We start from the raw sequence: 142,820 nt of genomic DNA on the forward strand, positions 1-142,820 counted from the left end.
GGTTTGGGGGGTTTTTTGGGGGAAAGGGGAGTTGACAGAATGCTTTCAAGTAAGTTACTTGACACTGGGACTGTTGGCCCCTTATCATCACCTCAAGAAGATGCTGCTGCTAGTGACATTTGATTGACAGAGGGCTGCTAACATAGCAATTTACAGTAACAGCTTTTCTGTGTATTTTTCCTTATTGATAAAATTTTAAAGGCTCCTTCAGAAGCCTTGCCAATAACTTCTGAAAAGGCAAACATTCTCAAGCTGCATCGAGTATTTCACAATTAACTAGATACTTATATGAAAATATTTGCCAGTAAATGATTATCCCAGTCCAAAGCTGAAGACAGATTTCTTGAGAGCATAACAATATAATTTAAACATCAGTTTCACTTTCATAATAAATAATTTGTTTTGCAAAAGTACCTGCTGGAATTAAGTAACAGGAGAAAAAATTTAGACTACTTAAATCTACACAGTCATTTCTGTGTAATAAGGAGTTTCAGAATAAATACTGAATCTTTCAGTGACCACCTTACTCTCAGACTGGGTGAACTTTGTTACCTTATCAAGACAATCTTCTTGATCAGGCACGTAAAAAGTTAGACTAAAATCTAAAGCTACGCCAGCATTTTATAGCAAGTTACAGTACAAGTCGACATGCAACATGAGGAAAACAATCAAATTCAACTGCTTCAAAGTAGTAAATCCCCCAAGCAACCACATTGTATAGTCATGGTTTAAAAATTCAGTCTCTTTGTGCTACTTTGCACCAGGGAAATCACGGAAGTCAGCAGAGATACAAACATCTACATGTAAAACCAAGCAAAAGAAATGGTATATATCCCCTTGTTTTCAAATTTAAAACGAAATTAGTATTAGTAAACATTAACCTCTTCCTCCTACTCCAATAGGACAGTTGCAAAGATTAACATTGTGTAGCATCTTTTAGTAAATTGTGTTTTTTCGGTTTTTCTCAATACATTTTTAAGGAACTTCTCAGGCTAGGATCTTTTAATTTTTGTAATCAAAAGCTCTTACAAAAATATCTACAGAGATTACATAAAAGGTTCATTCCTCCTTCTAACACACTGACCTAACATACTTCACAAAAAGAAGTAAAGAACTTGTATAACCTGTACCACAAGCCTTAGCATTAAAATTCAAAAGGATACTTGTCACAAGATTAAGCATTTTTTCATTGCACTTTTCTGTAAGATAGTCACGCATCCATTATCGGCACCTAAACAAGGAAACCATAAGCCAGCAGCTGCTGGTCTGGTCCAGTGACATCCATGTAGTGGTTCAGATGTCAACATTTTAAAAGTATCCAGGTCACTTCAGAAGGAATCTGTTTCATCTTTATGGAATTTATTAACAACAGCTTGGCTGGCAGTAAATGTGGCATAATGAACATCAGAACAAATGAGAACTTCTTAAAAATACTCTTCTTTGCTTGTTGCACTATACTGTCAGATCCCAGTTTTTTATAAAGCCAATTTGCTATTCTGAATCATCCACTTCCATAAATATATCACTGAAAAAATACTCAGAGATTCTGGTTGGCTCCTCTTCCTTCTCTTGATCTTTAACACAAAGGGGTGGCTTCTCCAATGGCTCAGTAGTTGGAACCTAATAGAAAAAGAAAAGGCTGCTCATAACAGTCTCAACTTGTTCCTCTGTGTGTGTGTATATGTGTGTATATATATATATATCTGCACTTCAGCTTCCAATTTAGATAAGACGTTTAGACAAAAAAATGCAGTTTACTGAAAATGAGAAACAAGTAGATACATGTGCAGAGAAAAAACAGCTTAGTTCCTTTATAAGTTTCCTAGACATGCACAAGTCAGGAGTTATTTGCTGGAGCAGTCACATCTCTCAAAACATGAGCGCTATAAGCCCACTCCTGAGACAACTAATTCACTGTTCGCATCTCAAAAACACAAGGGCATTCAGAAGTAAACACATACCGTAACTGCAGCATCAGCAGCTACATTCTTATACTCCTCGGATGATGATGTGCTTGTAGAAGGAAGGGAACAAGATTCCCCATCATCCTTAGTGGGTGGAGTGGGCTTTTTTAGACTTCGCTTTGGAGTCACAATCCGAGGCTTTTGGGTCTTCCCTCTATTCCCTTTGGTATCTTCTGCAGATTCAGAGCTACTTTTTTTGCAAATTAAAGATAAAAATCCCAACGGTTTTCGTCCACCCCTGTTCAAAACAAATACAGTCCAGATGTCATAGGTTTGCTCCACAAGATAAGATGTAAATTATATTACAGCAGTCCAATTCATTACACCGGAAACAAACACACACCTCCGAGATCTAGGAAAATTCTAACAAAAACAAAAAAAAAAAAAGGCAGGCTTTTGTATTACTGAATATTCTGGCACAAGAGTTTTTCAAAGAGTTACAGAGACTCTTGACAATCTCCAACCCTGAGAACAGGAAGCTACTATTTGCTACTAAACCAGAGCCTGTAAAAAGCTAGAATATCTTCACAAAGAGGTTTGTCTCTTTCTATTATTCCAAGAAGAATGGAGACTTACTCCTAACAAATGAACTGAAAAGAGCATCCTCCATGTAATCAATGGAAAAAGAAACGTCATTCCCAAGGATGGGGCCACAGAAGATTACCAGAAAGAAGGCTATCTGCTGCAGGGTTTCAGCCTGTAAACAGCGTCATACCTAATACCACTGAACCTACAGAAGTCACAGTGATGAGGGAGGTACAGAGACTATCAACTTTTCATGTTGTTAAGAGTTTACAACTTAGAAAGTAAACTTTAAGGCAAGGATTCTGATGTTAGTGCATCATTACCCAATTGCTGTGGGTGTCCCAGGTACAAATAACCAGTTTTGGTACTCAGACAAGCATAATGAAAGAGGAGACAACAGGATCAGAAGAGATCAGCAGAGCACCACAATCAAAATCAGTGAGTGCAAGAACAATAGAGACCAGGAACTCAAATACTTAAACTTTATAGAGAGGTATACTAAACAAATCCACAGTCAGATGGATAGATAAGAGGAATATCCTCTGAGCTGTCAAGACTGAAACTCCTTTAGGGAAATGACGCATCTTAAGTTAGTCCTAAAAATCCAGTGTGCTGAGTACTATATCAGTAACAAATCTTACTGGCAGAAGAACAAAAATCAAAACAAGTGGATGGGTGTATATATCACAACAGTAGACTGAGCTAAGGAAAACAACAATTACCCTAAATCTGTATCATAGCCAACAGATATCTCACAAGAGGCATCTGTCAGTGTCTAAACTGACACACCATACATCAGTAGTGTCCCTTGGTCAATCTGCTCATGTAATGAATAATATAATTCAAATTTCAAAACAGACAGTTTGATCCTTTCTAATTTGCTGAAGAGGATAGATGCTGTAACTTTGAGCCATGCAGGTCTCAAACAATGTACTGCCTTTCTTGTAATACTAAGTGGAAAGCAGATATAAAACCCTCAATATGGAAACAAGGTCTTTTTTACAGGAAAGGCTGACAGAACATTATTGCATAAATACCTGAGTAACGGAGTTTTTAAAGATGATGCCAGGCTTCTAGTATGTTCCAATTGTCCAGATTCATGCACATCCCCCTGTTTTCCTTGTCCACTTATTTCTGCTTTTCTATTAGAGGTTAATCTGGGCATCACCTCCTCTTCCTGTTCGGTTGCCAAATTCTCAAGTGGTGCTTCCCCTAAGTTCTCCAAAGTCTCAAGCTGGATTCTCTCAGCAAGTGGTGACAAAGACTCAGACACCAGCTTGGGGGTTTCCTTTGCTGAAGCCTCTGTTTTTTGAAAAGGATTCTCTGTAAAAGGAGTTGCGAGTCATTCAAGGACTTGTTACTTAACTTTAGTGATAACACAACAGCCCAAAAGACGCATGTGATGTTAAGATGGCTTGCACCATTACAAGGGAAGGGCTGAAATTTTGTTCAATTTTTTTTTGTCATTTTATTTTTTGAAGTGATCACTAAGAATTGGAAGTTCACAGTCTACTTTTAAAGTCTGTAAGATCTTATATGTTATGGGGGAAAGCTGGAAAAGCTGGTAGAAGTGTGGTTTTACCGCACAACCATCCCCATCCTTTACAGCACACCACAGAACTTAGTCAAGTCATCTAGCTATTTAAGCTTCCACAATTTCCCTTTAAAGTAATTTTCAGGGCTGAAAAGTAGTTCTCCAAACCCTTCGCAGGCTCAGATTGCTGAAGACTGTGTTGTCAGCAACTCTACTTTCCCTCTGATTCTTCAGAGGGAAATTAAGCTTTCAGTCAATTACACTGTGCATGTGTTTTTTTTGAAAGAGAAATACAAAATAAATAAAAATATTTTTTTTTAATAAAAAAAATATATGTGTGGTTAAAGTACAAGTTCATACCTTTGGTTACTAGCGCTCTCCAACAGGTGGAAGTATTTTATGTTGAGTCCAAAAAACCTCCCAAATTTCACAAATATACTAGCTATAGCAATGTTTTTAGGACCATTATCAAATTAACAGCCAGTTATGTAACCCAACACATTCAGCTTATAGCAGAAAACATGGAACAGTGGTATTAGGGCACTACTGGGAAAATTTGTTTCTCCTTTTTTGTCACATAGCCTCAGACAGGACTATAAAGCATGACAACCAGTATTGGTGTATCATGCATTTACATTCATTATGTTTTACGAGTTAAAGTTTACCTACCAGAAGCTACCACTGGAGCATTTGTAGATTTAATTGAATAACCCTGCATTTGTAACAGAAAAAAAAAGAGGTTATTTCTTTATTTCTCTCAATATAGAAGAGAAGATGAAAGTTGATAAAGACATATCATGCATATACACTTCTAAGAACAGGAGTGATATATCTTCAGTACAGTATCATTCATCACTTAACTCATATCCTTAGGAGGCTTCTCAAGGTGTTCTTAAGACAAATGACTCAAGGATGTCAACATGAGAGGTCAAAGAAGAGGACTGTTATCCAAACCTTCCTAGAAAAGCTCTCTGAATCATGTGGGGAATTATCACCCATTCCCTCACCCAGACACACTACACAATCTTAGCTTACTCACAGAGATGAATGGTAGTCACTGCCACAAGCTTGGTCACATTCTAAAAGCACAGAGGGAAGCTGGAAACATGCTGGACAGTTTTTATTTGCAGCTTGTTCTTTTAAACTACTACCTGCTATGTTAAAAAATGGTATGAGTATCTCTAACAACTTCTTCATGTAACAGACACCATGAGGAATCATAACATCATTCAAGACAGTCTGCCAGTCATCCAGTATACAGCCAGAGCTTTCCCTCCCGCAATGTCACTCTCAGAAATGCTGGGGTGAATGAACCAAATAAGACATATTACCAGTCTGCCTATTAGGAAGCCTAATAAAAAAAAACCTGAGAGCCTACAGATTCTCCAAAAAAATTAATATTAAATCAACAGCCCAAAAATTTTTGTAGAGCCCAAAATAAAAAGCAATCTATGGGTGTTATTTTCTTTATAAGTTGTACAGGCAGTAAGTTTTTAAGCAATTGACACCATTAAACAATAAATATAATTAAAATGCTCTATTACATGTTATGCGTCTACACTATATATAAAGACTCACTTACCAAACTACCATCTCACCTTATAAGTGGTTTCCAAGTTACCTTCCACTACAACATCAGACAGAGTTTTCTTGGCAGGAGGAAAATCAGTTTCTTCAAGCTCAGCAGCTGATCTTTTTTGAGTTGTCTGCAAATTTGGAATGGGCTCTAATGATGCATTCTCTAGTTGTTTGGTTTCCATACTGCTGTTTAAAGGTGCAGCAAATTCTTCAGCTGCAGTTGTCAAGGATCCAATACTGTTTATATATAAAGTCATTATTGTGACACTACAAGATGCCAAAATTTACTTTGTATGACATTTCTGTATGGAAATTACATGGATCTATCGTGATACTCTTTCTTACTTAACATCAATATTAATTTCAAATGTACTATTTACTACCAAGAAACATTTTGCTGCGCAATCTTAAGTCAGATAATTGAGATTTTATAGTCATAATTTAATCTAGTTACTTTAGAAACAGTTCTATTTGAACTCCAGTTGATATGTTCATAAAATATAAAAATATGTCAACTGATTAACTGCCCTAGAAAATCCTAAAATACAGTATTATTTATACACACAATTGGCTCTTCATCCCCACACCCTTCCACCCCCTGCAGTACGATCTCAAAAGACAGCATGACATCTAGGGGAGCACCAGAGGCTAGGGAAATAGGGCAAAGCAGTAAGAGACAGCGAGTCAGAAGATGTACCCTTAATCTGCCTGTCAGCAATTCTGTCTACCATCAGTAGTTCCACAAGAGTCAGAATTCTTACATTGTGTAGCCAAAGTTAACTCAAAGACCTATCCTTTCAGTAACTAAGGGAATGACATTAACATCTGATGTCGGAGGGCAAGGTCCTCCATAGTGATGTGGAATTGCATCACACCTCTAGTTATGATCTAAGGACTTACATTAATATAGTAATTTTTTTTTTTCATAACTTTGCAACACTTCCTATTCTTCAGAATGCCTTTTTCCTTTGATTGTTGGGGTTTTTTTCCTCCCAAACTGACCAGGAGATTTAGGTCAACTGTAATGTTGAAATAACAATTTTGTTACATTGCATTGAAGAGTACACCTTGTAAAAGAAACTCAAACCCTTTGTATCACAGTACTGCAAACCAGCTATTATTCTATAATTATTTGTTTGGTTTTTCAGCTCTTCTGCCTTTTGAACACGGCACAAACTAAAGAAAGTGATATCTGAATTTATGTCCGCTGTTTGTCATGTTCTCCAAAGACCATCTACACTAAAAATTCGGAAGAGCCATTAATAAACAGCTATTATGAAACTGTTCAAGTACTGTAGAAATGCAAACATGCTTAGATTTTTATTTTCAATTAATTTTCATTCAAAGTGTCCATGGCAGAATAGACTCAGGCTGGACAAATGAGTTCTACTAAAAAGGAAGAGTTGCTCTAAAGGATAAATGAGAATTAAAGTTGACACCAAAATCCCAGCTAACTAAAACACTAACTTTAAACCGCTAATGAGATCTTTCTCAAATCTGATTAGAGCCCTTTTAGCTTTCTTAGTTCTCTGACCGATCTGCCAAAATTACTTCCTCCTGCATTTCTTCTTTTGAGAAATTGTAATCTGTAATGCATATTCAGGGAACAATCAAAGTTCACAAAAAGTGTTTTACTTTGCTCAAAAACAAAGCATTTACCTCTCCACTTCAGTCATGCTTGTTTCACGTGTATTTATTGGGCTGATAAGTATTGGGGCTGGTAGTAACGGTTCTGAAGTTTGTTCCAGCAAAGCAGATGCATCAAAATCTTTTGAGTCAGCTGGGATTTCCACCAACGTTAAAATGAACGTCTGTTCTTCCTCTGGACATCTATGATCATTGTTCACTAGTATAATTTTTTTTCAAGGAAATAAAGAAATAACAAAACTCTATTAGTCAAGTTTGAAATTACACTGTTCTCTTCATGCCCTCCCCACCTTGAGTAATTAAATTTTAGGCAGTCATTTAGGCACTGGGGATATTCTTGAGACAATATGCTTCCTTTCCTCTTAGCTGAGATACGCATCGTCACCCCCTGGAGCCTATTCATTGCAGTGGAGTCCTGATTACCATTCAGAATGAAGAATATTAAAAATGCCTAGTAGGGATGGAGCTTTCTAAATGGGTGTTCTAGCATTAAAGAACAATTTGCAGTTTAATAATCTTGTGTAGTTGTGGCCAAATGGTCCTCTTTTTAATTGCAACTGTCAGGTATTAAGAGGTACTTTAAATGGCAGAAGTCTACCTCTACCGTTTTGATGGTAAACACAACGATTTTTCCTCTCACTGTGGACTTGCAGAAGAGACCTGAGAAGAATAGTATTGAATTTAATAAATGAAAAATATAAATAATTTAGTCAACAGATGGACATTAACAGATAACTGCCAACTGCCATCCGTTAGAATGAATTTAAGGAGAGAACATTTGTAAAGTTTTCAAAAGATGGAAAACAACAGTGCTGCTCCATTGCTCTCATTCTTGATGATATAAAGCTGCTGTTATTCCAACCTCAACTCGCTTGGGTTCTTTATCTAATTAAAGATGATTTAAGATGCTCCATCCCAAGATCCTTGCAATAACAGAGCATAACAACAGATGTCTAAGAAGTATTAGCCCTATCTTTTGCACATGCTCAGGAGTTACAACTTTGGACTGTAGTTTCCATGTAAAGTAAGTATTCTGGGCTTCTGACACAGTGATTTTCCTGTACCCGAGACAAATATTGGTTCCAAATCAGCTCCAGTTCAATCTGTTGTAGGGAAAAGCAGCCATCACCTTTATACCTTTCATCACATCTAATCAGTTAGGCGTTAATCTGCTGACTCACTACAGCTGAAGAGGGAAGTCTGGTTGTTTTCTTCCTTTTTCTTCCACTCTTCTCCTTTCTGCCCTGCTCCACACTTGGACAGTCCAGCCCTCCTACTCACACAACTCCAACAGTGGCATTCACTTGACAACTTCATGAGCCACTATAGTTCAACCAAGCCAGTGGAAAACTACACAGGTTCTCTCCCTTTGTCACATTCAATTTTTGACGAATAAGTGAGTCAGAGACTCATAAAAGGCTCTAACAACTGCTAAACCTAGTACGAGGTAAACAGCAGGAGCTCACAGTGGGGAGGAGAGAGCAAGAAGTTTCCCTTTCACTGATATTTAAACTCAATGAAGTGCCATTCAAAAGGTTCCCAAGTCTAGTTTCTCTTAATGAAATGTAATGATAGGGAGGGGAACGGCACTGTGCTGTGTGGGTCATTATTTTTGTTAATGAAATAGACTGATTAATTGTGTCAATGAAAGCATTTTAAATTTTTTTATTCATCTTTGCGCAACTGCAAAATACAAAAGTGTGGACTTTTGCTAACTTAAAGAGTATTAGAACACCATACCTGAAGTCTCTTCTGTGCTGCTTACGCATTGCTGTTGAGAATCCTGAGGATAAGCTTCCTTCTAGAAAGAACACATTTGAAATAAGTTAATAAATCCGAGAAATAACTCTAGAAAACAGGAAAGAAACAAAGCAAAGAGCCAAAAAATCTAATCACATCATCATAATTGCATTTTGTCAGCTTCTACTTCTAGCTATCCTAAGTTGAAGGATATTAGCCTGAGTAGGACAAGAAACACTTGGGCAATATAAAATTTATATGCAGCTCATTGTCTGTATTGATGGTTTGTCAAAATAAATTTATACTTCCTACAGCACAACTCTGTCAGAGATGACTCACGTAATAAATTGCTCAGTGGCACTAAGAACACAAATTCCCCCTACCATTACAAAACCACTGAGTGCCAAAGAAAAACACCAAACTCTACAAATCATCTCTCCGTTCCCTTTTATGGCATGTACCTTTGCTAAAACCAGGAATACTCCACTGCAAGTTGCCTCTTCTCACACTCTCTGCCAGTCCTGTAAGAGTCAAATCTTTCTTGTACCTTGTTCTAACATAAGATCAGCCTTGACACATCAATGGGTTGCACTGGGGAAACAAGCTACTACCCCTCAGCTGTTCCACTGTAACTGCAAGTACATTGATCTCAGGCAACACTAGAAAACCTGAAGAAACTGAGAATGAACCTTTCTCCCATGAAGAAATAAGATACACAAACCACTGCAAAGAAATGGATGTGAAAGACACTCTTTGTCCCTGATAATATACATGTAAACCACTTCATTGGATTTTGAAATAAATGGGAAAGAATATAGCAAAGGATGAAGTTTGTGTTAAACAAAGCAAATTAAGATGACAATGAAAATGCTGCGCCCAGCAGTGACATTGTAATTTAATTTCAATTTTAACAAATATAACAGTAAGAAGTCAGACTGAATAAATACATGAATCCTAGGTAACTTCTTTCATCAAAACTCTTTAAAAAATTGCTCAAAATTATCACTTATTGCTGAAATGCTATAAACTGATGCTTGCAAAGATTAAGTTTGTCTGAAAGATGAGGTTTGGTTATACCTTTGCAAAAAAGAAAGTTTCATTCACCAGCTGAAGTACCAGGTCTTTAAAATGGGAGAGTACTTTCACACTGAAACCCTTTTCCTTTACAGAGTTTCAGAAACTGGGCACTAAATTAAGTTCTTTACCTGAGTGAAGTTCATTGTGCATCTGTTGTCCCCAAGAAGACAAGGACTTTGCTCAAGAAGTCCATCCACAGAACTTTGATTTGGACAATCCACTAGTCCAAAGTGAGATTTTTCAGGCTTTGGTGATGCAGTTACAGGTCTTAAATCCTCTGATTTTCCATAAGGATTTTTCATCTCTGTTCTGTAAGGTATATATCTAGTTAATTTGAAACGAAGTGAAGATACCTATGCATGGCCTAAATTCTGTATAATTATTTACTTAATACGAAGCTTACGTAGTTACAGAGAAACAGGACATCTATTTAAAAACTACATCAGTCTACTAAACAAAATGCATAATCTTTGAACAAGTCTACATAAAGTATTTCAGCAAAAAGCCTCCCTAACACCACTAATTGAGACTTTACTACTAAAAGCATGAGCAAGCAGGAAGCCTTACAAGCTCATTAACATTTCCAAATTGATCAACTCCTTAACATTTCCTTTCAGATGCAGTTTCATGGGAGACAACTAAGAAGCAAGGTGATCACTAAGTTCTGAAACTGCAAACATAAGTTAACTTTTTACCTCCAAAAGCTGTACATGCAACAGTGCAACAGTGAAAATATTAAAAATAATTCTAAACTGTACACGTATGTGTGTAAACACACACAATGTCTGTAAGCACATTGTTTCCAAAGACACATACTACACATGCACTTCAGCTACATATTTTAAGAGACTTTAGGAATAATGTCAATGTTAACTGATGATTCTTCCTACCTCTCAGTTTTGTCTACTTGCTTGGTAGCCTCCATACTTGTAGTTGCAAAGTCATAAAGAACTGAAGAACCACCTGCAGCTGGTCTGAACTGTTCTAGTTCCACCTTTTGCATTTCTGCAGTATCTCTCTGGGTTGTAGACTCTAAGATGTGTAAGAATAAAAATTAACATAATTTTTTCTGTATGTGCATGTGTGTATATGTATGCATATTATTTTTACATATAAGCGTTTGTATGTGGAGAAGCGTATATATAGACACATTACAAAATTACTAACAATTTTGCTCTATATGTACACACATCTTATATCTCATCTGTGATCTTGCCTTTGGTATGTTGTGCATTTTGCCAGTGACATGAAGATAATTCAGAGTTTGAAGACCTCGTTTTTTAGAACTATTTTAAGAAAACCAAAACCAGTTCTGTGTATCTACCCTTCTGGTTTTAATAGAAGGCAAAGACAGTAATAACAGAAAAATGTACACTGTATTGCACTGTATTTCTGCAATAGCCAGTCCAGTAATTTAAGGGCTTTTCAGATAATATAAGACCCGCACAGAAAGTCTGCTATTCAGATTTCATTTAATTTTATACTAAAAGGTATACTTATGTATAAAACTATACCATAAATGGATGCCCTACATTACAGTGATGATGCATCTATTGTGAACATGAACAGAACGTGAAGACTACGTTCAACTTTGTTTCATTTCATAAAGAGATGTGAATCCATCAGAAGAAACCATTTTCAGAACCCTAGGATAAGAAACAGGCTTACCAGTTTGAACTTGCTCTGTTTTTTCCACAGGTACATTTGTATTAAGTGACTTTTGAACTATGTTTTCATTGGACCTTAATACTCCAAAGTCTGGCTCAGACTCCAGGAGTCTGCCTCCTGTCAGTCTCATACTATTCACTATAAGCAAAGAGCTATCACTGCAAGTAAAAAGGAAAAATGCCATCAATATAGTTATTTATTTTTGACAGTTAATTGTGAGATGAAATTAATATTTCCAGCAAAGATCGCTGTGCAGACAAGAGGTAAGAGAGATGGAGTAGATGAGATGATGATGAAGAGCTGAAATACAGGCTGCATCTGGCAGAGGAGACAGAAGAACAAAAAATAAAAGATCATCTGGAAGAACAAAAAATAAAAGATCATCTGGGAATCACAACAGGAACATCCTGTATGAGGATGTTCCCAGCCTACAGAAAAAAGTGAATAATTGAAATATTTATAAAACACAAGAAGATCAGAAATCTAACACTGATGACATGGTAGTAAGTTCTAATTAAGAATATAATAAAAGAACCACTGGAGTTAAAGTAAAATATCTTTGATTATAATTTTTCAGGGAAGTATAATCTGATAGTTTACTCAAGCAATCAACAAGTTAAATAGTCTTTCAAATAATACAAGTGATCACCAGCAGATTTTTTCTGAGAAGGTATTCATCAAGCTGTTTCAACATTCACAAATGTTTGAACAAAATTAAAAAACGTAAAGCATTAAAAAACATAATGATAGAAGATCAACTGGTTCGACATCCCTTTGGCTAAATCTTTGACCTACATCCCACAGCAGCAGTGACACTTGCCTTGGCCTGATTAGCTGGAAAGTACTTTGGGAAAATGAGCTTGGTAATTAACAATGATCCATACCACCTAAGTTTGAATATTCTTTTCTCCCCTACCAGGGTAAACTTAACTTCAGGAGTGAAGGACAAGTTCCACATCCCCAAAATTATATACCAGTATCTCATAAAAGCAATAAGAAAAAGACAAGAGGGGTTTTGCAGATTACATACCAAACTACATAATCTGAGAAACCTTTGCTAAAGTGAGAGTGCTTGCAATTCAATAAAAATTCCAGAAAGAACTTAGAAAAAGTAAGCAGTGTCAGAGGATCTCTCTCCCTCAAGAAAAATGAAGTAGTAATTTAACCTGGTATCTGTAGCTCTTTTCTCAAAATATTCTTCAACACCTATTCTTGTGTCAGTGCTTTGATCCTCTACATTAATGTTGCTTCCATCCTCAGAAGGGACCAATTCCTTGGCAGAAGTGTCTGAAGAAAGTAAGTACTGACTAGGAGTCGTATTTTGTTTGGAGTAGGCATGGGTTACAAGGCTATTGGCCATGTCCAACTCATCTTGAGCAGGTAACACGTGTGTCCATTCTGGTTAAAACAATAAACAGAATAGAAAAGCATAATTTAGAAAACTCAGGTTTGGCATGTACTTAAAGCTATTTTACAGATGTTCAGATTCAAACCTCATTTAACAAAGTTTGCATTCTCAAAAAGATGCAAATTCAAATCCCAGGTAAATGCAGTCCTAAGATCACACTTTTGATAGTAAGAATGCAGAAACTAACATTCAACCAATGAAAGCAGGTAATAAATTCTAAATAAAAGCCTATCAAATACTGTAATAAACCCAGGTAATTTCAGGTTGTAGCTAGTTAGACAGAAAAAGCTATGCTTCAGGTTAAAGGTATGAAAAGACCACTGACAGTTAACGGTCATTTAAGCCTGGTTGCTTTCTTTTGTCCAATTTATGTTGCCAGATTAATTCAAACTTGTCCTTCCTAAAACAGGTCTCAAACACCTTTCTAGCACAGTGATGCACTTGGCAGTATCTGGTAAGATGCCTTACTTTTTCCAGGCAACCTGCGTTGCCTAGTCTCACTACGCATTACAATTCAGAAGGACTAAAAACATAAAAGACGCTTGACCTCCTGCTACACAGCAGCACGTGGAAGAGCTCTGCAGCCACTGCTCCCTCTCTCCTTAGGTGGACCCTGAAAGTACAAGGCTTTGCCCCATAAATCAGATCATACCTTCACTGCTTGTTTTTAACTGGAACATTGGATCACCCATTGCAAGTAAAGTCATGGCAGCTTCAGTGCTTCCATCATTAATTCCTACAAAGTTGTTCACACACATTAAAAGTCACAAGCATATTAACCAGAAATCCACTTATCCGTATTCAAAAAGCATTTGATACTATCATCAATATAGTGAAGTACGTATTTTTTAAATTGTTGCCATTCATGGATCAGGATGCTTGTAGACAGACAAGCAATTCTCATCCACTAAAGTCAAACTATTTTAAAAACACTGAGCAGCAACATTATTCCCTTAAATGGTGTAGAGGGTAGGGAGTGGCAAGGTGCTGGCAGCAGTGGGGCTGCCCTAGACACAGCTGGTTTCAAGTGACCCACCACAGGACACAGTTGAGCTGGTCAGCCAAGATGGTGGCACCATTGGGAAACATATTTAAGAAAGGGGAAAATGATGCATAGCAGTGAGGAGTGAGGGAAAAAGTGTCAGAAACAACCCTGTGAACACCAAGATTGGTAAGGAAGGACAGGGAGGAGGTACTCCGTGTGTGGGAGCAGAGATTCCCCTGCAACCTATGGAGGAGCCCTTGGTGGAGCAGGTAGGTATTTCCTGAAGAAACTGCACCCTGTAGAGGGCCCATGGTGTAGCAGACTTATTCTGAAGGACTACAGCACATAAGAAGGACCCCACACTGTAGCACTTTGTGAAGGACTGTATCCCATGGGAAGGACCTCACGCTGGAGCAGGAGAAGAACATCAAGAGGAAGAAGCATCAGAGAGGAAGTGTTGGGAACTGACTGCAACCTCCCTTCCCTGTCCCCCTGCGCCTCTTACTGGGAGGAGGCAGAGGAGGAAGAGGAGTGCAAAATGAAGGTGTGAAGTTGAGCCTAAGAAGGTCAGGAGAGGAAGGCGTTTTAGTTTTTGTCTTTGTTTCTCACCATCCAACTCTGTTTTATTTGGCAATAGATAAAATGAGATTTCCCCAAGTTGAGCCTGTTTTGGTAAATGATCTCCTTGTCTTTCTCTCAACCCAGGAGATTTTTCCTTTTATTTTTGCCCTTCACCCTGTTCATGAGGAGGAGTGGGAGAGCAGCTGGGTAGGCATCAAGCAAGCTGAAGGTAAGTACTTGCAAAGTTTCCTCTTCTGCTGGTACAACTAACCACAGCATGGGAAAGTGACAGACAGGACACACAAAGGGCACATTTTGACCCTGGGAAACAGAACCTTGCAATGCTTGGTCACCCTACTTGATAGAGACCAGTAGAAAGAAAATAGTTTCAGTCTCCTCCATAACATAAAAGCATCCAGTATCTCATGAGGAGGTTTTTTTTATAAGATATATAAATGCCCAAATTTTCAGCAAGAGTAACTACATATTGCTAGCAAGTTAAAAGGAAAGATATGGACAAGATTGTTTCATATCTACCTTTGTCTACCTCTGGATTTTCATGTACGGCTGTTTCCTTAAATAAAAAGAAAAACAGTATCAAAAGTTTTATAAAAAATGAATCCATAATTTGAATTTAATGCTTACAGGCAAATTCTCTGCCTAAAGGTTATCCTGACTTTGAAAGGGTATTTTAAGGGCTGACAATATTTGCTTTCATAGTTTTCCCACAGCTGTGTTCCTCACATCTGTTTGGGACAGGTAAGAGTCTATTAAGTTATACTGTTACAAGCAGATACGGAAACCAGACACTGCCCACATAGCTTTGTATGTACCATGAAACAAAACAAAACAAAACCAGGACATTCTTACAGCTGTTGAGGTGCTTGCTTTTTCTTCCTTTTGTACCTCTGGCTGGACAGATGCATCAGAGAGACTTTCAACATCAGTAACCACCTGTGCATCTGGTACATTCACAGATATTTCCAGCTGTAAAAATAATTTTAGAAGTATTTCAGTTCATCAGCCCCAAAAGAAAATCCGTCAAATGCAAATTTTTATAAACCACATATATTTACAAGATCTTGAACACTTAGTGGGATCCTTCCCAAAAATCGTCTTATACTACATACCTTCTAAGAAGGCAGCAGTTGTATGAACTGGAGGCAGAACTGGTAGTGCTGCTTGTAACTAACCAGAAGCATCAATCTAAGACCTTGTTTCTAATTGCTAATTCCTCCACCAAACTAAGTTTTGTGGCTGAGATGTTTCATGGTGGCTGTTTACCTCAAATGCGTTTTGTCAGTTTTCATGCTCTTTCTGCTTTTTACGTCTTCAGGAAAGAAAAAGAGTTCAACCTTTTTCCAAAGTAAGGCTAGGGAATACACACCCACCTGGCATTCTACCTATTTCTTTTTCTTTTTTTTTTTTTGTCCTTTAAGACTGTCTTTTCACTGAGAACTTCAGACATGTGACATTTTCAGAAATAAGAACTTGAAATTTGGCAGAAAGATTACAATATTTCCAGTGAGGTTCTTACGAAAAACACTGCTCAATCTGGGTAGCTTTCAAAGACTTGCACTTTTACAGATACTTTCCACTGATCTATTTAAATTTGACAACAACTCAGTCCTCAGGTATCTAACCATATCCCTTACTAGTACTCATGGCTCCTGTGTGTTAAACCAGGAAACTTGATCATCATCCCCATACTTAATATATTCCCCATCTTTGAAATGAAGAGATTCAGCAAAACTTTCTGTGCAACAACCTTTCTGTCCATTATTTTTCTAGAGTCTCCCTTGGTGTTTTGACTGACTTTAAATTCTCTTGCTGTTTCGCTCAGAGAAACAAACAGTGTGATTAACTCCTGAGACAAAAAAAACAGGATTTCAATGGGAGAAGAGAAGATGACAAGTAACAGTAAGCAAGAAGAATCTGAGTGAATGGAAAGATGTAGTGATGAAGACCTGAGCCATGAATGGAATAGGTTAGATAAACAGATTTGGAACAAAGTGGGAAAAAAAAAAAAAAATAGCTGGGAAGATACATCACTGAGATAAGGGACAAAAAAAGCAAAGAAGTCATGTTGAGTGATAGGGGACAAAAAATAGAAAAATGTCTAAACCCTTGAGCACAATCCCTTTCAAGGCCTTAAACAGAGTGTGCTGTTCCCAAACCTCAGCAGTTCCCTCATGACAAAGAAGTATGCCATTTCCTCTCTAAGTGACTGCTCTTAGCAGGTATGATACCGTCTTACAGTCTTAAGCTTTATTCTAGTCTAAGCATACAATTAAAACAGAGGCCTGCACTCTAGTCAACAGAAGCTCAGGGAAGGGAGGAAGAAGATAAGGACATTTGTGCTTATGGTGTTTGTCTTTCAGAGTGACTCTTACAGGCTGAGGCCTTGCTTTCCAGGAAGCGGCCTGCCAATGGCAAGCAGTGAATAAATTCCTTTTTTTGCTTTACTCTCACATACAGCTTTTGCTTCACCTATTAAATTGTCTTTATATCAATCCATAAGTCTTCTTACCTTCTTTCTATTTTCTCCTTGTCCCACAGGAGAGGGGAGCGAGCAAGTAGCTGTGTGTGTGCTACAGTTAAAGTTTCTTGGCAAAGGGGATACCATATACAGAAACATTTCCCTCCTTCTCTCATTTCCTAACATTCAAGTGTAAAATTGAAACTCTTATTTGTTCCATCTTGGGCCTCAAAACATGTAGTAAGCATGGTAGTCTGTGCCTACATTCAATCCCAATAAACAAACTGGTGAGCACCCTGCAGACCTATATACAGGCCATAAACATAATGGGACCTTAGAGTGATGTAGTATTTTGTTCAAAACCAAGTACATTTGCCAAGTAACATATCCCTGCTACTTGCAACACCATTCTTAAAAAATTAAACTGGAATAAAACCCAAATATTCAGAGATGCAATATTAATAAAAGGTGTTTAAGCAATCAAAACAAAAATACATCTGCAGAACCCAGCTACGTGATACCTCCTCCATGGTTTCCTCTATCTGAACAGGAACAGGTTTTGGAGATCGAAGACCTATAGGAACAAACACCGGAGCTTTGTTTACTTCCTCTGGTGCAAAGCATTCATCTTCATCGTGAGGCTCAAAGTCATCTGTCTCCTCTTCCTCCTCCTCTTGAGAAGCCCGGAGGGTCACCAAGGTTATCTTTGAACTTCTGTGCTCCTTCCCAGATTTCTTTCTATGTGTAGTTTTCAAACTTTTGCCTCTAGTAACACTCAGTTTAACTTCTTGCCTTTGATTCCCCTTCTCACTGCAATCAGCCTCACATTCAGAGGCAGAAGAAGCAGCAGTTCTTAGCTCCGAGACAGGTTTTGGCAGTGCTATCCGTTTTGATGACCTTCTGGACTGCTTTCTAAAGTACAGAACAAAAGCATGTTTAAAAAACAGTGATGTCTTAGACATCCCAAAAAAGAGGTTACACAAATCAAAACAAATTCAATGAATAAAAGAGGATCATTGTGATCAACCATACAATCTATTTACCTCTTAACGTATACTGACAAAAATGCATCCACATACCATTTAATCAGAAATCCTAATTTCTTCATGTATGCACAAAGTACTGATTGCAAATGTCTATTAAGCAGTTTCAGAGTGTTAGAAAGCTGCACAATTAAATTTACAAGACGCAGAATTCTTCTATTAGAAAAGGCTGAATTAATTTTCATTTGGACGGACATGGAAGTCACATATTTCTAAGTCAAGGTAACATTCCAGTACTCTTTTCCTAAAGCTATGCTAGGAGCCCCAAAATGTGATACTTTAGTTGATCAGACTAATATCTAGAAAATAGAACCGTTAGATGATAACCAATTATCTGCCCCGGTTTCTCAGACAGCAATCTCTTCAATAATGAGGTGCTTACTATTTCCCTCCTCAAATGATGGGCACAACCGCATTTGGTACTAAAAGTAACTCTAAGCTTCCCCAAACAAACGTCCTGGCGGGTAAGAGGAAACCCATAGCCACAGAGGACACTTCCAGCACAGAGTTTCTGTTTAGGTTAATCCCAAAATCCCAGTGTCCTCAGTATGGGTACTTCAAAGTCATCCCCTTTAAAATCAGGAATTCCTGTTGAAACCAAAGGTTGCCCTGGGGATGGGCTGGTGGGAGTGCTCACTGTGTTCATTTCATGAGAGTGCAGGCAGGGTAAGAGACGCAGGGACATCTGCATGCATCTGGTAGAGTTCAGATGGAGGACACAACAACTGACATCATACATGTGCTTACACAACACACTGCAAAACTATGGCTAATAATTACGTTTTTAAAACAGAAGCCAAAACCAATCAGTTGAGCTTTTAAGGCAGTATTGTTTTTACCTTGTGAGATTGTCTGAATTTTTGTCCTGAGACGTAGAAAGCTGAGAATCATCTTCTTGTTCTACTTGACTCTCACTCTCTGATGATATCTCTGGAGACTGGAGTCTGCTCTCCTGCCTGATTCTCTTACAAGATGTTTCTTCACTAGAGTTCGTAAAATCGTGTTTTCTTGTAGCGTCTGACAAGGATGCAGCTTCCACCAAGTTACTGGAGCTTGGCTAACCAGAGAAGACAATTAACTACCATATTAAGTACCAAATATTTTTAACTGGTTTTTGTGACAAAAGGATTGAAAGAACTAAGTTTGAGGTTCCTGAAAACATGTCCAGCTGTCACCTCTGGTAGCTTAGGGCATTCTTTCCCATTTTCTTTAATATATAGCACTCTATAGCAGAAGTGTCATTAGATGGCATTATCTATGATGCCCGAGTTCCCAGTGCTGATGCTACATAATAGACCAAGGCCACATTCAACTTATAAAAAGCAGCAACTCTTCAGAAGCTGGAAAGATGAATCAGTTTCTAAAACCACCTATTAATTCAAAGAACAATTTGAGGGAAGGAAAATTTTTTTTTCTGCCCTGGAAACAAACTAGGAAGGAAAAAACTACAATAGTTTACAGAACAGCATTTAAATATTATTCATCACACAGAGAGAAACATATCCCAGAACATAAAAAAACATCAATAAGCACAGTTCTGTCATCTATGGATGCTTGGCTAAAATAATATGTTAACTGAAAGGTTTTAGTGATCCATCTAGAAAATAAGGGACACCAGATAAATTGATTCATGTATTGAGACAAAGAAGAAACTAGTCTAGGCTAGGTTATACCTGTTGAGCAAATTTAAGCAGAAGGTGATCTGAACTTGTTCAAATACATTTCAACTTATAAGTATACTTACATGGATTTTAGGTAGTATCTGATGTTAGACAGCTGCCTTAATTTCCATTGTTCAGTGAATAACAGACATTAAATTAATTGGTAACAGTGTTAGCATGTATTTATGATAATATAGACTTCTGACCATATAAACTGTAATGTACACTGTTGTCTCAGGTTTTAGTTTCTAAAGACTATGGAAATAGTTAGTTAAAAAAAACTAATTAAAAAACCTAATAGTTTTAAAGACTGTGGAAATAGTTAAGTCCATTTATTCAGCATCATTTCCAACAGAGAATTAAAAAAAAAAAAAAAAAGGATCACATTAACCTTTCAGAGCCATATACTGGATTTCTGTACCATCTATGGTTCTAAATTAAACACAAGAATCGAGGTATAAATTGGTTCACAAACCATGATCAACACTTACCATCGATACACCTGTTTTTTCTAACTCCAAACACACTTCTGCATTTTTATTCTCAGTATTGTCCTCTTCTCTGTTTTCACCCTCTTCAGTATGATTTCTTTTTCTAGTAACTCTCATTAGGTTTGGCCTTGGCTTCCAGAGGGGCTCCTTTGGTTGATGCAAAGGTTTTGTATCACTCTGTTTACTTTCTTCTCCAGAACTTAATTTATCAGTGGACCTACAAAAACATTTTTCAACTTTTACTTCTCAGGAACTACAAAATACACTATGCAAGCTTGGTTTACTATCAGATATTTAGTACTTCCATCTAGAAATGAACTTAAGTGTTCTGTATTTTTATTTAGTTAGTTGGTAAAGTTTTAAAAAAAATAAAGGAAGCGAAAAACAAAAGGAGACAATTGGCTTTTCAGCAATAATGGACCTCTCTGATTACTTTTGGAAAAATCTTTTGGAAGGACAACAACATTAAGAACTCAGGTAGAGCAGAAAGTTTCAGCTATAGGTCATGATAGGTCCCACAAGTTAAGTAAACATAGAACATTATATTAATTAATTCCAGTGCTCAAGGTACTACTGCTTTTAAACAGGATGAAATTCTCACATCTATTCAAGCATATTCAGATCAGTAAGACGGAAAACTTTTAAACTCATGTTTTGGGAAAGGGTAAGAAGGACAATCCAGGGAACCACAGGCCAGTCAGCCTCACCTGAGTCCCTGGGAAAGTGATGGAGCAGCTAATCCTGGAAACCACTTCCAGACACATGAAAAACAAGAAGGAGACTTAGAGGAGTCAGCATGGATTCACCATGGGGAAGTCATGCTTAACCAACCTGATAACCTTTTACAATGAAATAACTAGTTTGATAGATGAAGGGAGAGCACTAACAGTGTCTACCTTGACTTCAGTAAGGCTTCTAACACTATCTCCTCTAACATCTTCATAGAGGAGCTGACGAAGTATGGTCTGGATGAGCAGACAAGGAGGTCCACTGAAAACTGACTGACCAGACTCAGAGGTTGGTGATCAGTGGCACAAAGTCTAGTTGGAGGCCAGTAACGAGGAGTGTACCCTATGGGTTAATACAATGTCCAATCCTGTTCAACACTTCATCAATGATCTGGATGTTGGGGCAGGGTGTACCCTCAGCAAGTTTATACATGATGCAGAACTGTGAGCAGTGGCTGATCCACTGGAGGGTCATGCTGCCACCCAGAGGGACCTGGACAGGCTGGAGAACTGGGCTGACAGGTACCTCAAGAAGTTCAACAAGGGGAAGTGCAGAGTCCTGCACCTGGGGAGGAACAACCCCAGGCACCAGTACGAGCTGGGAGTCACACAGGCGGAAAGCAGCTTTGCAGAAAAGGACCTGTTCAACACCAAATTTAACATGAGCCAGGAATGCGCCCTTGCAGCAATGAAAGCTAAAGGTGCCCTCGGATCTGTTACGAGAAGCGTTCCAGCAAAGGGCTGGAAAGGCCCTTTGCTGGAACATCCAGCAAAGGGGTATCAAAGGTGAAGGGACTGAAGCACCTCTCTATGAGGAAAAGCTGAAAAGAGCCTTGAGAAAAATTCTGTTAAAAGCTCTTATATTACCTAAGGATGCCACCTAGCGACTTTCACAGCATGTAGCATATAACAACAATATGTGTAGCTCAGAGCCTACACATCAAAAAGCAAGTACTGTATGGAAACTGGAGAAATGCACATAATTTTTAAAGAGCTTTTTTACTCTGTCAACAGGGAACTTTACCTTTCTATGGTATCCTGAATGCTTCCTGTAGCATCTGTAGATAGATCTTCTTGTCCTCCCTTGCTGTGGCAGTTAGGTGGTTCTTTAGAGGAATCAAGTGTTTCTGACTTCATACTTTTTAGATTTACGTCTAGATTGTCATTCTTGGCCAAATTCCCCACAAACACTACTTCGATGTCATCCTTAGACTTGAGGAAAAAAAACCCAACAATATTAGCACAAAATATATCACCTGTAAAATAAAGCATTGTAAGTTATGATCAAGATGTTAACCTGAAACAAAACTTTGCTTAAAAACTTTCAAGTAGTTTATGGAACCCATCACTGCTCCTTGTTCATTTAAAGAAGGTATTTATCTAATAAAAACAGATACTATAACCAACATAGCCTTTCATGAGCAACCACCAAGGAGTTCAGAATAAACCCAGCAACTGAAATATAGCATGCAAGTAAGTATTAATGTATCATGAACATGACTGAAATTTAAAAGGTTAAGTAAAGTCTTTAGATTTGTTAACAGAAGTTTAGATATTATCAATGTGTCATTTACAGAATTTTAGAAGACCTCATATTAGGGTGAAAATATTAAACAAGAATGTAATTCTTACTAGTCCAAAATTAATTCATTTAAAACAGCATATTTATATGTCTTAAAAACAGCTGGTGTGAAAGCAAACATCAGAAAGTACAGTCAGAAATATCTGAACAGAATTCTCACTTTTGAGGAAAGAGGTTCCTCAGATTCTTCTGCCACAGGAAAGTTCTCATTTTTATGTACTTCTTCGTCAATAGGATCAGCAAGTTTTTGTACCATCAGAGATTCTTTTTCAGTATCTGCTCTTTCTAGACTTGATCTAGTTCTTGGAGATCCATTCATTATGAACTGTTCTGGTTTCAGAACACCCAGTTTGCCTTCTTGGGAAGTGGATTTTTCAGCACTAGTGAATTTAAAGCCCACAAAACAAAGATGTCACTTTACTTTGGTTAGGAGGGGAAAAAAGCAATTCTGTGTTCATTAAGTTTTGCATCAACACTTATACAAGAGGATTAGAGACTGATAAAGTCTTTCATTTAGAATCAAGAAATTATCTTTTCAAACATATATTTCTCATTTGGGGCACTTATGGTTAACATGTGAGAAGAAATAACAAGATTTCTTTGTCAAGGCATTTTTAACATCAAGAAAAAAGTTCTCTTGCTAACCATACCAACATCAAAACACCTGCAGTCTAATACATGCTTAAGATCTTATTTTAACAAGAAGAGGAGTAAAATAGAAGAGCACACTGGGATCAATGAAAGACAGATCTCTGAAATTTACAAAATTCATATCTGTTATACGTATGATCGCTGTATATGCAGGTACAAACCAAATAAAAGAAAAGCTTGGTCAAAAAGAGCTCATACAGTCAAGTATGTACCAGATAAACAATGAAAAGTACAGCTCAACTGAAAATGTACTCTGAAAACATGGGAAGGAGCTGCCTGTAGGCATTGAAAATTAAACATCGGGGAAAGACAGGCAACAAGGAACAAAACAAGTGAAACTTGCAAGGGTGTCTCATTACACACCAGATGAAAGTTCTTCAAATGCAGTTTTGCTAAACTCTAACCTCACCTGCTTTGTTCACACAGTATGTTTTCAGAAATACAGGGCACCTGAGGTGCCTCTTGCTGTTCCTGTTCCTCTTTGCTCAACACATCTGCTTGACACAATATGGCTTCATTTTCACCCTTTAATTTGCAATAAAAAAAGCAAGAAGAAGAAGAGAATTAAGCAAGTTTTTGAAACAGATGTGTATTTTATAAAAAAATAAAATAAAATAAACTGCAGATCTCTGCTATTTTCCCTATCTGCATCAAAAAAAGAATCACATTACATTTATTGAGAGTTGCTGAACACATAATCCAATTTATAGGTAAGCAGGAACAGAAGTCTCCTTAGTCCTGAGGTACGTAAGAGTTACGCTCTTAAGCACTACACACACCCAACCATTATGGGTAACACGTTTCTATTTAGCACTCAATCAACTTTCTATTACATGGAGCACTACGGAAAGAAAATACTTTGGCAACTGGGAAAACCTTTGAAAATTGGACGCTGCAGAGCACAGCACAGACATAACCCAAGCCACTGTAACATAACCTCAGATGCAAAAGGAGTTACTGGTTTTACTTCTACATTTGCCACACTGGCTGCACAAAGAAGCCACTCAAACACGTCCCTCAGTGCTCCAGGTCTGCAACAGCTTTATTAGTACAGAGGAACATCAGACCTGCTAAGGTTCTACAGATTTGCACAGCAGATGGTGCATGGTTGACAGGCCACAGGTCTAGAACAGCCAGAGCTGAACTGCAAGCAGCTATCTCAGCTAGCGTTGAGCTGGCACTGGGATGGAGGTGGCACTGGGAGGGAGGTTACAGATGCAGTGCGCTCATGCTCCCCTCTGGGAACGCAGCACATAAGTACTCCAAGCTCACTCTACACAGCTTCAAGAACAAAAACCAGCTATAACCACTCCAAAAAATGAGTCAGTCCTACAAAGCTTAGCTATGTTTGAAATCTAAGGCAAGTTTACACAACCATGCCCACATCCATGAGCAACTCACAAAATGGCTACACAGAGTTCATCATACTATAATGGCTTTTGAGCATTTCAATACCTTTTACAGTATCTAGTAAAGTGTCTGTGGAGATACACAGTGTAGGTGAATGATTCAATTTACCTGTGTAGAGAAGTGTCAGGCACTGTGTGCTAAAGCCAGTGAAAGCTTACCAAATTAATAAGACCAGTGGGTTGTTTTGGTTCAGGGTTTTTTTGCTGAAAAATAGCTATCCTCTGCTTTCCCTTGATACTCCATACTAGATTCCTCAACACAGATTGGATTCATCCAAACAGGAAAGATGAGAAAAAAGTGCTAATTTTTATGTATTGCAATACAAACTACATTTTTATTCTAGAGTTTACCTTAAATGTGCATAATTCTTTTTTTCTATCACGCAATCCAATCAAAATCAGATTCCCATTTTCCAGAAGACATTAATAGTACAAGTCATAGACTTCACTGACACCTCAACATAGCAGACCAGGGTTTGGGATTTTTTGCCATCTAGTATGGTGTCTCAGCTTCAGAGAATGCAAATTAAATTTTCTAATTTAACTTCATAAAATAGAACTTGCAACTTGGATCTGTACTTTTGGAAGACAAAGCACCTATTCTTATTAGACTTACAATGACAGTGTTGGCAGACTCATCTTTTTGCAATGCCAACTGCTCTGCTTCAGGCTTTTTCTCCCTCTCATTTTCTGGTATTTGTAATTCCTTCTTTCCAACAGCTCTTCCCAAGTTTGGCTTGTACCTCTGGAATCTGCTCCGCACCAACTGAACAGGTTGAAGAGGTGTTTTTTTACTTCCTTCTTCGGTATTATTTTTGCTATCAATGCTAAGTCAAACCAGAAAAAAAAATAAATTCCAAAACTTAATACAAGAGTATGTGATTTATGAACTCAGATTCATTATATTTACATATAAAAAACAGCCGAGTTTTTAAAGAAACCATGTAAGCATAAAAGTTCTGCTGAGTTTAACTTAAACACAAAACTTTGTTTCAGCAAAAATTTCAAAGCACTGGTCTCCTAACTACTTCCATTACAGAATTAAGTAACTCGCTGGAGGCATTAACTTAATGCCTGCTCATTCCTATAAAGCCAAAGCAATTTTCACATAGTTTCTCTGATAAGCAGACTAGTATTCCTCTGCTTACATAAAGTGAATCTAGTGTTTCAGATGACTAAACAGTTGTAAAATGAATGCTCGCTAATTTAATGCTTGCATAGGGTAACTGGAATCTTAGTAGCACTAGTGTCAAAAGCATGAGAACTGAGATTTTGTTCAGTATTTCTGATAGATTTTCTTTGCCAGTTAGCAATCCATTGGCCCAATGATTTCCTTTAAAATACTTTCATTGTTAGAGTCAAGAAATAAAAGTAGCTGAGCCCTTACCTTGCGTTAGTAGTTGAGGTGTCATCTTGGTTCATTTCAGGTAGACAAAACTTTAGTTCGCCATCCTCTAATCTTGAAAACATCTTTGGTGACTTACAACTTGGCCTCTCAGAAACCTCCTGAGAGTCAAATGACTTCTCCTTTCCTAAGGGTTCCAATGGTTGCAGAACTTCATATTTTCCTACTTTCTGAAAAATACAAACATAAGAACCAGAAAAGGTCATGATACTAACCAAAAGGAGACACTATGATGTCCACAAAGTTTGGTACTAACCACTCTCTGAAGTGTTTCCTGCAAAAACTTATCTGTAACTGCTCACTAATAATTTCCTAGTCTTCCCATGACAAACATATATTCTTTTCTTTTAAACAACATAGCTTGAAATCTAGATTTCCTCTTTGCCATCTTCTATTAATACTTCTCTTTACTCACTGCCAACTCTACAAGGCCACCTCAAGTCAGAAAGACATCTGGACACGTAACAAGAGATACAGAATAGAGAATCTTTTTCTCTTCACGTACAACCAAGTCGAAAGCACAGGAGTTTTCATGTAGAAAATTTTAGCTTTTGAAAAAATTGTTAAAAAAAAAAAAGATTAACTTAATATTTTTTAAATAATCAGGTTTTAATTTCACAAACCCAAAAGACCAAATATAACTAAAGAAAAAAAAAAAAGCCTTACATCTGTATCAGGAAGGATGCTACAGTCACTGTCACACTGTGTCAAGCTTTCTTCCTTTTTGGTATCTTCCTGTGATACACCTTTATTATTTACATCCAGCACTTCCTTTTTACTAGTTGTCATTCTTAAATTTGGCTTTGGTCTCTGGAATCGACTCCTCAGTAGCCGAGCTGATGATACAACAGTTTTCTCGTCCTCCTTCGGAGGACCAGACTCCCTACAAAAACAAACAAAAGAATAGTCAAAAGCACGGGACAACAGAAGTTCCACAAGTCATGCATGACATACTCGAATGTAGCTCTACTCAATACAGTAGCCAAGTATAAAAATCCTTAGCTTTCTTAAAGCAATAATAAAGTTATGACACTGTGAAAAAATATCCAATAACAGCACATCAAACATCACCAAAATGTTTGGTGTATCTTATAAATAGGTGAGCAAAAATAAGTTAAAAAAAGATGCCGTTTTAGGACTGCAACTTCCAGTCACACTTTGAGAGGAATATAAACATTTTACAAATGCCTTTTTTTTGGTCTAATCATGTTTAGAACTGCCTGGTAGATTTAAAGCACAGTTGTTTGGTGTTTTTTTAGAGGACACTTTAATAGGAAACCAAACCCTATACTCAAGTATAAATAAGCACATAGGGATGCACTGTTAGGACCAACATGGAGAAGAGAACCACTGCAACTGAGCATCAGAAAACCATATTAATTTGAAAACTGGGCTCACAGTCTAAAGGTAAATTAACATCCAACAGCATATAAACTTAATGATTTTGAGCTCTTGGGGCTTTTGTTTGTTTAAGCCTAGTATTGTCTTGATTAAACATCTCATTACAGACATAAAACCTGGTTTTAAAGCTGGAGTTGAAAGCAAAAGTGTAGATACCTAGAGATATTAATGGTTTTGAACCATCTCTTCTCTCCATTTGAAAAATAACCTTACCCTGTTTTGAAATCTGAAACCTGTTTCAAGACATCTGACAATCCCTTTTCACTTTCATAACTTTCTGCTTCTGAGGACTTTTCTTGGGAACACTGCTTTCTGCGTACTGAGTTCATCTCAGAATCTGTAGAAACATCTCCTTCTAACATCATATTGCTTGGCTGAATATCTTCATGAGCCATCACATCCTAAAATGAATAAAAGTTTCACTCTATTAAGATGAAAGATTTGCTCGACCTCTCTTTTAGAAAAGCAGGGGAAAAAGTTTATTCTAGCACGTCTCAGAAAAACACTAGTAGATAACACCAGTAGATAATTTAAAAGTTTGTTATTTTTCTGTATGTACACTTTTCTATGTACTTTCTATCTGAAGTGGTCTCTTTTCCAAGAAACCTTTATCGTCTGCACTTCTCTTTTCAGATCTGGCATCACAAATAAGTGATCACAACAAAGCCAGATATAATCCATCTACCCATGGAAAACAGAACCCAGGTGCAAGCACAAGGAAATTTCATTCCAATTCAGTTTATCCTGAAAGAATAAACGAAGCATGCAAAGGCTATGCTTACAAATTATGTGATACACACCTACATCTTTGTTACTAAAGGCTTCTACTTAGGACCTAGCAGAACAGCACGCCTAAGTGACTGTTCAATAAACTTACATTTTTGAGGCATGGACCGTTGTTTTCACCATGTATCACACCTTTTTCTACTTCTCCACCTTCCCTTTTCTCCTCTTCAGCATCTTTTTCATCTGTCAGGTCTTTCTGCCTTGCAACACTTCTTCCTAGATTTGGTTTTGGTCTCTGCCCTCTGCCTCTCTTTAGAGGTGTTGGTTTCAGCACACTCTGTTTGCTGTCTTCTTGTAAACCAGCTGTTTCATTAGATCTGGAAAAGTACATAAGATCCATTAGTACATACCACATCTGAAAGTCAGAGGAGCCTTGGAGAAGTAATACTTTTTTCTTTCATTTATTTTAAACAGTTATTAACACACACTTATCTAAAAATGGAGCTGTACATTACTAAATTCATGAAACAAGGAAGTTAGAAGTGTATCTGCTAGAGACTGAAAAAGTACCTGACAAGTTTAAACTTGCATTTGCCCTGTTCTTTTTCTTTTCCCACTGGAGACAGGATACCACACTAGACAGACCTTTCTCTGACCTTTAATTGCTCTTCTAGTATTCCTAGCTGGTCTAGAGGCAGACGGACCTAATTTAATGAAGGGTTAAAAATAACAAACATTCATAAAAATATATAACTAACTTCACAATCTTACTAACATAAAAATATCAGATGCACATTACAACTGTCTGATGCTTCTATGTCTTTTTAACCTGAGCATCAAGTTACATCGGATGCTAATTAAAGAAGTAACTTCTAAAGTATTTTTCTGCCAAATTATGAAACCCAGTTTATCTCCCTCCATCCTCTTCAACTATCCCCCTTTTAAAAACAAAAGTTCTGTTTTTTTTTTTTTTGTTGCTGTTCTGCTTTGATTTGGGTTTTGGGGTTGGGTTGTTTTGGGTTTTTTTTTTTGGGGGGGGGAGGGGAGGAAGGCAGGGGAGGGTGGCTTTCTTATTTGTTTTTTTTTTTTGCCTTTTTTCTGTAATTACCACACTATGTAACAGTATCACAACCAAGAGGGATGGCAAATTGCTGGAGAGCAGCATATGTCTTCTCATTTTTCACATGCTTACCGAGACACTGTCTCCAGGACTTTATCATCTTTCTCTGCAGCTTCTTCATTGGTAGCATCGGACCTATTACTTTGACCGGTATTCTGAGTAGAAATAGAACATTAAGACATTCTCTCCTACATTTATGAAGTACAGCATTACCTAACAGACCAGGTAACTGTCCATAACAGAATACAAAATGGATGGTTTATGACAGACACAAGCAATTACAGGACACATTTCACATAGTCAGAAAGGTGCAGTAAAATCTAGATCTAACCCACAAAAGATTATTGTCATCTACTGTTTCTGTGACAAGCTCCCAGCTTAGCTGAGGCCTCTAAGCTATATCACACTGTAACTGCAGGTTAAGCAAATGGCTGACTCCTGGTCATACTCAGGGGAACAAAAGAAAAAAAAGAAAAGAAAAAGATAACATTCCTGTTGCATCCAGCAGGTTTTTAGCTAACACATTATCTCCAGTTACCTCTCTATTAAATACCTTTTCGCTTTCTCTCTTAGGCGGTGGATGGGACATTTTGTCATTTCCTGCATCTTTTCCACACTCTTCTTTCCTTCCAGACGCTCTTGTAACATTAGGCTTAAATCTCTGTCGACATCCTCTAACTATTCCCTTTGCAATTACAGTTTTTTCATGTTCTCTGCACAAAGTAAGGACAACAGTGACATTTACTGCATTCTATTCAAGCCTATATAATATTCAATGACTTGCACAGCTTGCTTTACTGGAATTGGGCTGTCTTTGGAAGGATTTGCACAAACATATGCATGTTTCTCCACATGACAACTAAACTTTCTTTAGCCTTACAGAGTGTGGAAACTCAGCTTATCTACCTATTAAAAAGATACGAAGTTATCACACAGGGGAGGAACTTAACTAGATTGCATACCATACCTGCTTCTGACACTGGCAAAAGTAGAGCCATTGTGGGAAAAAGGTGAAGCCATAGATTTCACTTCCCTTCCTTCCCCCTTCCAAATTCCAAGCATACATGGTACTGCATAAAATAATGCTTTCCCAGAAATGTAGTCCATACCTTATATCATAGTACCATCTGATATCATCCAAGAAAATGCCAAAGTAAAATTTAAGATTTATGTTAAAATTTCAGAGTTACTGTTGTCTTCTTATAACAACACTATATAGGATAAATTAACAATTATAGTCAGTTGATTCCAGGAGACTGGAAAAGCGATCTCAATACTTACTCAGATTTAGTATCCAAGTCCGTGTTCTCTACTTCCATGGCTTCATTTCTGTCTCTTCTACTGTCTTCCTCAGAGCACTGGAATTGAGGCAATGAATATTACTCTTGAACAAGTGTACAGATACCTCAGAGGCAATTCTCAGAATACTAATTAGACTGCAGCTGGTCCACAGTATCAGCATTGGTCAAAATGGATACAGCATGAAGAGCATAGCATATTAAGCAACGTTCCTCCTTCTGACCTTTTCATCTGTATTCACAAAGTTTGAAGAAGTCGTCTCAGCCTCCATTTTCTCTTGGGTTGCCATTTCTCTCCTTCCAGATGATCTCACTAAATTGGGTTTAGGCCTTTGCAAGCGCCCTCTGTCTGCTGGCTTTTCAGTTTTCCTTCAGATATAAAAAGAGGTGGTATATATTATTACCAAAGAGAAACTAAAAGTCTTACATGGTCCACAATGTATTTCAAGAGCACCACAAATTGCATGGGTAATGCAGCAAGACAATAAATTGGGAAAAATCAATTTACATCTTTCTGATATTAGAAGATATGATAGTATTTAATGCAAAGAATGTAAAATAAACCTTAACAACTTCACTGGCTTTCAGTGGAACCTACTAAAAAATATCTGAAGGAAGTGTTTCTTGTTGTTAAATAAATAGGAATACCTCTTCTCCTAGAGATTCACAATTGATGTCAGGCTTACTGATTTAAATAGAAACAACAGAAATTTGCTCCAAAGTAGAGCAAATTTACTTTGTACACAAAATTTTGCACCTGTCTCTCCTGTCCCTCCATTCCCTTTCAAAGTTATCCCATTCACAGAACTATGAACTTCTGTTTTCGAATAACTTGTCCTACTGGCAACATCCATACAGTATTGAAGAATAGGGTACATGCATCAATCTCTGTGTCCTTAACCATTGCAATAGGGTCCTGAAATTCACATACTGTTTGACGGAGCCCTACAGCTTATCAGTAATCTTCAGACTGGGAATTACTACCTTTTCTTACATTCTTCCCAGAACAGGACAAATAAAGCTTAGACAGTCTTTATCATAAGAGTGAGCTGCCCTTCAATATGGGAAAGACAGAAGCATGAAAAACAACTTATCATTAACTAGCACCCTATCCCTAAATCACCTTTAAAAAATTATATCATGGAACAGGAAGTTGCAGATCACTCAAAGATGGAAACTTTAGGCACAGACTTGTTTAAACACCACTGCTCAGTTACAGAAAGTGTAAGAAATAATCACAAAGATTAACTTCATGAAGGAGCGCAGGTAAGGCAGAGACAGCTTGGAGTTATCTTCTAGAGAGGTGTGTCTCAGCTTAGACTCTTGCATTGAGTTCCCAAGAGCAACACTTTCTAATTAGGAAGGTATGAATACACCATACACATGATCCATGCAGCTAATAAGGTCTATGGACAACTGCAAATTTCAAAGAATACAGTGAGGCCCTTTATAAAAAAAAAAAAATAGAAAATTACTTTTCACAACTAAAGGTTCCCCCCAAAATTGACAGAACTTCTTCAGGTAAGTTTCTCATTCTTACTCACTGTAGAGGGGCTAACTTTTTTCTAAACTTAGTTAATCTTCCTCCTCATTCCCATGTAACATTTTAAATCTTAGTCAAAGCATTGCTCCTTGGTGATCAAAATTTCTATCAAAAACTTCACTGAATATGGAAAAAAGTTACCATGATCTACCGTATAGTCCAACTAACTATGGTAAATCAGAATTATATCCAAATTAAGTAAATACAGGTTTAGCTCAAGTACTATTGCAAGGTAAAATAATTCTACTTACATGCTTTCGGACTGAGAATCACTTTCTGGTGCACTCTGCTTTTCATCTAGTGTATGTAAGTCATGTATGTCTTTGTTCTGAGTAAGGAAAAAAAATTATTGTAGAAATGAACTGATAAATGTAGAACTCTGCTGCAATGTAGAGAAAAGTAGAAACAAGAACAAGAGTCACAGAATGGCTGAGGTTGGAAGGGACCTCGGGAGGTCACCTGGACCAACCCCACTGCTCAAGCAGGGCCACCTAGAGCTGGTTGCCTAGGACCATGTCCAGGTGGCTTTTGAATATTGCCAAGGATGAAGACTCCACCACCTCTCCAGGCAACCTGTGCCAGTGCTCGGTCATAGTGAAAAAGTATTTCCTGACGTTCAGTTTGTGTTTCAGTTTGTGCCCATTGCCTCCTCTCCTGTCACTGGGTGCCACTGGAAACAGCCTGGCTCCATCCTCTTTGCACTCTCCCTTTAGGTTTTTATATAGAATCATAGAATGGTTTGGGTTGGAAGGGACCTTAAAGATCATCTTGTTCCAACTCCCCTGCCATGGGGATATCTATATATCTTATGCAGATGTTAAAGAGATGGCCCTGAGACTTCTCTTTCTCCAGGCTGTACTGACCCCACGCTTTCAGCCTTTCATCATAGGAGAGATGCTTCAGTCCCTTTACCATCTTCATGGCCCTTTGACCATGGATTTGGTCCATGTCTTTCACATTTGGGAGCCCAGAACTGGTCACAGTACTCCAGTTGTGGCCTCACCAGGGCTGAACAAGGGGGTGGGATCACCTCCCTCAACCTGCTGGTAACACTTCTGCTCATGCAGCCAAGGATACCATTAGCCTTTTTTGCAGCCAGGGCACATCATTGACTCATGTTCAACGTGGTGTCCACCAGGACAGCCAGGTCCTTTCCTGCAAAGCTGCTTTCCACCTAAGTGGCTCCCAGCACATACTGGTGCCTGGAGTTGTTCCTCCCCAGGTGCAAGACTGCAATTCCCCTTGTTGAACACTTCATGAGGTTCCTGTCAGCCTATTTCTTTGTTGTCTGATTGGATGAAGCTGATAAGACTCCTTAGGAAGTATCAGCTATCATTACTTTCCAGGTCTAGTATTTAAATCATTTGCCTACAGAGCACAGACCATCACTCTGACAAAGAAAAAAAAATTGTCAACACAGCAAACTAATCACAATTACAGAAAAGATTTTATGGAACCTATTTAGTAAATTATGGTAAAAGCTTACTGCATAAAACATTTCTCTACTTTATTTACCTCTTCAATAATATTAATAGAATCATGTTTCACATCAGTGGTTGGCTGAGCATTTCTAGTTTTAGTCCTTGATAATGTTTATATACTTTTAAAGAAAATTAACTACAACAGGCCAAGAGAATTAGAATTGACATAAAAGGTCTTTTGAAATTACCAGTTTTAGAGGTTATTATGCTGCATATCAAACAGCCATAATTAATCAGCCAGATAGCTTAGCTACTCAGGCTACATACACCACCATGATAAGCTGGTGTATATAGCACATTGCCCTGTTCAGTTCACTGATTTTTAAATATATTATTCCATCTAATAAAGGACATTGTATTGTCACAACATTTCCAACGACACAAGTCTTTAAACAGTATGATAATAAGTTCCAAAAACGGCAACGATGCAAGGATAGAAGGACCATCAGAACTTTCTCTATATGAAGAGAAGTGTAAGACTAGAACTCCTCAGCTTGAAAAAAAATATCGCTGCAGAGAGGAAAAACTGGCCTTGTAAGCAGGAATAGCTTGGAGAAGATGAACAGGAACAGAATAATGGAAGTACAATGCATATTAACCAACCAGGCACCAGGCTTAAAACAATCCAAAGAATACACTTTTTTAATTAAGTGAATAATTAAAGGAATGAACCCTCAGCTGTAGCGTGCAATTCATGACAAAGGTACAGATAGATGCAAAAAAGCAGCTAGACAAACTCATGATTAAGAATCAAGGGCTTCAAAAGAAGCCAGACACACCCGCATGAGGTTTCTAAACTGCTGGACCTGATTAGAACATACCCAAAGACCATTCAATCTCAGTCCAGTTTCTCCTATCTTTCCTGAAACACCTCATGGCAACGAGTACCAGTGGGCAAGAGTTTAACAGGTTTCCATTCTGTGGCAGGACAAACAACCCAATGCTCATTCCGCTCAAATAAGTTTCTAACATTACACTAGTAAGCTATGCCAGCAAAATCTTACTCCAAGACTTCACTGTTGATGTTGTACTGCTTCACTTTTGAATAATTGAACTGTTCAGCTGTTTAAATTGTCTATGAGGTAAGCCAGGCACCCACAGTATACTCTCTGAATAAATTTAGTATAGCAGACAACCTATTAAAGCGAGCCAAATTGATAGCATTTAAGTTCTGATGATGTTCTCAGGCCTGTTGCCTTTTTTCCACCTAGTAGTAAAAACAACACAAAACCAACCAAAAAAATGGCTTTGATTTATAAAAACACTTTTAATGTTAAGGAGGAAGACCTTAAGAAGTAAGAATTACATAAAAAATAAAAATACCTTTGTTGCTGTAGTTTCTTCAGATTGTCTTTCTTTGCTTCTAATCTTTGAAACAGGTAACTCTGAAATCGGGCTTTCCTGTGATGTATCATCTCTAATATCTAGGGTTCTCAGTTTAGCACATTCCGTTTCTAGTATAACATCATTGCTACCTTCAAAGCTGAAGTCAATAAAAGCACACAAAAGTATTATATTAGTATTATTGTTTACAGAAAGATCAAGTTGCACAGAAAAATTATGCAATTTTGACACTAAATAACTACACGAGCTTCAGAGAATCTGACAAGTTTTAGTGATATTTGCAGGATATAAGCTTTAACTTTTGTACTTTTGCAATGCTATTACAAGATGATTTTAAAATTTCATCTGAATATTCTAAACTAGATATTCCTTTTAAACAGACTTTACTAATATAAACATTGTATGCAGAAGCTTTTTCCTGCCCCCCTGCCCTTGGTCTTCTGTAACAATCTATGTTAAGTTCAAAGACAAATACTATTCCTTCATACGCTTCCAAAGAGGTATTAAAGCACATAAAAGTTACGGGAATCTGTATGAAACAACAAACAATTCCAATACAGCTAAATACAACAATTAAGTCACAAAATTCTGAAGTAGCACCAGCACTTTTATAATAACTTTTAGATTTACCACTTTCTTGTGTAACAAGTTTTAGTAAAACAAACATTAGCTTTCTCTGTAGTAAAAGAACGCCCAAAACTGAAACCAAAAGCTTGCCTCCCACGCAGGTCCTGCACAAATCAAGCCCAAACAACTTTCTTTTCCCACAAGAACCATCTTACTAAAAACAGATATAAGTGTTTAGCAACCCTACTTAGCAACATCGCCAAGCAGTGCTTTGAGAGAAATATTAAAGTTTTGGATAGGATTTTAGTATTAATGTAAATTAACTCTGCAAGGGCAGCCATCAGGGCAGAGAATATATTGAGACTGTATTACTAAAACACAGGACAGTCCTCAGAAACCAAAAACGTGCCCATTCTGTGCCAGTTAACATGATGGTAAACATGAATAAATAAAACCAATATTAAAATGTTAAACTATTTTTCATTTTGCCAAAGCTTTCCATTGTAAACATTACCTGCATAAATTGACATCACTTTCTCCCTCCATTATGTCATTGGATGATAAATAGGATGCTGATATCTCTTCCTCTGTAACATCAGTCTCATCTTGTTTTCCTTCAATAACATTATCTAGTTCTTCTCTACAGGTAGTATGACCATCGTCAGCATCACATACCATTTTTTTTTCTGCTAATGAATAAGAATTAAATCAATTTGGACATTCTGGGCAACATCTTAGAATTCCAGTTCTCACATCCTAGCTACAGTGAAGCAAGACTCAATTTAAAACAAAAAAATCCCAGTAGAAAATGCCTAATTATTAAGATTTATGAGAACTTTTCTCAGCAAAAATAAAATGCTTAGATTTAGTATGAAAGCTGATTTTGAAAGGCATTGTTCCACAAGCTCCCAAGGCAGATCAGTGAAATAAATCAAAACCCAAGTTCTCAATTTTAAGTTTGCAAAATCTTTATATAAAATATAAATTTTATATTATATATAAATAATTTATATTTATATTTTAATTTAATTTTTAAATTATTTTAAATTTAAATTTATATTATATATAAATATTATAAAAGAGATATCAGGAAAAAAGTTTTCACTATGAAGGCGGTGAGACACTGGAACAGATTGCCCAGGGAAGCTGTGGATGCCCCATCCCTGGAAGTGTTCAAGGCCAGGCTGGATTCGGCTTTGAGCAACCTAGTTTAGTGGAAGGGGTTGGAACAAGATGATCTTTAAGGTCCCTTCCAACCCAAACCATTCTGATTCTATGATATTTGAACATGCGACAGTCAGCACTTTTGCCTCTTACTTTTCTTAGAGGATTTATCTTCTTCCACAATTTTTGAAGGGACAGACATTTCTTCTGAAAGATTCTCCACTTCCTGTTCAAGATCATCTTTTCTCTTCTTCTTTCTCTTCTTTTTTGCTAACGATGGCTCTAATGCAACCTGTTCTTCTGTCTGTTCAGAAATTTCCAAAGATTCTTCATTTTCTTTCTCAGCCATCACAGTATCTGTTTCTGCATCAGAAATTCTAGCTTCCTGAAGATCATCTTGATCATTAGCAGCTTGTGTGCTGGCAGCTTTTGCTATTGAGACAACACGGTTCCTGGTTAATAGACTGGTGGAGTATTATGAGCCATCAACAGCAAAGGTATTTCTACTAGCAACATCTTGTGAATTCATACATCACTGCCAATATAGTCAGACATATGAGCAGGACCATCAGAAAATGAAAACAACTTTTACAAGACTCCCTGCAAAGAATACCACCCTTCAGACTTAGGGAGTGTAACTATAATTAAAGGAGAAACATAACCCTTAAAAGGGTTTAAAAGGTAAGAAAAATTTAATCAAGTCAAAGAAGAGCTTGCCATAAAAATAGTTTGCCCCAAGGATTCTAAAAGTGAATTTGTTAGCAACTCATGGAGATACTTTTCAACTGTTAAATTAGAATACCCCATTTAGAATATCAGTGCTTCAGACTGTGGAAGATCACTAATCTCAATGCAGTCTCACATTTCTGCCCAGAGAAAATCCATCTCAGGAAACTGACTGCTGCCAATTATTACCATCCCACACATCAGAAAACTACATCTGAAATAGTTATGCTATCGAGCCAAGACCCTCTTGCCCTGTCTGGAACAGGGAAGGAAAAGATTCCCTATGTGATTTTTCCTCTGCTACCAACACACTACTGACCACTGCTCTGTAACGATATCTCAAGCATTCTTCAAAGTACCTTTTGGCTTCTTCCGAGGCCTTGATGGCTTCCTTTCCTTTGGCTTCTGGCTTTTAACAGTTTTTTGCTTCCTCTTTTCCTCATCTGCTAAGACCTTCTCAAGCAGCTGGGCAAAGAATTCAAAATCAAAGGGACGCTTTTCTTCTATCAGATTAAAGCAAAAAAGGAGAAAAGATTTCAAATTTGGTAATTTTTCCAAGCTTCTGCTTTGTAAAATAATCAGTGGCCTATGTTATGATATTAAAAAGCAAAGATTATATAAATTTAAACAGAGAATTGCTTTTGCAAACACTTTCTATATCACTTGAGCAGGAACTAGAGTTGACATATATATGCATTATGGTAGCTTGGTTTTAAAAAACAAACAGTAAAAAGCTTACAGTACTTAGTAGTTTAGAAAATTTAGTAAGTGACAAATACATGCATTGTACCCTAGGATCAAATAATGTACTAACATGCTGCTCTATTTAGCTCATTTAAATAACACACAAAGCCTCTAAGGATTCTCAAGGCAGTTTACCGTAAGTATCTGTGCTACAAATTCCCATCAGAATAATCTTCAACTGAATATACATATAGGAAAGTTTATATTAATGTCATTTATCAGACATAGAAAAACCAGAAATTAAATCTAAAGATCTTTACTGTAAACCATGCTTGTTATAAAACCCTAAGATTCCCCAGCTTCTGAACTCAACCATGAGCAGAAACTTTTCTTTATAACCCATCTGATCCAGGCAAAGGACAAAAATTACCATGAAAATAGATGACTACTATTTAGTGACTCATTGTAGGGTGGGGTACATTTACTTTACTTACTGAAAGCTTTGTCTATCCTCCAGCCATTAGCTTTTTCCTCACGTTTGAACTTGTTCTGAAATCAAAGGTACATTTGCCTTTTTCAGTAAGCAAGAAATTAAACATTATGTTGTACAAAATGGCAGATAAACCTTCTTGAATGCAACACAATTTTCTACCAACTAAGGTCAAAACTTACAGGCACACCTTCAGAACACAAGTTTGCAATTAATTTTTAAATATAAAATCTGCCTCCAATATATAACACCAGTCATAATTTTTTATTATTATTTTCAACATCTTTGTCCTTACTTCCAATCTAAGCAGGGTTTGATATATCAAAGACTTTCCCAGCTGCATACCACAAAAGAGGCAACACAGAAGACTCTCACCAAACACCCTCTTGCAGATGTTAAGGAGGTGACTGCTGACAGTCAACACAGCTTCACCAAGGGCAAATTGTGCCTGACAAATTTGGTGGCTTTCTATGAAGGTACTGCAGCATTGAATAAGTGAAAATCAACTGACATCTACTTGGAATTGTGCAAAGTATTTAACACTGTCCCACATGACATCCTGGTCTCTAAATTGGAAAGACATGGATTTGATGGATGAACAGTGGATAAGGAATTTGCTGGATGGCGGCGCTCAAAGGGTTGCAGTCAATGGCTCAATGTCCAAGTGGTGACCAGCAATGAGTGGTGTTCCCCAGGGGTTGGTACAGAGATCAATGCTGTTTAACATCTTTATGGGTGACATGGACAGTGGGATAGAGGGCACCCTCAGCAAGGTTGCCAATGACATCAAGCTGTGTGGTGTGATCGACACACTGGAGGAATGGATGCCATCCAGAGGGACCTGGACAGGTGTGCCTGTGCAAACCTCGCAAGGCCAAGCGCAAGGTCATGCATATGGGTCAGGACAATCCCAGGCACAAATACAGGCTGGGCAGAGAATGGATTGAGAGCAGCCCTGAGGAGAAGGACTTGGGGGTGTTGGTGTACGAGAAGCTCAACATGAGGCAGCAACATGTGCTCAGAAAGCCAACTGCATCCTGGGCTGCATCAAAAGAAGCGTGGCCAGCAAGTCAAGAGAGGTGATTCTGTCCTTCTACTCTGCTCTCATGAGACCCCACCTGGAGTACTGTATCCAGCTCTGGAGACCCCAACATAAGACATGGACCTGTTGGAGTGAGTCCAGAGGAGGGCCATGAAGATGATCAACGGGATGGAGCACCTCTCCTATGAAGAAAGGCTGAGAGAGCTGGGATTGTTCAGCCTGGAGAAGGCTCTGGGGAGACCTTACAGTGGCCTTTCAGTACCTAATGAGGGTCCACAAGAGAGATGGGGAGGGACTCTTTATGAGTGACTGTAGTGACAGGACAAGGAGTAAAAGTTTTAAACTGAAAGAGGGGAGATTTAGATTAGATACCAGAAAGAAATTCTTTACTGGGAGGGTGGTGAGACACTGGAACAGGTTGCCCAGAGAAGCTCTAGATGCCCCATCCCTGGAAGTGTTCAAGGCCAGGCTGGATGGAGCTTTGAGTGACCTGGTCTAGTGGGAGGTGTCCCTGCCCATGGCAGGGGGGTTGGAACTTGATGATCTTTAAGGTTCCTTCCAACTCTAACCATTCTATGATTCTCTGCTTAGCAGCAATCTTCAATTAAAATAAAATGGCAAAAAACTGTATTGAGATATGCTAGATATAGTAGATATGTTGTTCAGAACTCAACCCAGCATGTTTCAGACACTTACTGCCTCTTGTAAAGTTATTGAAAAAATATTGCTACAGATCCACTTAGCATCAAAATTATCAACTCTAACAGAGGAAGCATAGGAATAGCAAATGGGAATCAGAAAAGTGAAAACAGATGTTTAATTGCCTAAATTAACTTACCTTAATTTCTGCTCGGGCTCTATGAGGAAACAGCCGTCCAATCAAGGAGAAGTCTGTTCCCACCATACTGATAGCTAAAAAGAACATGTCTGTTTCTGGAAGTGAAGGGGAAAAAAACATTACACACACTTAAGTATTTAATTAACCATCCTTCTTATAATCTAAAATAAAAACACCTTTCAAACTTAATGCAACAAGATAAGTAACTTTAAGGTTACTGTAGGAAAGTAATGGAAGACGGGTGAGGAGGACTGTAAACATGCGCAAGTGCCTCCAGCATGATGGGGTGCTGGAAAACACATATACCACACTAATTGTTAAGTCTTATGTGCTCAACAAGTAGAACATCTGCACTAAGGTAACGTAGGCCTGTGATGGGCTCAGGGGCACCTTATCCAACATGCCTGAGATTCCTGCCCTGCTGCTGAACAGGATCAAAGCACGGAGAAAAACTATGCCTGCCTGAATCCTTCAAATACAGGCAAGAACAGCAAGTCTGAACTCTCACTCTCCTCCTAACAAGGACTCTTGCTAATAAGGACTCTCTCTCACTCCACAGTGCCCGTGTCCTCTGCTTGCATGCCTCTGCCTGGGTGCTGCCTTGGAGATTCCCCAATCCACGAGGTATCAAGATTAAATTTGTTCTTTGCCTTTCATCCATGGTTTTGTGGTTGTTCCTGTGTCCTGCCTGCATGGGCTCACAGTTATCTGCTGTGGCTGGAAGTTCAGCTGGGCCGGAGTACAGGTGTTATTTCACCTAAACACCTCTAATAACATTTGCTGAATGAACTATGTTAAAAGATAAAACTGTATAAACTATTATAAAACTGCAGAATGTGAAATACCTTTTGTAAAGCTAGTAAATCAAAGCTAACGAACTCCAAATTGCCGAAGTTAATTTTTTTATGAACATGATGACAAACAGAAATCAGAAAAAACACGTGTAAAAATACCATCTCCGTCATTATTTCTCGACAGGAAAAGAGTGCATTCCAAAAGCAGCACAGTGAATTCTGAAGCTAATTCTTCCCTCTACGGTTGTAAAAAAACCATTTTCAATTGTAGAAAGTCTTGCACAGTATTGTCAGCTTAGAGATAATAAACAACTCACAACAGGCATAATTAAAAAAACAACCCATGCACTCATAAAAACATGTGGACTGAAATCAGCCTATATAGAGATGGCTTATAGAACTTATTCCTGTCCATGCTGGAAGAACCAAGTAAAGAAGCTGTTAAGAAATGCTAACTGTTCCATGTAGAGTGCAAATATCTGGACACCAGAATCCAAAATTATGCTTTTGATAAGGCAGACGAGCATCTAAGCGTCCATGACAAAAAATTCACAGGTAGGCTGCATATCACAAGGCACTGGATTTCTAAAAAAATGCCCATTTTCACAGTAAACATCACAGCTCTGCTTGTTGTAAGAGTTTGTGACTACTTCACACATAAGTAGATCCTTTTACTCCAGTGGAAATGAAAATTGAGTACAAAGCATAGATGGAAAACTAAGTTTTTCTGCAGACTCAAAACTCAAAGCCAAAAGTAAACTCACCTTTATTTGACCATGGTTTTGTGTAAAAACTTTTCCTGAAGCTCGAATATGTAGTTGTAGAGCCACGCTCAAAGATGGGATCATTTTCTTCTACAACACATGGACCTTTTGTTCTTAGAACTTCTACAGTTAAACTGGAAAGCAACACACAAAGACCTGAAAACAATGCTAAGACACATAGTAGATGTTTATAAAGCTAGCTATCCAGATTTTGCTTGCCACAAGTCAGAGTTTGTACTGTATAATCAGGTTTCATAATTACTTTAACATGTATTTTAATGGAAGAATGCAGCAAGAAATCATTATCCTACTCAGCCTGTGCAAATAAATTTGCTTTTCCCATTTTATAAGATACAGTACAGACATACTTATATATCTTAAAAGAACCCAAACACATTCAAGAAAATTATTTTGTGAAACTACAGGAGCCTCCCAATATCCTTTTAGAATACCTCCAGGTTCTTTTACCAGGACTGCTTCATCATTACATGTTGGCCTAACTCCCATGCTAATAATACATTTGAGGAACTCAGTAATTTCATAATCTAATATTTTTAAAAAGGCCATATTTTAAGTAGAGTTACTGAAAACACTGACAACCAAATAAAGAAGCAAGATGCAAAGCTGGAGCAAATCATACTGACAACTGAATAACAGTAAGCCAACACATGCAACTGTTACATATGCAACTTAACAAAATAAGTTAATTAAATAGAAGACATTTGCAAGTTTGACAAATACTCAGTATTCATTCACTGTAATAAAATAGGCCATCTTCCTCTCTACCTCATTCTCCAAAAATATTTCTCATAGAGAAAGTTTGCCACTACTGAGATGGAGACACTGCTCACATTTTGCCACTTATTCCTAAGTCAGGATAGCTCAACTCTCAACACATAAATACACTCACATTTGCCCCCATCCAAAGTAACCGTTCTCTATTCAGAAACTATGCAGCAATGTAGTAAATATTGTCTGTGAGCCAGGCACAGAATTTGTTACCTTTCTTCATCCAGAATAATTGAACCATCCTCTGCTACTTTCACACGAGGAACTAGAAGTGGACCATCCTGACTCTCCTCCCCATTTTCTGCTTCTTCCTCCTCATCTTCCTCTTCATGATCAGGTGTACTTTTTTCTTCCTGTCTACAATTTTAAGACATCAAGGAAAAATATTACTCTTGTTACTGTTTTGAATTGCTGCTCTGTATGCCAGACATTCAACAATTTAATGAACCACTCAGCAATGTAACCCACCAGCAAGTTACTCAATACAAACTCTGGAATCTGCTTTTCATTCTAGTGTAAAATGGACAAATCCAAGAATATAACATTGAAAGCAAAATGCTCCTTAACCAACCTCCCCTCCCAAATTACAATTCATTATAAATAAGGACTGTGATATTCAAACAGTATGAGACCTGCACTGTTAGTACTACCACACAAACGTGGTTTCTGCCAACATCAGAAAGCTCTTTGATTATAAGTACTCCCCTCACAAACACTTACTCTTTCATTTGACCCAGTGCAGAATTTTTTTCTGTTCTCTTTTCTTCTGCCAGTGAAGACCTAGAATTTCATATAAAGCTAGAGATGAATGTTTGTACAGATAAATTTGTTCTTCATTCCATAAAACCCGCTTTTAGCTAAGACAAAAAAAAACACAAAGTTTTTTTTTCAGTTCTTTGTACCACATCTAGACTTGAGTCTAACTGAACAACTAGCACTCCTTATTGAATTTTGCCTTTTTTTTTTTTAATAAGTAAGGACGAAGAGAGATATTTCAAGCAGTAATCCATTGTCAGTGTACAGTGAACGTGAGAGCATCTGGTTTGTTACCTGCTTAAGGACTATTCAGTGCCAAAAAAACCCACAGGGGAAGCGATAAATGAAACACAGAAGCACACAAACATTAACAAGAAGGTGAGAACAGACAGCAACAGAAAACTCATCTGCTACTGAGAGGAAAAACAGAACTCAGATAGCTGTGCTTATGTGACTGGTTTTGGTAGTTGCAGAAAAAAGGCCCCGCTCTGTCTGTGCAGCCAGCTGCATTAGTGTTCCCCCTGTATGTGCATCTCTGGGATGCTGTGGGAAAGTAATGGAAGACTGGCGAGGAGGACTGTAAATACGCTCAAGTGACTCGCATGTGGGGTGCTGGAAAACACATATTACACTAATTGTTGCTTAGTTTTGTATGCTCAACAAGTAGAACATCTGCACTTAGATAACACAGGCCTGGGATGGATTCAGGGGCACCTTATCGAACACGCCTGAGATTCCTGCCCTGCTGTTGAAGAGATCAAAGCACAGCGGAAAACTCTGCCTGCTGGAATCCTTGAAATACAGGCCCAAACAGCAAGTGTGAGCTCTCTCGCTCTCTCACTCCCTTGCTAACAAGGACTCTCGCTGCACAGTGCCTGTGTCCCCTGCTTGCCTGCCTCTGCCCAGGTGCTGTTTCAGAGGTTCCCCGATCCATGAGGTATTGAGATTAAATTTGTTCTTTGCCCTTAATCCATGGTTTTGTGGTTGTTCCTGTGTCCTGCCTGCATCAGCTCACACAGATGCTCACTCAGCCTTGCTGCTGGTGAAACCTGTGAAGGGAATAGTATCAACTACATCCATCCAGCTGCAGTAGAGACCTCCTGGGTCTTGCAATGCGATTTGCACTTCAGTACCCAGGAAAGGGAAATGCTTAGCTTCTTGTAGTCCATCAGATTTGGCAGGCAGTCATAATTAAAAATTTAACAGGAGCAAGTTGGGAAAAAAAAAAAAAAAGAAAGAGAAAGACTTTCTGTTATTCTGCATTAGTACAGAGATAAATCAATACAGGGGATGTGGTCATGTTTCTATATTTTAACAAGTACACTAATCTCCATTCTCATTTCTGTATAAAAACTGAGCATATATGAAAATGTCTAGAGGCTTTTGTTACCGTTGCAACAATACTGCATATGTGCTAATACTCCAGATTTAAGCATTCTCATTTTCATAATTATAAAATGGTAGAAAAAGAAAAATACTTTAACCTAAGGAGAGAGAAAAAGAGTCATACTTACTTCATAGGATTGTTTTCTGGTAGATAGTATATCAAGTCTCTCATGGTCATTTTAGAACGATCTGGTGGAGAACGTCCTTCAATTATTGGAGGCCTGTGTTTCAACTGTTTCCATATAAAAAGAAATAAACCACTTAAATTCACCCTGAAAGTACCTTATATTTCACAAATTAATATTTTGCTTCTTTTATGAAGTACCCCATTTGGGGAGTTTCGTTGTTTCCGACCTCTGCCCCCAACAACTGAAGTAAGTTTACCTTAAAAGCATCCGTTTGTCAGAGAGGACAACATAGACCCTTACGTGACTTACCCTCTCAGAGAAATTCAATACTTGACACAAGTAAAAGTGAAAAGTTATTCAAAATCACAAAACTCAGTCAACAATCAAGTTGACAAGATATGAGAAACCACAAATCCCAAGCTTCTTAAAGCATACTTTCCCATTGTATTATGAAATGTGAAACTCTTAAAATTGGAATGTTGACTACAAAATAATAGCAGGTCTCATGTCAAAAAGGCTTGTGGGTCTAAACAAATGAAGGTATTTTCTCAGGAAATCTGTATTATGCGGGAACAGAGCTACTACGGCTTATAAACAGGCTAAACCCATAACAGAATATTAGTGGCTGATGATCATCAGAAAACACAACTGTAAAAAGATAAGGTATGTTAGGTGAATGCCACATCTTTGCCTTTCACAGATCTGCACAGCTCAACACAGGCCTACCATCCGCTCTTTCTTCAGCTCTTCTTTAAGCATTTCTCTTAATTTCCGAGCTTTGAGGATCCTTTCACGGTCAGAACAGGTTCGTTTCTGTTTCATGGGAGCAGGTTTCATAGGCAGCTTTTCCTCCTGTGTTCCTGATCTTCCCTGTGTTGGTCTCTCCTTGAGTGGGGAGGGTACACTCTTCTGCAAGGTATCATCATTTTTTTGAGCAACTACACCTACAGTTTGCTCTTTGTTCACTGATTTTTTCAGTGGGGAAAACTGTGGCACTTGTGGCACAGGCGTTTTCTTTTCGGGCAGCATGGGAGACTTTAAAGAGCTTTCAACGCTAGTCTTTTCTGATGGAGAGGAATCCTTCTGAAGTGAAGCACTGCCATCAGGAACCTGTGATGCTCGCCTTTGCGGTTTTGATACAGAACGCTGAGAAGATGAAGGTCCGGCTCTGGGCTTGACAAGATTGGGCATGGTGGAGATACGTTTTCTTCTCTGCGTAGGCATCTCCGCAGGTTTACTAGCTTCTCCAGCATCATTTGAGCTATCAGCCTTGTCATCGCTGGAAAATTTAAAAGAGTATTCTGAAATATTTTAAAATGACAGATTTGTGACACTTATTTTCAACATACATTTATGCACCAATTAGTATAAATGTAGCACTATAGAAAAATAAAGTTCTATACAGACAGCCACACTAGAGTCAACCTGTATCTGTTATTTCTTCATAAACTGATCAGCTATAAGAACTGGTGTATTATTTTCTAGTATTAATTACTATTGATTAATTTGACTGCTATGAGCTAGTTGACCAATAATGCTACCTCACACATTCCTTCCCCACCCCCTTGGTATTTTGGAACACTCTCTACTTTCAGTTGAGATACCAAACATGAAAACACAAGAAAGCTTTTTAAAAAATAACCCACATAACACAGGTGACATATTAAAAGCATTTTAATAAAGCCATATGCAACAAGCAGTTCGATGATTTTTACTACAATCAATCTGAACATTCCTTTTATATGTTTGCAAGTAGACATGTGGACTGTGAATTCCAAAAAAACCTCAGGAGTGAAATGGGCTGCTGTTATTCTAATGCTCACACTTACCACACCAGAAGTAGCCTTTTAGAGGCAACAACTTTTAGCTTCCCTGGAAAGCTTTCTATTTAAGTATTTTTTCCATCCCTTACACAGAAAAAAATTTTCAAAGTGCAGGCAAAATTGCCAACCATTATGATCTTACTAAATCTGCAGACTCCTCCAGTGTTTAGCTCCTTGGCTGTTGCTCACACTAAGACTGCAGCAGAATTAAAACTGAGTCATAAAGAGGTTTTTCAATTTTACACTGGAACCATGCATTGCTTCTGTGCGTAAGGACAACCGCACCCATGGTTCACTTAGCCATCTTCAAAAACAGTCAGAAGCAAATGTCGCTGAAAGAACATAAGAAAAGCATAAACATATAGTAAAACTTTTCCAGACCCTCTCCAGCTACTCTCTGTGACTCAGGCAAATGCTACAGATGATCTTTTTGTATTTAACAGCCTCACAGACTTTTCTGAATTAATTTGTCCCACACTGTGAGTTCATATACATTTTTACTACACAGAACATCCCAGTAAGGAGTTCAGCAGCCTTACTATGTAATGCTTGTCTGTGTGTTTTGAATGAGATTCATGCAAGTTCCATTCAACATGCCCTGTTTTTTGTATAGCAAGAGACAGTGGAAAGTAATTCATTCACTTTGTCCATACCACCTGTGTTTTGTGGAGTTTTTAATCAGCGCCAGACCAGATTTCTGAATAGTTCAATACAATTTAGCAGTTGTATTTAAGAAAAAACACATCTTATGCTCAGAGAATTTTCACTTCCCTGATAATCAACAAAACCTATTCCGTATTTAGAAAACAAAACAAAGGAAAGCAACTGACACTACAGAGACACAGGTTTGCGCAGCTATGAAGGAATGCCTATAGGTTGGAAGGGTAAATGTGCAAGATAATCTCACATTTGCCTTTACTTCTCCTCCAGACCACAAAACAAAGACATTGTGCTTTATGTCACCAATTACTGCGCTCAGGAAATGAAATTGTTTGATGTCCCTCAAACCCACTCTTCCTGAATCTCTAGAGACAAGGTGGCCAATCTTTAAAGTGCATCATCTAGAGAGACAGCTCTCCAAGCAGCTAATACTGCCTACACTGCAATAAATCCCTTGCCCTGCTCTCTCCTGTTTGGTGCCTATACACCTTCAAAAGCAACCAAAAACTTTAAGAACAGCTATTCAGTGGAATTTAGGCTGACCAAATGGGAGCAAGAAGGGAGCAGCTCCCACCTGTGCCTTTTCTACTTGTTCCCAGGACTAAAAGCCCCCTGAAAGTCTCCCAGAATTTTTATGTTGGATACCACCTTCTCTCTCCAGCTGAGCTGTGGAACCCACCACAGAACTGCAGTGATCCATGTGTCTCTTCTTGTAAGTGTATCATTTTTCAAACCTGCACTTCTCCAAAGAAGCTCCTTCCTAGCCACATCCCACACATTTCATTGCACTGGCAAACTGAAGAGGTTTGTACATTACATTCAATGTGAACAACTTCCATCAGAAACAGTCTTAAATTTCTTACCACTACTCTACTTTTTCTTTAAAACAGCAGGATGTGGTTTTGTGGATTTGTACACTTGGATATTTCCTGCATTTATTGAGGAAAGTATTTTATGAGCCTGTTACTTATATGGCAAGGGTCTATTTTTCAAGACACAGAATAGTCTCCCTTTCAGAATGGCATTTATGTCTAATTTTGAAATTTACAGTTAGATTAGACCAAAGAATCCATTAAATTACATACACAAAAATCTTTAATAAATCTGCTGAGTCAGCAACGGTTCCACATAATTGAAAAATAGCAACCATATCACCATTTAAGAAAAGAAGTATTGGATAACAAAAGATCCAGTAACCTGATCTCTGTAGCACATAAATTTCATAAATAAAATTTGAAAGCAAAACATCCTTACAGCACAACGCAAAACAAGTGTAAGTATAAAAGATATAAGATACAAGTTGAATAAAAAGCAGCATAGGTTTACTAAAGACGTGCCACGCCAGCTAGCCTGATACCTGAATTTCTAGTCACCTTATATTATGTCATAACAGACAAGTCTCAACTGAAAGAACAGAGGTACTCATGCAAGATGCAACCCAAACTAGTTAAAAGAACTGAGAAGGATGTTCTGAAGAGCAATTATCAGACTAAGGAAGCATCCTGAAGAACTCGTCTGTACTGCTTTTGGCAGGGACAGAGTTAATTTTCTTCACAATAGCTCATATGGTGCTATGTTTCAGACCGAACAGTCTTGATGGCACGCCCATGTTTCAGCTATTGCTGAGCAGCACTTACTCAGCATCAAAGCCTTTTCTTGCTCTGCCCTGTCAGTGAGTGGGCTGGGGGCCCCAAGAAGTTGGGAGGGGACACAGATGGGACAGCTGACCCCAATTGACCAAAGGCATATTTCATACCACCTGGTATCATGGTCAGTAATAAAAGCTGGGTGAAGAAGAAAGAAAAGAGGATGTTCAGAGTGATGGCGTTTGTCTCCCCAAGTAACCACTACATGCATGAAGCCCTGCCTTCCTGGAGATGGCTGAACACCTGCCTGCTGATGTGAAGTTGTGAATGAATTCATGATTTTGGTTTGCTTATGTATATGGCTTTTGCTTTACCTATTGAACTGTCTTTATCTCAAAGCATGAGTTTTTGCACTTTTGCCCTTCTGATTCTCTGCCCATCCAACCAGGGCAGAGCAAGCAAGCAGCAAGCGTGGGGCTCTGCAGCTGTCTGGGGTTAACCTACAACAGGGAAGTCCTGAAGGACTGGTCCTAGGACCAGCCTTATCATGCATTTCCACTGCAATAGAAAGCACTTAAAAAATTAAACCATCAAAAAGGAAAAAACCAGGAAGTTCTCCCTTGCTAATGCATGAAAAAGTGAATATGAAACAGGAAGTGATATAAGAATGCAAAATCAAAGTCCTTCAGTTACAGAGTCCTAAGAATTCTTGCTGTGCACAGCAAACTGGAGCTCTCTGCTGCTGCAGTGCCAAAAAAACTGAGTATCGGTCCACACTAGGCCCCTCCTTTGCAGTCTCCACTTAAATATTATTTCAAGCACCTGCAGAGCAACCGCAGTAAAGAAATGCAGTTTTTGCTTAGGCTGCAAATGCGTCAAACACGTCACTGTCCGATGGCCACAGACAGAGCAGCCGGCAGGCACCGACCGGGGGGCAGCCCAGCACCTCAGTTTCAGGAGGTCTTCAAGACGAGATAACTCCAAACCACAGCAGAGACAACCAGGAGGTGATAGACCATGATAACAAGCGTTACCGGGGAGCCTGCCACCACTACATCCCCAGGGGCTTCCCAAGAGCGGCGAGGACGGGTCCCCACCCCCTCACACTCCTGGAGATCCACGACCGGGCGGTGCCAGTGGCAAGACCCCGCTGGGGGAGCCCCGCGGCACGGCCCACCCCGTCTCCTCCCCACGGGGCCCCAGTGGGACTCACCTCTCGGCCCGCGGGGGCTCGGCCGCCGCCGCTCCCCCTGCCGCCGCCGCCTCTGCTCCGGCAGCCACCGGGGAGCCCGAGCCCTGAGTCTCCGGGTCCGCCGCGCCGCCGCCGCCGCCGCCCCTGCCGGCGGGCCGCACGTTGGGCCGCACGTTGAGGCGGGCCCGGCGGAACATGGCGCCGGCAGCTCGCTGGCGCTGGGGCAGAGGCACGGCGTCAGCGGCGCGCGCGGCCCGGTAACGCCGCGAGCGCGGCCGCCTCACGGCATGACACCCGGCAGCACCCTCCTCCCCGCAACGTCATCAGCGCGCGCCGGCAGGAAGAGGCGGGGCGGGAGGGCGCGTTGAAAATAAGGCGTCCTCTGACGGAAGAGCGCGCGTGACGTCAGCACGCGAAGCCGGACGAAGGCAGCAAAGCGCTTTGGGTGTGGTTTTTTTAACTTGACTGATTTCTTTTCCCGCGCGTGGTTGTTGGCCCACAGCCACCTCGCCTGACGCGGCGGGCGGAGGCGGCGAGGCCTCCCTGCACCCTCAACGGCCGCCCCGCCCCTCCACGGACGCTGGCCGCGCCCCCCCGCCACGCCGTTTGCTGATTGGGCCGGGCGCCGCAGTGACGTCAGGGACCGGCGAGGGTTTATAAGGGGCGCTTCCGTCAGGCGGGGCGGGTGGAAGGTTCTGGCAGGCAGCGGGTTGTGGCGGGCGGCGGCGCTGCGTGGCCCGAGTGACTCGCGATGACCCGTGAGTGCCGGCAGGCCTCAGGGGGGCTGGGCTGGGGCCCCGCCGGGCAGCGGAGCGGGCGGTGGGCCTTGGGCCGCTCGGCTCCGGGGAAGCGCGGCCTGGGCGGGCAGCCCGAGAGCCGGTCCGGGGGTGGGGGTTAGCCGCGCTGTGGTGCCGCTCTCCGGTCTCCGTCCTTGTGGACTTGGTGCAGTTCCTGCGGCGGGTGCATGGGCCGTTGGGGCTGAGGCCTCCCGCCGCCCTCCTGGACCTGGAGCAACAACATCCTCGCCCCATCCCGTGGCGTGTCTGTGTTGGGGGAGGAAGGGAGGTGGTGATCTGCTGGAACAACAGTAACGCTCAGTTTCAGCCCTGGCTACCGTCCAGCCTGCAAATAAAGGGCTCTTATATCCCTGCCGAATACTTAATACTGCCTTGCTTAAACAGTCGTTGTTAAGGCTCTCGTAGAAAAGGGCAGCAGGATTTGCCAACCATCACCATATTCAAAAGTCACACTGTTGTATGTACTCTAAAATGGTGGAAAACTGTGAACCAAACCTAGAATACTCTGTCTCACGTGGGATTGGTGTTTTGGCTTCTGTGTATTATACTTCGCAATACAGAAACTGCCTGTGTTTAATTGAGGAGATGCTTTTACACTGACACTTGAAAATACATACCTTCAAAGCCACTGTACTGCTGGAAGAGCAGGTGGAAGACCTTGATCATAAGCATTTTGTGCACAGATCAGACCTTGAATGTGAGCAAGAGGCAGGTTTATGGCTTTTGTTTATTCCTCCCCCCGCCCCGTTCTGCATGATGCTAAAATAAGCATAGTTTAAGGTTAAAAAGAGATGCAGCATCCCACACCTGAGCATAGCAGAATCATAACATTGCATTTCAGGATGAGCTAGTTTAATACCGTATTTGATGTACTAGAGTTGTAGTTGTGGTGTCCAACCATGCAGTCTAGTTTTTGCTTTAGTATATGTTTCCAGAGTTCAGCGCTTTGTTATCAATCAGCCCTGGACTCTAGAGCCTGTGATTTCAAATGGATATATAGTAGAGTAAGAATGGATTGCTTATTAGCAACTACTCATTCTGCCTCCAAGTTCAAAATTCATGGTACCTGTTGTACCACTAAAATTTAGGGTATCTGAAAACTGAATAAATTTGTGAAGATGGTGATGACTAGCTGAATTGGAGGGGGAGTGTCGTTACTTGTCTTCCATTATTGCTTTGTTCTTGTACCAAACAACTCTGTTTACTTTTGCTTTCTATTTTTGGGACATGGTGGCAGGCACTTTACTGCTTTAAGTTATGGCATGTGATTAGATCCTTTGCAGCTCTGAAAGAACTCCAGGAGTTATGACCTCATTAGCCAATCCTTACTGCCATTCTCTTTGACCTCCTTATAGTAGAGATGATTACCAATTGTTCCAGTGCTATTCAGAGGTCTTTTGCTTATCTTCAAGAACAGCTGGATCTTGGAGTTGGAAGAGCAGAGGCAGGTGGAACTAAGGCATCTGTCTTGCAGAGGCAGGCGAGGATGGGCACCCTCAAGCCATAGGTATAAGCAGGAAGGGTGTACTGTCCTTTATGTGGCAGTTCACTCTTGAATTTCACGTTACAGAAAGCTGACTTGTCTTCTGTCAGGGCTGGACCACACTTCATGGAAGATTTAGGTTGATGTTACAGAATGTAGAAAGCAGCACTGTCTCCCTTGGAGACAGAGATACTCATTCTGCATCCCAGGTGAAGTATTGAGGCCAAACAGTCCTTGGCAATGCTTACTTGGGAGCAGGGATGGTACAAGTAAGTTTCTTTTAAAGTTGTTGTTTGGCTCTCTATGCCTTGTGTGCATACTGTATTGCTCTACTTTTCTACCTGCTCTGCTTTGATGTGCAGAAGTGGCAGCCAAGCTTTTGCAGTGATGCCATTCAGTTTGGTTCTTAAATTTACAATCTTACCATGTGTATAGAGTAATGCTGCAGACACCCTGCACGGTGTTTGCTTGGAAAGGAAGGAAGTGTGTAAGGTTAAAGGGTGGAGGATAACGGCTATATACGGAATGCTGACTATAGCAGTGTGTTTTGAATTCCTGCCTCTTTTTTCTTCCTGATAAAAGAAGATACTTTGTTTCTTTAAGCACCACAGAAGACTTTCTTCATTGCTGCGAACTTGCTCATATGACATTCCATGCCTCCTGAGCACCACAAAACTAAAGAACCATTTATAGCCTGGAATGTATCATCTGCTCATGAGTCACCAAGTTCTAATCAACACCAGTAGAGCCAGAGATAGATAGCTGTTTTACTTCAGTTTCTGAACAAAGTGACCCTTCTTCTGCATGGGGTTTGGGGACGGAATCTCACTGAATGCTAGTGAGGAGGATGGAGCAGGAGTTCTGTTACCTTTTTCAAAAGGTAGTACTTGATGTTGTGTCACAAATGAAGTATATCTTCCAAGGCAGGAGCAGCCTTCAGGAAGCAGCAGTCGTAGTATGATGTTTTCATTTAGGCTTTTGGCACCTCTTGCCAGACAGTACATCTACAGGTGTGAAGAATGCACAGATCTTTTGAGGTCACCTCATTAATAGTGTTTCAGTGTAATGAATTGAATGGACCAACAGTTAATCACAAGCAAATTAGGTAGAACAACTATAACTGTGCCCTTGCTGCCAATTTAAGGGAACACCTACATAAAGAAACTCCTAAAATGAGGAAGATTGAAAAATAAAGGTGTTGGTTTCCAATAAAATCTAAAAAGCATGCACAGGAAAGAAAGCTATGGACAGAAACCCATAATAGCATATGGAAAGAACCTTCCTGAATGCTTGTTTGCTAATTCCTCCAGTAGCATGAAAATACTCTTGCATGTGAACAGCATTAGGGTTGTTCCCACCTGTGCAGGGTCATATGAATACACCTGTTTTGAGAATGTGGTGAGTTGTTTTTTCTGAAAAGATGTCTTGATGAGGAACTGGAGTTTTAGTTCTGTGGTAACTTCAGCTTTGTCAGCCCCACTTCTTTTGCAAGGAGCTTTGTGGTATAAGGTAAGTAAACAAAATGTTAAGCTGAAGCTCCGTAGCTGCTGTAGCCTCATACTGCATACGTGTCAGCTGCCTTGGAGCAAAAATGAATTAAACTTACATAGGATGCTGAAATCTGAGATGGAGAGGATGGCTTCTCTTTGGATGAGTTACGGTTGTCACATTTTGCCCGGGGTATCGATGGGATGGTTTGCCTTCAGTCTTTTATGGGAAACTGCACTTTGTTTAGCGAAGGAATGTTGGAATGGATTTTGGTGATCTCTTTGCTATGACCTATAGAAGTGTAAAGGTGAGAACTAACTGGCTTTGATGCCTCCCATTGTGCACTGGAGGGGGAGACTGTGATGGAAGGTACTGCCAACTACAGAAGATACTGCCATACCAACTCTGCAATAGCTTCTACACAGGCAAACTGTGTGTAAAAAGTGGTACTATCTATATAAACTGTGTATTATCTTACAGGTGGGAACCAGCGTGAGCTTGCTCGCCAAAAGAACCTGAAGAAGACTCAGGAGATCCACAAAGGGAAAAGGAAAGAGGATAGCTTGTCTGCTTCTCAGAGAAAACAGAGGTAGGATCTAGTACAGTTGAGTGAAATGATTGGGCAAAATAGGAGGGGAAAATGGGTCAGAAGGAATCTGGTGTCTCAGCTGAAACAGCATTTAAGCACTTTGCTTTGATTCATGGTCCATTCATGTGCCACAGCATAAACTATGGATGTAAGTTTTACTGTATCTGCTGTTAAACAGATTTATTTTTGGTAAGACTTGTAAAGCTTTTCTTTCTTTGAGTAGCTTTTTGCCTGGTAGGAACAAAAGTAGGTATGGAAAGATTGTGTAATACTTTCTTGAAGATGTTTGATCCATTGTTGTCCTTCTAAAACTAAAAGAATTACATAAGGTCTACTACTCAAGTAACTTGTCTGGGGTACAGTACTGAAAAAAACAGGATAATAGAAGCAAGTGTGTTCATGGCTAACTGAGAAGCTTTGTACTAATCTCTTTCCCGTGTTGAAATGGAGGTTGCTAAGGGGCAAAAACAAGCTGGAGGAGTCTACTTAGAAAAAGTGAGCCAGTATCTTAAATGCAACTTTTTTTCTTCACAGAGACTCTGAAATTATGCAGCAAAAACAAAAAGCGGCTAATGAAAGGAAGTCTATGCAGGCAGGAGCAAAATGAGCTGCCTATATGGAGAAGATAGAGTGCACCAATGAAGCAGAAGGGCCTAGAAGATAATTCACAAAAGTGTCTGGCCATTAAATGATTAAATATCTATCTTGCAGAGTTGTGCAACTAGCATTACTTTAGAGTATTTTCTGGTTAGCATAGGCTTAGTTGTCTGAAGTGCTATTTCAAAACTGACTACACTGTTCTGCATGCATATGAATAAAAGTACCAAGCAATAGCTTTACTACAGCTTTTGCCGCATTTGTTGGTTTCACTTAATGGTTCCAGTAACAATGAATTTCTGAATCTACAGTTAGACCAGATTTTCTTGTCTGAATTCTTGAAGTACAGCTTCATTCAGAATGGAACACATCGTAAAATGTGCTTAACTTTGCAGAGGTCTGAACTGTAAATCTCAAATTATTTTTTACAATAAAATGTTGCATGAAATATTGTCTAATCTGAAGTGGTTATGCTTGATAATGAGTTGATTTCTAAGAAGATGCCAAGAACACAAAAACAGAATTGTGGAGAAATGAAATATAATATAAATACAATTTATAAGATGAGAAATGCGTATTATAAGCAATATAGTATGCAGTAGTAAGTCTGAACTACAGAAAAGGGTGCTATGGAACTGCAGACTTCATTGGTGTATGTTACTGTGAATCTCATACTGATAGTAGGTTTAGAGAAGCTGCCGGCTTGAAATTAAGGAGCTGCAGATGTAAGCAGATCTTGAAATTGCTGTGTCACTAAAATGATTTAAAATTGCTGCTTAAACTAGCCTCAAGAATAAAACTTAGTGTGAAGAAAACAGTGCTCACTCTACAGATGTGCTTGAGCGTGTTGAGTACCGATTGAGGTGAAACTGGTATAAATCCCTGGAAGGAGCGAGCTTTGAGGCCTGAGGCTGTATAAGCTCTACGGGATCTAACCGCAGTTACTGTTAGCAGGCGTCTGGCACAGCCTGAGGAGAGTTTGAAGGAAAATGTGGCCGTTTTTGGCAGCGCGATACCTGCAGACGGTGGGAAGCGAAGCAGGTATTTTCGCTTGCTCTCAGCTGGCTGGGCTCCGGTTCCTGCGCTCCGCCAGGCTTGCCCCGGCGGGTTTCACGGCTGGCAGCACACGCCGCCTGCACAGACAGACTTTGAGGGAAGGACCTCTACCTGAAATCGGGGGCTGCCCAGCCTCTCCCAGAGGGTACCCGGCACGGCGGGAGGGATGAGCCGCACGGGAGCGCCGGTCCCGTTCCGGTAACCCAAAGAAAGCGCTCAGGCCAAGCCCGGGACCCGCCGAGTGGCGGAGGGCGCGTGTCTCGCTTTTACCCATAGCCGGGTGATGCCGCGGCGCGCCGGAAGTGACGACAGGACGCCTGCGCAGTCGGCGGCCGCGCGGGGCCGGGGCCCAGTGTCGGCAATGGCGGACCGGGTGCTGTTCCGGAGAGGCACCGGGCAGGTGGGGGCTGGTCGGGGCCGGGCCGGGCCGGGCCAGGTCGAGGTGGTGCGGGAGCGGGGCTTTGGAGCGGCGGTAAAGCGGTTTGTGGTCTCCGCAGAGCGACGACTCGGACGTGTGGGACGACACGGCCCTCATCAAGGCGTACGACAAGGCGGTGGCTTCCTTCAAGGTAAGGGGGGCGGCCCAAGCGTCGCGGGACCATGGGCCGAGGCCCCTGGATTGCCTTTTATTGTTTTTCTCCTTTTGTTCCCCGCAGAACGCTTTGAAGAATGGAGAGTGTTCAGAGCCTTCGGACAAACAGGAGCAGCGCCTGAGAATGAAGAGAAAAAACAATAAAAAGAACAGAAATAGGAAGAAGAGCAACACAGTGCCTTTGAAACAGGTCACCTCACTTGTAAATGCTAGTGATGCTCATACTGCGTGTTGTACTTCTCTGTGGTACTCAAAAGCAGCTTTTTCATCACCTTGACAGTAGCATTCTGGGGTGGGGAGGGGGATAATAATGTTATAAACTTTATTTATAGGTTACATTGAGCAATTTCATTACATACAAAGGACAAACTTTTTGGGTGGGAGTTATCTTTCTTGTGGTTGGGACAAAAAGTAATGTAGAAAAAAGCGTCTTTCTCTCTGTTCGTTGGTGTAGGTATCCAGTTGCCTCTCTTGCTTCTGTTGTAGTGGAAAGTTGGTGACAGCTGTAATGCTGTTTGGTCTGAGGATGGTAATATGTACCTAGCGACTATTGCCTCCATCAACCAGAAGACAGGCACATGTGTTGTTACTTACACGGGCTATGGAAATCAGGAAGAGCAGAACCTGGCTGATCTACTTCCTCCAACCAGCGATGAAACAGTAAATGGGATGGGGAATTCCGGGGAGGTGAGGGACACTTTTTAGTTCTTATGAAAGCAAAAGAGAAAGTGGGAGAATCAACTTTTTCAGTATTTCTGGTACCGCTGTGGTGTTCAGAACCCAGTTCCATTGTGAACGGATGCAAGCTGATGGAGGGAATGAAAGCATTCCCTTACTTACTGAACTCAGCATGGAGTAAAGGGAGGGAACAACACCACGAAATTCACAAGTGAAATATAATATAGCTAAAATGGTGAGCAAATAAGATTATAAGGTCTTTCGTGAGTAGGACTGGGAGGGCCAGAGGGAGCGAAGGATGTGGATGGGGCTTTCTAAGCTTTATCACACTAAAATTGCTTGCTGTAAACTCCTATTTAATGCATCTTATAAAAATGCCTTCGTCTTCTAGAATGAAAATGAGACTCCATATTCAACAGATGAAAGTGAAAAATCTTCCCAGTCGTCTCGAAACAAAAACAACTGCACGAAAGCAAGATTTTCCCCTCAAAACCTACGTTTTCCTGCACCACCAGCAGCCCCAGGCCTGGGAAGGGTAAGCTCGGCCTTATCTGAGATGATTCATAGACCATTGTTAAGCCTGGTGTTTCTGAGATAGAAGTATGATATTTATCCTTGTCTAGAAAACAAATAACAGCATTCTGAGAGTGGATATATAAAAATATGCATGTTAGAACCGGTTGGTATGTCATTTTAATAATCTGATGACAGTTTAGCCCTTTTGTAGTGCTGCTGTCTAGTGAGGAAAGCCTTCTCCCTGGCTAACGCTTACTTAGCAATTGCCTTTTAGCTTAAAAGAGGGATGCTGTTCTCTCGACTGTGATAGTGCTGTTAGTGATAGCACTGTTGATGTTTTAAGGTTGCACTTCTTCTAGCCAACTGATGTGTTTCACTGAACAGGACATTGAAGCCAGCAAAAGTTGTGTCCAGATGTCATAGAAGCTCTCAGTGGTAGCTTTTTTATTGAGTTATGAGGGCTGGGGTATTGATACACTATGCAGTTTTTCTGTTGTGTAGGAATCTAAATAATAGTGCAGTTGAATGCAGCATTTTTTTTTTCTAAATATTACTGTTTGTGCAAGTTTTCTTTATAAGGTTGTCTTTTATCCTTTTTCTTTAGTATCAACAGATTTGTATCTAAGCTCATTTTAAAGACATTCACAAGCATAATGGAATTTTGTCGGCATGTGCCCCAGCCGCACAGGAGCAGGGAAATTATCTATTTGCCTGTGGGCAGTGTTAGATGCACTTGATGTAAGAGTGCAACCACTGACTTCCATTTAGAAAAGACTTTTTAAAGTGCTTGTATTAACCCTGTTTCAGTACTGTTTACCTCAGTGACATGCGTAATCTAAGTTTTACTTTTCCGGTCATGAAATTCTCCACAGAAGTAGCTACTGTGTGTTGTTACTACAGTTTCATTAAATTGCTGGGATGTGTTGCCTTTAGTTTGAGATTTGTGAATTGCTTCAAATAATTTTCTTAAATAAAATTGTAATGCCTGAAATTTCTTTTTAACTTGCACTATACAATTTTTTTCAATGTAGCCTGGATCAAAATTCAGGGCACCTCCATCGTTTTTATCTTGCTGGCCCCCACCCTTCCCAGCAGGACCACCGGTGAGTGATAGGAGAACAAGGAAGAAAGCGTCAGAGATGAGTATTGGTGATCTCAAGTTTTCTAACTGAATGTGCTCCCTGCCTGTGTTTTTAAAACACGTTTCTTTGTTAGAGTCTGTATTTTCCAGGTAATTGATAATGCATTTGAAAATGCATTACAGATATTACAGGCATCTAATGCATAAGGTCTGGTCTGCACTCATTTTGTGACAATGAAGCTGTGGGTAAGAATATAAAGAGAAAAATTATTTGAAGAAACTACACCTTAAATTTGATTAACAGCATTTCACTGATGCAGATAACTATTTTCCATGAATAAAACTTTTTGTGTACAGTCAAGCTACAGGAATCCTATTTCTCCCAGGCTTTGGAAATTACTTTTTTTCAGAATTTTTTTTCTTATTTGACTCCTTTTCAGAGAAAACATTGAGGATACATTCCTATTTTTCAGTTTTATATCTTTTAGAATTGGTTGCTGTCTAACCTGGGATATACCCTATTGAAACACAGACATTTCCTTTGTGATTTCTTAGTTGATTCCTCCTCCGCCACCGATGAGCCCAGACTCTCCTGAGGACGATGAAGCATTGGGGAGCATGTTGATAGCCTGGTACATGAGCGGTTATCACACTGGGTATTACCTGGTATGTGCCACTTCTGTCTTGAAATGTCTTTGTAGTTCTGGTTTTGTGTTGCGCTGCTGTTTTCAGCTAGAAGTTGGACAGGGAGGGCTGTTTTTTAGATCTCTTATTCTAATTTATAATAGCTAAATTTAAGGGTATTTTGTATTGTATAAATATTTCTGTCCTTTAGTAGGAGTCACGTGAGCCAGCATATATGTATAGTCAGCCTTGGTTTACTTCTTTGTTCCACTGGGGGGGGGGGCATTAGTTACTTCTGTAGCCATTCTGAAACAACCAGTTTTGTCTTTGTAGACAGGTGGAATAAATCTGAATAAATTTATTATTCAGTTGTCTTCTATGTGTTTTCATCAAGTATGAGTGGTAGTATCACATTTAAGACCAGATCTGGCATTTTTGCAGAGACTGTTCATCAGTAATTGTTTCAGGTGATTGTGAAGGTCCAGCAGGAGCTGTCAGCGTAGTTGTGAAAAATCTGTGATGTGGAGTATTCATTTCTGTTTTCCTTTGTACACTTATGAAGAAAGAGGAGGAATTAAACTCTTTTGCATTGGGGAAGTTGTAAAAGGGGGTTTTGGTGCCATAGGGTATAACTTTGGAGTTTCTTGTTTCAGATTTTATATAACCGTGGATTGCTTTAATTTACTTCTAATTGAACAAGAAGTAAATATTTTAAATTATTTTGTAGAACCACTGATGATAAAGAAGACATAGTTTGCCTTTTGTCTTTCTTAAACTGGCCATTTTGATTTCCCCAAAGAATTAAAAGCTATTCTTGATTTGTAAAGGACTACCAAAAAAAATTGTCCAAAAATGTTTTTGTTCTGTGTCTAAAACTTTTATTTCCATGTTAGTAAAAGCAAGATTGTATCCTTTAGGGTTTAAAACAAAGTCGAATGGAAGCAGCACTGGAGAGAGAAACACATGCAAAATAACTGAATATCCACCATTGTTTTGAAGGATTGTAAGTATCATAATTTTGTGCAAATGAAGATACAGTGTTGCTTGACAAAATTTGTTTGAAACTACAGTTCATTTTACAAGGTCTCAACAAGTTTTGAATTCTGTGCAAAAACTGAGCTTCAGGACTTCCATCCGCTCTCATGGCTCTCTACAAAGACCACCTTCTGCCAGTATTAATCCCTTTTTTGCTTAGCAGCCGTGGAGTATTATTTTCTTGATTAGAATGGAGGAAAGTATTTTATTGCTCTGATGAGAGGTTTAACTACAGCATCTCTCTACGTCAGGATTAACAGCACAGCTTATTTGAACTATGCAGAGTTACCTTACTTGTTTGTGGGTTGTTTTGAAAATAAAAGATTGTTAAGTGAAATGCATTTTTTGCATCTACGTACACATCTTCAGAAGCAACTGCTGCTTTATACAGATGGGGCAGCAGGGTGTGTAGCTGAACTTTGTTTTCAGAACGCGATCAACATTTCAGTTTGATGTTGTTGAGCAATTCTGTTCTCATTACTTCAGTGCCCGAGCTTTTATTTGAAATACTTTATTTAGAATTCTCCAGTATATTGTTTGGTTCCTTATAGAACAAAATTATATGCTCACGGGCTCTTTGTTTCTGATTTTCTGTGACAACATGTAATTTTTGTACATTTGAGTAGTTCTTGTTTGTTTGCTTAAAAACAAAAAGCTCTTGTATACTAATTTTTGCTTCCTTTTTAAAGCCAGGTACAAATCTTTCCCACTGAGAGGTGTATATCACTTGTGCACTGATGGTTGATGGTGAAGATCAGAATTTTATCAAGGAAATTAACATTTTCTTAACACTGAACTCCCCCTGGTAACAAGTAAACAAGTAACTTAAGACTAGAAATTTTATGTGCATTCAAATCAGCTATTTCATGAAGACCTCTATTCAAATGTGGTTAGAAAGCACTGCAGCAATAGAATATTTTTTACTTCCCCGAAACAACTTTTTACCATATGATAGACTTAAGTCTTTTAACCCCATGTGGTAGATTTCATTTCTCTCTCATGTTAACGCCTCTTGTATTCATCAGACTGTTTTTATCTGAGTGACAACACCAGAACTAGTGCTTAGAGTATAGTCTTTAAGGAGTCAGCTCTGGCAGCAGTGTATGTTACAGTGGCCACTGGTGGCAATGGCCTGGAAAATGGTATACCATTATATTAAAAGAGTATCTTACGGGTCTGATTAGAATCCTGAATATAACAGTTGGATTCAGAAAGGCTCTTTTTTTTTTTTTTTTGGTTTTTTTGTTTCAAATGCTTGTTAATAAAGTTCTACTTTGCAAACTTTGAATGTAGGAATGTGGTTCGTTTTGGGGTGGTTTTTATTTTTAGCTTCTGCAGACATCTGTTGGTCTGATGAATGGCTGAAATACACCAGATATTTCTGCTCTGTGGCCTTTTTCTGAGTACCATTACTAAAAGCAGAGTTCTAGAAACAGCAGAGCGTGGAAAGGTAATGGTAAGTATGGACTTAGATTTCAGCCCTTATAATCTTCACTCTTGTAGAATAGGGGCTGCAGCCACAAAACTAGACTAATTAATGACAGTGGTTTTCTTTTCAGGGAAACTAGCCAAATATGAGCCTGAACTTTGCTGCGTTTAGTTCCTTTTCCTACGGGGGTGGAGTGTCAGAAAACCCACAAATTTCCCACAAATAATTGAGCAAAAAGAGAAAGACATAGTCTTAGCTTCCCTAAGCCGCTTTGAAGGCTTTTTCTTAATTGTCTAGCTGAAGTACATTCATTTACTTGCAGTGATGCAAAGCCGCAAAAGCAGCTGTTCAGCAGCTGTTCATTGCTAGAGAGGTACAACTGCTGTCTGCATCAGTCAGCTAGTCCCATGTTAGTATCTGGCATTATGTTATAAAAAGTGGCCTTTCTTGGTTTGTAACACCAGTATAATCTGGCATCCGACGTTACTTTTAGTGCAGTCCTGATCATAAAGGGTTTTGTTATTTTTATTTCATAAGTGATTAATGTAATTAATTTCATTGCAAATAAAACAACTGAATAGAAATAATTTATTTTAAATAGGCTTTTGACAAAATTTTACATTTTTCTTTGGAAGATATCACTCAGATACAATCTATAACCATATTTGCAAAACAAGTCGAGCTTTTAGAGTTAAAATAATGCTGATTTCTGTTCCGCAATCCTTTTACGTTAACCTAATCCTGCTGTAGAAGAGAGTGGCATGTTTCATTCTGGTAAAAATTTCACACTATATGTTTACTATTTGCAATGCAGGTCTGTAATTCATAATACAAGAAAGAAGAGAAAAAAACCCAAACCCTAACACTTTCAAACTTTTCTAGTCTTGAATAATTGGTGAAAGTGGCAAGGCCCATTGCCAGGATAATTTTAAACTCCTAGACTGGGGATGCTGCTCCTTCATGATATCAAACATTTTAAGGTCCTCTGCGTCAAGGAGCCAACCCATCATGGCAATTGTCACAAGTCCAGGCAGTCGAGAAACACACTGGACAAAGGCCGTCACTGTTGGTGCACTGGCTTTAATCTGATGTGTGAACATACGGCTTATGTCCAGCTGTTTTAAAGCAGGCATGTTATTAAGCGTTCTGAAGAAGTTTCTCCAACCAGTTTCGGTAACATCGTGATTTGCTGACAGCGAGAGCTGTTCAAGCTTCTGGAAACCTCCACAGTTTGCAACCTTTGCTGCAAAAATAAACAGGCATCAGTAAGGATTTAAAGATGCTCCAGACCCACATGAAACATGAATGAAAATATGGTGAAGCTCAGTTACTGTACATTAAAAATAAAATAAAGTTGTTATTAGGTTGAAAAAGCAGAACTTTGAACTCATCTAAGCATTTTAATACCTCAGACTGAAGAGACTGATAAAATAGAGGACGCTTTAGCAGGTGCATTAATGCCTAGTAGAACAAGATACCAGTGTGTTCATGACTGTTTGAATACTGCTCTTATAGAGCAAAGCAAATACAACACCAGCTTATGCAAACACTTGAGGTCAGACAGCAGACCAGCTTTGCACAGATGCAAGATATTGGATTTACCAGTCTCGTCCATGCCTGTGCACCATCACACACACAGTTTCCAGCCTGGCCTTAATGGCCAGCCTGCTCAGAAGATGGGACTCTTGTCATCATCACTATACATACTAACATGAATGTCAAAAATAAAGGAAGATGATATGACAGGCTTAGCATTGGCTTACAAAAGAATACATTTTCTCTAGCCTATATATGAGGTGGTAGATCTAAGACTACTAACTGGATATTGAATTCACGAATTGTTTTGGTAATAGGGAGTTTTAACAGCTAGGGCATACAAGCTAATATACCTAGCAATGAAGTTACAAAGCTCTCTTTTAAGTCAGTCTTTTTCCCCACTGATTGCTTTTCTTGTCATTTACATTGCTTTGTAGAAGACAAGGGGGACTAAGGAGGCATTTCAGAAGAGGTTTCATCAAAGTAGCGTATAAGCAGTCTGAATGCACTTTGATGAGCAAGAAACATTTTGGGCTGTGTATAGAGCAAAGAGGAAGAAAATACACCCATTAAAAATGACGAATAATTTGCAATTGTTGCAGTGTATACAAACAGAAGGTTAATTTATCCTGAAGCAATCTTCTCTACTCAGAAATGCTATTTCATGTTTGAAGTTCTCTCCTTTGAACTCACCTATTTCCAACAGGCTGTCATCATCCAGACATGGGATAAATGAGAAGTGTCTGAGGTGCAGCAGGTGTAGACACTGCTGAACTATCAGTTTGGCTGCAGACTTTATTCCCTTCCCTCCAGGAAGGATGAGCTCCTCCAGGTGAAGCAGAGCACCTAAATTGCATGCTGCGGAGAGAAGATCTTTCCTGTTAAATTAAACAGCTATAAATCTTGCAAATGCCAGTGAGTGACAGCAGCAGAGCCAAGTGACAACATTTAAATTTAGACCCTGGGCAATAGGTTACTATAGGTTTTCTTTCCTCAATGGCCCCTGCCATTGTTGAGAAGGTTGCTTCACTCTGTAACACAATAACTTGAAAAGGTCACCAATGGAAATGCATGGAAATGGAAATGCAAGCAATGGAAATGCAACCCTACTCCAGAAAGGGTCTAAGAGGTCTCATAGTCCTCATAGAGTCCTCTAGAGATAAAAGGAATCTTCCATGTTGCCAAACTCAAGGGACCCACAGAAGAGAAAAATAAATTAGGATAATTCTCCCCAAAATGCAAGCCTTTTCAATCTTTCCCTGTTCCCTATAGACATGGCTTTTGCTGGAGGACCATCTTGGCTTTCAGAGGTGCTGAGAACCTCTGATTCCACAGTTGAGGACAGCCAGCCATCTCGCTCGGCTCATCCCTCTCAGGAGGTGAACACATGCCCTGCATCCCAAATTGCTTTGTGAGATCCAATTTAACATTCTAGTTTGAGATAAGATACTCTGCTATATCTCAGGTGGCATTTAAGCTGTTCAAGTTATTTCTTATGATCTCCAAAAGAACCTGAAACAAAATAATTCTGTCAAATGCAACAAATGAAATCAGCCGAAAGGAAAGTACAAACCAAAGGTTTCGCAAGCTTCATTGTCGTCAAAATTTTGCCCATTAAGGTCCAACAGTTTGAGAGAGACAAAATTGGGCAGAGCAGCACCTAGAAGGAAAGTAAAAGAAAAGGTATACATTGTCATTCTTGGAACTTAAAATTAGCAGTTTGTCTCGACTACTAAGTTTTAAAAAGTGAGTTTTCTGTATAAAAAAAAAATTAAAATCCTACCTAAAGATAGCAAATCTCCGTCTCTCAAAAATGACCCAGTTAACTTGATTTCTGTTAATTTCTTGCATGAAGAAAGTGCTGCCAGAAGGGATTCAGAATTGAAGTAGCTGGTGCAGTCCAGGTGAAAAACAGAGAGGTCTTGGAAGCTCTTAATAAATTCAACTACAAAACAAAATGGTGCAACACCAGAGAATCATTGTATAGTGAACAGAGGTCAAAAAACAGGGAGGCTCTCCTAGCTCCACCTGCAAACTTTATTGTGGAGGGAAGCATCTTCTACCACAACAAAAGCAAGTGAGACAGGTAAAAAGATGGATGGGAGCGGCAACCTGATTCCTCTGCTTACATGTTAAAATCAGGTGGCCTGTGTTTTATTTTATAACTAGAATCATGATGGATCATTCTGACCTTAAAATTCAAGCCAGCTTTGCCAAAGATTAATTTCTAGTTTATTTCACATGGGAAAAATATCCTAGGTTTTAATTTAGCAGGACTGAAACTTTTTGAACTCCTTTCCCCTAAAGTTATTAGTTTTAGCTACATTGTAAAACCCTATCCAAGGGCCGGATATTGCCTTTTAGTTCACTGGATGACGTTAGTTTGTGCGGTAGGAGCTGGGTAATCATTATCATCCTGTACAAAAACTTGGTTTTCCAGGGACCCTGGACTGAAAAGTAAGCTGCTTCCTGGAAAAAAGGTAGCTAAAACAGGAGTCATGCCCTGGTCTTTGACCTGTCAGAGCAGCTGTACACGTGATCTGGACTAAGCTGCCAGCTGTGCTCTGTCCCTCCTTCCTCCCAGTGGACTGTGAGTGGTGAGGAGGGAAAATACTCGCTCCAGGAGAACAAAGAGCACAGTCCTGCTCGTTCCTCCCTACTTACTTATGGAGGTCTGTAAAGTTACAGCACTGAAAGGTTCAGCTCCTCTTTTTTTTTGTTGGGGTGCTAGACTCAAGGTAGAAGCTGTAAGGCAGCAGCAACGGGAGGACACCTCAGTGATACTACATGTCTGTTAAAGGAGAAATTAAAACTGCTACTCAGTATTAACAAGTTCTAGTGGAATACAGTACCTCAAGTTTTAAAGTGCACCTTACCCAGCCTAGAGCTGTTCTCAAGCTTCATTCTTCTTATCAACAATTTCTTCATGTTACGGAGATTTTTGAAGCCGTCAGGTATTGTATCAAATACATCGCAGTTCTTACATTGACTCACAGACAGTTCCTCCAGGCAGATGAATTTGTCCAAATTTGAATAAAGTAGTTCTGTGGTGAAGCCAGACAAACGTACAATGAAATTGGGTTGATCTGCTTAATCCCTCTGTTCTTCTGACAATTTGCCAAGGGTTTTGTGGCTTAACCTCACTGTCTTGCATCCTAGTATGTTTGGCTTCCCTTCTCTTCACTGCTGCTTCCTATTCTCCTTGTACCACTGCCCTTCCCTGCCAACGCACCCTTGGCTGCGGCTTCTGCTGCTTGCAGCCTGAGCATATGCCTGGCAGGATCCCATATTTCTCTATTTTGACAGGCCAGTGCAGACCCACTCACAGAATCACAGAATGATATGGGGTTGGAAGGGACCTCTGGAGATCATCTAGTCCAACCCCCCTGCCAAAGCAGGTCCACCTAGAGCAGGTTGCACAGGAACTTGTCCAGGCAGGTTTTGAATGTCTCCAGAGACAGAGACTCCACTGCTTCCCTGGGCAGCCTGTTCCAGTGCTCTGCCACCCTCAGAGTAAAGAAATTCCTCCTCATGTTTAGATGGAACTTCTTATGTTCAAGTTTGTGCCTCTTACCTCTTGTCCTGTGACTGGGCACCACTGAAAAAAGACTGACCCCATCCTCTTGTCACCCACCCTTTAAGTATTTCTAGGTATTGATCAGATCCCCCCTCGGTCTTCTCCAGACTAAAAAGACCCAAGTCCCTCAGCCTTGCTTCATAAAAGAGATGTTCTAGTCCCCTGATCATCTCTGCAGTCCTCTGCTGTACCTTCTCCATCAGCTGCCTGTCCTTCTTGAACTGGGGAGCCCTGAACTGGACACAGTCCTCCAGATGGGACCTCACCAGGGCAGAGTAGAGGGGCAGGATAACCTTCCTCGACCTGCTGGTCACACTCTTTCTGGTGCACCCCAGGATACCATTGGCCGCCTTGGCCACAAGGGCACATTGCTAGCTCATGGGCATCCTATTGTCCACCAGGACTGCCACGTCTTTCTCCTCAGAGCTGCTCTCCAGCAGGTCAGCCCCGAACCTGTACTGCTGCATGGGGTTATTTCTCCCCAGGTGCAGCACCCTACACTTGACCTTGTTGAAATTCATCAGGTTCCTCTCTGCCCAACTCTCCAGCCTGTCCAGGTCTCACTGTATGGCGGCCCAGCCTTCTGGTGTGTCAGCCACCCCTCCCAGTTTTGTATCATCAGCAAACTTGCTGAGGGTACATTCCATCCCTTCATCCAGGTCATTGATGAATATATTGACCCCAGGCAGAAAATGCACATCTGTCAGCGCCTGCTTGTCCTCCATACTGCACTGTCCTCTGCTGAAGTGCAGTTCTGCCTCTTTAGTGACATACACCTCTTTTAGATCAGTATTGAGATCAGTCTGAAATTAGGGGGACAGGATGGAAATCTATTATGCAGAATGGCTGCCTATTCCCTGAAATGCATATGCAAGAAGATAGCCTTACTAGTCATGGATATGGAGCTGCTCAGTTGTCAGGCACCAAGGGGAGAGAAAGGAAAAGGGAACTAGGGAGAAAAATAACATTCTGCCAAAATTCAGTAAGCTGTACCTGGCATTTCTTTTTCATCTATCTCAAGACATTCCACAGAAGACAATGAGAGAAGTAATTCTTGCTCTGCTATGCTTAAGTTAAGATGATGTAGACTACATTTTTTAAAGTGTTCCTTATACTGTTCAATAGCAGGTCGGATAACTTCTATGAATCCAGGACTGTTACTTAGCTGAAGTTCAATACAATCCGAAACAGAAAACAGTGTAATCAAATTTCTGAGGTCAGCTTCCTGAAAGGAACTGATGTTGCTGAAAGTACATTTTAAAAGTGGCATCTTCCCTGTTGTATGTAGGAAAGGACACACGATGTCGTCTGGTAGATGTCTTTGGATCAGTGAAATAAATCTATTACTTTCTTCTTCTCCCTTTTTCATTTTTTGCACCATGTCATTAAAACACGTAAATGCAGGAGCATAATCTCGGTCAATTGTTGGCCTCTCCAGAGAAGAATAGCAAGCACCTATTTCAGCTATATTAAATTCTTCTTTGGGCTCACTTCCTTGTACTGAAACCTGAAAACTACTGGGTAGAGACAGCGATTCTGGGTAATCCTGGAAAAAACACAGCCGAGATTTTTGTGTTGATATAAATGAACTTAATGAAATATCTTTGCCTCTTAGGAACTGAAAAATGATTGGGGCACACAGAGAGACAGTATTACTCTTATAAGCTACAGAAGTAGCAAAGTCAAGTAAATACTGAATGAAAAATGGAAGAAGCGCTTTTGGATCAATAAAACTTAACTGGTCAATTAATAACATTCTTAGTGGAAGGTCTGAATGGTGCTTCAGGTGTTCATCATTTTCTGACTGGCTTTCCAATGATTCCTTGCAGTCAATCAATTTAAATAAATAGGATATAATTTTGGGGACTGCTTTGGAAGGGAAGCTGCAAGTGCAATCCAATAAAAAATTATAGCGCCCAGCAACTTTTCTAAATGTGTTGATTTGCTGCAAGTACTGCAGCCCTTGCTCCAGTTTTTCTTTTTCATCAGAAACCAGGAGCTCGCTCAGTCTTCTTCCTGCAAGAAACTCCTGGAACAAGGGGTGAAAGAACTTATAAACTGGATGAAGCCTCTGGGCAGTAAATTTGCTCAGTAAATCCAACCTAACAGCTTCATCTCCATCAACTCCTGCTTCAGCCAGATCACGCTCAGTGAAATCAAAGGATGACTTGAAAAGACCAGTTAAGGCAAGATCACCACATGAGGAAAACATAGCCAGTACATGTTCTGTTTCTTCACTGTATTTTACTAAGTGATAGAGCAGATAAGCTTTAAAAATAACCTTATCACTGATTATGTTGCCCTTTGGGTGCTGTATCCAATATGCAGCGAGAGACACCGTAAAAAGCGGTGTCTTTAGAATGGTCTGCATAGACTGTTCAAACTGCAGCTGTAGGAGAAAGTGGTCCACGAGGTCAACATTGTAGGAGAACAACTTCCTTAGTACATACAGAGTGCTGGACAGAGGGAACTCTGCAATGCTTAAAGTGGTGCTTGCATACTTGCGGATTTCTCTCGTCCTGTTGGTACAGACAGCAACAATCAAACAATGCTGGTAGAGGTGGTTCTTTTGTATAAGTTCTTCTACAGGTTGGGGCACTGAATTGATCTCACTATAGTCATCCAAAAGAAATAGGACCTGGTTTTTCAGTGGCTGAATTGTGTCTCTTAGAGTTTTTTCTGTTAATGGTCCCACAAATCCTACTGGTTGATTGCATATAATATCAGCCATGCTCTGATCTGGTCTTGCGTAAGTCAGGGAGAGATAAAATACAAACTTAAACCTGCGCAGAATGGGGCAGCCACCTGATGCCCAAAGAAGAGCTATTTTCCTGAGCAATGCTGTTTTTCCACTTCCTGCTTCACCTTCCAGCATGATGGTAGAGTTAAGGTTCACAAGGATTTCATGAAGAAAGAGCTGCTGTATTGGCTGATCATTAATATCCTTTGAGACAACTGATAGGTCCCCATAGAGTAACTTCAAGTCAATAGCCAAATGGTTTGAGTTCCCAAAGGAAAACAATTTGCTGAAGCTGTTATCATTGTAAGCCTTTGTAAGTTGTTCGGTCAAGTTCCTTGCTTCTTGAAAACACTGACTTTCAACAGATGTCATGTCTGCAAAAAGGATAACGTTAAATAATAAAACCTAGTGAACAGCTGATTCTGTATACAAAAGTCAAATATAGTCAACTGTCCATTAAATTGGAATAACCAGGACCTGAATTTTTCTAGATAATGGGAAAAAATTGTATCACTTTGGATAAACCAAGTTCCCACACTTTCTCTTTGTCCTAGTCAGTTGGCTTTGCACCCATCTGGCTTAATGTAGGGTCAGATTGCGTGTATCAAGTAATCAAGTGAAAAACTTGAGGTAAAAAGCTTTGCTGGAGCTGACCTAGCTCTGTGCAGAGACTTGCTGGTATCTCAGTGCAATGGTGTAGCCTTCCATGGACTGGAAAGAATAATTAGTGTAGATCCAGCACTGCATCAATAAAAACCTGAATTGCCAGCCTCGCAAGCAGGCTCAGAGAGTTGTGAAGACACATTCATATGGCACCATGCAGACAAAGTAGTGATAAACTTGACCTAAACATCCTTTCTGGACCCACATTATCTTTCTACAGAACCCCCAAGTCTCTGCACCACACTCTCTAAAGCTGTTGCTCTGCCAGGGTTCCCAAGTTCTGGTACAGACACTGATTCTGTATAGAGCCAGCTGTATTTTCTGTGCCCATAGTACAGTTTATCCACAAAATAGATAGTCTGCCCCAAAATAAATGTGTGGTGGCTGTACTTGGGTATTTCTGAACAGCTGAGGTAAGTAAATGTACTTTTACATCTACGTAATTATACAGTTGTGCAGTATATATATTGCCAAAAACCCCCATGGTAATCTGTTATCTCAAATAAAGCAGTACCGTTTTATTCTTTGCATATTCAACAAAAGTTCAATGAACCCTGGAAATGCTTACTGGTTCTTACTGCACTTCACTGAGAGATGACACCAGTGAGCTCCTTTTCTGAAGAATTTCAGACAAGACAGAGTATATTGATGCCATAGCCTGGCAAACTGGGACTTCCTACCAGAAACAGCCCCAGTTGCTTTCAGTGAAATGGAGCTGCGCATCTTGGTGAATACAAAGAATAAACAAACATCTTCATTAATAAACTGGCAATTTTATTGTTCCCTCCACCGTTGAAAACTATTATTATGCTTTCAGAGCTCTAAAATGTGCTTTTGGTGCCTTCAAGAGTTACAAAACGGCTCCATCTGATACATATACCCCAAATAATTTTGGCATTTCTGGGAGGCAGTAATAGTTGTTTTCAGATTAACACAGGGCTGCTAAAGAGAGCATCTGGGCAGTACTGCTATAGCAAATTTAATTTTGAGTTATCAACCCTGTGCTTGCACGGCAGTACTGTTCTGCAGCAACTCAGTGCAAACTCCTTTGTGTATGAGCTCTTCCCTCAGAAATCCACACACATCTATCAAGAAAACCACCCCTTTGAAATGGGCCATAGTATTTGGGAAAAGGAAGCATCAGAAGCAAAAGACAGTGGAAGGTTCTCTCAACTAGTTTGTTCTGTATCTGAAAGCACATACATATAATATGTAGCATGCAGCTGATATACATTTGCAATTTTCCAAAACATGAATTAAAAAAAATCATACTGTATTGTCACAAAATAATTTAGTTTGCTTATATGTCTCATCTTCATAGAAATGCCTTTCACCTGCCGAGGGATTGGTTTATATTCACATATTACAAAACCAAGCAGTAGCTGACAGATTCTCTACTATTTGTTGTCCCTACATGTGGGCAATCCATAAATCCTAACTCAGTCCTTATTTCAATGAAAATTTTGTCTTACTAAGTAAGGGTCAAATCCAGAAAAGCTTTAACAACCCTCTCGAATTAAAATGTAAATTCAACACCACTATCCTTTCAAGTGAGGCTGCGGCTCACAGTACTTACCAGCTCCTACAGAATGTAGCGTTGCTTTCTCTTCAAGATTTGGCTTACAGGGAGTTTGCTAGAACAAAAATAAATCCAGTTATACTCTCTTAAATATGTATTATTTAGTTCAAACTGAGTTGCTTAGGTACCAGCAAGCACCAGCAGCTACAAGGACAATTTACAATATATGCAGTACTGTCTCTGTATTTTTCAACGTGAGTAAAATTCTTTTGATCCTCCCAGAAGCAGGACCTCAGCCATAATGATCTTTATCTCTCTCTGTCTTCCCTGGAAGCTTCTTCCATCCCAGGGTTTTGCTTCATACCTAGCTAGGATGGAAACAAGGCCCAGCTCTGACGTGACAGACACATAACCTTGGTGCAGACTGTCGAGAGAAACCCATGAGACAGCCTGCAGAGATGCAGGGAAGATGCCACTATAGTCTCTTCTAATGCTTGGGAAAACTGCACTTTTAGAAGACTCTAGTGTCTGAATTTGTGAAAATATTTACTTTATAGCCAGCTCTGGTGTGCGGGTTCCAAGGTCTCGGTGTTTCGAGCCTTGTCAGGTGTGGGGATGAGGAGGAGTGAGACCCAGGCCGGCCAACAGGATTATTTCATACCATGAATGTCACAATATAAATTAGAAAGTTTGCTGAGGAACTCTCTCCCTCCCCTGATGGTGGTGGTCCAGAGAACTTCTTGCCCTGTTGCTGGACCCCTGAGTCCTTCCCTTCCTCCCAAAGCTGTAGTGCTGGCGGTGTCCCACATTTGCTGTCCCCTGCTGGGAATGCAGCTTCCTACTGAAGTGGCTGAGTATAATCCTTGTGTATTTTATATCGGGATCAATACAGGTTCTTTAGTATTATTAATGCTAATTATCTAGTCTTATTCTATTAAATCTGTTTATATTTCAACCCTTGAGTTTCCTTGTTTTTTTCTGATTCCCCTTCCTGGATGGGGAGGGGTCATCGGGTGAGAGAATAATAGTCTGAATGACAATAAATTGTTGTGTGTTCCTCAAGCCATAACAGTGTCACATACCCCCCTCCCCGTTCAGTGACCTCTGAAACGTGGTGTGTTCAAAATCTTGTCTGGGATGAAGCACCGCAAAAAGCTGCTTGTTCTGCAGACACACACGCGTGCGTGCAGAGGCTCCCTAGAACTATCGTGTGCACTGCAAAGCACGAGTATTGCTTCACTAACAGCAAATACTGCTGACTAGTGCAAACCTGTGCAGACTGCGACGTCGATAGGCTCTCTGGTTGCTCTTCCGGTGACTTTCCAAGTACTTCCAAGCAGTTGGAACTAAATGATGTTTCCAAAAGACACAGCAGTTGGTGCAATACATTACTTCAGTTGCTTACATTTGGCAGAAAGACGGAACTATTTCTCAAACTATCCTTTTTGTTTGGGAACTTCTACTGTATTTCTGTATTTAAACATTGATCTAAAAAAAGGGGTTTCACAGAGGTGCAATGTCCTATACACTCAAGAAACACATAGTTATTTATATACAATTGAAGTAGCATTAAAAAAAAACCAGCAAAAGCATATGGCAACTTTCACTGCACAGCAGGAAATTGTCTTAGAGAAGATACTCTGTCACTCACTCTGGGAACCATTTTGCATGATTTTCCATAGGATCTTCACCTTCTTCCCATTCCTGTAAGCAACGTGCACAGTTGAAGCACTGCACCTTAGTGCCTTCTCCTGCAAGGAGGAAATTACACACCTCGAAATGGTCAGGTACATGATTTCTTTCCTTATTAACTATGTCGGCAGCATAAAAACTGTAACAATGCAGTTGTTTCATGAGTTTACTTCAGTGGCCTCTGTTACTGGAATTACATGTTTTTAAAATGACAAATAATAAAAATTAAATCAAGGAAAAGAAAATGCCACGGAATTGAGAGATGTATCGTTATTGTCCTTTAAGTGACACAAACCAAATGAATATACAAATGCCCAGATAAATGCTTTCTCATTTCTCATAACATATCCTCCTTCCAACTCTTTGCTCTGGCTGTCACCTCAGGCAGGGTCATTCCATTTTGCTTCCCTCACTCTGGGTTTTGGAAAAGCCATTCTGATTTTGCGGCTACATTTCTCCCCTTACTGAAAGCTATAGCAAGATTTTAATTAGGTAGCAGGATATCCTCAGCCTCTGTCCCAGCTGCGTTGGAAAGCGAATCTTTTACTTGTCCTGTGTTTATATAGCTAACAAACTTGGTTCAAACCTGTGTAGAAAAACCCGGCTTTAGCAAGAGCGGTGGCTTCAACACGGGCTTCTGCTGGCCAAGTTTTAAAAGAGTCCAGTCGAACTCTTTCATCCTCAAAGATGTTCAAGACAAGATCACCTTTGAAACCAAAGATATTTGATTAGTCAGGAAAGTTTTAGCCTGATATCAGATTCTCCAAAGCAGGAATAGAACTAAATTGCAAATATCTGAGGCTTACAGCAAAGCAAAAACACGCCTACAGAACCATATCTTTCAGACAATTGTAAATGTATATTCTTGAGTTATAGTACAGATTAAAATCTATATTTTTCTTTCAAAGCCTCCAGGCTTCACTTCTTTCTTACACAGGCAAATGCAAGTGAGATACATCTACTTAAGCAGCATGTTTTATATTTAGCTTTTATAGAGAACAAATTTTTACTTGCAGTAAAAATTTCAGAAATACAGAAGCAATAATCTTTTACACATGTAATCTTCCTTCAGAAAGAAAAGCAACAGTCTGGAGCAGCTTTCATTGTTAATGGTGATGTACAATAAAAATATGAAGGCACTATTTTCTAATGTAAAGCTAACAGTCAGTATATTCTATTCTTTTACCTGTTGTGGTAGACAAATTCTCCTTGATAAAGGAAGATGTGAAATGCTTCCCCTAAACAGAAAATTAAAAATTAATACTTATTTCTATTATACACTCTATTTTCATTTCACTCTTCAGGTAAATGAAAGAAATAACTATGGTATATAAACAGGGCTAGTACTAAGTATCAACATTTTTAAACACTTTCAGTCTGAGAGAGAGAACTTTCTGAAACAGAATTGACTAATGACAGTTTACTATTAATGAGAAGAAATGTCTCTCCTCAAACTCTTTCCTTAGCATCTCTAAGGAGAGAAAGATAGCACTGATGCTCTTAAGATATCTGAGATGGTATTTTCCAAGAGATATTTGCAGTTGTCTCCATCAACTAGGGGGGTTAGCTTCCAGATTTTTTGAGATTTTTGAGGCCTAAGGGTTTTAATCTTGAAAGACCTTACATGTATGATATTTTTTCTGATGAAAGCAAATCTCCCAAAGATGTAGTCATACAATAAGAGCTGGCAGGATAAAGTTCACCTAACCTGACTTCAGCCATGCAGAAGTGCTTAGTTTAGCATGATCACCTATAATCTTCCTAATAATCAATACATATATATAGGTGCCATGAGGAGTTAATTCATCCATATTCCTTCGAGTAGGATAAATATCAATTAGAGGTATGTCACTTTTCATCAGTGGACTACCTAGGTACTGCCTTTGCAAGCAGCTTGGATGCACACATCAAAATAAACTTACATGAAACAAATTGCACCTAGAGTACATAGTCTTAATCACAAATGCCATTATACACAGCTTTTGGGTTGCTGGGGTTTTTTTTAGGAGAAAGAGGGTGAAAATCAGGATCAAGGCCTAATTTTCTTATCTTCAAGTCCTGGATAGTGCCTCCTTGGGGTATATTCCATGACAAAGGAAGACAGAAATAGATTACAAGATTACCACCACTCCAACAAATCCACTGTAGGTTTCAATGTACTTTTTAATTTCCTCACTTGATTTCTTACTTTGGAGGAATTCACACCTATAAAAAAAAAAGAAAAAAAACAACCCCAAACATCATTCCTAAGCATTAATTCCAGTTAAAATTCTGGGAGCAGTGTTTCAGTTATTAAGAGGTGCACACTCAGGATTTTTCACAACAGAAAGACGATGAAACAAAGGCAAACTTTTCAGTGCCATCAGCATTGTTCATGCAACATAGTGATTATCCGAGAGAATAATCAGCTGGCTTTTTCCCAGTGAAAAGCCCATGGGAGATCTTTAGAAAGTATGCAAAACAATATACATAGAATAATTATAAGGTTAGGGTTAGCAGACTTATACTGTTCACTTCTCAGAAATAAAGATCTGCTGAAATCAATTGTCTGAATGTAACAACCTTGAAGACAAAAATGTGGGGTTCTTTGTTTGTTTGTTTGTTTTTCAGCATTGTTGCTGGGGAAAATAAAAGAAATATCACACAAATCAACCTTTTTTTACATATAGAAATATTTCTAGGACAATCAGTCAACTTACTCAGGAAACCATTTAGCATGTTCTCTCCAAGGATCATCACCATCTTCCCAATTTCCCAGACATCCACCACAAGCAAAACACTGCACTGTATCTTTCTTGCCTGCATGTAGAGAGTTACAGATCTCAGAGGAATTCATACATTTGTGTGTTTTACTTGCTGACACTCTAGCCACGTGATCATGAATGTACCAGTGTATATCATTGGTCCAAAATTTGCAGATAAGGGAAGCCTTTTTCTTAGATTATAGCATCTGAAATGAAAAAGGTTTACCAAACTGCTTGGATTTCCATTTAATTTTAGTTGGGTCAGTCTGGGTCTAAACCCAAGAGTGCAAATATGAGCTAGATCTTTCCATCAAAATAAAACTTCAGAAATATCTGAGAATTTGTACAGGCTTGATAGAATAAACTTGTCTTTTTTGTTGACTTTTAATTTTTTTTTTTTTAATTTTGAGTTCTAGCTAGTCAGTTTATTTGTAAAAGTTGAGTAAATTAATAACTCTGGAAACCTATGGAATAAGGTGGGAGAAATAGAATTTCTGTCCCTAAGTCAACATACTGATAGTTGGCATAATGTCATGAGAGAAAGACAGGTCAGTCAAATGCCACGATGCCAGTATATAAAATATTCAGGGAAAACTGATTAAACAGTGCTAGAAGGAAAAGGAGTATCAAATCTTAATGATACCTTAAAACAAAATCAAACTAACCAACGAAAAGCAAAGATTTTCTACAGACTGGAATTTCAGGCCTCTGGTGGAATAATACAGTTCTTGATCCATGCTACCAGCCAACCAAGCAGGATGACAAAACTGGGCACGTAAAGCTCAAAGAAATGAGAGAGGCTCTGTGGGCAAGAAACAGAATTGTACCCAGACACTCCAGTTATCCCCCAAGGGGACTGCACAGATACCAGCCTGGGATGCAAAATAGGGCTTTTTTTTTTTTTTTTTTAAGAGACTATTGGGCATAACTTGGTGGGGCAGCTGTTTAGCAAGTCTGCAAGATGATGTGACTTGGTATTGAGAAATCTGCCGGGAAGAGGTCAAAGTCTCACAGGGGAAGTGTCACTGTGCAACCATGATTGTAATTTACTTAGACGCAACATCCCCCAGAGAAACAGGGAACTTACTAAGGCTGTGTTAAACTTCTGAAAACAGGAACTACGTAAAGGTAAGGAAGCTGAAATGGCTGACTAAATAAAAGCAACCAATACAAAAAACCCCCACTAAACCAAAAACCCCCAACAACTCCCTTACAGGCATTTGAGAATTTCTCAAAATACTTTCTACTGGAAGTGCAACACCAGTATGTGCTATTTATTACAAAACACTCATGAAAAGTTACAGGAAATGAGTATGGCTGACAGGAAAATAAATCAGATTACAAGAATTAAGAAAGTATCATTCAAAAAGCTGAAGCTTTTGAGCAAAGAAAACAGCTCAAAATCTCTGGAGATGGGATAGGGAAAAAAGAATCAGGCAGGCTGGAGAAAACCCAAAAAGTCCAAGACTGACAAGTTAAAGGAATCTAAACCTTCTTCTAGATAGAAAGAAAAAAACAGAAAAGTGGAGAGAGCTGGTAAAGCCAACTGCTAACGAGGCTGTAAATGAACCATTCAAAGGGGACAATGCAATTGCAGAGGACTTGAAGTGACATTCTCTGCAATATTTGCATTAACGTTCACTGCAGAAGAATTCAGGGAGATTCCTATTGTCTTAACCAGTGGGGCCATGCTGCAGCAGGTGCATCCAAAACCACAGCAATTATGCAATAGATTAGGGCTGAGTGGAGGAAACATAATACCAATTTTTAAAAAGCAGTCTGCCCCTTTGCTGGGGCAGAAGAGACATCAGATCTGTAAGACCAGCATCTGTTACAGAAAGATAAGTGGAAAAAGGGGTAATTATGCCTCTGTACAAACTCACAATTAAGCCACATCTTAAACACTGCATGTGATTGAGGTCTTCTCAGCTCAGAAAGTACTGTGTTAGAATAGGAAAAGGGGCAGGGAACAGCAGCAAGGATGATCAAACATGTGGAACACCTTCCGTGTGAGGAATGGTTGAGTTGCCTATGTTCTTCAGCCTGGGAAAGAAAGCATTCAGGGGGGATAAAATACATTACAAAAGGATGAGCGGCATGAAAAAAGATGTTATACCCATTCTAGCATTATAGGTAGACTCACACCATTTTACAAATCAAAACAGACATCCTTCCAAGCATCACTTCCTAATACCTGTAAAGAAAAACCCAGCTCTGGCAAGCGAATCAGGCTTTGTTCCTCTGGCATAGAATGGCCACCCATCAAAGGACTGCAGCCTCGCGTCCTCGGTGCTGTACCTGCAGGCCTCTTCTGCTGGATCCTCCTCCAACCTCTGAACACGTACGTCATACTTTGAAATATTACCTGCCTCCTTGCCCAGGACAAAGTCACAAGTGGGAGAAAATTTCTTGTGCTGTTCGTATGGGGTACATCTAGCCTTCGTGGTAAATAGAACTAATCCACAGCAAAAACACTGCATGCTGTGTTTAACAAGCGTGTGATAAAACCCAGCAGCTGCCATTTCTGCTGGAGACCATGATGAATAGGACTTATAGGACAAGAAGGACTTTAGTCTGTTGTGTTCGTTTCTCATGGTAGGGTTGTAAGTCTTCGGCAGCTGTCTACGGATTTCCTGGAATTCTGCCTCCATGTCCTTGGCAAGTTTGTGGAAATCAATGGCTGTGTAAGGGAGAAGAGCTTGAACTGCAGAAGGATTCAGCTCACATATTTCATTGTCACTCGTCTCTGCTGCAGGGTCCTCTTTGGCAGACATTTTCTAAAAAAACAAGTAAGACTACCACATTTTATTACCCACATCTTTTAGATAACATTTAGTCATCACCTCTGTTACCTTAATATCATGGTTCCTATAGGTTATAAATGCTTGATTTCACCTTCCTAAGAAGGGATAAGGTAACTGGAGAGTTTGTATAAACAGGTGTATTATAAATCTGAATAGCCAAACTGAGACTTCTGTGAACTCTGATTGACCACTGCCCTTATAATGACAATAGTAAGTATCCTGAAGCCTTCACAATCAAAATAGAGGGAAAGAAGAGACACAAACAGGTGAGATTTGAGCAAGATAACACAGATCAGTGGCAGATTCTGCAGCTTCAAAACCTAGAACGGCCTTGGTAAACCAACACGCCTCAATCATCTCAGTTCCTCCATCTCAAATCCATGGCTGTTGCTAGCACACTTTGAATTTCTCCTTAAATTAGAAAAAAAACTGAGGTGGCAAAAGATACAGTGCCAAATGAAAGGTGGGAAGTAAAAGTGAGAAATAGATTTAAAAAAAATCAGAGCAAGCAATTGTTTTACTGCAGAATTTTTAAATTTAAACTGTTTTCAACATAAGTAGCAACTAGCAGGAATTGCATGTAAATGAACATAATCTCAAAATTAAATTCATTTGGCAATGAAATTTATTGCCAAATGCATACTGTCAATACTTCTAATAAAGTGGTTTTATTAAATGCTTATTAAACGTATTTACAGTAGTCTTCTCAAATATAGCTTATTTTGTAGAAGTAATAATTGTTTGTTGTTGTTAGCATTGTGGTAAGACAACCGTAGGAAATGTGTTGCTGTGCGATGGTTCAGAACGCAGCAAACATGTCTACAGTTCAACTCCACGTAGTTAAATGTGTTTTTTTCAAATCACTGAAGGATCTTAAGAGATTTACAACATTCACCAAACAAATTCATCCTTAAGAAAGTGATTCTAAATCCAGAATCTCCAACCTGTTGTTCTTACTCTTTTTCACTGGTTATAAAAAAATCACATTCTTCTCTCATAGGAAAATGCATGGTAAACAATTTAAGGGCTTTCAAATCCCAAGGCAAAAAGTGGTGCAAAGTCGTAAAAGTCTTCAAGTTCTATTATATTTTGAAAAATTACTTCTATGAATTGCACTACTGGCACCACATTTATTTTTTCTAAACGTGGAAATGTGATTCTCGTTCAAATCTGATGACTTTTAAAATAAAATTAATCTACTCTCACTCCTTCAGCCAGGAGCTTGTGCAACCCAGCAATGCTTCAGGAGTTAGTACTTTTTGACATTTCTTTCATCCATAAGCTAAATCACAGTCTAGAACTAAAACTGTTCCCCGTGTTGCCTGAGACAGAGCAGGACACCAGGTAAGTTCTTCAGGAGCTGCAGCTGTTACACAAAACAAAAACCAGACATTTCTTTTACTCATATTTTAATTAATAGATTTTTAGCACTTCCAGTCTGGGAAGTTAGGTACAACTGTTAATACAGATGGTAGCTTTTATTCCTGCCAGGAGAGTATAAAGCGGACAGTAGAGCAAGGGCACCCACCTTTCCAAAGTCCCCCTCGCTCTTGACAGTGGGGGGCTCCCAGCCTCACTGTGCCCTTCAGCCTCCAACTTCTCCCCACGGTTGCGTCCTCAACCCCACCACAGGATGCTTTTATCGTCTTGTCACTTCCCTCAACACTTTACATCCAAACTGTATTACACAACGTTTTCAGGAAGTAGAAGAATTTCTCACAGGCCTGCTAATAACCTCACTGATTGACTAATCTTGTGGCAGATCCCGTGAATAAGAAAATACAAGAACAAGAATTAAGCACGTCGCAGCTTCCCACAAGAAAAGGAGACTTGAGATCCAGTGAATCCCCATCAAACAGTATGGATGAAGGAAGCATTTCCTCCATGCTGATTTAAATATGGAGGCCACATCTGACATTCTTTATATATCAGAGAAACATTCCCAACAGCGATTTTTCAGGACCTGCTTTGAACTGTTCTTCCTATCCACTGACAAGGTTGGAAAAGTAGAAGCCAAATTATTACTCAGACCACAAGCAGATAATGGAACATATGGCTACCGCTTCTACTTCCAAGAATGTTGTTTTGGCATCCAGCAAGAGAAAAAGCTAGGACAGGTCTGAAGTGTTTTAACAAAACCCTTTTTTTTTTTTTTTTTTTTTTTTCCCATGAGTAAATGCTGACTGTGAAGGTGAAAATGTTATCAGGAAACCATCGTATCAAGATACTGTCATCAGTATCAGAATATCTCAGCCAGATGCTTCAGGCATTTCTTTGGCTTGGAATGTCCCATTAGACCACACCCAACTCTGCTAATATGTCCTTTTCCCGCTGTTTTTCAGGACGCCCTTACAGTAACAGCCACTGCAATCACGTGACAGCCCACCGAGTTTGTAGGGATTGTTTGACTCAGCACAAAATGAAACACAGATGCTGAAACAGTCATTTTTCTGCCAACAGCGCAGAATTACTGAATTCTAGCCAGCCTGCAGGCACAAACAGTAGCAAAAGCACAGGAGCTACGTTAACAATTGAGAATTTGCATATTTAAAGGAGTCGAAATGAAAACCACCTGTGAAAACTGAAAAGTAGCATGCATTGTTTGTATGCGGTGAGTGTGAAATACAGGGAACTAACTTAAGATAGGGCTTCGCTTTTTTGTGTTTGTTTTCACTTTTAAGGTTAGATTATTGCCACTCCTAATCTCACAATCTTAACAACTCTTGATACATCAGCGGCTAAATTACACTGGATGTATTACAAACATTACAAGATGACTTCATAAAACCGGACGCTTCAGACACTGCGCCATCACAACCTCGTCTTACTGAGGTGTAGCATGTTACATCCTCACAAGTTCAAATTGCAACCACACTTTGTGGAGACACCGTAAAGCGGCAAAGAGCGTTTTGCATTTGTCTCGGTTTCCACTCCTCCGTGCTCAGGTGAAGACACATGCTTCCCCTCCCTCTCTGTTGCTCGGGGGGTTTAGCCAAGGAGAGACGCAGCTGCAGTTCTGGCAATTAATTCTAGCCTCAGCCTAAGACATAGACAGAGGGATTGAGAGCACCATCAGCAAGTTTGCAGATGACACCAAGCTGTGTGGTGTTGTCGATACACCAGAGGGATGGGATGTCATTCAGAGGGACCTGGACAGGCTGGAGAGGTGGGCCCAGGTGAACCTCATGAGGTTCAACAAAAGCAAGTGCAGGATTCTGCACCTGGGAAGAAACAATCCTTGGAACAAATACAGACTGGGGGATGAGGTATTAGAAAGCAGCCCTGAGGAAAGGGACTTGGGGGTGCTGATGGACGAGAAGCTGGACACGAGCAGGCAGTGTGCACTTGCAGCCCAGAAGGCCAATCACATCCTGGGCTGCATCAAAAGAAGTGTTGCCAGCAGATCCAGAGAGGTGATTCTGCCTCTTTGCTCTGCTCTGGTGAGACCTCACCTGGAGTACTGTGTGCAGGTCTGGAGCCCTCAATATAGAAAGGACATGGACCTGATGGAGCGGGTCCAGAGGAGGGCCACTAAAATGAGCAGGGGATTGGAGCACCTCTGCTATGAGGACAGGCTGAGGGAGCTGGGGTTGTTCAGCTTGGAGAAAAGGAGGCTCCGGGGAGATCTAATAGCGGCCTTCCAGTACCTGAGGGGGGCCTACAGGAAGGCTGGGGAGGGTCTGTTTACAAAGGCCTGCAGTGACAGGACGAGGGGCAATGGTTTTAAGTTGGAGAAGGGGAGATTTAGATTGGATATTAGGAAAAAGTTCTTTACTGTGAGGGTGGTGGAACACTGGAACAGGTTGCCCAGGGAGGTGGTTGAGGCCCCTTCCCTTGAGATATTCAAGTTGAAGCTCGACGAGGCCCTGGGCAACCTGGTCTAGTTGGGGGTGTCCCTGCTGACTGCGGGGAGGTCGGACTAGATGACCTTTAGAGGTCCCTTCTGGCCTGGACCAATCTATGAATCTATGAACCAAAGCAGCATCAGTGTCTTCAATACTGTGGCCATCAAACCACAGTTTGTATGACCTCTGGCCTTAGACCTTGGCAAATGCAGAGCCTTTCAGCAGAGCCTTACACTCCTCCAAGAAAGTGAAACTTAAACCACACAACTACAGACACAGTAGTAACAGAATTCCGTTAGTTTTGAGTTGTGCCATTAAAATCTGTTTTCAGCACATTTGTAACAGCTCTATTTCAACTGCCTTACTGAAGGCTAAGATTAATCACAGAATGATATGGAGTTGGAAGGGACCTCTGGAGATCATCTTGTTCAACCCCCCTGCCAAAGCAGGTCCACCTAGAGCAGGTGGCACAGGAACTTGTCCAGGCGGGTTTTGAATGTCTCCAGAGACAGAGACTCCACCACTTCCCTGGGCAGCCTGTTCCAGTGCTCTGCCACCCTCTACGTGAAGAAGTTCCTCCTCATGTTTAGATGGAACTTCCTATGTTCAAGTTTGTGCCCATTTCCTCTTGTCCTGTCACTGGGCACTACTGAAAAAAGACTGACCCCATCCTCTTGACACCCACCCTTTAAGTATTTATAGGTGTTGATCAGATCCCCCCTCGGTCTTCTCCAGACTAAAAGGACCCAAGCCCCTCAGCCTTTCGTCGTAAGAGAGATGCTCCAGGCCCCTCATCATATTTGTAGCCCTAAATAGGGAATAGCCACAATCCTTGAAATTAGTATGTGAAATGTCCCCCACAACTAATTGCTCAAAAACATCTTTGTTAAATTCTAACTAAAAAATATTTTGATCTATAGAACTCCACTATCCACCAAAAAACAGAGCTTGTAATAACCTACATATAAAATATATTTTCAGGGCTTCTTTTTTGAACAAATAGTGAAACAAAGATGAATCACCACATTATCATACAAAACAGTTTTATAACTTTCACATTTACAAATATACACGTTACTCACAATAATACTGAGAAAAAGCCAGAGCTTTTCAGACGAGGGCAAAGACAATAAATCAGATACAGATAATTCCAGAATATATTAAAAATAAAAAAGTCATTAATACATTAGCTAAAAATTAAAATTTGCTCCCAAGCAAGCGTTCACCCTTCTGTAATCATCTAAGGTCCTCTTGCTTTGAGCTGTCTCAGTGAAAGTTATGGCTGAATAAAAAAAATAGATCTATGCAAGAATGAGATAGTTAAGACAATTTCTAAGAAGAGATGACATCATACAGATACAGGCGCAGGGTGCTTGTGAATACAGCCAGGACAGCAGTGCAGAGAATCATGAACAAACAAATCGCATTCCACGCAAAAGGCATTCTGACACACTTTACATATGTAAACCTGTGTGGAAAAGACAGAAAAACAAGTCAAATTAGAAAAAAATTACCACCATCCTAGCACAGTTGTGTCATCAAGACAGTGTAAACAGACTAAATATATTGCTCACATCACAGAAACCCAACTAAATTAAAGTTTCTAACAGCAAGTATGTCCAAAGGGAACGAGATGGAGTCACTGTGGATGCTCCCACATGGCTACAAGTGGAAGCTTATTTACGCAACCCTCCAGGAAATCCCTTCCCACACTTTTATAGACTTTGCAGTCTAAAAGGTGTGACTCTGTAACAGAGAATTCTAGTTAACCATGAGATGAACTTCCACAAATATTCTTCTGGTCTTCAGAAGACTTATACTAAAGGATCATCTCTACTTCTGACACCCCTCAATGCAAATTCCAGTGCAGTTCAACATACTTACATTTTGATCTTTCATTTCTCCCTGGCAGCCTTGACAATACCTAAAAGCAAAATTGTGTATTTTAACTGAAAAAGTGTCAAGATTGTGTAAAATGGTAAAAACTAACTCATACACACTAACAATTTATGGCAATTACTTCAGCTATTCAACTGAACGCAATGGATAACCATAAATGGGAACTACAGTATTTCTTATTGCCAGAGATGCCCCAAAATACCCAAACTTCCAGCAGAGTCTCCAGCAGCAAAGAATCTGCTGCCAGATATTCTTACTTTCATGACAAAAAAAAATTACAGGGTCCACAAGTGCACACATTATCACAAATATGATCTGCATACCGTTCCCCCTGATATTCTTCCAGAGGAACTTCCTGAAAGGCATCCAAAGGAAACAAGTGATGGTAAGACCGAGCCAGGTGAGGTGCAGACACCAATGTAAGACCTGCAAATAAAGAGACATCAAAATTATTACAAAAGAGGACTTCCTGAAAATCTTTTCTGTACTAAATAAAGCAAAAAGAAAAAAAAAATATTTTTTTCAATTACTCAGCAGTTTAGAGCTTTTAAGAATTAAAAACCGTAACATTATTTGTTCATTAGCTTCTATAATCCAAACCTGTAATCCTTTCCAGAATGAAATCCAAATATAAACTAAAGAACATGCAAATCGCCCAAATTTCTGATTTAAAGGTTTAACTCAGTCTTTACAAGTACACTTATAAGGCATAGTTGTAAAGATAGCAAGTTTTTTTATGGTTGCATTTTGTTCATGTGCATCTAAATGCTCAATTCCTCCCTGGCAATGACAGTTCTGCTGTTTCATATCACCAGTTAAAATGCTGCCCAACTACAAAGCTCTACTGCAGCCTGCTATAATACTGCTGAAGCCACGCCATGGCCCTTTCAGCTAACACAGGTCTGCTGGTTTTGACTGGGAAAGAGTTAATTTTCTTCATAGTAGCTAGTAAAGGGCTATGTTTGAGATTTATGCTGGAAACGGTGTTGGTAATACCTTATTGCTGAGCAGTGCTCATACAGAATCAAGGCATTTTCTGCTCCTCACCCCACCTCACCAGTGAGGAGGCTGGGGGTGCACAAGAAGCTGGGAAGGGACACAGCTGGGACAGCTGACCCCAACTGACCAAAGGGATATCCCATACCAGATGATGTTGTGCTCTGCAATAAAAGCTAGGGGAAGAAGGTGGAAGGGGAAGGACATTTGAAGTTATGGCATCTGTCTTCTCAAGTAACTGCTAGGCATGATGGAGCCCTAATTCCCTGGAGATGGGTGCTGATGGGAAGTAGTGAATGAATTCCTCACTTTGCTTGTCTTGTGTGCACAGTCTTTGCTTTACCTATTAAAGTGTCTTCATCTCAACCCACAAGTTTTCTCCCTTTTACGCTTTTGATTCTCTCCCTCATCCTACCAAGGAAGTGGGGCTTAGTTGCTTGGCAGGGGTTAAACCATGACAAAAGGCAAGTGATAGCTGGGGCATGGGCTGCCACAACCTTCTTCATCCCTCACTCACATCCATCGTAAACTTCCGACCTCTTGTTCTGCTGAGAGCTGCAGCTGTGACAAATCTGTTGCTGATACACAGGACTTCTGCAATTACACTACTACCTTGCTGAAATGAAACTCAATGCTGACATGAAAACTTTGGCATGAAACTAGGACAAGGTGACTTAAAACTAGAATTATTTCATCCTCTTGCCAAATACTGGCATCTTGGTAATACCTATCAAGTTTTAGTCATATGCCTGTAGAAGCTAACAGGAGGACAGCTGTTGCTCACACAACATTAACACTATAAAAAATGCTAATCCTCCCTCCTGCTCTCACTAAGGGTGGGGGGAGGAGGGCACAATTGGTTGCATAGTCCATTAACATTTGCAAGATGAAGGGCTTCCTTTTACAACTTCCTTGTGTCACTGTGCAGCCTGCCCTTGGCTTCAACTTGGAAACCTTTCATTCACATAGTCCTGGAGGTGAGGGGGTGCTTCAAAACACTCTTTATCTTTATGGGCTTGCACTGAGGAGTCTGAAACACTGGTGTGTCTGTTAAATCAGGATCCTTGAGGAAATGATTATAATTCATATGTGAACCTCCCTTCTTCCCCCTTTTGCTTTAGGGCTTTTAGTTTATAACATTATACTAAGTAATATGATACAGTGTTACTGCTGTAGGTGTAGACCTGAAAGTCCCTTGTAGGATGCTGAAATCCCAGGACCCTGGAATGCAGGGTTCTTAAAGCAGAGCTGGCTTTTAATTCCTAAGTATAGTTGAATTTTTCTACCCTTAACTGTCTTACCACTAACTCATAATTCATCTGCTCACCTTTTCTTGCTACTCACCACAGATTTTGCATTCCACAGGAAGTTCACAGTATTTGGCTCTACACTGGGGACAGAAATATCCACCCAGGGTAAGACCTGGCTCACTGTTGTTTTCCAATTGCCTGGAGCAGAGGGAGACAATTTAACACATAAAAGATAATACCATAACACTACATAACCCCAGATACTACATAGTTCTCACAGCAAATAGTCTAAAAAGTTCCAGTGGCTTCCATGCAACAGTTCCACGTGCAGGGAAGTGTCAGATAGCCATCAATCGAGATACCAGTAACCACATTTTCCCACAGAACCACAACAAAGACCAAATTTTCCCACATAAAGGAGCCAATATATCTCTCAAAAATAAAGTTATGAAAGATAACAACACTAGTATTTCTACTTACAAACACACGGATATTCTGTATTGACTTTAAGATACATGTTGGTACTTATTCTTTCAAACAGTAGACACTGCTTGCTTCTGAGAATTCCACCCCCCCATCATCCCTGAAAACTATTATTCCTCTCATTGAGAAGAGCACTGGTACACTAAGGCAATGAGGCCTCTACTTTAAACTTCCCTTTAAAGTCACATTAGTAAATAGATAAAAATATACTTTATTCCAGATAATACCCTTCATCCTCATCATTATTTTTATAGTGATAAAAATACTTGAATCAAGAAAGGCAAGTAAAATTGGTAGCAATTACTTTAATACCTTGTAGCACCCTTATGTTCTAATCACTGCACAACACAACTAAAAGCCATTTACTACCTTCACACAATTTTAAATCTAAATTTTAAAAAGCATATTTAACAGAGGTAACTACAGCCACATACTGGATGTGCAAATGGAAACAAAATTTCTACTGAGAAGTCAAAGGACAATACTTACATTTTTTTCATGTAATTTTGCAATATTGTCACTGACAAGCCGATTTTCTAAATACGACTAATTATTACTGAATTATGATCAGCTCATCGAATTCTAATCAACTCTACTTACGCCATGCTAAAGGATGGCTTTGCGTCTTGATCAGATAGGGAAGCAACAGTATGCTGAGGAAAACCTGAAGAGAAAAACAATTTTAAACATGCAAATTATCTTTCAGTTTCTGACTTCAATGGAGGAGTTCTAAAGATTATTCTAAACATTAAGGCCTATCTCTTTTTTTGTTTGCCTGTTATTACAGGAGAAGTAATACATTCTAACTAGGGATCAAATTATTCCTAAAGGTCTCTACCTACACCAAACAAATCCCTCACTGTATTTCCCCCAGCTGAAAGAAAATCTCTTCATAGACTTCATATTAACTGAAGCTCACTGGAACCACATTTTTGAAGAACAGCTAAAACCAAAATGATGTTCATTTGAACAATGGTTTCTAATTAAGCGGAAAACATTTTTGTATGGAGAAACCAAGTGTTTATTCACTTTCCAAGTGCAGTATATGACAGATGAGACTATAGCACTTTATGGAGGCTCTAACAGATACCATTCTTTCTACCACTTATTTTTTATAGCTCATGGCAAGTGGGCAGTTAATTTTTCCAACTGCTGTTCAGGCTTTACCTATAACAAGTACATTTCTTCAGTATTTAAATCTACACATAAAAAGACATACATTGTTATCTGTGAAAACAGGTGGATGAAAGTGAGAAGTCAATGCTATAATTCAGGGCATTAGAGTGCCTATTCTAGTTTAACTCCAGGCTTAAATTTATTGAGAAATACATCAGGAGAAGAAAAGGTACCTAATCCATTTGTTGAAAGAACACCACAATAGTGCTCCTAACAAACATGTACTACATGGCCAAACAGATGGCTCTTACAGCTTATAACAGCTGCCTTCTGCAGGGAAAAAAACAGAGGGAGAAACAAAATAGTTTTTCATCCTTCATTTCTAAGCATTACGTTTATACCAATTACTAATTACTGTAAAAGCAGTATCATTCAATTTTATTGCCTTATTTGTTTAAACTCTTAACTTTGATTAAAAGCTGACTACTTTGCAGGAACAGCATCAAGAAAATTGGTATCCATTTAGCAAAATAAAAGTTAAAATAAAAAAACTACTGTGCAATGTCTTTATTGTGATTCTAACTGTTTTTATAGCTTTAACACAGAAGATGCAAAGAAAGAAAAAGATAAGATTCATAAATCTTGTGCTAGGACTTTAACAAAATCATATCTTACCCATTCGAATAAGAGAGCACTCAGAACTTGAACTGGCAGGTGGAGGACTAACATGATGCATCAGCAGTTCCTTATAATGACTTTCATCTAAAATAACGTGGTATGTTCCTGTCACAAAGAAATAAACACCTTGCTCTCAGATAAGACTACAAACATATTCTCCAGATGACAGAAAAAAAATTAAGTAAGAAAAAATAATTTAGCCAACCCTGTTCCCAAAACCCAGTCCTGTTAATGCTACTGAAAATGCTAAGTTTTAAAATTAGTAACACCAAAATGTTTAATTAAATATGAAGGCCTATAGCTTTTGCTCCAACATGACACTGTAGTAATGATATTGTAGAAGTTACCACTGTAGTAATTGATACTAACATGTTACATTAATTAAGTTCCACATCCCACAGCTTTATATGTGGAATACTAGGTTTTAAAATATATATATATATATATATATATATATCTGTATTTCTTCTCTCTAGAGATGCAGCCACCAATTGATAATAATTTCACTAAATATTTCACTAAATATGTTGTAGATTTGGGAAACTCGTAAATTTTCTGCCAGCACAACAGAATATTCATCCTCAAATATCCTAAAATTAGTTACTAAATTTTGATTTTAAACTCATATTAGTAGTATAACTACTGAATTTCAGATACATACCACCAGTTTCTCGGGCAAGTACTGTACAAACTCGAACTTCAGCACTTAGGCCGATGATAGACACTCTGATCTTAACTGCTTTTAAACACTTCAAATGGAAAAAGAAAGCATACTCAAATTCAGGAAACAGTAAAAAGGTTCAAAGTTTTAAATGAAAATTAATTGGCAATGACACTGCGACTGTCTGCATTTAGTCTAATAGCTTGGTTGTTAAATGTAGCAGTCAAACTTCACTTCTGTACCTTAATTAGATCATAGATGTTGGCTGGATCACATGTCGTCAGACTGCTGAAGACTACCAAAACCTCTCTGCTTGTATGTCCTGGCATGTGCCTAAAGAAAGTATACAGTTAATTTACTTCTGTACACTAAGGTACTTGTATGCTAATGTTTCCAGGGACTTTAACATACTTAAGTCAGGAGACAACATGACATAAAATCTACAAATTACAAGACTGTGGTAAGACCCTTCTCTGAGCACCAGAATTTCACCTTCCAAAAGCCAAACTTTTACAGCATCTAAAATAACAGTATTTGGTTGTGTAGTTGTTATCTGATTGCTTGCTCTAATGCTTAAGTTATCCCTGTACCTTATCCATACTCTCACAGGTAAAATTCACCTTCAAACTAACAACAGTGTAGTAAGTCTTCCTGACTTCTTAAAAATAAAAATCTCTAATCAGTTTATAGATGTAAATCCATTACTTTTAACTACTGTCTTTTAGTTCTTAATGGAAAACTCTCTTCCAATTAGTCATTCAAATATATTTTTATGACACCGACTACTGGTTTTGGTCCATCAGTGTTTCTAGCTGTAATTATTTGTTAAAACAGTCTTCGACAAATGTTCACCCCATCTCAATACCTCACAGAGCACAAAAGCTTTTTAAACTTTTAAAAATCTATCCTCCCTGAAAATTTACCTTTCTGAAGCATGCCAAAACTCCACCAGATTATTGTGATTCAATGCTGTTTCTTTTCCTGCTCTCTTATCATTATTAATCCCTAGCTCTGCTCTCTCTCATACCTCAGTCCTCTAGTAAGAAATAATTGCAGTCTTTCATCACCATTTTCATATACATCATAAAATCACCTACTTTGTTTTAAAATATTGTTGCTTTTTATAAGCAGCACACCTTAGAAGTGTTGCTTGTGTTAGAAAATTAGAAGTAACTTGTGTTAGAAAATTAATTTCTGCACTACTAGCATATTTAACTTCTTAACAGTATGTATTGTAAGAAGACATAAAGCTGCCTTTTAAAGACTCAGCTCAGCATGATGCAAGATGCTACTTGTAAAAAATACTGTCTCTGTTCCTCCAAAAATTCACAATCAGCATTACACTGATTATGAAAAACACAGAAAAAAAACCCTCCACGTATATACTAACTTTAAAGTCTGCATGGCCAAATTTAGTGAATTATATAGAGATGGCTCTCCACTGCAGTTCATATCCACTGCTTTCTTCAGAGCAGCTATGTGCTTTTTCAAGTTACCTGTAAGTGGAAAAAAAACCAACTCACCTGAAATAACAAGTTAAAAGAATAACAATATTTAAACTCTTGATCAGAATGCAGAAAACAATACAACAATAAGACTTCATCTCTGAAGCTACATGGATCACTAGTGACAGAAGGCAGGAACCAAAGAAACCTCGCTTCTTAACATCCGGTCAGATATCACTGAACACACAGATGTAATAAAATACAAAATTAACAGAGTGAGAAATTAACTATAGGGAAAACAAGGCATATTTTAGTTGCAATACGGGTAAGACTTGATCACGGACAAGCACGTGATGACAATTCTAGATCAAAACAGATCAAAATAAAGACCCCAGTTTCAGACAACTTGCAATAACTTCTCTTTAAAATTAGAAATATTACATGAAGGCTACTTCACTTTCATCAGTGTCATCCAGGTAGAACTTAACAACAATGCAAGAGATTAAAGCATTTAAAAATGTTTAAAATTTAAAAAACAATTAAAAAACAAACATACAACTACCTCCCTACCTGAAAGTTCTGTCATTTTTTCAGCTCTTTTACTCTTGGTTATAATTATGCCAATCTGGAGAAGGGAAAAAAAAAAGGCAAAACTTTTCTTAGAAATTTTAAAAATAAGTTAATTTACATTTTTGCTATATTTTGCTTACTACTCTACGGATCAGAATTACTTAACTATACAAGTTTTCTTTTAAGTGTAACAACAGCAGCACAACACTATGTATCCCTTAACATACATTCCTGTACTTCTAGTACTTTTGCCACAAATTACAAAAAGAAATCTTCTAAAATTCTAAATGCTTGAAAAAAAATATAATCAGGTCTTTGGTGTTAGAATTTATGTTTAGGTAAAAGGGAACAGTTAGGTTCTTAATTTCGTTAGTTCAGGCAGAAACAAGAATTTCACCAGACTGATAAGGAAGGAATGGGAAGAAACACATAAATTGAAAACAGTTTACTACATAGTGTTATATCTAAAACTAACTTTTAAAATAGTTTTCAGTTACTTGTTTCTTGCATGGTTGTACATACCTGACTAATAGGATTTTGGTCAAAGTACTCTTCAACAAAATACTCCAATAACTACAAAGAAAAGTTAAGACTGTTAAAAACTAAATACAGTTTTATTCCACATGCATTAAGCAGGTGGTACTTGCAAAACATCCAGTATCACTGGGAAAAAAAAAGGGGAAAATAAAAAGGGGGCAATGAGCCCCTTCTTTCCATTCTCCTTTCATCCCAGCCCTTCCATCCGTTTCCTTCCTCCCACGTTACCAACGCAATCTAACTTTCAGAAACTAGCCACCCCTTATTTTGTTCACTTCATATGTTAAAAGTTCTAGACTCCTGTTGGTTCAAACAGAGGTTTATGATACACCAAAAAACACTAATCTGTACAAAATCACCAAAACCCACAATTTCAATGCTTATTGTTGTTAGAGAAGACCATACAGTACAAGATGTACAGTTCAAGTGCTCCACAGTCTGAAGCAGGATCCATTTCAACTCCTATCTAGCATCCATTCAAATCAGAATTCACCAGAACACAACTGTAAGAAAAAAAAAATCCTAGATGTGTAATGAAAACATGTTTATTCTTCTTTCATTCCTTATCATAGGCAACATTTCAGTTTAATTTCCACAAACTTTTCGTAATGTGTCTTTCCATAATATGTCCTTGCAAAGTGTTTTTACTGTACAAAAGTAGTCCTGCAAGGCAAATTAATGTCACACAGGTTTTACCATTAAAAAACGAGGAAAATTACAGACTAGCAACAGAAACAAGGGAAAAAGCGTAGGGATGAGAGGACTAATGAGGCTATGCATGTAGTCTAGTCACAGGAGACTGCCATGCTTTACAATGAAACAGTGGATTAATAACAGAAAGCTTTTGACTACAGAAATACCTTCAAAGTGCAAGTAAGTCTGTTCGGCTTTAAATCTTGGTCCTCCATAGTTCTTGATCCATCAACAACCACGTAAAGGTGACGCATCTGCATTTTCACCAGAAGCAATAATCACTCAGAGAATAGATATTTAAATGAATTGTTCATTATTCCATTTACTTAAAAGAGCACATACATCCTCCCTCAAACATGGAAAATTCAGTGTACCGAGTTGTGCAATAAGCAACAACCAAAAAAGTAATGCATTTTTTCCCACTTTTCCTTCAAAATGTAAATAAATACTATCTTGAAAAATGCACACTGTTCTTTCTCTCTCACGATAAACTACAAAATATGCCGAGTTTGCACCTTCACCTCTTCATCTGCAGTGCTCAGCGTTGTGTGAAGTAATATTGTTACTTACAACTGATTTAAATTATGCCCATTTTTCACACGAAGAAGAACTGACAGTTCAAGTGTGTGTGATGTGACTGCTGTGGCAAAACACACCCTGATACAGCAAATATGCCAGACCTTCACCTCTGAATACACGTTTCACATCCACACTGCCAATTAAACAAAGAATGTTTTTTTTTTACAGAAAAAAGGTTGGTGGAAAATGCAAGCTTTGGTCTCAAGCACATTAAGTCAGCAAAAGTGTATTTCAGTGGAGGCATACCACCTCTGTCCAAGTTGTTTTGGACAGACAATGGTTAAGACACTAACATACCATTCCAAGTCGAACTTGTCCATGGTGTTCATAGAGTCTAATAAAACACAAAAGGATTTAAGTAAGATGCAAATGAATGAATCGTTCCTAAAACAAAAGTCAGGAACAAATCCAATACTAGACTTCTGTCAAATATGAAGCAGTAACAAACCACAGACATTTATTTACACTGAATAAAATTCTGTTACGTACATGCCTCTCAAAAAACACACAACAAAAACTATGTCTTACTAACAGGTTTAATGGAACTTTAAGATTTTATCCAAATTTGAATACTTTAACATAATGTGAAGCAAAACAAACCTAGATTTTATCTAGCAATTTTTTTTTTTTCTGGTGATCTGAAACACAGATCTGGTGTCATGATACCAAAACCCAGCTGGAAGCATGACTTGTGTATTTAAAAAAAAAAATAAACCAAATGCTGAGGTATTTTCCCTAAGCATTGCAAATTGCAGGGCTTTGCACCGTGTTTTATCTGATCGAGACCTCACCTCCCTAGCTAGCATACATTGGGGGTACCTAGCCTGTACATAACCAGTCATAAGATTAAAGATAAAAATAAATTTTATTATTTTTTTCTGGAAGAATTGATAAGTAGCAGGCAAGAGGCAAGCATCTGGAGCTCTAAAAAGGTAAGGACATATAAATATATTGCAAGCATGCCGATATGCTTACTAGGCCTAGAGGACCCAGTTTCTGAATGATTTAAGTCCTTATAACTGACCAGACCAGTGTTATTAGAAGGCTCGTGGCAACACATGATACCTTTTCCTCTTTGCCTTGAAAAGAATGTCCTCGATGGTCGCTTTCAGCGATCCGGACTCGTCTTCTTTAAGAATCTCCCTGCGCAAAAGAGACAGTTATTGAGCAGAAGGGGGATTTTTCTCATCTGTCGCCACTAAGAAGGCGAGGAGGGAAGCCTACCATGTTCTCTCGTAGCCCCCTTCCCAGCGCTTGGTCCGTTCGGGTTCCTCATCCATGGCCACGGCTTCGCTCCACCGAGTTCCTGACTAGTCAGAAGGCCGCCGGTCCCGGAGGCCCGACTGCCGACTGAAGGGATGCCCCGCTACGGTGCCGCACGGCGGCTGAAGGGGCTGTGAGATGGGGCCGGCCCCAGGCGGGCCGCCGGCGACCTGAAGGGCTGAGGGGAAGGGGACCCGCTTCTGTCCCCGGACCCGCCGCCCCGACCCGGAAGAGCCGGCGTCGGGCCGCATCCGCCTGGCTGCGCCTCCAACCCGCCCGGCTGCCGCCCGCGCCGCCGAGCGATCGTTCCGGGGAGGCAGGAGGGAGCGAGGCGGGACCCGGTGGCGGTCACCGGTAATACCGGGTTTAATTTGCCTCAAAACTTTGCTCCGAGCCCCGCAGCCGCCCGCCCCGCCGGTCCGTGTCCCGCTGAGACTGGGCCGGGCGGCAGCGCAGTTTTCCGGCCCGGCCTCTCAGCGGCTGTTCCTCGGCTCCTCAAACTGAGGGAAATAACGCTGCCGCTGCAGGTAGATACAAGATATTTGTCCCAACGACATAAAAAATGCGCCGATTAAGTTATAAAAAAGGACGGTGGCGTCGCCGTGGGTAGGTCGGTAGCGTGGGCACGGAGCCCGCAGTGAGTTCTGTCAGGTCAGCCCGGCCCTGACTCGTCTCTCTGGGACCAGCTAAACGGCGTTAAGGCGCTGCCTGGGTTTATGTGGTATTTCTGTAATTAACTGCAGTAATTTCGGTACTAGAAGAATCCAGGAGCCTGGATTGTGGAATAAGACCCATTTTTTTACAAGTACCGTAGCACTGAATTTTAATGCATCATTACACCCATCAGTTACTTAATGAAAATAACTGCTTATTAGCCCAGTAGCAAAAGCACTGCTTTAGCTCTGCTCTGCAACAGAGAGCTTGGCATTCATTCACTGCTGCAAGGTTTAGGGTATGTTTTCTGAGATTTTAATGTGCTCAGGGGAGCAAACAGGGTGGTGGAGTAATACAAGTTTTTGCAAACACGCAGAATAATTTCGCCGTATTCAGGATCTCCCCTTTCTGGCCGGGTTCTTGTTTGGCTACAATAGCTTTCTTTGGGGATTTCTTTTAATAAACTATCACTACAAAGCTGTGAACAGTTAAATGGCAATTGCATATAAAAAGTGCTTTGGGATGCTTCGTATTCCATTGAGTGAGTGTGCCAATTGCTCTGACCAAAGGCAATGTATGTTCCATTTTTCAGGTATCTTTAAATTTACTGTTTGTCTCCTTTGCAAGCATATAATTTATGTTTAAAGGTGGCCAGAAAGATACAAGAAGGACTCTAGCTCATATCCAGCAGCTCAGATTACAGCAGAGAGGTTTGGAAATATTGATTAATGTAGTAGAGCAGTGTCTGGGCTGGATGAGTTCTAACCATACATGTCCATGCTGCTTTGAAAAAGTTTATTTTTGGTCTATAAAACAACACAAGTCTAGACTAGAAGATGTAGTTTAGGGATTGCTTAGAGATGAAAACTTCTGAAGCTACAGCTTTTCACCTGCTTTTCAGAAGAGGACAACAGGCTATTTTGTTTGCATGCACAAAACTGACTAGGTGTTAAAAGAAAGCATCAAGAAGAAAATTGGTCACAGTTATAATACACAGTAGACATTCTGGGGTTTTGGCTGGTACACAGGTCCCAGGAGGGGCTTTTATTGTTGTCTCCGAAGAAGAAATCTGAAGCACTTGTAATAGTGATTATCTTCATATGCAGGCAGAAAGCAGGTTGTGTTTCTCACAATGACAATGCACTGTTATATTTATAGATGCTAACTAATCACCTTTCACAGCTACTATAGTAAAGATTATAAAACTACATTTAACTATGTAACAGTAACTTTCTTCTATTACCTTTACTTTGCTATGCCCAGAAATTGACAAACCAGTTGATGCTGAATGAAGCACAACATGGTCCCTACATTCAGGAGTTTACAACAGCAACTAGTTCATGTTGTTAAACGTAGAGGATGATTTGTTTAAATACAAGAAAAGCATTTTCAGTTGTATGGATTAACATCTGAGTGCTTGAGAAGACGACATGATTACAAAATGTTGCCATGGGATGGATTTGCCTTTGTAAGAATGAGGCAGCAGGGAAAAAACACAAGAGTACAAGGGAACAGAAGGACAGATTTGTTAGCAAAACAAACTTGCTAGTAGAAAAACAGGATCAGAACTATAAAATATTCAAAACTACCAAGGTCTGAAATCTGCTGTGAAAAAGAAAAAAAAAAATATTTACATGTAATTGACACACGCCTATATATAAATTTTATGTATCTCCAGAACAAAATACTACACACAGTGGTGGAAAATGAAAATTGCTGTAACTATTCAGTAGTTCTGCAGAGTTCCCATATTTTAGGAATAGTAAGGAAGAAGCAATCTTTCAGGATGAAAGAATACATCATGGCCATTTTACATATTCTGGTAATTCCACAAGGTCTTTATCTGCATTTAAACAGGATTACAGTACGTGTTCTAGAACTGTACGAAAGTCTCAAATTATTTATTTTACTGGAGTGAAAATTACATATATTTTTAAAAGCTTGCAAATGTTTGCTTTCCCACAATGCAAGCAAAAAGAAGGTGCAGGTAGGCACAAGTGTATTCTCTCCCATGCAGAAAGTTTGAGATATTTTCATTGAAACGCAAAAGAGGTAACAAGTTAGTTTCAGGTATTTTGATGGTATATGATTATGTTGTGTTTCTACCTAAAACAATTCCAAGCAATGCTGATCCATCTCATGTCACCAAGAGCTTCCATTTCATAAGCATCACAGGGAGGGAGATTTCGTTCAATAAAGCTAGAGGTAGTTTCAGCCAGTTTCTCTGCAGAGCAATTATAACTTTACTTGGTACAGTGGAAGGGTGCCAAGACTGGGTTTGACCTCTTGAATTACAGGAAAGTTGCTGAGCATCCGTTTCTAAGGGGCGTCACTCTACGTCCAAGTAAGACAATAAATGAGGAAGAAAACATTTAAACAGCAGTAACATGTCCTTAAACAGGAGTGGGGAAAAACTTAACTGTTTCTGTATCCTTCAGCCTATTGCATTTATTAGGAGCAATTTATACATATAGGGGGAAGAGAGGTGGTGTGGTTTGGGCTGGGCTGGCCACTAAACGATCTACAGATGCACTCTTTAATGGGAGAGAGACTTATGGGTTGAAAAGAAACTAAACTAATGAAATATTATAATTAATAATATGAAAAGATAAGAAAATAATGAAATGCATACAATATACACAAAACCAGTATCGAACTCCCAGGATGACATCACCGGCAGGCACTGGGGAAGTCCCAGACAGCAACGGGTAGGAACTGGTTTCTGGATCTGGAGTTTGGAACACACGGATCGGGATCAAAAGCAGATGAACAGACAAGAGTCCTCCTCGGATTTTGGCCTTGAAGAAAGAGGCTGACCCTTTTATCCCTCAGCTTTTATACTGAGCACGATGCAGATGGATGGAATACCCTGTTTTGGGTCACCTGTCCTGTCCGCTCTTCCCTGCAGGTGGGACCCCTCTATGCTTTTATGCTTCTGACCTTCCAACGGAGTACATAACAAAGTGACCTGACCTCGGTTGTTACAGCAGTAAGTATAAGCAAGATCCTCTCTGCATACCATTCCTTGGTATTCACTGCAAACATCAGGCCTTACCGCTCTGCTAGCAGACACTGTCTGAAAAATATGCTGTTAATTTCAGTCAGTTCGAAGAGACTTAACTGAAAAGTAAAACTACTGAAAAGAAAGTTAGTTCTGGCTTACCTTGAACCAGGACAAGAAGAGAAATTAATTAGGTTTCAATTATACTGTACCCAGGAAAAATCCAAGATATTTTGAAGGAAAATAATGAAAACTACTGAAGATAGAAAAAGAGGACTTCTTTAGTTTAAGAGGTCAAGATGTGCTTCTAGGAACTGAATATAAAGCTGTAGTTTAATGAACTCCCATTAGATCACGTGCCATCCTTTCTTAAAAAGTGACAAAGTCCAGTTTATAAAATGTAGAAATCGAAAAACGTCTGCAAGCTGACAATTTTAATAGAAGAGAGAAATAAGACTTCTTTCACAACAGGAATATTTTTTATTGTCAAGGCCAAGAATTTCAATGCTGGACAGGAATGCAGCATACACAATCATTTTGTATATTATTATTGTCCAGATGCTTCAAATCCCACCAGAATTTTGAGATTAATAAACTAAATACTGGATAGCTTCTTCTACAATTTCCAATCAATTAGATTTTCATTGCCACAACTTATTTTTAGTTGATGCACTGTCATGAAAGCTAGTCCACCCTGCTATGCAATACAAATTTTTGGTTACATTTGTTAGGTGCTGCTGCACCTGCCCTGCAAAAATGTACAGATTAGTAAAGAGTATGCAGATACTGCCACAGTTATCTTCATCATGGATATCCAGCTGTTTATCAAGACAAAAAAAAAGCGCTTTTATTGATTTATTCAGGTCCAGTTTGAAAACCATTATATTCCTGGAAACTGTAAGTCTCTTGGACTTTTCCCTTTGTAGATCTGTAGAGCCAGGCGGGTGTTTTCTAGGAGGAAGACTGAAGGATAAAAGTTCTTGTTATATACACTCAGTGTCTGAGGAAAGGCTGTAATTGGAAGTGGACGCTGTGTGCCCATTGATGTAGGGCAATATTACTTTTTAAGATTGAAATAGATGTTGACTACCTTCTGCAAAAAAACAGTCACATGAGTAAGACACACAGCAGACTCTTTACACGTACACACAACAACACAGAATGAGAGAGCTGAACTAGAAAGACTGCACAGAGACCAAGGTGGTTTTGCCTGAAGTATACCTTCTATTCTTTAAGGATATCAAGAGACTCCTTTCCCTGATAGTTCTGATTGTAACTAATTGTCACTCAATTTCCTCCTGATTTCTGTCTTGCATTTGACTGGCTTCAGCTCCCAGCCATTAATTCTTACTTCATTAATTTCACTTTATCTGAGAGAAAAATATTCCTTAGACTAGTATTTTTTCTTTGGCCTGTTTAGAGCAGTGTTGACAAGTCTCTTTTAAGTTCTTCATTGGTAGGTTAGAGCAAAACCAGCTCACCAGTTGTATGCACCAGAAGTGCGCGCTGAGCAGCGCTGAGGTCTGTAATGGATCCAGGACTGAGCAAGTAATTTACTGTAATGGTCGCAATGTGTTGCCCTGCTGGACTTCCTAAGCTGTGAAGGTACTGAGCCTTCTCCTGGGGCTCAATGCTCAGCACATCCCACCCCACTGCCATGCATTGCACTAATCCTGTTTAAAACCCAAAAGGCTGGCAGAAGGCAGTATTCTATATTCCTACCTATCTTCTCTCCCCAGCTTTTGAAAAATCTATTCAGCCACACCTGTGGCACCTTGCTGGGAAATGAGGAGGATCCACAGACAGCTGTCTCCACTTGGTTTATTTCCTCCTTCCAGCCACAGGCATGGTGTCCCCTTTTCCCAACCCCTTTGTTGGAAACTTTCTAGGGAAAGAGAAGAAGGATAGTTCTACAGAGGCTATGCAGGCACTCTCTGAGGGGTCAGGAGCCAGTTTCTCCCAGACTGAAACTCAGACCACTGTCAAAGGCAGCGTGGAGCGGGGTCTCAGTGTCCTACGGGAGGAAGACCTATTAAGGGAGCAGACTCTGAATCTTCCAAAGAAAACATCAGTCAGCTTCTTTTTAGCACTATATAAACATCAGTTGATCCTTAAACTTGGATTAATCTTCTTCTCCTGGTACTGATGCCATGCCCAGAACTTCCACTGAGAAAAAATAAGAAACCTGGGTATACAGTGAGAGGTCATTTAGATTGCAGGGAGTTGGACAAGGACACCTCTTACGAAGAAAAGTTTAAGTATACAGCACAGTAAGTATAAAACAATTGGCCCAGCTCCTTTATAAGGTAGAGAGGTTTCCTCTTCTTTGAAAAGAATAGAAACCTGAACCAGAGAGAGACAGATAGCACTGACTGTCATCTGATTTCAGACTGATGAAAGTATTGAGACACTTTCCAGGTAGATGAGACTGTAGGCTTTTAAATGAAAAGGTGCCAAGTTTTCAAATTCTTTCGGTGTTCCCGTGATGTCTTGTATGATTTACTTAATCCACTAAAACTCTTGGAGTTAAGTGGCTGATAAAATTGGAATGTCGACTTTGTAAATACGAACGTGGGTTTGTAGCCATCAGGATTGCAGCGTGAATGATAAGGGCTCAAAAATGAAACATAACTGTGAGAGTGAGGTATATTAATGCATTTCCAGTACTGAAGAACAGAGAAGGTACTATCATTGCTGTTCTAAACTGGAAATAGCTTTCCTGATGTTTTGCCTTTAATTATGGCAAAAGTTGAAAACTTTCTTTTAAAGAAAAAATGATTCCTAATAAAGATTTGAAATAACCTTAATCAGGGCATGTTTTTCTAAAAAAATGCCTGTATAAGCAATAGAATAACATGGCTACAGTGCTGAGTTGTGTTTTTTTCAAATTAAAATATATTTCAGAACAAACAAATTGCAGTTGTAGAAAACTATACAAAGAACCTATTAACGCTTCTAAGAATTTTAATAGGTAAAAAAGTAAACAAAGGATACAAAGAGAATTTACTGGCTTATGAAAACATTTGCATATACAAACTTATCCCCATGATAAAATATAAAAAATGTATACTGATATGCTCTGGAAAGCATGTCTATTAAAACATTTTACCTGGCCTTATAAAGGATATTAATAATTTATACTCTGAATGAGAATTAATTTTGCTGTGTTTACTTTCTGAATGCCAAGTTCACAAACAACTGCTGCCTAGACAAAACATCGTGTTACTTGCTGATGAAGAATAGTGTCTTGCCTTTAAACCCATGGACTTTTACTAAGATGACCCAGAAAAGGTATGCTGAGCACACTGGACTATTGCAACACTCATGGAACATAATGTGAGTCTCATCCTGTACCTCTGTTCCTTGAAGGCCATGTATAAATTTGTTGCATTACCTCTAAAGAGGGGGAATTAAAAAAAAAAATCCCAAACAACAAAACCCCAACACAACCTACCCTCCACCCCCCGTTACTATGGTTGCTTAAATAGGAAGTTATTTTGCATTTCTTGTTGGGTGAAGTTCCAGCTTATTTCTGACATACAGCAGAGCATTTGGAAATACAATACGTCTTATTAAACTGATTTTCAATTTGCCAAAATTATTCAATATGAGCACACCAACAAACCCCACCCAGAAAGAACAGCCCAACTCTGATATCATTAAGGTATCACCTATGAAATCTGAAATTGTTAACGGGACTTCTGTGCAACCTTTTGACATGGCATTTAGAAATGCTTTCTCCAGTGGGCTCTGCAAGTTTGCAAATACAGTATTTTCAAAGAAAGTAAGCACCTTTAAGAGACCAGGCTGTGTACATCTAATAAAAGCAGAATGTTAGCACAGGTTTTCTAAACTTGGCTGGTAACTTCATTACATTGATTTAAAATTGGATCTGCCTATAAAACCTACTAGTAACGCACATCTAAATAAGTGACAAAGTGATTAAGTAATCCCCGTAGTTGTACTGTTCCGAGAGTAAATAAATAGTTTAAAATATGCATCTCAATTTAAAAAATAGAATAGTATGCACAAAGTGAAGGCATAGCTAAGTTTCTACATTCCAATTCATAACTTTATCATAGTCCTGAATTCGTTGTTTTATGTGAGAAAGCTTATTCTTTAGGTATTCACAACGCTCCTTTTTCTCCAGAAATGCAGGATCCTGCCAAAAATACAAAAACCTTTACATTAATATATTACACTTGCAGATTCTTCCAAGAATAGTATATTATCAGTTATGTTTTTGAGTAAGGACAGTACATAAATATTATGCACACTCTTTTTCCCTGGTCACAATTTCTTATTTCCTGCTTCCCCTTTCTTCATAAAAGGCTGGAAAAGAGGTTCTGCTTTCATGTCCTGTAGTTACTTAATAAACAGAGCAGTTTTTAAACAGAAAACTGCAAATATAAATGACATCTTACTACATCATTTGGATTTTATAGGTGTGTTGTGGTATAGCTAATAAATCCCTCCCCCAAAAAAGCAATGAAGTTTAACTAACATGGACACAAAATTTGAATTCCATGGGGGAAAAAAGAAAAAAAGTATTTGTAATGTATTATATTTTTAATGGAACACATTTACTGCCCATATTTAAAAATTACAAAGTGAAACCTCTTGGATTACACTGAAAATTGCTTTCTGTGAGTCTTAAGTTCCATGCCACAAAGAAAATACAAAACTTCTTTTCAAGGTAAGACTATGTTTTCTGTTGTTAACTTATCTGTTGGCTGTGTCGGTCAGTGAATATACGTGAACTGGATCCCCCAAAGTAACCAGTCTTCTGAATACAGAATGCTGAGATGAGACATAGTCTCAGAAGATGAAAATCTTAACTTTTGGGGTTTTTTTCCCCACATCTGGCTAATGGACTCATTATTCCCGAAACATGTTGTTGGCATGAGTGGAGTGGGCTGTTTCCTAACTTTGCCAAAGTTTTCAAAGACAAAATATACAAAGCTTTGTAGTAGTTAAGGATACCCTGAGATAGTGAATTGCACCTAGTGTCAGACATGTTGGCTATTTACACTCTTTGATATTCATTAGATTCACTAACAATGTAAAGCTGAAAACACTCACATTTTTCTTCTTCTTGTATTCTTGCAGAACTTTTGATATCCTTTCCTGTTCCTAATGAGAAAGACCACACATTTTCAAACACTTCAAGTGTGCTCCGTATCTTCATAAAGTAAAATTCTCATTTGATCAAATACAGTTGTAACATTTTAGTTCTAAATTTTGTACTTGAGAAATAGTGAAAGTACATTAACGGTAACTCAAACTTGAAAGCTAGCAGCATGAAAAAAAAGTCCAAACAAACAAACAAACAAACAAAAACAAGTCTACAACTTAATTGCAACTTGGTATCCTTAACTGATGACCAAATAAGAACTAACATATTTGGGGAAACTTCCTCTCCCACCAAGTCACTGCAAGCGTTACAAGATATTGCACCCTAGCTAGAGACAGCCAGAAACTGCCTAATACCACACCTGTTTTCCTTGAGCCCGTTTCACAGTTACTTACATATATACTTTCAGGATGGTGAGGAAGCTGCCTCATCAATGCATCCAGCTCATCAAACTTTTTTAATACAGCGTGAACTTCCACAGACAGTTCTTTGTATTCAGCAAACTGATCATTGAATACTGCTTTGTACCGATCTCGCATTTCATTTGTTTGAATTGCTGGGTATTTCCTAAAAAAAAAAATAAAAAATTTCAAGGACCAGTTTTAGAGATAGGACTTCAACAAACACAAGGAACCTTCACCTTGATAGTATTTCTCTATTGTTTACCAATCTCATAACTTGCTGAAATTTGCAAGTATGAGAAGCATTGACATCAGAGAATCACTGAATGATTCTATGACAGAATGGTTGAGGTTGGAAGGGACCCCCGGAGGTCATATGGACCACCCTCTCTGCTCAAGCAGGCCCCCCTAGAGCTGGCTGCCCTGGACTGTGTCCAGACGGCTTTTGACTATCTCCAAGGATAGAGACTCCATAATCTCTCTGGGCAACTTGTGCTAACCTTCACAGTGAAAAAGATTTTCCTACTATTCAGGTGGAACGTCCTGTGTTTCAGTTTGTGCCCTACTCTATGGCAAATAATATAAAAATTAATTTATGATCTCATACTTCACCATGGAAAGACTTACCCTTTAAAAGGGAGAATGTTATAGATTTAGCATTTAGAAAGTACAAGAATAGTCAAATTTCAGGGGTTAAAAAGACAAGTAATTTCCCATGTATTTTATTTTTTTCTGAATTATCTGCATGGTGGTCTGCTGTTCCTTTGGCAGTTATTGTATTTACTAGATTATAACATTCCGCTTTAGCATTTGAGGTTTGGGTGGGATTTTTTACATTTATGATTTTGTATTTATATTACTGGTTCTATGCCATTGATACCAGCCCCCATCCTCTCTATTTTTAACATTAAGTTAATACAGAATTATGAGTTCCTATGGCACATGCATGGTAGAGAAACTCTTGAGTGTATATATGAGAAATGCTGAGTGAAAAGTATTCTCCATAAGTTTGTTCATCAAAATTAAGTAACTTACGCTAAGTAGTCTGGCATCACTATAGGTTTAGGAATATGGCCTGCAGGTATATGACCATTAAGTAGTTCTGGTTTTCTTTCCATTGATTTAAGTTGCCTATAAGTGACCTCTTCTCTTGGTCTGTCATCACTTTCATACTGTTTTAAAAGAAAAAAAAAAAAAAAGAAGTTCTTAATGGAGTCAGTTTTACTTCAAATGCAATAATATATAAACCACAAAATGCTCAACTCATTTGAAGACAGAGATACCAGTACTGAGCAGCAGTAGAAGCAAATCATAGGTATTTCTTACAGCCCTTATTGTAACTAAAACATGAGTAAATTTGCACACAGTACCCATCTTCAGTTTGTCCTAAGAGTGGTACCAGTGACAGATAAATACTTATTTGGTCTTGTCTTGTATGTGTTAAAAAGTAATCTAAGGAAGTTTCCTTGGATTTCCATCTAATTTGTGAATGGACAGGAATCACTTAGTTCTCTGGAGTCCCCTTTTCCCCTTGTTTCCTATTGCACAATTTATCACTTGATACAGAAACTAAAGCACATGGAGTCTTGTTGGAACACATAAAAGAAGATCCTGATCCAGTACAGAAGTAACAGAGAAAAAAGGTGTTAGGAAATTCAAGGTATCTAACAGGAGACATTTAAGACTGAAATAAATTCACCATAAATTCTCTGGGAATCATCACCATCTGCTGTTAAGATAATGTACAGTCTTTGCACATACAGTATGAAACTGCATCTTTGTGCGGCAGAACCACTAAAAGTGCTGATAACTTTGAAACTGATAAGGAGGTCTTCAGAGAAGTCTCAGAAACACAGGAAAAGGCTCAACTCCTGGACCACCAACCACTGTGTTTCCGCTGGTTCTCCTCCACATGAAGCAGACAGCCAGGAGGAAAGAGTCTCTAGAACCTACAGTGCATCAGATGACCTGCTGTTCTAGCTATGTCTGCCGAATTCTGTGATACATGCTACAGAACTTGTCACTTGTCACTAAAAGAGGGTAAGAGCACATACAGAGGCCAGTCATCAGATTTTCTTTTTACAGTAAATTTTATAACCTAGCCTAGCTAGCAGTTACAAGCTTCTTCTGAATCTCCTAGGTAGGACAATGTTGTCCAGACAATGGTACAGAATTAAACCTGATCTTTTCCAAGCCAGGTAAGTAAAGAAATAGATAGGTCAATCAAAATAGTCACAAGAAAAATAACAACCATTTGGAAATACCAGTAAACAGAAAAATAAATTTCTATTTCCTACCTTCTTTTCTGGAAAAGAGGACTGTGTTTTCATCTATAAAAAAATGGAGAGAACTGTAAGTTTTATAGTATGCAAAATCACAGACTTTTAAAATCTAAAATTTTTCAAAATCATGCTGTACAGAGAATTACATTTATATTTAGGTATGAAGAAATTTAGCATAAGGAATATTTGCAGATCAAGTGATTTAAAGACTGTTTAAGAACGGTGGAATGAAAACAACCACCCAAACCCCAGAACAACAGGAGCTCCCAGAACAGAGCTGTAAGGAACAGCTTGCAGGAAATACCCCATCCACTTCCCAGTCTGCTGCATTATTTCACATTCCAGCCCATATTAACTCACTGACACCCTGCAGCCTAATTCATCGCCTAGAAAACACGACAGTGCACTAACCGGTAGCTCAACCAGCAGCTGTTTTGCACAGCACTCTCCAGAGCCTAACTTATATTATAAAAGTATTCCCTTTAGAAATGTTAAATAACTGGAATAAAAGAACATGGACAGTAACAGGGAAGTGACTGAACACCTGTATAATTCCAGCAGTCGCCTCATTCTTGCAGGGCATATTAATGGTGGTTAAAAAACTTTTATCAAAGAGCTGCAATGAACTTTTCAAACGGGGAGTCTGTTCTATGCAAGATGGCGGAATGGAAACCAGTGTTAAATGAAAACACTGCAAATCAGACTGCAGTCACAAGGCAGAGGAAATGCAACTTGAAACTCGCTCTCCTACTAAAATCACTTAAATGCTGACCTCCCTTTAAGTTAGGCTTATGTAGGCTTCGCATATGTTAATTTTTATGCTATATTAAGTTTTATTAATTTTTAAAGGGTTTTTTTTGGTGGTGTTTTCATGTGAAGGAGCTTTTACACAAATGGCTTTGAATTCTCTAGTTGATAGTGATAAGTCTCCACCATTACAGTTTATTATTAACCAGGCAAGTATTGAATGCTCTTAGTAAGGGCACGGCCAGCAGCAAGGCAAGATACTTGATGTGAAAAAGATGAAGCAGATTGAAATCTGAGACACCAAAATCTAGCCAACTCTGTTATTACTATTATTTTCTGGTAGCTCTTGTAAGGAAAGCTGAAAAGACATAAAGAACTAGCTTGGAGTTTTGCCTAGAAAGTAAAAATAAGTATTTCATGTTCTTATGGTCATTTATGCTAGCACTTAATGCGCTGGAAGCACAGTCTTCGAATAAATGCAAGGTGGCTTTAAGCCTAACCCTCCTGAGCAGCTGAACAAGCACATTGTTCATTTCTTCCTTTGTTTGGAGAATACACACTAGGAAGTAGTTCATCAGCTGAGGCAGGAAGACAGCTGAGTATTACAAACAGAACAGAGCCTGCTCCTTACCAAAGTGAATTAAAAAAAACCAAACAGCAAACCTCCAAGAATTTGGATCAGACATCTTAAAAACACCTTACATTTGGCGATCTCAAATACTGTTATGACTGGTGAAATTTCACCCTCAAAGGCTGCAGAGAAGACACCTGATATGACTTCATCTACAGCATGGAAAGATCTTACAGCTCAGAATAGTTTGGGTTGGAAGGGACCATTTAAAGGTCATCTAGTCCAACCCCCCTTCAATATGCAGGGACATCTTCAACTAGATCAGTTTTCTCAGAGCCTCATCTAACCTGACCTTGAACGTTTCCAGAAATAGGACATCTACCACCTCCCTGGGCAACCTGGGCCAGTGTGTCACCTCCCTCATCGTAAAAAAATTTTTCCTTCTATCTAGTCTGAATCTTCCCTCCCTTAGTTTAACACCATTACCCCTTCTCCTATCACTACAGACCCTACTAAAAAGTTCATCCCCATCTCTCCTGTAGGCCCACTTTAAGTAGTGGAAGGCTGCTGTAAGGTTTCCCCAGAGCATTTGCTTCTCCAGGTTGAGCAAACCCAACTCTCTCAGCCTGTCCTCATAGGAGAGGTGCTCCAGCCCTCTTGTCATTTTTGTGGCCCTCCTCTAGACCCATTCCAGTGCTGAGGGCTCCAGAGCTGGACACAGTACTCCAGGTGAGCTCCCACCAGAGTGGACTAGACGGTCAGGATCATCTCCCTGGACCTGCTGGCCACAATGCCCCATCACTCCATACGCAGTAGATACAAAATGATAACTAATGGCTTACCTCCTGCTCCATTAATTCCCGGTGCCTCCTAGCTCCTTCGTGCCTCCATAACTTTAGAGAGACCACGGCACTAATTAGATAGATGATCACCGTGACAAACAAGAAGATGATTGCTGCTGTCTGACCTCCCTCTACGCGGCAAAAAGATGCATTTATCGGCGTCTTAAACAACTGGTAGTAGCAGAGCCCTCCTCGGTTGGTGTCATTTACGTACACTATGGCAGCCGACATGTACAGAAAGAACAAGGCCACGTTAATTCCGAACTCAGTCAGAGGCCACCAGTTGGAGTCGAGGAGGATGGTCCGGTAGTACATCGACATGCCCAGCACCAGGAGCACTATGGTGACGATCCACGCCATTCCCGCCACCACCAGGATGAAAGGTGTTTTGGGTCCACTGTAGGAGTAGCCGCCATAGGCGCTGCCGGCCCCGTAGCCGTAGGGCTGCGAGTACCCGAACATGTTGTACCACTCGTTGTCCTTGTGGACGTAGGCCGTGACGCAGGCAAAGACGGCGGCGCCCAGCAGCAGCTCCACCACGCAGAGGATCCTCAGCAGCCCGGCCCAGGACTTCATGTAGGCGTACCGCTGGTTGTAGGCCTCCACACGCTCGCTGTAGGTCTGGCCGGTGGCAGCCCGGTGCTCCAGTGACCCGAAGGGGTCCTCCGGCAGCATGGCTTCGGCCTCCTTCCGCGAGTTGTAGCTCCCGCCCGACCCTCCGTAGGGATCCTTGTAGGAGCCGGGCACCGAGCGGGGCTGCGGAGGGGCCGGGGAGGAGGGCGGCGAGCACTCGACCCCGTCGGAGATGTACCTGATGTCGGAGGCCGTGCTGTCCCAGCTAGAGCCGTTGCGGCGTCTCCCTTTGAAGAAGTTCTTCCACGAGTCCGGGATGAACCGCCGGACCGGCTTGAGCTCGGCCGGGGCGCCCTCCGCGGGGTGGGCGCCGGGGCCAAAGGGGGGCTGCAGGGGGAGCGGCGGGGGCGGCAAAGGGGCGGCGGCCCCCGGCTCTGCGTCCCGGGGGAGAGGGGAGCCGGGACCGGCCCCGCGGGGCCGCCCGCCCTCTGAGCCGGTGCTCCGCGACATGGCTGGCGCTCGGCCCGGCCTCAGGGCGCTCCCCGGCCCGGCTCGGCCGCCTCTCACCCCCACGGCGGTAGGAAGCCGAGTCCAAAGGGCGGCAGGAAAAGGGACGATCCCGCCGGAGAGTGCGTGAGACGGGATGGGGGGGGGTGCCCAGCCCGAGAACACCCGGCGCTCCCCTCCGCTCCCCGCCCGGCCCGGCCGCCCTCAGCGCCTGCACCTGCGCCGCCCCGCCCGGGCGGCCTCACCTGAGGCGGCGGCGAGGGGCGGCAGCTTCCGGGCGGCCAGGCCCGGCGGGGGTGCGGCCGTTTTCGGGGGGTCGGGGACCCGCACCCCGCCGTGTCCGTGGAGGGGTGTGGGAGGGACCGTCCCCGTCCGAGGGAAACCCCGAAAAGTTGGACACGGGGCAGCCGCTTTTCCCGTGTCGCCAATTTACGGAGAAAAGCGGGACGCTGCACCAGCTTCTGCAGAATGCAAAGGGCAGCAGCACCCCTGTTCCAGCGTCACATTTCCCCCCCGGTTAGCCATGGAAGTATTTTCAAAAATGGAGTCCAAAATAATCCATCATACAACTTGTATTCAATTTGCATTTCTTAATATTCTATTTCATTTGTATTAATTTTTTTATTTCTATTTTATATTTACACTTTGTGTTCACGCAAAATACCTGTGTCCGAGTACAAAACAGCAATACCGTAGGAGTTTTATTTACATAATCAGCATGGGATATAAAACTTTTTAGGTATGCACTACAGGATCTTCTTCCCAAAGGTTCAAACTTTCAAACAGCAATTCATTATTTTTTTGCTTAAGGTATAAATTTTAGTAAAACCTTCCAGTGCTGACAGCTTATCAAATGGAGAGCCCAGAAACATGCTGTACAAATGCAAAGTAAATAAAAATAATATATATATATATATAAATAAAGAGTGACACTACCTCCCTACAGTCTCTTCCTAATTCATTGTCTTATTGTTACCTCTTTTTGTAGGTATGGATAACTCTCATGGTTCAGAAGAGACAGGAAATGGCTTGTGATTCAGTATTCAGCTCAGGTGTGATCCTGCAAAGCTAAGGGGAAGCTAAGGAAACTTGTTTTGGTGCTGACTCGGCCTTCTAGCCCACCTGTGTAGCTAAAGGGGTACTTTCGTGCAGACTATGGCATCTTCAGCAAAGGTTTCTGTAGCATATTAGTCTGTTCTCATGAGTTAGTGGTTGATATTTTGTTATATTCAGTCACTATCCTACTCCACGATTTTTAATTCATCTCCCTCCATGAGTGCTTGAGCGGCAGCAGGTTCATTTCCGCTGCATTGGCTGGAAGTAAGAAGGAATCCATCCCATTCGTTCTCATTCCTTCTGCTTTTCTCCATCTGTACAGCCATCTCTGAAGCATTCACATCAGCAGGGTCCCCTTCATAACTAACATATAATTCTGGCATGCCAGGATCTTTTATGAATAAGTGCTTTCAAACTTTAACCTGTAAAATTATCACACCAAAGGTAAGTTAGTACGGGGAAAAATGTTTCCTGCTCTCTCAGCACAGAAACTGCAGTGTAAAGGACTATCCCCACACTGCACAAGTCTCCACCCTTCACCTACGCTCAGCAGCTTTCAGATATTCTGGCAGTAATAACCTCTATTCACCAGCACTAATTCAAGCCATACACATTCTTTTCTTACATCACTACCATCACTATTACACATTATGGATCTGTGCACATCTTCCAGTTACAGGTATTTGTGCCCAGAACTCTACGTAACTTACATGAGAAACCACAGAATATGTGAAAGTTACTCTCAGACAAAGCTTGAAATGGTAGACACCCAATTTACTAATGCAGAGGCAAAAGGTTTACCAGTGTTTAAATGTATGCTGTGGACAAGATTAATGGTGTGAAGAAGTCTACAATTAATTTGTAAAGTTATAAACATTTTGGCTTAGACTAGGGAGATTGCAAAGAAACACACCAGTTCGGGATACCTTCCTTTCTTCCTGACTAGCAACTGAAACAGGATTTAATACAAGCCAGCAGCATCAGGAACAGTGTGGTGAGTAGGACTCGGGGTGTGATTGTCCCCCTGTACTTGGCACTGGTGAGGCCCCACCTCGAGTACTGTGTCCAGTTTTGGGCCCCTTACCACAAAAAAGACATTGAGATGCTGGAGCGGGTCCAGAGAAGGGCAACGAAGCTGGTGAGGGGTCTGGAGAATGAGTCTTAAGAGGAAAGGCTGAGGGAGCTGGGGTTGCTCAGCCTGGAGAAAAGGAGGCTGAGGGGAGACCTTCTTGCTCTTTACAACCACCTGAAAGGAGGGTGTAGAGAGGCGGAGGTCAGTCTCCCAAATTACAGGCAACAGGACAAGAGGAAATGGCCTCAAGTTGCACCAGGGGAGGTTCAGATTGGATAGTAGGAAAAATTTTTACACTGAAAGGGTTATTAAGCATTGGAATGGGCTGCCCAGGGAAGTGGTTGAGGCACCATCCCTGGAGGTATTCAAAAGATGGGTTGACATAGTGCTTAGGGACATGGTTTAGTGATGGTTTCTGTCAGAGTTAGGTTGATGGTTGGACTAGATGATCTTAAAAGTCCCTTCCAACCTAGACAATGCTATGATTCTATGTTGTGGAACAGGCTGTTCTTGGGTAACACAGCCTTAATCTTACAGGCCAGTATTTCATAGTTAAAAGTCAGACAGCCATAGTACAGTGATAAATATGAAATAATTTGTCAGGTGCCCTGACAAACTTCTTCTCTTGGCTAAGAAAAATCAGTTTCAGTTAAATGTGATCATGATCCTTTATTTGAAAAGAGCATCACAATTAAGTCTCTTTTTTGATTTCAGAGATATCAAGAAATGTAACCAAGACTCTATTGGTACAAGTGGTCCCTATTGTTCATAAGGCTCCCTAGAGTCCCAGTATAGCACATCATGCTGGCAGATCTTTAAGGACGTTCTCCATAGAGCACAAAAGATCTCAATCCCAACATGTAGGAAATTGGGTAAGGAAGGCAAGAAACCACCATGGTTGAGCCGGGACCTGCTGGTCAAACTAAGGGGTAAGATGGGGCTACACAGGAAATGGAAGAAGGGACAGGAAACCTGGGAAGAGTATAGGGATGTTGCCCGGCTGTGTAGGAATGAGGTCAGGGAGGCCAAGGCACAGCTAGAATTGGACTTGGCAAGGGACATAAAGAAAAACAAGAAAGGCTTCTACAGGTACATTAACCAGAAAAGGAAGGTTAAAGAAAATGTACCCCCCCTAATGAGCAGCAATGGGGAACTTGTATCAATGGAGGAAGAGAAGGCAGAAGTTCTCAATAATTTTTTTGCCTCAGTCTTCACTGGCAACCCCTCTCCTCCTAGCTCTTGTATTGATGGCCCACAAGTTGAGGATCCAGGTGACAAAGTCCATCCCACTATAACTGAAGGCATGGTACGTGATCACCTAAGGAATCTAAAGATATACAAGTCCATGGGACCTGATGAAATCCATCCCAGAGTCCTGAAGGAACTGGCTGATGAAGTTGCAAAACCACTTTCCATGATATTCGAAAAGTCATGGCAGTCAGGTGAAGTCCCTGCAGACTGGAAGAAAGGAAACATCACACCCATTTTTAAAAAGGGAAGAAAGGAGGACCCTGGGAACTACCGACCTGTCAGCCTCACCTCTGTGCCTGGGAAGATCATGGAACAGATCCTTCTGGATGCCATGCTTGGGCACATGGAGGACAGGGGGATGATTCAGGACAGCCAACATGGCTTTACTAGGGGCAAGTCCTGCCTGACTAACCTAGTGGCCTTCTATGATAGAGTGACTAGGTCAGTAGACAAAGGGCGACCTATGGATGTAATCTATCTGGACTTCTGTAAGGCCTTTGACACAGTTCCTCACAACATTCTACTTGCCAAATTGGGGGGATACGGATTTGATGGGTGGACGGTTTGGTGGATAAGGAATTGGCTGAATGGTCGCACCCAGAGGGTAGTACTCAATGGCTTTAAGTCCAGATGGAGAGCAGTGACTAGTGGTGTCCCTCAAGGGTCCGTCCTGGGACCAGTACTGTTTAACATTTTTATCAAAGACATAGACAGAGGCATTGAGAGCACCATCAGCAAGCTTGCAGACGACACCAAGCTGTGTGGTGTTGTCAATACACCGGAGGGACGGGATGTCATTCAGAGGGACCTGGACAGGCTGGAGAGGTGGGCCCAGGTGAACCTCATGAGGTTCAACAAAAGCAAGTGCAGGATTCTGCACCTGGGAAGAAACAATCCTCAGTATAAATACAGACTGGGGGATGAGGGATTAGAAAGCAGCCCTGAGGAAAGGGACTTGGGGGTGCTGATGGACGAGAAGCTGGACACGAGCAGGCAATGTGCTCTCGCAGCCCAAAAGGCCAGTCACATCCTGGGCTGCATCAAAAGAAGTGTTGCCAGCAGATCCAGAGAGGTGATTCTGCCTCTTTGCTCTGCTCTGGTGAGACCTCACCTGGAGTACTGTGTGCAGGTCTGGAGCCCTCAATATAGAAAGGACATGGACCTGATGGAGCGGGTCCAGAGGAGGGCCACCAAAATGATCAGGGGGCTGGAGCACCTCTCCTATGAGGACAGACTGAGGGAGCTGGGGTTGTTTAGCTTGGAGAAAAGGAGGCTCCAGGGAGACCTCATAGCGGCCTTCCAGTACCTGAGGGGGGCCTACAGGAAGGCTGGGGAGGGTCTGTTTACAAAGGCCTGCAGTGACAGGACGAGGGGCAATGGCTTTAAGTTGGAGAAGGGGAGATTTAGATTGGATATTAGGAAAAAGTTCTTTACCATGAGAGTGGTGGAACACTGGAACAGGTTGCCCAGGGAGGTGGTTGAGGCCCCTTCCCTTGAGATATTCAAGGTGAAGCTCGATGAGGCCTTGGGCAACCTGGTCTAGTTGGGGGTGTCCCTGCTGACTGAGGGGAGGTCGGACTAGATGACCTTTGGAGGTCCCTTCCGGCCTGGACCAATCTATGAATCTATGCTGTGCCAGCCCATTGGTGCTATACAGTCTGTAAGTAGAGCACTACAGCCTCACAACTGAAAAAAAATCAGTATTTTTTCAGCATTCTGACATTTATGACAGAGGCATTTCAGTGGCTGTAGTTTTATAAAAAACTTCATTCTAAACAAAGTTGTTCTCTAAGTAGTCTGATAGGCAAAAATACCATAAAATAAAAATCAGTGCTGCTATCTAATTTCCAAAGAAGCGCTCATTACAATATTTTTGTAGTTTCATAGGTGTATAACTGCTTCAAAGGAAAGAATAATTTTCCACTATACCTTCTTTATTACACCTCTCACTAAAACTACATGTAAATATGAATGTTCTACCAGAGGTCCAGATGAATGTTTTCTGTCAAGATAAACAATGGGCAAAGCGCACCACACCCTTTGTTTCAGTTCAATTTTATTCTCACTAAACCTTTTTGTTTGCAAAACCAAAGATCTTATCCACATCGTGGACAAACAGACCAATGCCTAGGTCAGAGAACTAATATTTGATACAATGGAAGAGAAAGCTAAACAAGGGTTAAAAACAAGATTATAGTTAAAATGTTACTACTAACATTGTAATACTAGGTAGATTTGAACTGAAAAAAAAGTTTTAAGAGCCAAAATATAAGGCTACAAGTGAGGGAAAATTTCACATTACAGATATATACTAAAGATGTTTCTGTATGAAAGGATTCTTTTAATTAAGTTATTAAGAAAGAAAGTGTTCTTAGAGAAAGTACATGTCAACTTTACCTCCCTAAACATTTTTTCACTGGTAGTTTCCCAACATCTTGGATAAAAGCAATCTGAGCTGAGAAAAAGAACCATGAGCACCATATTGGGTAGATCACAATGCACATAGAATTAAAGATACTGGAAAATAAATAATTCGTATGTTCAGTTAAGTGGTCCTGTATATATTTGCACTATTTTGGATACCAAAGCGGTTTATATATATTTGCAGTGTTTATCACATTACCATAACAAATTTACAGATTGCCTCCACAGAATAATACATCCATAGTGCCCATCAACTGTGTATTTATTACATAGTTATTATTACGTAGCCTGCAAAATTAATTAATCCAGATGGTAAAGCCTTAGGTAAGACTTAGAGCCTTTTTTTAGAAGTAATTAACATAGCATAGGTGACCCAGCTGTAAGAACAGTGAATTTGGGGTTACATATCGTACAGGGTAACCACCTGCTACTGCATTGCCTCATGTTACATAGATTTTTTTGAACACACTGCAAACTTTGGTTTTGTTTACTTTGTCTGGAAAAGACTTTTTAAAACTTTTTGAGTCTGTTGGTGTTGCTTTAAAGGGATCAGTAAGCAATGAAGAACTAGTTAATATAGTCTACGAGATACCCAAAAGGCTTCTTACCAAGTCCCCTAAAGGCTTTTAAAAGAAACCTTAAGTCTTAAAAGAAGCCTTAAGCCTAGAAGAATGACTTAACAGTAAAGTCTGATAAATAATTAACAGATAGGAAATGGGAGAGGGGTGCATGTGTTAATAGTTAACTCCCGCAATGGCGGGAAATTGCCAATACGGTTCTGCAGGGATCAGGACCTGGGCTGGGACTGCTAGGACCTGGGCTATCCAGTACATCCCTAAATGTAACCCTGTGAAAAAGGGGGGTGAAGAGCCAAACTAGCAACTTTGCTGATGATGCTGAGTTAGACAGGCTGGCAAGGATGTGGGCTGTGCTAGGACGTTATGAGACTGATGATGGGGCAATAACAAGATGAAATTCAACGTACACAGATACCTGAAATCCATGCAGTAAAAAAAGGGAAGAAGGAGTGAAGATACTGCAACATGAGCACCCTGATTTACATATTTATAAAGCATCATATATGCCTCCCTTCTGGCAAGACAGATACTTGTTTAATTCTTTCAGTTAAATAAGTTTCAAAGATGTTCTTGATGTTGTTTCATACCTAACAGGAGAGCTTGAACCTTGACTGGAAGCATATTTATGTACCAGCTATATGCATATACCAAACACAGGTTTTTTGGTTAGGCAAAAGGATAGATGGTATTGACATTTTGAGTTACAAAAATGTATTGTTATGCTTACTGATAAAAAGAATAATATCTAAGTGCAAGAGTTACACTGATCTTACCTTGGTTTCTCATTGGGTTGGCTAACATAGCAAGATAAGGTATAGCTCCATCTGAAGACTTTCTGGTGGTAAACAGAGGCTTGAAAAGAGATTTTGCAATAAGACAGCTTTCATGATACTGTAAGAGTTGGGAGGGGGAACAAAACACAAGTGAAAAAACCTGCTAAACCATAATTAATGTATATATTTTGTACCGTGAAAACCAGCATGATGACTTTAATGACAACTGCACACAAGCTGCTGAAGAGTGAGTCCAGAAAAGACATAAGCAGTTGGAGTTAACATATACAAATCATAAAAATAGTGAATTCCTTCATTTTTGTCTTCATTCAATATTAAAGTTTCCTGACAATTTTTATCATTTGATTATAGATTTCACCACCAATGCAGGCCAACTTTATTTTTTTTTTTTAGCTAGACTCTGCAAGGTTATTGACTGTGTAAATGTAAAAAATTGCCAAGAGCTTTGGTATCTCATGAACGAGCTATGTCTGATAAACATGTAAAACACAATAGCAGTAATTATTAAACTTACATGACAGTTTAAAGTGACTTAAACTGCACAAACTTAAACTTACGTTTAGGAATACTTTGCAGTATTTCAACACTAATTTTGTCTCCATGAATGTGGGATTAAGAACCTCCCAGGAGTATGGAGAGAGACTAACTTGGACACAGAGAGCAGACTTTGTCAGAGGCCCCCAGTTTATTTTTCCATTAAAGGAATGATACGAGTGCACTTAAAAGCAAGTGGTTTTTAGAAGTAGCTTGTAGAAAATGAGATGTTTGGCAAGTTTAGCTTTGCACACAAATCTCTTCTGTACTAGTCACTTCTCTAAGAAACGTAAGAGAAATACCTTCCTCAAAACACCAAGCACTTACCTTTTAATTGATGATGAACCCCTGGGCTTTATAGGAAGTCCAGAACCCCTGTTCCTCCTTGGCAGTGGGCAAAGGCCCTGCATGCGTTTGAATGTATTCCCCTTCAGGTAGCTACAGACGTGCGGTATTTTTCTGTGCTAAATTGTGACTAAGACAGAAACTAGCCATTGCATGAACTCAAGGTTTCCTTACAGCTTTTCTCTTTTGAAGTAAGCCATGCTCTATAACTGCAGTGACATGATGTGACCAGAAGATATTCAGGTTAGTGTGGAAAGCAGCTGAATGAAAAATGTAGCTCAAGTGCTCTAGGGGAAAGGCATACAGCCTCTGATACATTTTTAGCATAAATTTGTTCTACTTAAAAGTAGTTTGTGGAATGTTTTACAAACATTGTGACCCACTATAATAAAATGCTGACAGAAGTTGGACAAAAGCCATCCACAAACTGCCTGTTTTTGAGGTAGTTTAGCATTCATTAACAATTCACCTATACTATATTAGATGTTTGAAGTTATATAGCTTGTAAGAATAATTGCCTTCTACCCTTCATGAACAGTTAGAGAAAAAATCTAGAAGTTCAATTTTGGAGTATTAAAAAATGTATAAATGCATTTAAAATGACATTTACAGCAGTAACCTTTGGCAATATGAGAAATACAGAACATAACCACACAACTGTGTATAATTCTGTGCGAAAAGCAAATTTTACCTCTGTACAAGACAACAAATGTGGTGCCTTGACCTGCTGGCAATGCTCTTCCTAATGCACCCCGGGGTACTGTTAGCTGTCTTTGCTGCAAGGACACATTGCTGGCTTATGTTCAACTTGATGCTCACCAGGACTCCCAGGTCCTTTTTTGTAAAGCTGCTTTCCAGCTGGACGACACCCAGCACGTACTGGTGCCTGGGGTTGTTCCTCCCCAGATTCAGGACTTTGCATTTCTCTTTGCTCAACTTCACAAGGTTCCTGTCAGCTCATTTCTGCAGCCTCTCCAGGTCTGCCTGGATGGCAGCAAAGCCTTCTGGTGTATCAGCCACTCCTCCCAGTTTTGTGTCATCTGCAAACTTGCCGAGTGTACACTCTGACACATCAACCAGATCATTAATGAGTATGTTAAATACGACTGAAGCTAGTACTGACCCCTGCCTGGGGTACCCTGCTACTCACTTGCCTCCAACTAGACTTCACACTACTAATCACCACCCTCTGGGCCAGTTTTCAATCCACTTCACTGTCTGCTTCTCCATTCCATACATCAACAGTTCTCTGTGAGGATGTTATGGGACACAGTGTCAAAGGCCTTACTGAAGTCCAGGTAGACAATATCCACTGCTCTCTCCTCTTGTACCAGACCAGTCATTTCATTGTAGAAGTTCAAATCAAGTTGGTTAAGCATGACTTCCCCTTGGTGAAACCATGCTGACTACTCTTGATGACTTTCTTGTTTTCTGGAAATGGTTTCTAGTATTAGTTGCTCCATCACCTTCGGAGGGATCGAGGTAAGACTAACTGGCCTCTAATTCCCTGGGTCCTTCTTGCCCTTCTTGAAGATAGGAATGACATTTGCTTTACTGCAGTTCTTGGGCACTTCCCATCGTTACCATGGTTGTTGAGAGTCACTCCCGCAGCACTTGTGAGTGTATCCCATCAGGGCCCGTGGACTTAGGTATTTCCAGTTTACTTAAGTGTTCCCTGACCTGATCCTCTTCCACCAATGCCAAGTCCCTTCTAAGCTCAACCATGCTGTTGTTGTCCCAAATCTGGGTTCTTTACCTGATGTGCAAAGAGCCAATCCACACACAGACTGGAGATACTTATTTCATGTCTGCCCAGAGATGGGTGCTAGGTGGAAATTCCACAATGCTAGAGCAGCTTGTCTCGTACATTGCAAGCTTTTATAGTTTACAAAAATTGACTAATTGGCATACTATACTTATCATTGGCAGCTCATGATTTCACAGTAAGGTCCTGTTGGCTCTTTTTGTTCTCGCTTTGAATTAAAGATACCGTAAATCCCTAAATTATTATACATGCTCACTGAGCAGGGCTCTAATCGAGGAGGTGTATAGCTTAAGACTTGGAGGTGTGGCTTTCACATTAAAATGAGCTAAGTTCACCTAAAGGACACATACTATTTTTTTTTCAACACTTTGTAACAACCAACAACCTTGCAGTTTTAACTGACCACACCAGTTTTCCCGATCTAGGTTCCTGGTGTCTTTTTGCCATCTGCAGGTTGATAAAACACATATGTTTTCTTTGAGTGCCCAGGGTCTTTTCTTCTTTAGCAACATCTTCTTTGCCTGCATCACCCATGTGTCCCAGCTGCAGGAAAGCGTGGCCTCTTGCTGGGTATGAGGACAATTAGCACTCATTACCAGAGCTGATGGCTGTTACTTGCGCTCTGCGCAGCCAGACCAAACCCCTTTCCTTGGAATCAGCCCCTACCCAATTAATGTTCAAATGCTTGTGCACATTAAGTGGAGGTCAATGCCTGCGCTCAGAAGACACGTAGGCAGATGGTAGGGTCAGGAGGTTGTTGTGTCCCACTCTGATGAGAGGGTAGTGGTGCAAGTGACAGCCCTGTGTGTGGCACACAGTGGGGAAATGGCAGGAGCTTGTTGTGAAAATATATCCCTAATTTGTGTTTTGGGGAGGCAGGCAGTAATCCAGCCATCACCTCTTCCCTCGCTGCCATGGATGCAGGTTTTCCTTACTTGGCTTCAGCAACAGCCGGTCGCAGGGGCAGGGGACGGCACTCGGGGCACTTCATGCCAGGAGGCTTCCCAGAACCCTGATCTGCATTTGGAATGGTGCCTGGAGACATTCCCAAAGTGAGAACGTTGTGTTGAATGGCACACAAACGTCTTTTTTCCAACATTTCTGGTTGGCACAAGCAGCACCCCTCAGCGTGGTAACTGTTGATGAGGCACATGTGCGTTGACATAGACCGCTGAACTGCTCCTTGGGACAGAGACGTTGAAGTCAGAGCATCCATCCACACCTCAGCAGCTGGCAAAGCAGAATCAAGAGAGCTGTGGAAGAAGCTCTGACCCTCAGGTCTTGCTTATGCTGAAACCAATCATTCCTGCCTTCCTGAACACACAGCAAGAAGTTACTTCCCACGCAGTTCAGGGCACCAAGGGAGAGTGAGGATGGGTTTGTGTGTAAATAGAGGCTGACGTTAACAAAGTCCTTCCTGTGTCAGAACTCATCCTGTCCTCTTGGTTTCAGGTCACCCCTCTCCAAAACCAAAGTGTCTCCAAGCCACAGGCAGAAAGCTGACAAAGCATTTCCTGGGGGTTAAACACCGCTTCACTTCGGGAACAGGTTCTCCGCACCATGCTGGGATGAGATCTATTAACAGGCATATCCTGCGTATGTGTCTGCCTCTGTTCTCACACCTCCTACGAGAGTAGCTGGGCGCCTCTGAATGCCGAGGCACAGCCAAAGGAGGATGGAGTCTGTGTTACACAGCAGTGTTCAAAATGCTGCTTCCTGGGAGACCAACAACCAGACATCTACAAAGGAGCACGCTGCCGTGATTCCTACTGCCATGTTAACATGCCAGCTGCTGAAACCAGCAGTAGAAAGATCAGCTCTGCACCCTCTTGTGAAAGCTCTCCACAATTACACCGCCACAAATTCACAGGTCATCGGCGGCAGGGAGAATGGCTGTGGCACTTGCTCCTCCAATACAGTAGCATGCCAGATGTGAGCGCTGAAGAACTGGTGCTGCCAACAGCTGTTCAACACAAGAAGCCTTAGAAACAGGGGAACTCAAAGGATCATCAAACCCATGCCTTGGCAGGTCGTTCCCATCCACACCTGCCTTCTTCACTGCTCCCAAAGATGACTGAAGCTGAGCTCCGCATGCACATACAGGAACCCCCCGGCACAGGCACAGACACCTCCAGCAGGACAAACGTCTGCCCACCTTGGAGAGGTTCCTGCTTTGTCACACCCTGTGGGGTGCAGAGACAAATGTTGGAGGTGGCAAGGTCACAGTTCATCCCAGCTCCTTTGATTGACATTAACAGGACTCAAGCTCAGTAGCTCATTTATTTTAAATAGAAGCCTAAATTTATTTTTTCATTTTATCAATTTACTCTTTTTAAATGCTACTTTCAAGTTTTGTATGTAGTCTTTTCCTTCCTTTGATGTTTCTACTCTTCCTTTCTTTGCACCTTTCCCTCCCTGATTGTCAGATGAGCTATTTTCACACCTTTTTGGGTCCTTTTTTTCACACACCTGGTGATGCCAGGTGCCCGCCAAAACTGCTCTATCACTCCCCTCCTCAGCTGGACAAGGGAGAGAAAATACGACAAAAGGCTTGTGAGTCAAGATAAGGACAGGGAGATCCTCAGCAATTTCTGTCACAGGCAAAACAGACTCAGCTTGGGGAAATTAATTTAATTTATTACCAATCAGAGTAGGATAATGAGAAATAAAACCAAACCTTAAAAAACACTTTCTCTCACCCCTCCCTTCTTCCCAGGCTTAACTTCACTCCCAATTTTCTGTCTCCTGCCCCCAAATGGCGCAAGGGGACAGGGAATGGAGGTTGCAGCCAGTTCATCACATGTTGTCTCTGCTGCTCCTTCTTCCTTGTTCTCTTTCCCTGCTCCAGCGTGGGTTCCCTCCCACAAGAGACAGTCCTCCATGAAATTCTCCAACATGAATCCTTCCTGCAGGCTGTAGTTCTTCATGAACTGCTCCAGCGTGGGTCCTCCCATAGGGTCACAGCTCCTGCCAGCAAACCTGTTCCAGCATGGGTTTCTCTCACCACTGGTCAATGGGTCCTGCCAGGAGTCTGCTCCAGCATGCGTTCTCCATGGGGTCACAGCCTTCTTCAGGGCATCCACCTGCTCCAGTGTGGGCTCCTCCATGGGCTGCAGGTGGATATCTGCTCCACCATGGCCCTCCATGGGCTGCAGGGGGACAGCCTACCTCACCATGGTTTTTACCACAGGCTTCAGGGGAATCTCCACTCTGGTGCCTGCAGCACCTCCTCCCCCTTCTTCGCTGACGTTGATGTCTGCAGTGCTATTTCTGTCACATAGTCTCACTCCTTTCTCTGGCTGCAATTGCTCTTGCCCAGCAACTTTTTTTCCCCTTCTTAAATATGTTCTCGCAGAAGCGCTACCACTATCGCTGATCAGCTTGGCCTTGGCCAGCAGCGGGTCTGCTGTGAGGACAACCCCAAAACTCCTCTCAAAGCAAGAACAGAGAAGGAGATCTGTGTGCAGAGCTGTGTAGGGGCTGGTGTTTCCAGCACAGTACCAAACAGTTACCCAAGTGCTCAAGTTTTGGGGTTGTGATCGCTCTGAGCCTTTCATAATTCCCTTGTTTCCCCTTCATCTTCTATCACTGGCCTTCATTTCAGATCTGCTGAGGATTTTCCCTGTTGCATGCTGCCTGGGGAACAATCATTGAGGCATGGGAGCTTGTGTTTTATGACAGGCCGTACAGAGGGTGCTGAAGGTACCCTCTGTAGTGGCTGGAGGATGTTCTTTGAGCCCTGCTGGAATAAATGCTCATTTCAGATGAACTGAAGGTAGGCAGCAGCGTCCCTGTCTTGGCATTCATGAAGTGTATTGATTTACACTTGTAGACACGTGCCATTCATCCTGTCTCTTCATTGCTGTGCATTCAACGTACTTCGTCCTTTACACTCGTGTCCAAGCGAGAGCATCGGTAAAATCACTGTTTACAGCCAAGTGCTCGGAAGCAATCCTATTCTATATCAGTCCTGCATGAACACAAGGTCATGAGAAAACATTATGGGAACAAAGCAGATATCCCAGGCCCAACCCTGCAGGGTGCTACAGACTTCCAGGACACCCACAGGTGTTTTACTCTTCTCTTGGCTGGGGTGGGTGTAGGACTTTTGTCTGCCTACAGACTCAACTTTCAGCTCTTGGGGTTTTACAGTATCACTAAGGGGAGGTTTCAGTTTTTGATTCTAGTAATTATTATAGTAATCTGTAGGAAGGTATTTGCAAAAAGGAAATTCTGGCAAGATAGAACTTCATTTCGATATACTGTTTCAGATGCATTGTCATGTGCTCTGCTCTAGTATGTTGTAAAGAATAACAGTTTATAACAGAAACTAAATTGCACTATTTAGACTGACATGTCACATACTTTCATTAAAAAACCCTTATTTTTCCAGTGCTTTTCAAAATACATGGCTGTATTTTGCAATGCAAGCGGATTTCTTTCTAAGGTAGGATTTGCAAGGGGGGATGGAAGTTCCCCTTGCTGCACAACTCCCCTTAATGAGGTTTAACCCACTGAGGGCCAAGCCCAGGGATCCGTACAAGCGATGGAACACAGCCTCATTTTCTGCCCTGTGGATTTTCAGAGTTTGGGGGCATTTGTTTTAGGGAAGCGCAAAGTCCCTCCCACTCTAAGTGAAGACATAGTATGTGATCAACTGAGGAACCTGAAGATATACAAGTCCATGGGACCTGACGAAATACACCCCAGAGTCCTGAAGGAATTAGCTGATGTAGTTGCCAAGCCACTTTCCATGATATTTGAAAAGTCGTGGCAGTCAGGTGAAGTCCCTGCGGACCGGAAGAGAGGAAACATCACACCCATTTTTAAAAAGGGTAGAAAGGAGGACCCTGGGAACTACCGACCTGTCAGCCTCACCTCCGTGCCTGGGAAGATCATGGAACAGATCCTCCTAGATGCCGTGCTTGGGCACCTGGAAGACATGGAGGAAACGGGCACAAACTTGAACGTAAGAAGTTCCCATAGCCCTGCCCAAGTGATAAGCACCCGAGGTGGTCACAAGGGGTGCATCTTGCCGTGAGGGCGGCATCTGGGGCTCCAAGGTGCTTTGGGGGAGCCACATAACAACACAACAGCCAAGGGCGGACTTGCGCAATGCTGCTCCTGCGGTCAATATGCCAATACGACTACAGGTCAGCCATCTTACCCCCAGAAAAAGTCAACAGCCCGAGAGCCCCTAGAGCTCTCCCGCACGGCAGCGGGTTACCAGGAGTAGGGACGCCTCTGAAGATTACTTCTCCAGATTTAGAGATTCCTAGCCGCAACAGATCCTGGGTAAGTGACTACTAGAATGCAAAACTTGGAAATCCTAGCTAAGCGATTGAAAGGATTGGTTGCCCAGACAGAATCCTTCAGGCATAAAGCGTTGACCAAGTCTGGGAGTAGGACTGGACCCAGCCGCCCCCGGACTCCCCTCCGGGAAGGAGTGTAGAAAGCGAGGGGGTCCGCTCTGAACCTCAGGACTCGAGGGAAGGGTCTCCCTGACAGTTCTCTCTGGCCTTGGCCTCCATGCAGTAAATAACGCAGTGCACCTTGCCATCAAATCTTGTTAAAACACAGTTGCATTCACCATCCCAGGCTCTGGCTGAGCCAGGCTGGCGCCCGAGGACGCGGCCGCTTGCCGGCGGTGCCTGTGATGCGCTCCGGCGCCTGGGGCACCACAGGGGATGCGTCACAATGGGGGCGGCTATAAAGGGCGCCAGCAGGCAGCTGCCCCAGTACGGCCTGCGCCAGCGGCGAGTGAGCTTGCGGCTCTCTCGCTACTCCTGCGGGCTATGGCTCCGAGAAAAGCCCTCGTCCTGCTTTTGCTCAGCGTCATCGGGCTCGTGCCCATGGTTGACAAGGAGCGCGATGAGGCCACACGAGAGCCCATGCAGCAGCATGTGGAGCTCCTGAACAGCGGGGAGATGACTCGGCAGCTGCAGGAGGTGGAGCAGAGGAACCTGGGGGAGGCGAAGCCGATCCCGGAGGAGACGAAGCCGAGACTGGAGGAGACGAAGCCGATCCTGGAGCAGAGGAGCCTGGAGCAGAGCGACTTTGCCTGGGGAGCCCTCCTCTTTGCTCCCCTGAAGCAGTGGCAGTTCTGGGTGGTCGCTGGAGGACTAGTGCTGCTCGTCGGGCTCTGCTTGGGGCTCTGGAAAAGGATCCATCCGCCAGACGGCCGTGATGAGCAGGAGAGGTCCAGCAGCATCACAGAGGAGGAGGACAAAGAGGAAAGGGAAGACGATTTCCATGACGAGGAGCGGCTGGTCAGGGAGAACATCCGGCGCTCAGCGCAGAGCGTGGCCTGCAGGAGACGGGAGGTGGAAACGCTGGTGGGCGATCTCCTTGGTGTCTTCCAGGAGCGCCTGTCCAATAGTTTCTTCCCGGTGCCGCAGCCAGCCATCGGGGTGGGCAGCGCCTTTGAAGGCTGGAGTCCCTGTGGGCACGAAGCTGTGTACAGCCTCCTGGTGCCCCTGAAACCCTCCCGTGGCCATGCCTTCCGCCTGGAGCTGGGCACTGCGGGGGACGTGCCGGCAAAGCACCGTGTCCGCGTGGAGCTGGAGTGCACCTGCGCGAAGGACACCCGTGTGAAGGACATGCTGTGCTTCGTCCACCAGCCCCAGGAGGCGCTGGAGAGAAATCAGGATTCCAGCCTCCTGAGCAACCTCTGCACCGGCCGCTACCTCGATGCACAGAAGACCGCCCGCTGGTTCCAGGACTTGGTGAGCTCGGCCTGGCAGGAGATGCCTCATTGGCGTCGCTACAGCCTGAGGCTGCTGCCGTCCAGGCGCTCCTGCAAGCTGGAGCTCACAGACGCCTCCGGCACACCCCTCTTTGTTGAGATGCTGTTTGGGGTGCAGCAAGGCGACTCGGACGTCTTCCTGAGCAGCCAGGCTCCAGAGGCCATCTTGACCCCAGGCACGATGTGGGCAGAGAGCTACGGTGTGGCGGAGGCAAAGTTCTTCAGCCACGTGGCCAGGCAGGCCCTGCCTGACAGCGTCCACCTCAGATGCCTGCAGCTCTGCACCAGCACCCTGGCGGGCACGGTCCTTTCCTCCTACACCTTCAAGACGGTTGTGATGCACCTCCTGAACATGAGGGCGGTATCCGCGATCCAGCTGCAGGATGTAATGTGCTACCTGCGCAGCTGCCTGGAGGAGAAACGCCTCGATCACTTCATCTTTGGCAACGAGTGCTTGCCCGAGGCCATCGTCTTGCCCCGAGCCATGCAAGGAGCTGCGCCGCTCAACCTCTTCCAGTGCCTGGTGCAGGACCCAGAAGCCTACGCCAAGGCACTGTGTGAGTTCGAGGAGCTGCAAGGTCGGCTCACGGGACTGTTGCTCTTCGGAGTCTGAAAGAGGTTTTCACCTCTGACACCACCTCTGTGGTTGTGTCCCCTGGACTGCCGGCTGTCTTCCGGAGGGTCCTTTCTCTCTGGGAGCTTCTTTTGTACATAGTTGTGAATACAGGGTGTGTTGCAACAAAAGCCGCGTCTCTGAGCACGTGTGCATCATTTCTGGGGGGAAGGCGGGCATCGGGTGCTGACTGCTCAGCCGCCCCGGGGTCGGGGAGCATTTTGCTGAAGAGCTGACGGGGTGGGCCCTGCTTTCCCTGATTCCGTAGCTAAGGCTCCCCCTCCTGCCCATGCTCCCGCCTCGGGGCAACGGGAATAACTGGTCACCCTCCACAGCTGTGCACGTTGCCTGTGCGGCTCCGTAGGCAGGGAGCCTGAAGCGGCTTCCCTGGGAGCCCTTCGCACACCAAGCCCCGCGAGCGCGACAGCATTGCCCTTGGGCCACCTCAGTGAGGTGGGTGTGACGCTGCCCCAGTGGGGAGCCCTTTGCTCAGGGGACAAGTGCCACCACTGCAGAGCGGGGCTCTGGCCGCTCTGGCTCCTCTACGAGCAGGAGACTCGTTCTCCGCAGCAGCCTCTCGGGAGCTCAGGCTCAGGTCCCCACCACCTTAACACGGCAGACTTAACACGTGCAGCCAGGTCAAAGAGAGCTTTTGAGATGTCTCCAACTGAAAGCATCGCTAGCGCAGGCCACGCCACGGCAAGCAGTGGCCTGACGGCCGCTGGGTGACACGAGAGGTGCGCTCATCCCTCTCTTTGGGACACCTCCAGGAGAAATCCAAGGTGGGTATATGGGTGAAGATCTGCAAGATCGCTGATAGCTGTCCCGTCAAATGAACTGTCTGTGTCTGAGTGCTAAGGCAGCCCAGCAGGTGCCCCGTGCCCATCAGCCCCAGGGCCGTGGCTTTTGCGGGCTCTCCAAGGGCTGTGCTGTTACAAAAGCGACTTTTGCCTTCCTGGGGAGGAATAACCCCATGCAGCAGTACGGGCTGGGGGCTGACCTGCTGGAGAGCAGCTCTGAGGAGAAAGACGTGGCAGTCCTGGTGGACAATAGGATGCCCATGAGCTAGCAATGTGCCCTTGTGGCCAAGGCGGCCAATGGTATCCTGGGGTGCACCAGAAAGAGTGTGACCAGCAGGTCGAGGGAGGTTATCCTGCCCCTCTACTCTGCCCTGGTGAGGTCCCATCTGGAGGACTGTGTCCAGTTCTGGGCTCCCCAGTTCAAGAAGGACAGGCGACTGCTGGAGAGGGTACAGCAGAGGACCACAGAGACGGTCAGGGGCCTGGAGCATCTCACTTAGGAGGAGGGTCAAAGAAAACGTACCCCCCCTGATGAGCAACAGTGGGGAACATGTATCAACGGATGAGGAGAAGGCGGAAGTTCTCAACAACTTTTTTGCCTCAGTCTTCACTGGCAACGCCTTTCCTCCTAGCTCCCATGTTGATGGCCCACGAGTTAGTGACCAAGGTGACAAAGTCTCTCCCACTCTAAGTGAAGACATAGTACGTGATCAACTGAGGAACCTGAAGATATACAAGTCCATGGGACCTGACGAAATACACCCCAGAGTCCTGAAGGAACTAGCTGATGTAGTTGCCAAGCCACTTTCCATGGTATCTGAAAAGTCGTGGCGGTCAGGTGAAGTCCCTGCGGACCGGAAGAGAGGAAACATCACACCCATTTTCAAAAAGGGTAGAAAGGAGGACCCTGGGAACTACCGACCTGTCAGCCTCACCTCTGTGCCCGGGAAGATCATGGAACAGATCCTTCTAGATGCCGTGCTTGGGCACCTGGAAGACACGGAGATGATTCAAGATAGCCAGCATGGCTTTACTAGGGGCGGGTCCTGCCTGACTAACCCAGTAGCCTTCTATGATAGAGTGACTAGGTCAGTAGATAAGGGACGACCTATGGACGTGGTCTATCTGCACTTCAGTAAGGCCTTTGACACGGTCCCTCACAATATCCTGCTTGCCGAATTGGAGGGATAGGGATCTGATGGGTGGACTGGTCAGTGGATAAGGAATTGGCTGGATGGTCGCACCCAGAGGGTGGTACTCAATGGCTTGAAGTACAGAGGGAGAGCAGTGACAAGTGGTGTCCCTCAAGGGTCCGTGCTGAGACCGGTACTGTTTAACATTTTTATCAACGACACAGAGGCATTGAGAGCACCATCAGCAAGCTTGCAGATGACACCAAGCTGTGTGGCGTTGTCAATACACCGGAGGGACGGGATGTCATTCAGAGGGACCTGGACAGGCTGGAGAGGTGGGCCCAGGTGAACCTCATGAGGTTCAACAAAAGCAAGCGCAGGGTTCTGCACCTGGCCCGAAACAATCCTTGGAACAAATACAGACTGGGGGATGAGGGATTAGAAAGCAGCCCTGAGGAAAGGGACTTGGGGGTGTTGATGGGCGAGAAGCTGGACACGAGCAGGCAGTGTGCACTTGCAGCCCAGAAGGCCAATCACATCCTGGGCTGCATCAAGAGAAGTGTTGCCAGCAGATCCAGAGAGGTGATTCTGCCTCTTTGCTCTGCTCTGGTGAGACCTCACCTGGAGTACTGTGTGCAGGTCTGGAGCCCTCAATATAGAAAGGACACGGACCTGATGGAGCGCGTCCAGAGGAGGGCCGCGAAGATGATCAGAGGGATGGAGCACCTCTCCTATGAAGACAGGCTGAGAGAGCTGGGGTTGCTCAGCCTGGAGAAGAGAAGGCTCCGGGGAGACCTTATAGCAGCCTTCCAATAGCTGAAGGGAGCCTACAGGAGAGCTGGTGAGGCACTCTTTGTAAGGAAGTGTAGTGACAGGACAAGGGGTAACGGCTTTAAATTGGAAGAGGGGAGATTTAGATGAGATACCAGAAAGGAATTCTTTACTGTGAGGGTGGTGAGGCACTGGAACAGGTTGCCCAGGGAAGCTGTGGCTGCCCCATCCCTGGAAGTGTTTAAGGCCAGGCTGGATGGGGCTTTGAGCAACCTGCTCTAGTGGGAGGTGTCCCTGCCCATGGCAGGGGGGTTGGAACTTGATGATCTTGAAGGTCCCCTCCAACTCTAACCATTCCACGATTCCACGAAATACTTAAAGGGAGGGTGTCAAGAGGATGGGGCCAGCCTTTTTTCAGTGGTGCCCAGTGACAGGACAAGAGGAAACGGGCACAAACTTGAACGTAAGAAGTTCCCATAGCCCTGCCCAAGTGATAAGCACCCGAGGTGGTCACAAGGGGTGCATCTTGCCGTGAGGGCGGCATCTGGGGCTCCAAGGTGCTTTGGGGGAGCCACATAACAACACAACAGCCAAGGGCGGACTTGCGCAATGCTGCTCCTGCGGTCAATATGCCAATACGACTACAGGTCAGCCATCTTACCCCCAGAAAAAGTCAACAGCCCGAGAGCCCCTAGAGCTCTCCCGCACGGCAGCGGGTTACCAGGAGTAGGGACGCCTCTGAAGATTACTTCTCCAGATTTAGAGATTCCTAGCCGCAACAGATCCTGGGTAAGTGACTACTAGAATGCAAAACTTGGAAATCCTAGCTAAGCGATTGAAAGGATTGGTTGCCCAGACAGAATCCTTCAGGCATAAAGCGTTGACCAAGTCTGGGAGTAGGACTGGACCCAGCCGCCCCCGGACTCCCCTCCGGGAAGGAGTGTAGAAAGCGAGGGGGTCCGCTCTGAACCTCAGGACTCGAGGGAAGGGTCTCCCTGACAGTTCTCTCTGGCCTTGGCCTCCATGCAGTAAATAACGCAGTGCACCTTGCCATCAAATCTTGTTAAAACACAGTTGCATTCACCATCCCAGGCTCTGGCTGAGCCGGGCTGGCGCCCGAGGACGCGGCCGCTTGCCGGCGGTGCCTGTGATGCGCTCCGGCGCCTGGGGCACCACAGGGGATGCGTCACAATGGGGGCGGCTATAAAGGGCGCCAGCAGGCAGCTGCCCCAGTACGGCCTGCGCCAGCGGCGAGTGAGCTTGCGGCTCTCTCGCTACTCCTGCGGGCTATGGCTCCGAGAAGAGCCCTCGTCCTGCTTTTGCTCAGCGTCATCGGGCTCGTGCCCATGGTTGACAAGGAGCGCGATGAGGCCACACGAGAGCCCATGCAGCAGCATGTGGAGCTCCTGAACAGCGGGATGCGTCACAATGGGGGCGGCTATAAAGGGCCTAAAAAAGCCCTAAAGGGCTAGGAAATCCTAGCTAAGTGATAGAAACGATTGATTGCCCAGATAGAATCCTTCAGGCATAAAGCGTCAACCAAGTCGGGGAGTAGGATGGGACTCCTGCCTTTTTCTCAGCAGGTCTAGACGGCGCCAGCTCCTGCTGTCTGTCTCTCCTTGCAGCGGCCTCTGAGCTGACAATAGCCCTCCTGCAAGCCCAATGCAAGAGAAAAATGCTAACTTAACCAGTAGCACAGGTACAACGTGTGGCGAGAGTTGTGGTGAGTCACTGTGTGTCTGCCGAAGCCACCGCTGCCCGTGTTCCCCTGCCAATGTGCTTTCTAGAGAAGTGGCCACCTTCACAGCTGGCTCGGATCAAAGAGCCATGCGAACTAGCAGTCTGTGCCACTGCCGCCACCGCCGTGAAGGTTCATGCTTTTGATAGGGTTTGATGCTAATTTCTGTGGGGAAAAGCTATTCTTGTCTGTAGTAAGAAAGGGATGACTTGAGTTTACATCATGTATGTCAGGAGACGTTTTGGTTTTACTGTACATGGAAGAGCAAAAATGGTGTTTATCTGGAAGACATACTTTAACAGCGATTTAAGTGATTCACCCCATTCCCCTGGCTTCTTGAATAAGCCACTTCACAAAGGAGAAAAGAAGGCAGGAAACAGGTAACAGCATAGAAAGTCAGAGAGAGACTCTGACTCTGAGATCTGTCTGCCATGCAAGCTTATGTTTGGCTTTCTGATCTGTGAGGTTTTCAGGCACAAAATGAATAAATTTCAACAAGTTCGTATTATGCCTCAGGTCATCCCATACAGCCGGTTGTTTCCTCACTGTTTTACAGGCAAGTAATTTCAATACGGACCTGTTGGCTAAAGGCCAAATTTTATTTGCTGCTATTAGCATATTTTTACTGTTTCTGTGCTTACAAAGGAACCAGAATGTTCCCTGGCAGCCAAGGCTAAGAAGTATGCAAATCATGATCTGTGCTTATAGGCACGCTCTTTTTTGGGACGTGAATCAGTATGCCAATTTGGCACTCCTCTTTCTGATCAGGGATAAACAGAGCTGCAGGCATTTCTCCGGTAACCACCTTGCTTTCTGTTGCCCGTTTTTGCCTAGAGAAAGAGGAGGAGCTCACTTTAGGACCACGCGGAGAGCGACAGCAGCAGCGGTGAGTGCTGCGGCTTTACATTGGAAGTAGATCGAGACGGAGGGGGCGCTTCCTGGAGACAGAGAAGCCGAGGGAGAGCGGAGAGACCCGAAACGAGTCGGGAATCTCGCGAGGGAGCCGAGAGGCTGACGGGGCTGGGGGCGGGCCGGGCGAGCCGCGGCAAATTTAAAAGCGGCTACAGCCGCAGCGGGGGCAGAGCGCGTGCCGGGCGCGGGTGAGCGCAAGAGCGGGAGTATCAGCGCGCAGAGCGCGAGGGAAGCAGCCATCAGTGGTCGGTCCCCTTCCCGGCACCAGGCAAGAACATGGCCCCGACACCTGCAAAATGCACCACAAGGAGGAATGTGGGAACTCAGACTCAGCCCCCGCAAAAACAGGTGGCTGTGCAGGTCTCCGGCTGCAGCAAATGCCTGAGCCTGGCACTTGTTTCCAAGGGAGCCGGAGACACCGCCTGTGTGCGCTGTGATCAAATAAACTGCCTGCTCAGGCAGGTGGTGGAACTGGAGGAAGAGGCAGAAAGACTTAGAAGCATCAGAGACAGTGAAAGTGAAATAGATTGGTGGAGCCATACCCTGAGGCGTAGGCATCGGGCAGAGGCTCTACAGAAAATGGATGATCTCCTTTCCGCCTGTCCCCAGGCAGAAGAGAGGGACTTAAGGGACAATGGAGAATGGAGGCAGGTCCCTCCTCGGAGGGGCAAGCAAAACCCCTCCCAGCCCCCCTCACCTTCCCAGTTGCACTTACAAAATAGATATGGGGCTTTGGAAATCGAGGGCCAGGCATATGAGGATGGAGAGGAAGATCTATGCAGTGAGCTGCCCAGAGCCAGCCACCCACCCCCACGCCTTAGGACTTCCGCAACAAAAAAAAAAAAGAGGAAGGTAATTGTGGTGGGTGACTCCGTTCTGTGAGGAACAGAAGGCCCCATTTGCAGACTGGATCCATCCCACAGAGAAGTCTTCTGCCTTCCTGGGGCCAGGATTAAGGATATACAGAAAAATCTGCCTACCCAGGTCCGGCCCTCGGATTACTATCCATTACTATTATTTCAAGTAGGCAGCGATGAGGTAGCTACCAGTGGTCCAAGAGCACTGAAGAGAGACTTCAGGGCCCTTGGACAGCTGGTTAAGGGATCAGGAGCCCAAGTTGTGTTCTCCTCTATCCCACCACTTGCAGGAATTGATGAGAGGAAAACCAGGAAGAGCCAGCAGATTAACTCCTGGCTCTGAGGCTGGTGTAACCAGCAGAACTTTGGTTTCCTTGATCATGGGATGATCTACAGGACACCAGGCCTGCTGGCAATTGGTGGGGCAAGCCATATCCAAAGGGGAAGAAGAATACTGGGGCAAGAATTAGCAGAGCTCATTGAAAGGGCTTTAAACTAGGTTCGAAGGGGGACGGGGATGAAACCAGGATTACTAAAGAGGAGCCTGGGAGCAAATTACCGGTGCTGGTGGGTAAAAGTGCTAGCAAGGTCTTGTGGCCTGTTGTCTCAGTAGAGGTGGGGGATGGTAATCCATATGGTGATGACATCAAGGATAGTGATAGACTGGCAACCACAGAAGGGTCTGGGCATGGTAAGGGGAGTGTTGGGGCTTGGCCCCCCATAAAAGTGGCAGGAAAATTAGCCCAGCTAAAGTGCATTTACACAAATGCACGCAGTATGGGCAAAAAACAGGAGGAGCTGGAGGCCATTGTACACCAGAAAAACTACGATATAGTTGCCATCACAGAAATGTGGTGGGAAGACTTACACAACTGGAACACTGCAATCGATGGCTACCAACTCTTCAGAAGGGACAGACAAGGAAGGACAGGCGGTGAGGTGGCCCTCTTTGTTAAAGACACATTTGAATGCCTAGAACTTAATAATGGGAATGACAGTCTAGAGTGTTTATGGGTTAGAATCAAGGGGAAGGCCAACAAGGCGGATATCATGGCGGGGGTTTATTACAGACCCCCAAACCAGGATGTAGAAATAGGTGAAATATTCTATCAGCAACTGGCAGAGCTCTCGCAACCACCCACCCTTGTTCTCATGGGGGACTTCAACTTCCCAAATATCTCCTGGGAATACAACACAGCAGAGAGGGAACAATCCAGGAGGTTCCTAGAATATGTGCAGGATAACTTCCTCACGCAGCTGGTAAGTGGGCTGACCAGGGGAAATGCCTTCCTGGACCTGCTCCTTGTGAACAGGGAAGAAGTGGGGGAAGTAAAGGTTGGAGGCTGTCTAGGGCACAGTGATGATGAGACGACTGAGTTCTCGATCCTTGGAGAAACAAGGAGAGGGGTTACTAAAACTGCCACCTTAGACTTCCGGAGGGCAAACTTTGACCTGTTCAGAAGACTGCTAGACAAAATCCCTTGGGAGGCTGCCCTGAAGGATATAGGAGTCCAGGAAGGATGGACATACTTCAAGAAAGAGGTCTTAAAGGCACAGGAGCAGGCTGTCCCCGTGTGCCGAAAAACAAGTAGGTGAGGAAGGAGACCAGCCTGGCTAAATAGGGACCTTTTGCTGGATCTCAGAAACAAAAGGAGAGTCTACAACCTTTGGAAGAGGGGGCAGGCCTCTCATGAAAACTATGAAGAGGTAGTGAAGCTATGCAGGGAGAAAATTAGGAGAGCCAAAGCACAGCTAGAGCTCAGCCTAGCTACAGCTGTTAAGGATAATAAAAAATGTTTCTATAAATTCATTAACAACAAAGGGAGGAGTAGGGAAAATCTCCCTCCTTTATCGGATGCAGAGCGAAACATAGTCACCAAGGCCGAGGAAAAGGCTGAAGTGCTTAACGCCTACTTTGCCTCAGTCTTTAGCAGTGGAACTAGCTGTTCCTTGGACACGCAGCCTCATGAGCTAGGAGACAGGGAGGGGAAGCAGAAGGAGGGCATCACAATTAAGGAGGAAGAGATCAGTGACCTGCTATGCCGTTTGGATGCACACAAGTCTATGGGACCAGATGGGCTACACCCAAGAGTGCTGAAAGAGTTGGCAGACATGCTCGCCAAACTGCTTTCCATTATTCATATGAAGTCATGGCTAACTTGGGAGGTTCCAATGGACTGGAGGGTGGCAAATGTAACACCCATTTACAAGAAAGGCAAACAGGAGGATCCAGGAAACTATAGACCAGTTAGCCTGACCTCGATACCAGGGAAGGTCATGGAGCAGGCCATCTTGCGTGCCATCACAAACCATATAATGGGCAACCAGGGGATCAGGCCTAGTCAGCATGGATTTATGAAAGGCGGGTCCTGCCAGACAAACCTGATCTCCTTCTATGACAAGGTGACCCGATTATTGGATGAGGGAAAGGCTGCGGATATTATCTACCTGGACTTTCAAAAAGCATTCGACACTGTTCCCCATAGAATTCTAGTGGAAAAACTAGCTGCACATGGCCTGGGTGAGCGTACGATCTGCTGGATCAAGCACTGGCTGTCTGGACGGTCCCAAAGAGTGGTGCTCAATGGAGCTAAATCCAGCTGGCGGCTGGTCACAAGTGGTGTTCGCTAGGGCTCAGTGTTGGGACTATTTCTGTTTAACATCTTCATTGATGATCTTGATAATGACATAGGGTGTATCATCTGTAAGTTCACAGATGACACCAAATTAAGCGGGAGTGTTGATCTGCATGAGGACAGGGAGGCTCTACAGAGAGACTTAGATAGGTTGGATCGATGGGCCGACATTAATGGTATGAACTTCAACAAGACCAAGTGCCAGGTCCTGCACTTGGGCCACAACAACCCCATGCATCGGTACAGGCTTGGGGAAGTGTGGCTGGAAAGCTGCCTGGCGGAAAAGGACTTGGGGGTTCTAATTGACAAGCGGCTGAATATGAGCCAGCAGTGTGCCCAAGTGGCCAAGAAAGCCAATGGCATCCTGGCTTGTATTAGAAATAGTGTGACCAGCAGAAGTAGGGAGGTGATTGTCCCCCTGTACTCAGCACTGGTGAGGCCACACCTGGAGCATTGTGTCCAGTTTTGGGCACCTCAATACAAGAGAGATATCGAGGTGCTGGAGTGAGTGCAGAGGAGGGCAACGAAGCTGGTGAAGGGCCTGGAGAATAAGTCGTATGAAGAAGGATTGAGGGAGCTGGGACTGTTTAGTTTGAGGAAGAGGAGACTGAGGGGTGACCTCATCACTCTCTATAACTACTTGAAAGGACATTGTAGAGAGATTGGTGCTGAAAGGACATTGTAGAGAGATTGGTGCTGGTCTCTTCTCACAAGCAAATAGCGATAGAACAAGAGGGAATGGCTTCAAGCTGCAACAGGGTAGGTTTAGACTGGACATTAGGAAGAAATTCTTCACAGTAAGAGTGATCAGACTCTGGAACAGGCTGCCCAGGGAGGTGGTTGAGTCACCATCCTTGGATGAGTTTAAGAGTTGCTTGGATATGGTGTTGGGGGATATCGTGTAGGGAAGAACTTTAGAGTAGAGTTGATGGTTGGACTCGATGATCCCAAGGGTCTTTTCCAACGTAAATGATTCTGTGATTCTATTGTTTGTCCCAGGCCTCCTTGGGTTAGAGGCAAGCCTTCCTAGCCCCTTTTGGAAACCCTCTGAACTCACTGGAGTAACTTATCCTGTAGAGCAACCTAGATTGTAACATATGGAGAAAACCAAAAAGAACTTGTGCACAGGAAGGTCTGAAGTTGCCTGCACCTAGGGGAATGCCAGCTGAGATGACGCATCTTTAAAAGCCTGGTATATGTTTCCAGCTGCCAGGGCCTTGCTGAACATCTGGCAGGACCGTGTGCCATACCAAGATCATGGGGGACCTCACAGAACCTTAATTGTCTGCTGTGATTGATTCAATTGCTGAACGTCTAATCTTGGGTTTAGAAGTCCTGATCTCAGATTTGGGGTGTGTGGCAGATGGACTGGGGCTAATAATTTAATCTCTGTGGGCTCCATTTCCCTTCTCTGAAAAGGGTGCATTTTGTACCTGCTGTGAGGATAGGAAAAGAAAGGAAAGCACTCAGATATGACCCAGGGCAAAAAGGTACCTTATGCTGGAAAATTTTTGAAGGGAAAAAAAGGAACTGTAAAAGAAATGGGAAGGTGGAGTTCTTACCGAAGAAATGGAAAGGAATCATTAGATGAAAATACACCCTGTTGGCAACATTATTCAGTTACAAGTACATGAGCCTTTCCATTATCAAGGACAGCTGTGTCTGGATGTAAAGAAACAGATGCAGCTTTTTCATTCTAGTGTGGCTGGACTTTCAGGAGCCTAAAATAATTTCTATGGGGAAAAAAAAGAAATCTTTAAGGCAGACCTTGTCAATGATGGACAGTTTCAGAAATGCTGGTGCTCAGAGGTGTAATTTGTCTTAGGCTACCAAGTCTCAGTTCAGATGAATCCTCAGAGCCTCCTAAGTGACGCTGACTTACTAGGAGATCACAGTGCTGGTGCTCTGTAGCAGTTTGAGTTTGTCTGTCTGTGCCACGACTGTTCAAGTGGCAAAGCTTGCTGCAGGAATGCCTTTGACTGAAGTCTCACCCCCAGCCATCTAGGCAGGGCAGTTTACTTTGGAGCAGTTCACGCCCATGAAACATTTTTGCTTCCTGACAGAAAGGAAGGGGTGCTTTTAAATTTATTTTCCGGAATAGAGGGTGGAGCTTTCAAATGATATTTAAAATAGTCAATTTATCCCATTAAAAATAAATGTGAGGTATGGAATTATGCAGATTCATAGCTTCCAACTCACATTGATGGCATATGAACTGTTAATTAAAATCGATAGGTTTCCTTGAAAAATATTTGACAAACAGGTAGAGGATACTACAGGCAGAAGCCTATAGGCAGAGATGGGTGCAATTTCATAAAGGAGCAGAATAAAACTATCAGACTTTTCCTCTTTAGAGCCATGAGAGAAATGACCATGGTGATCTGTTACCACTACTGACAAAAGCATTAATAGTCCAGCTTCTCTCAAACTAAACCATAGTTATTACCTGTGAAGAGGCACAAGACCGAACAAGAACTCAGAAGAACATTGATAAATGATGTAGAATAAAATCCTCAAGGTATTTTCATGCAGTACAACCTACTGTAAATAATAGATTCCAATTCCCTATTAAACTGCCTTAGTAAGAGCAATATTTTTATATTTTTTCATTTTAATAGGTAAGTAAATACCGGGAGATACTATGAAACAGGTTTGGGGAAGCATTTTATAAATGCCATTTTTAATCTTGTAATTTCCCATTTTTCATACTTAGGGAAAACTCGTATTTCCTGTCTTCTAATTTCCTGGAATTAGATTACATGCTTAGCCTATTATCCCAGTCATGGGTATCCACTGGTCATGAATTCTGAGCTCTGCCTCATATTATATTGCTAAAAGGTAGGGCATATAAAGAAGAATTTATAATTGCTCTTCTTATTTTAGAAAAATCTAGCTGATAAAAAGGGACAATTTATAATTCATTTTATTTTATCCTATGGGTTTGAAACGATGTAAGACTATGATACATATATTTTTACTATTCATGTAACTTGGAACAGCCTAAGCTCATTAAACTATTCTAGAATAATTCAACCACAAAGGTTTTAACCACCTTCTCAAGGATGTGTAACTTGCAAGGCACTTGCACTTAGAAGTTTTCCAGTCTCTGGGCTGTTTCCGCTCAAGTTAAACTTGCTATTAATTCTTTCTATGAAGAATTTCATTAAAAGTACTCTCCTTGTAAAGAGCTGTGAGTAGGCATGACGGTATAAGGTACTGCCGTCACAATCTTCTCATACTTTGGCTGTGTATTTGCTACATTCAAAATGTTATTATTATAATTATTTTCTACTGCTTATTGCCATCATAATGTTGATTATATTAAATTATGGGACAGATGTGTATACCCAAAGGCTGTCTCAGATGCAAAATACTTTGGATGAAACGCTTACAAGACAGAAAACAGAAAGTGATACCCTTGCTAAAAAAAGGCAGGTAAGTAAAATACAAGTAGAATACAGTAGTGTGGAAGTAAAACTGTGGATTTCATTCAAATTTTGCAGAAGCATGATACATATTGGGTTCGGTTACCTCCAGTAAGAGTTTACATCAAGGAAGAACTTCAAGGATTAGCTAACACATACCAATCACCACCCTCTGAAAGGTGGCACAACTGTCTGCTGCACCTGCACACTTTTTTGTACTCTGCAAACTTGCCTGAGGGGGCACGTTGTGCCATCCTGCAGGTGACTAAGGGAGAAATTCAATGGCTTTGAACTAGTTTTGTAAACAGTTTTCAATTTCCCTGTCAGAAATCCAGGCTAACTACTCCTCAGCTACTTCTTATTCTTCATGCCTTTGGAAGTGCTGTCCAGGAGGATTTTGTCCACCATCTTCTGAAGGACTGCAAAAGGTTGGCTGGCCTGTAATTCTTGCATCTTCCTCTCTGCCTGTTTTGAAGACAGGACTGAGCCAGCCATCTGCAACCTTTCCCAGTCGCCACCACCTTTCAAGAATCATTGAGGGTGGCCTTGCAATGCCATCAGCCGCCTTCTCCTTCAGCATGCCTGGGTACAACCCAACAGACTTGTGTATCTGCAGGGTGTTGAAGTACTCCCTAACCCAGTCTTCTCTATTCTGGTGTACAGCAGATGTCCGCCACGACAGTACCCATTTCTTCTCTACCAGCTTTCACTCTCCTTAGTTTTATGTGAAACTCCTCAGATTCTCACCATTGCTACTGTGCTGATGGAAATCAAAAGCCCGCTATGAACAGCAGCTGTGCAACCAGCGGTTGACCTGCAGTAGCTGTTGAGTCCGCTTCAGACACAATGGAGAAAACCAACACTTGGGTGCCCATAACTTTAAGCAATGCCCCTGGAACCTGCTAGTCACACTTGATACTTCTCAGGTCATCCATGGCAGCACCTTTAGTATATACATGAAAAAGCAGCACTGTATCGTAGAGGGCCAGATGAGCCTTGGTAGTGCCTGCATAGCATCCTTAATGAGAGCCCCAGGCAAACAGCAAACCCCTCTGGATGATAAATCTAGTCAGCAGATACAGGGCTTCTGAAGCCTGCAGTGGACAGTAAACTCCTCTAACTAATGTTTGTCACTTCCTTCTAGAGGTCCTGAGTACTTCACATGCACCCAAGAAAGCCCTTTTAGTTGGCCGTGACAAGGCTGGGACCAAGGCCACATTGCTAGAGCTACCATGCTTAAACCCCCACTCCTCCAAGCCACTGACAATTGCTGCTTCTGTCAGCAAAGAAGGCTCTCCTGAATAAGCTCATCGTGCAGAAGCAGAGGAGAAAAGTTTCTGAATTTCATTTTTCAGTGTCATAACATGCTAATAACACTATGCCCAGTTCTTTTCAAACCCCTGTTTGCAACAAAATGATGTGCAACCTGTTTAAGCGAGTTCTTAAAATGAGTGTATGCATGATGGTTTCCTCTTCGGAATTTCTCTCCTCTTGTTTTTGCGTATTTTTTTCTTCAGCAGAAATTTGCATGTCCAATAACTTCTGATCCAATCTCAAACACCCCTGAGGATCCACAGAGGAAGGAGCTTAACAGCAGAAGGACTTATCTATGTTTTGTATCTTTCCCTGAACTCAGCCATCAGGTATGGGAGGCACAAATGAGAGGCATTAGAGGTGGCCCGAATCAGTATAATTTTTATTTCCTTTAATAGGAGAGAGCTTGAGCATTCCTGTACTTTAAATGTTGCCTATCACATTCTTTCCTGTGGGTTATAATGGGTGACCGTGCTGCTGGCTACACAAAGGTTCTGCTTTCTGTTTAATCTGACATATTATACTTTCATCATCTTGACCCACATGGATGTATTTGGTCAGATCTTACATGGTCTATGGGAAAATATCAGCAGTACCTTAGCTCAGCTTCAGGTATATGTCTTTTACATGCCAAAGTCAAATCTTTGCCCTAATACCATATCTCGGCAGGACTCAGTACACAAATGGACACGTGAGCAAACTTGAGTAAGGAACACAAAATGTAGGTGTGCAAACCTGAGAGCTAGCCTGTAGGGTAAAATCACTTAAATGTAAAGGTAATGTGTTTTGCATCAAACCTTACTTCCCATGGATAGCCTTCACAGAACCCATCAGCTTCTTTGACTTAATGCAGCCTCGAAAGCCGAATTTCTATGTCAGTTTCTGTGTATCTTCTTGTGATGCAAAATGTTTAGGTACATTTTAGCCACAAGTCAGGCATGTGTGCATATGGCTGGAAAGTTCCAACTCAACCTTATCTTTGCAGTAAACTTTTTTTACCAGGGGCTGGGACTATGGATTCTTCTCTTCAATTTTTGTAAAGATGTTCCTGCAGAATTTTTTCATGTGAGTTCATCTGAGCCTTTAACAAAAAGAATGTTTAATACACCCATTGTCATTTGTGAAGCAGCTTCTTTGGGAGGATTTGAGTGAAATTATGCTCAAGCGTTATTTTTGTGAACAAGGACACAGAGTAAGATGCATTGTTCCAGCTGGAGTCTGAAAAGTGGTGGAAGTAGCAGCGTTTACAGAGAGCTGCAAAATAAGGAACTGATTTTACTTTCCATTGCTGCTGAAACTACTTGAAAACAGATTCAAGGGAAGGACTGTGAATGTACTGGTGTTCCTAAGGCTTGGACACACTCTGACCTGAGGTGTGTCATCCAGTTTCCCACAGCCATAAATTCTGAGTGCCCACAAGCCCACAATTGCTTTTGGTGGTGGTGAAGTTAAAAGTGCAATCCTCAAGCTAAATACAGAGCTCTCTTTTAAGGAAATGAAGAACCCTGAAAAAGTGAGGGCCAGATGACAATGCTTGCCTTCCATCTGAGAAGAGTGGTGAATGAAAATGGACTTTTTAGTTATTTTTAGGGCCACAGAAGTGAATCATAGCAGCTTATACCCAGGAACTCACCATGCTTCTTTTGGCCCTG

At 41.5% G+C, this 142,820-nt stretch overlaps 7 protein-coding genes across 13 annotated transcripts; 3 read left to right on the plus strand and 4 right to left on the minus strand.

Moving 5' to 3' along the window:
• Positions 1–1,491: 1,491 nt before the first annotated feature.
• Positions 1,492–50,635, minus strand: BDP1 (BDP1 general transcription factor IIIB subunit). Its single transcript, XM_074166173.1, has 42 exons — positions 50,460–50,635; positions 45,904–46,456; positions 45,178–45,281; positions 43,628–43,687; positions 43,121–43,264; positions 42,119–42,252; positions 40,561–40,655; positions 38,685–38,739; positions 37,866–38,009; positions 36,934–37,212; positions 36,131–36,305; positions 35,029–35,188; positions 32,476–32,552; positions 30,906–31,050; positions 30,665–30,741; positions 29,937–30,096; positions 29,456–29,538; positions 28,415–28,640; positions 27,751–27,938; positions 26,803–27,019; positions 26,119–26,306; positions 25,348–25,558; positions 23,732–23,847; positions 22,832–23,051; positions 22,114–22,295; positions 20,362–20,578; positions 19,049–19,266; positions 17,688–18,078; positions 15,558–15,674; positions 15,225–15,261; positions 13,794–13,877; positions 12,900–13,131; positions 11,734–11,891; positions 10,956–11,097; positions 10,194–10,374; positions 8,989–9,049; positions 7,261–7,447; positions 5,622–5,838; positions 4,693–4,735; positions 3,527–3,812; positions 1,962–2,202; positions 1,492–1,620 (listed from the first exon to the last, which is right to left on the minus strand). Exons 1-42 carry the CDS (start codon positions 50,633–50,635, stop codon positions 1,492–1,494), a joined length of 7,110 nt encoding a protein of 2,369 aa, XP_074022274.1.
• A 554-nt stretch (positions 50,636–51,189) lies between these two features.
• Positions 51,190–56,220, plus strand: LOC141477635 (small EDRK-rich factor 1-like). The gene is made up of 3 exons (XM_074166883.1): positions 51,190–51,331; positions 54,675–54,795; positions 55,330–56,220. Exons 1-3 carry the CDS (start codon positions 51,190–51,192, stop codon positions 55,400–55,402), a joined length of 336 nt encoding a protein of 111 aa, XP_074022984.1. The 3' UTR covers positions 55,403–56,220.
• On the plus strand, positions 56,189–62,260 carry LOC141476998 (survival motor neuron protein-like). The gene is made up of 9 exons (XM_074166002.1): positions 56,189–56,848; positions 56,946–57,017; positions 57,105–57,230; positions 57,527–57,700; positions 58,110–58,253; positions 59,266–59,337; positions 59,871–59,981; positions 60,857–60,942; positions 61,664–62,260. The coding sequence occupies exons 1-8, from the start codon at positions 56,732–56,734 to the stop codon at positions 60,911–60,913; spliced, it is 873 nt and encodes a 290-aa protein (XP_074022103.1). The 5' UTR covers positions 56,189–56,731; the 3' UTR covers positions 60,914–60,942; positions 61,664–62,260.
• A 1,021-nt stretch (positions 62,261–63,281) lies between these two features.
• On the minus strand, positions 63,282–79,648 carry NAIP (NLR family apoptosis inhibitory protein). Its single transcript, XM_074166597.1, has 14 exons — positions 79,069–79,648; positions 76,830–76,929; positions 76,254–76,335; positions 75,317–75,368; positions 74,717–74,836; positions 74,090–74,189; positions 73,709–73,784; positions 72,496–72,553; positions 68,510–70,630; positions 66,816–66,983; positions 65,723–65,884; positions 65,513–65,599; positions 64,633–64,797; positions 63,282–63,646 (listed from the first exon to the last, which is right to left on the minus strand). Exons 1-14 carry the CDS (start codon positions 79,646–79,648, stop codon positions 63,282–63,284), a joined length of 4,236 nt encoding a protein of 1,411 aa, XP_074022698.1.
• A 4,903-nt stretch (positions 79,649–84,551) lies between these two features.
• On the minus strand, positions 84,552–95,920 carry LOC141476909 (general transcription factor IIH subunit 2). Of its 7 annotated transcripts, none has more exons than XM_074165819.1 (15): positions 95,655–95,920; positions 95,496–95,573; positions 94,728–94,764; positions 94,019–94,105; positions 93,144–93,194; positions 92,622–92,676; positions 91,997–92,102; positions 90,849–90,939; positions 90,607–90,694; positions 89,943–90,050; positions 88,752–88,815; positions 87,763–87,866; positions 85,746–85,848; positions 85,408–85,447; positions 84,552–84,991 (listed from the first exon to the last, which is right to left on the minus strand). In XM_074165819.1, the coding sequence occupies exons 1-15, from the start codon at positions 95,708–95,710 to the stop codon at positions 84,872–84,874; spliced, it is 1,188 nt and encodes a 395-aa protein (XP_074021920.1). In that variant the 5' UTR covers positions 95,711–95,920; the 3' UTR covers positions 84,552–84,871. The 7 variants fall into 7 exon arrangements, with proteins under 7 accessions (XP_074021920.1, XP_074021923.1, XP_074021921.1 ...); XM_074165820.1 differs by having other exon boundaries at positions 84,553–84,991; positions 87,766–87,866; positions 95,655–95,710; XM_074165821.1 differs by having other exon boundaries at positions 84,872–84,991; positions 90,610–90,694; positions 95,655–95,710.
• A 3,891-nt stretch (positions 95,921–99,811) lies between these two features.
• Positions 99,812–110,408, minus strand: MARVELD2 (MARVEL domain containing 2). Its single transcript, XM_074166345.1, has 6 exons — positions 109,326–110,408; positions 107,181–107,213; positions 105,919–106,055; positions 104,878–105,049; positions 104,431–104,481; positions 99,812–103,510 (listed from the first exon to the last, which is right to left on the minus strand). The coding sequence occupies exons 1-6, from the start codon at positions 110,406–110,408 to the stop codon at positions 103,394–103,396; spliced, it is 1,593 nt and encodes a 530-aa protein (XP_074022446.1). The 3' UTR covers positions 99,812–103,393.
• Positions 110,409–126,019: 15,611 nt separating this feature from the next.
• LOC141477636 (inositol 1,4,5-trisphosphate receptor-interacting protein-like 1) lies at positions 126,020–127,582 on the plus strand. Its single transcript, XM_074166884.1, has 2 exons — positions 126,020–126,172; positions 126,260–127,582. Exons 1-2 carry the CDS (start codon positions 126,020–126,022, stop codon positions 127,580–127,582), a joined length of 1,476 nt encoding a protein of 491 aa, XP_074022985.1.
• Positions 127,583–142,820: the final 15,238 nt, after the last annotated feature.

This window comes from Numenius arquata, chromosome Z (genome assembly GCF_964106895.1).
Source record: "Numenius arquata chromosome Z, bNumArq3.hap1.1, whole genome shotgun sequence".
NCBI lineage: Eukaryota > Metazoa > Chordata > Aves > Charadriiformes > Scolopacidae > Numenius > Numenius arquata.

Bases quoted from the DNA above. Each gene is read 5' to 3' on its own strand.
- BDP1 (XM_074166173.1), bottom strand. From the start codon at position 50,635: ATGTTCCGCCGGGCCCGCCTCAACGTGCGGCCCAACGTGCGGCCCGCC. The intron at 42,253-43,120 runs GTAACAAATTCT...GTTGCTTTCCAG, and splicing joins ATTATTCTGGATGAAGAAAG to TTTAACTGTAGAAGTTCTAA. The intron at 30,742-30,905 runs GTCAGAAGGAGG...CCTCAATTCCAG, and splicing joins TTGTGAATACAGATGAAAAG to TGCTCTGAGGAAGACAGTAG.
- LOC141477635 (XM_074166883.1), top strand. From the start codon at position 51,190: ATGACCCGTGAGTGCCGGCAGGCCTCAGGGGGGCTGGGCTGGGGCCCC. The intron at 51,332-54,674 runs GTTAGCCGCGCT...TATAAACTGTGT, and splicing joins GAGCCGGTCCGGGGGTGGGG to ATTATCTTACAGGTGGGAAC. The intron at 54,796-55,329 runs GTAGGATCTAGT...TTTTCTTCACAG, and splicing joins GCTTCTCAGAGAAAACAGAG to AGACTCTGAAATTATGCAGC.
- LOC141476998 (XM_074166002.1), top strand. From the start codon at position 56,732: ATGCCGCGGCGCGCCGGAAGTGACGACAGGACGCCTGCGCAGTCGGCG. The intron at 57,018-57,104 runs GTAAGGGGGGCG...TGTTCCCCGCAG, and splicing joins AGGCGGTGGCTTCCTTCAAG to AACGCTTTGAAGAATGGAGA. The intron at 59,982-60,856 runs GTATGTGCCACT...TGTATCCTTTAG, and splicing joins ATCACACTGGGTATTACCTG to GGTTTAAAACAAAGTCGAAT.
- NAIP (XM_074166597.1), bottom strand. From the start codon at position 79,648: ATGTCTGCCAAAGAGGACCCTGCAGCAGAGACGAGTGACAATGAAATA. The intron at 76,336-76,829 runs GTAAGTTGACTG...TTTTTTTTATAG, and splicing joins CATGCTAAATGGTTTCCTGA to GTGTGAATTCCTCCAAAGTA. The intron at 65,600-65,722 runs GTAGGATTTTAA...CTTTCCTTCTAG, and splicing joins CGGAGATTTGCTATCTTTAG to GTGCTGCTCTGCCCAATTTT.
- LOC141476909 (XM_074165819.1), bottom strand. From the start codon at position 95,710: ATGGATGAGGAACCCGAACGGACCAAGCGCTGGGAAGGGGGCTACGAG. The intron at 90,695-90,848 runs GTACAGAAGTGA...TTCCATTTGAAG, and splicing joins ACATCTATGATCTAATTAAG to TGTTTAAAAGCAGTTAAGAT. The intron at 88,816-89,942 runs GTAAGATATGAT...TTTTCTCTTCAG, and splicing joins GTGCTCTCTTATTCGAATGG to GTTTTCCTCAGCATACTGTT.
- MARVELD2 (XM_074166345.1), bottom strand. From the start codon at position 110,408: ATGTCGCGGAGCACCGGCTCAGAGGGCGGGCGGCCCCGCGGGGCCGGT. The intron at 105,050-105,918 runs GTAAGTTACTTA...TTTTTTTTTTAG, and splicing joins GTGATGCCAGACTACTTAGC to GAAATACCCAGCAATTCAAA. The intron at 103,511-104,430 runs GTGAGTGTTTTC...TATTTTTGGCAG, and splicing joins AATACAAGAAGAAGAAAAAT to GATCCTGCATTTCTGGAGAA.
- LOC141477636 (XM_074166884.1), top strand. From the start codon at position 126,020: ATGGCTCCGAGAAAAGCCCTCGTCCTGCTTTTGCTCAGCGTCATCGGG. The intron at 126,173-126,259 runs GTGGAGCAGAGG...ATCCTGGAGCAG, and splicing joins TGACTCGGCAGCTGCAGGAG to AGGAGCCTGGAGCAGAGCGA.